The sequence below is a fragment of the Tuber melanosporum genome, assembly GCF_000151645.1.
Source record: "Tuber melanosporum whole genome shotgun sequence assembly, scaffold_122, strain Mel28".
In the NCBI taxonomy this organism is placed as follows: Eukaryota; Fungi; Ascomycota; class Pezizomycetes; order Pezizales; family Tuberaceae; genus Tuber; species Tuber melanosporum.
The window spans coordinates 220670-341155 of record NW_003298780.1 but is presented as its reverse complement, the minus strand read 5'-3'; the positions used below and the strand labels follow the sequence as shown (position 1 = coordinate 341155).

The window sequence follows — 120486 nt, the reverse complement described above, 5'->3', positions numbered from 1 at the left end:
CATGGTGAGGAAGGCGAAATGCATGGGGAAGAGGGAAATTGCCGTGATTTCGGACTTGAGAGGAGTCCTGCAAGCACTGAGAGGGATGGAGGAGGAGGATGATATAGCAGGGATATGGGGAACCCTTGCAAGGACAGAGAGAGGCATGGAGAAGGTGGAATTCATGTGAATACTTGGGCACGCGGGAATATACTGCAATGAGGTGGCAGATGAGGTTGCCAAAGGGGTGGTAGGGGTAAGGGTAATACCAAGACTCTGAGAGGGGATGGAGTTTAGGACGGGTGAAGGGACAGTGAGAAAGGGGATGAAGAAGGAGGAATAGGAGGAGTAGTACAAAGAGGAGGACCACTATTACTATGAGCGGGGACTAGGAGGGAAGAAACATCTCCGGGGGTTGACAAGACTGGATGGATATGTGCTCATGAAAATAAGGCAAGGGAGGTTGGAAGGGGACCACCAGGAATGTGAGGAGTACGATGTACGATTCCACACAGTGGAATGCGAAAAGTACACGGATGAAAGACAGAAGAGGTAGACCTTATACAAGGATGAGCACATTAAGAAGTGGAAGAGGTGGTGGGTGAGGCACGAATACCTCAGAATGGGAATACCATTAAGTGTCCCGAATGAGTTGGGAACGAGGGTAAAATATGGGAACCCATTTGACCACACGTTAATGGTGGAGAGGAATGAGATAGATGTGGTGGTGCCGATAGAAAGAGAGTTGTGCAGGAAATGCAACAAGTCCCATGGGGGAAGTGCATGTTGGAGGAGGGAATGGATAAAGGGAGATTCTTTTTTGTGGACAGGAACAAGGCCAGGTGCAATATTTGCTTAGGGGAATTCAATGGAGGAAGCAATAAGAGGCCAGACAGGTCAGGGCTGAGAGCACACTTGGGGAAACAGAGGGATTGTGGTGAGGCGGTGGCGGAGGATTATTGGAGAAGGATGTGGGAGGAGTGGAACTGGATGAGTAAGGAGAGGAGGTATTAAATTGCATTGAAGTGGACAGAGATTTGTTGGGCTAAAGGGGCCGGAGCTTGTATGTATTGCAAAGGGATGTACCAGTCTCAGGGGGCAAGAAGGAAGCATTGGAGGACAGAGAGGGAATACAGGATGAGAATGGCGAATGATGTGTGGTGGGAGAAAGGATTGGAAAAGAGAGGGGAGATGTACTGCAGCAGGACTGTGCCCTAAAGGTTTATAATTGAAATTCTGTTTTGATTGTTTTCATTGTTTTGTTGGTTTGTTGTTTTTTGAGTTGGGTTAGCTTACCTCATGGAACGTAATGCCTTGGGATAGAGAGCCTGATGGAATGCTTCCCTCTAGTTAGAGAATTTATTATATTTACTTCCGTCACTTGGAATTAGAGAACTACCAGCCCCAGCCTCAGTGCCAAGGCTCGGTCGTTGTCGTTATCTTATTCTGCATGCAAAACTTCCCTATTGTTCGAGTTCCTACTCGTACGGTGTCTCAGATAAGATTGGCGCCAGTTTGGGGCTCTTCGTTGGTCCCGGTTCCATCAGCTGCGAAGATCCTTAACCGCGTTGCCCTGACATGAGTTATCCAAGTGTCTACTCGTACAGTAACACATATCACGCTTCTCACCGGTAGCTGAATGCCACAAACTAAACCGCCGGCATTTCTCTCTTCCCTCGACTCTTTTCCGTCCCTCATCATCCCCCAAACACTCCCGTCGTCCTAGTCACAGAAAAAGGTCCCGTGAATGAACCCTCTGATCATTCTCTGATCATTCACCTCTTCCCTCCCCCCCACTCTATAGAAAAGAGATACTGCCGGTACCCTTGACATTTCCGCTTATTATCATTTCCTCCCCGGGATCAACACATCTGAAACAGTGTAATTGCGCAATACGGCATTATCTATTCATCTGTCACATTCGTTCGTCGTTTTTCCGGGAGGGAAAAATGAAGCTCTAATCCATCGCCGGCTCCAACACAATCTTCCTCACCAAACACTCCAACTCCCTAACTTAGATGCGGTTGAAGCTGTCGCTAATACCCTGATCCTGCGCTTATACTCTCCCCACTACCTTATTCTTTTCCAGACGCCCTCTAACTTCGTGAGCTATCGGTCGTTATCTTCGGGGAGTCTCGCGCTACAGAATTGTAGCATCTCTATACCGGTAGAATGCCGGAGAGGCACTTGCGTATTGCCCGCTTCGTGAGCTTAGCTGCCTCGACATGTATTTCACTAGCCTGTGGGACAAATGTTTGATACCCAAACGCCCCTGACCCTCCTGCCACAATACCTCACTAATCCGAGCTGCATAGTATGTCTATTCGGCCTATGCCCCCCAACTAGCCACTAGGCTCCACCTCACTGCGACGGAGAGTAATTTGATTGTTAGACCCTTTTTAACAACCCTCAAAGCTGCCTTTCCTGGAATCAGTTCTAACTGGATATACAGGGAACATTTGGGAATTTAGGTTAAATCCAATAACAAAGATCCTAGAAATTTTTAACTGATTTTTCTACCGAATGCAGGAATGTACCTTTCGGGTTCGATCTTGACTCCCGTGACTTTGGCTTTCTTGACGAATTACTTACTCGATTTATCGTACGTAACAGGGATACCAAGTGGAATTCTAGTGGACTCTAAAGGGCCCCGGCTGCCTCTTCTCATAGGTGCTGCGGCATTGCTGATTGGGTATTATCCAATGTATCTAGGTGAATGACCTAACCCTAATCCCTCCAGAGTGGCCAGGCATGATCTAATCCTTCCTAGCCATGGAGGGTGGGAAGGGATCGACGAACGTCTTCGCGTTGTGCTTTTTCTCCGCACTCACAGGTGTCGGGAGTTGTTGCGCCTTTGGTGGAGCCATGAAAGCTGGTACGATCAAACCCTAACCCTTAAAATGTCAATGATAAGCCACTTTAATTGACCCCACTCAAGCTGCTCTCAATTTCCCACAGAATCGAGGGACAGCAACGGCTCTGCCCTTGGCGGCTTTTGGTCTCAGTGCCTTCTTCTTTTCGTTCATCTCTTCATGGCTATTCCCGGGGAACACCAGCGACTTCCTGCTTGTCCTTTGCCTGGCAACCAGTAGCATCGTTTTTATATCCTTCTTTTTCCTCCGTGTCATTCCTGTCCCAAGGGCATACTCTGCAATACCCCCTCTGGATATTCCAAGAGGTAACAGACTTCGCCGGACAAAATCCGGTGAAGACCGACACTCGCCAGTGATGAGTTCCTATGTTGAACCAGGTACGAGCACCACCAGTCATGATACAATCGTCGCGGTAGCGAATCCGGATCCCATGCCAGATGAAAGCTCTTCATTCCTCACGAAATCTTCTTCGAGTGGTGGAAGTGAGGAAAATCGAGTGGATGCAGAGAGTAATTACGGACAAGCTGTTGGCAATAGTGACATTCATATAGATATTCGTGGCTGGGCTTTGGCCTACAAGCCTGAATTCTGGCTATTATTTTCTCTCCTAGGGCTTCTCACTGGAACTGGTCTGATGACTATAAAGTATGTCCAGACCCCTCCCAACCCCTCAATAGCAGTTTCGGGTCTCTGACGTCTTCTGCAGCAATATCGGACACTCCGTATGCAGGACATTACAATATTTCTCTAATTTAAGACTAATAGAACTTGCAGGTTCAAGCATTGTGGGCGAAATTTGCGCCTGACGAGCACCCAGATTATGTCCAGGGGCAACAGTCTCTGCATGTCTCCATACTTTCGCTATGTAGCTTTTGTGGTCGTATGCTCAGTGGTATGATCCAATGCGCCTGGAATTCTCTCTGTACTCCGCCCCAGCAAAATAATTACTAACGTGCGTGTTTCGGAGCGAATAGGGGTATCTTCTGATATAATCCACCGGAAGTACGGACTCCAGCGCCTTTGGTTGATTGTAGCGTCGGCGAGCATATTTTCACTGGCACAATTGTGTGCGTTAACCGTTGAGAACCCCAATTGGCTTTGGTTGGTCTCTTCGTTGAGTGGTCTTGGATACGGTGTTCTGTTTGGTGTTTATCCAACAATAGTGAGTAAATTGATCCCTAAACGCACATGCTCAGCCCTTTTTCGTACATATATTCTTCCCTTCTCTTCCGAGGTTCTGTAACCTTGATCCGCGTGGTACATCCTCTTTCATTCCCCTCCCCGTCAATTGGAGAACGACGCGGGTCCCGGAACGGCTTGCCGAAAAGCCCCGACCCCACCAGCAAGAGATTGGACTGATGGAGGCTTGGCTCCAGATTTCGGAAGAATTTGGCCTACATGGCCTATCGCAAAACTGGGGGACGATGACAGTGTCAGCAGTGATTTCGGGCCAAATCTTTAATATTTTCTACGGTGAGCACGTCACTTTTTCGTCCGATTTTTTTCTCCTCTTTCCCTGGCAGTGTAACAACGCAAGCCCTGCTGTGCCAAAAAAAATATCATACACCCGGTACCGGACATCCTCACACCATCATACGTCAGAAGCAAAATTCCGACGAGTGGGAAAAAAAAGATCGCCGCAGCAGAAATGCATATCAGCTTATCTCAAGCAAGTGGCAAAGTTTTTCTTCCTCGAGAACCCGCCACGTTATCTCATCATTCACCCAAATTTGCGGCTGAAACATAGAAGGGTGGTGGAAGGAAAAAAGAAAAAGAAAAGTTCGTCGGCTGACTGATTTTATAATAGGTCGGGTATATGATGACCACAGCGTTATCACCCCCGAGGGTCCTCGTGAATGTAATCTCGGCCTTGAGTGTTACCGTAGCAGTTATTGGATTACGCTCGGGGCTGCATTGTTAGGCCTTGTTACCGCGCTGGGGACCATCCAACGCCATCGCAGGCGGTCGGGATATGCGAGTATCAGCACTCATTCTGCTTGAAGTAGGCTGAGGTTATTGTCGTAAACACTCGACACCACCGCAAAAAAAATGAACTCGCCTTCATTTTCCTCCTCTACGGCATCTAAAGTTTTTCCTATCCCCCGCAAAGATTCCAATCTCGTGTGAATTAGACAACATTTTGAGTACCAATTGCAGAAGTCGAGTTGTGCGAAGTATTTTTTGCTTCTTTTTTTTCCTTCCCCCATTCTTCCCCCCTGTTTATTTTTTACTCTCCTACTTGTACCGTATGATACAAGTACCGGTACCCGAATAGACACGAGGGCAGGGACATTTGTAATTGTAATACTGATCTACAAGTATCATAAATGCCTGTAACTTGTACTGTACCCATACAATTGCGCGGTTCGAACCATACCCATTGCCAGTACCACCGCTATTATGCGTAGGAAGACCGTGACCCTGTAGATAAACCATGATAAAGCACCGTTGCCGGGTGAGAATGGACATGAATTGCGGATAACAGTACAAACCCTTCCACTCATGCAATGAACACTGTTTTCCCCCAAGTCCCCCCCCACTCTTTTAAACCCACTCTACAAACACAGGCGTTCGCAGTAGTCCACCCAAGCCCCCCCCCTCTCTCCGTAGGACCGCAAAATGCTACCTATTCAATCCAAACATTTTACAACATTATATTATACTAACACTGTACTGTACTCGAGTCGAGTACACCAGCACTGCACCACCCCTGACCAAAAAAAACCAACCGACCGACCGACTGACCACTCGAGGAACGCCCCCCCCCCGCCTCCCATGGGAAGCTGAACATACCAGGGCAAACTTATGCAAGTTATGCCCCCAAAAAAACTTTTATATATAGAATCCCCAAGAACATCCCCCCCCCCCCCCAGACAGTTTAGGTACCCCACGATACGATACCTGCCTAAATGTACAAAAATGCCGTCCGTTCGACACACGCGCGCCTACCGTAAGGGTGTGTCGTCGTGGAATGGGAAATTTCGGGATGACGACGACCACTAGACTACTCGTATTACTTACTCGCCAAGATCAAACAAACAGAAGTTTGTTCTAGTAGTCTATAGGCGCCAGTGGTAATAACAAGGGCAATTACCGGTACTCTACTCTACTTTGGCAGCCTACGATAACCGTACCAGTACCGGTAGGATGGTTGTTGTTGATATCGCTCCTAAATAGAATATCCATAGAAACTATGGTAAGTGGTAAGTGGTAGTAGTATCTATGGGAGATGGTTGTAAGAAGTGAGTGAGTGCGACTCTTGCAGGCGAGGAGGTATGTGGTAGAGTGGTTGTTTGTGCCCATCGTGCTCGAGCGAGGACAAGACTTTTTGAGGAGTATCATACCGGTACCGGTACTCGAGTTAACTTAAGCTATGGCGGCGGCGGCGGCGGCGTGCGCTACCTGAATTAGACACCTCCACGGTCTAGCCTGTCTACGATAAGTTAACCACGAGTACTGTCTACGAGTAAGTCTATCCACCAACCTAAGCCCCTTATCATGCCGGTATCATATTTCATACCGGTACTCCCTCCTCCAACAACATAACTGAACTGCCAAGTAGTGCAGCACGAATAAATTCCATAAGGCGCCGGTACTCGAATTGGTAATGTGCAAGGGAAAAAAAAAGAGGGAAAAACCATACCACTTCCCGAAGGAAATCGATCAAAAATATCAACCTACCGGCAATAATAGGATCCTGATTTCCGATTACGATTACCCGTGAACCAGCCCCCGTCTATCCTTGCTTCCCTCGGTACGACACGGTATTCATCCCATCCGATAAACAAAACAAGCCCCAGCCGGTTGATATGATATGATATGACAGGGTATCTCTATCTACCGGTATCTATTCATTCCAATTGAAGGAAAAAAAAAGGAGCTCTATCACACACAAGACCAGAAGAGACAGAACAAGCATAGAACAAAAAAAAAAAAAAATATAATAATAAAAATATAATCAATCAGATCCAAAAGTTAGTTATTATGAGTAGAGTTACAATAGGTAAGTAATCTTCGTCTTAGAAAAGAGTGAAAAGGAAAAAGGAAAGAAAAAAAGAACCCCGCCAACTTTTTTGTAAACTGGATGATATGAGAAAAGAGTGAGAAAAACTAGGCCCACCACGCGAAGTTTAGCGTCCATCCGTCCATATAACTGTGAAAATGCAAATAAATGAATGAGTGACGGGAAAGGAAAGAAAAAATGCTGATGATGATGACGATGACGATGATGACGATGGGGATGGGGATAAGAAACGAAAGATAAAAAATAAGAGGAACTGAAGACCATCAGCGTTAAGGTAAGTTAGTTAGTTAGCAAGCGATAAGAAATGATGAAATTAGATTAAAAGGTGTGGTGTCGAGGGAGATAAATAAGGAGGAAAGTGCTCGAGTAGAGAGAGATAAAGGGGGGGGGGCGGAAGTGAGATAAAGGAAAAAACGAAAGGAAAGAAAAACAAAAATAGACAGCCAAAACCCTAATACTCCCACAAAAGCTCATTCCCTTTCTTTTTTTTTTTTCTTTTTTTCTATTCTCTTAGCCTGTGACCATACCAGAAAGCCCCAGAGCGAGAAAAACTTTTTTATCTTTTGCTTTTGTCAGAATGGTCAAGGGAGATTGAAAAATCTCAACCATGGATGTATAAAGCGAAAAATGTAAAATAAAAGGCAAAAAGTCGCAGGACATGTAACAAAATCGCCCGTCAGTATTTAGGAATAAGGCTCATGCAAACCATATTAACTTTTAAATTTAATTTTTTTTGCTCCTCCTCTTTTGTCCGTGATTGTTTTGTTCACCCTTCGGAATGATTTTTCATTCAGTCAGGTCAGAGACTCTGACCTTTTTCCGTTGCTGATCGCCACGCAGGTCGGTAAGCTCCCTCTCAGCATCGTCTAATTTCCTCTTGAGCTCTTCCTCGCGCTTAGCGCTGGCATCCAAGCACAACCGTAACTGCGCCTCGACTTCTCTTCGTGTGATTTCCGCTCGCCGGGCATTGGCTTCGCTAGTCTCGAGTTCGCTCACTCGGCCTCGAAATAGATCGTTCACCAATTCCAATTCGGCCACACGAGTCTTGAGTTTATTATTAGCACTGATCAGACAATCAAGAGTCAGTGCCGGGTTCTCCAAGTGCCGATCGTGGAGCGAAGATGTGGATCCTGGCGATGGATGATTCAGGGTGTTTATGGCTGGTAGTGTTGAGGGGCTACCAACCATTGAGTTTTCAGCTTGGTGAAGAGATTCAAATATCGATGGTGCCATATGCGATGGTGGTGGTAGAGGAGTTCCGGCCCGGGATTGGGGAGATACTGATCTATTCGAAGCGGTACCTGAAGATGGTTTGCGGTGCCCGGGTGGGGGTGTCCCATTTTCTGACCGGGCTGCTGAGTGGTTATTTGCCGATCCATTGGGTGAATCGAATAGACTCTGCAAAAGATCTGGGTTAGACAACGGCAACCATGAGGTAACAGATATGACCGACTTTCTTCTTGGCCGGCTGACCGGAATTCTTCACACGGTTTCGACTTTTGATAACATCCGTCTTCAAGCTAATGGGTCGTGCCTTGCCGTGAAGCTTGAGGAATAGACCGCATGCATTACAGAGAACTGATCCACTTTCATCCCGTCGCCATAATGGAGTTGTTGACGTTGTGCAATTTTGACAGATGGGCTATTACATTGTGTTAGGACATACGCGATAAGCGAAGAAAAAAATTAGGAGGGGAGAAAAAAAAGTCGCGTGTCAACAGGGTATGAAAAAAGCAGAAGAAAACACATACAGGAGTAGTCCCCTGGCCAGCAGTACTCGCCCCTGGTGATGAAGTTGCGAAAGTCATTGGAAAACCCCCGTTAATCCTATCCATAATTGAGTTGGACGTCAGTAAAGGAGATCTTTGGGGGGAAAAGTGACTCGCGTGGAGATAAGGAAAGTTCGGGTTGATAACACGAGCGGGAAAAGGCGAAAAGTTTAAATACCGGGGGGGGGGTTGGCAACCTACCGCAACGGGGGAGACGGGAGAGCGACGGAAGCCAGCGTGTTGTTGAGAGATGGCAATGGGGATCTAGATGGAGTCCGTGAGATGGAAGGAAGGATTGTTTCGTCACTGCCAGATGTGGGATGAAGAAGATGATGTGGAGATGGGAGCCGCTCCGGAGCAGGAGAATAGAAAAGAGCCGTGGGAGCCAGCTTATGATTATTCTAGCACCGAGGCCTGCTTTGTAGAAGCAGAGCAGGTGATAAAAGGATGATGGGGGGGAGGGGGTGTAGGAAGAGGGTTTGAGTGAGAGGTGAGTGAGTGTTTATGAGTGAGCGATAGGATCAGAGGACAGGCGAGGAAGATAATAATTACTGAGTACGATTATGTGTGGGGGGAGTGTGTGTAAGTGAGAAGAAGGGATATTTGGAAGGGGTTTTGTTTTTGAATGTGGGAGTGGATGGGGGGAGGCAGGGAGACGAATAAGTTCAAAAGTGGTGGGTAGATAAAAGCGAACGAGTAATATATGAGGATGGGAGTAGAAAACGAGAGCGATATTTCGATAATGAAAAAAGGAGAGGCTGTGTTGATGGATTGCTGGTGCCGGAGAGGGGGGATGTGGGATACTTGAAGGAAAAACAAATACAGTAGGAATATAATACCGTAACCAACGATAAAAGTCAAAAAAATACTAAGAAGGTGCTCGAGGGGGAAAGGAGTGGAAGGATGAAGGATAAGTGAGTGGTGGTGGACTGGGTTTCTTTTTGTGGAGCGCGGTTACAGATCGAGGGCTGCAAGGAATGAGGATGGAAGGAGGAAAGAAACAACGAAAGAGTGGAAAGGGGGTGGTGCGCAGGCAGTAGATAAGCCCGGATCTGTGAGAGAAAAAATGCTTCTTTGATAAGTGCAGATACACACACCATAGAAGGAAAGAAAAAGAAGGAGGGAAAAACAGAATAACACCCACACTCTCATCCACTCGCCTTTCTCTAGTGCTTTGTGGAGGCGGATGCCAAATTACGATCATTACTATTCGATGAACCAGATCTCCCCACCGCACTTCCTGCCCTGCTTCAATGGGGGCGAGAGAGTTGTGGGTCTAACCGTCTTTTTCAAACTCTGCTCGCAGTCCCCCCCCTCATTCCTTCCCATCACTCGATGTCCCTGGCATCCGATACATCATACTTACGGGATTTGACATCTACACAATAAATTCTGGCCATTAGCATCACAGTTTATCGTTATCGTTATTCCCGTTGTCCACTCTCTACTTCGCCCATTCACTTGCTACTCGTTGGGGCTCATCAATTGATCCCCCTTTTCTCCTGGCTAACGATAGACACATACAGAGACACACTTCCCTGCGCCTGCGTGTTCTCTCTACTCTACAAGTATATGCCATTCAATCTAAGACCTTTTTCATTCCTCTACCGCCCTTCTCTCCCCTTTACTCTCTAGTCGTATTTGTCACTCTCAATATCCCTCACAGAACCCCTCACCATGTCTCTTCACCAATTCAAATTCTCTCACTCGCTGCTGTGCTGCGCACCAGCACTCAGCACCAGCACTCATACCCCAGCCTGCAGCAACCGCGGCAAAGCAGTAAGGGAAGAAGCACCGAGTCCACTGCCTATCCACAGCATCTGGTACCGAACAGTTGGGGAAAATGTACTTCGATAAAATTAGCACCGGGCTCCAGATAATCCCGAAAATACAGCCAGGTACTTGGCACTATGCATCATACATAAGGTCTGCAAGTACAACGACATGTCTTCTCCGAGCCACGCCCGGCCCGAACTCGAGATAAGCGGCATGACGAACATGGATATAAGGGGAATTTGCTGACACGCATATTTTGGTGCGGTGATGGTGGGGTTGCCCCCATAACAATTGTACGATTTTGGACGATTGCCTTACCCCTTTTTTGTTTCGTGCCTCCTCAGCTCCCCTTGTTCCTTTCCCGCCAACTACAGTACTGTACGGTAAACGATTAGGATTAGCATCGCTTCTGATAAGTGAGAATCCGTGAGATTCTCCGATAGCGTTGGGTGATCACATTCTGAATTGGGAGTGAGCGCAGTCGGCATGCCCACTGTTCCAATTTAGGATCACGCCAAGCGAACAAGGAGTCTTCCATCATTCTTCTAGAAGCATGCAGCTCACCTTCTGGTTGCATCACAGCCAGCAGCCACACACACATTCACACACACAAGCTCATAATTAAATATCACGTCGGTGACTTTTTGGTGGGCTGAGCCGACCGCCCGTTCCCGGGAGCTTGGAAGCTCTGCGGTACGATAAGATTATCCGCCGATGGTGGATCGTTGGCGGACGAGGGGAACAGGGGGGGAGAGAGGAGCTCTCAGATAAAGAGAGAGAGAGAGAGAGAAAATAATAATAGCATTGTAAAAATCCATCAAAAAATACTGGTTGAGACTATGAAGTATCGGAATACAGTGACTAACCACTCATTTGTGATTGATTTCCACAATATAATAATAATTGTCGACAAGTAATGCCGGCGCCCCTTCACACTGAAAAAGAAGGAAGGAGAAGGGGCCAACAACCGTACGGGTACGGGACCGCGCCCCAGCACAATTGGGGACATCGGCAATTTTTGCCAGTTTGACCTCTTGGGTAAATTTTTAAACGCCAAGCGTGTCCCCCAGATTGACGAGAAGTTTCAGAGACAAGAGGTTTTCTCGCCTATCTTGGTTTAATGCATGGGAAGTCGGACTTCGAAGAATTCGCCGGGAATAGGTCTACGGTACCTATACGTTACTGCCCATAGCCTTATTCCGGAGAAGGTTGCCTCAATAAGGGTTGAGGTGATGGTTGTGATTCTCGCCAACCTGCGGAGATACTGTTTTGGGGATGCTCTTGGGGGGGTACTGCATAGTGATTGATTGTGTTTGGTGAGATCTATTTTAAAAGAACCGTTAGGAACCGACCCAGCGGTTAAAAACTTCAGAAGCCGATATCTTTTTCTTCTTCTTCTTCTCTTTTCTTTTTCTCCTTCCTTAGACGCGCGCGCGGGTATCGAGGAGGACACCACACACGAGAAAAAAAAATAAAGAAGTGGGCGCTGCAGAGCAAATCGCGGGGGGTTTTTATTTTTTGATCTCATTTTTCACGAAGAGGGTGTGTAGTGAAATGGTGAGAAACGTCGTCATTGTGCGGCTCTGCGCCTGTGTTGTCTAAACTGCCGAGGCGGCTGGCGGGAGAGCCCGAAGATGTTTCTATTCACCTTCTTTTCACCATGCCGCATTTACTTTGGCGGCGGAATGCACCCTATACCGATCCGGGACTCTACAAAAAGACTGGAGGAACTGGGGCCAGCGGCTCTGTAATGCGGCTCTACAGCTCTACTACGGTATTGTGCTCAACCATCCACGAGTACAGTTCTGTATCATCTAGATCCCGGAATATCTACTAGACCGTGAAGCCTCTCTTCGTGTTGGAGCTACAAGTATCACACAGCATGCGTTTTATCCTACCGTCGAAACAGAAACTTTCGGATACGCTTCAGAAGCCGAGTGGCGGGAACGGTAGACTAATCCGTTGCCTGCGGCTTCGTTGTTGTATTGTTGTATCATACTGTAGAGTACCGTACAATCGTAATTTGCCATACCATTTGCCTGGTCAGACTATACCATTCCTGGTGCGGCGGCCATTCCTTGTTGTTCCCTGTTCCTATCACTTGTAATCCCTACCTCAACTCACCTTTCTACGTTGCTACTTCTCCTGCCAACCATGCTGCCTCCCCATCTCCACCAACACAACCCCTACCTCCACGCAAACCAAACCCCACGCACAACAACCGAAGGAGCTATCATCATCCCCCTTATCCACCCCCCTCATCATCACTATCGGTTTAAACAACCTCCCCTGATGCCACGCCTTGCTGCCTCCGGCTATGAGAGGCTTGCTCAGGAGGCTCAGCTTTCCGATTCGGATGATGACGACCGGGAATCCATCGTGGATCACCCCGGCCGGGTTGTGACGGTTCAGCCTCGTCCACCCACCTCTATGCTATCAACTCCCTATGGGCCTGTCACTCCGTCTCACAATGGCAGATCTATGAAGCGCCTGCGAAGTAATAGCTCTGGTGTTGATATCAAAGCGATCAATGCGCGTTTGGAGCGGTGGAGTCACGAGATTGCCAACAAATTCAAGTTCAAGAAAGGGCGTTCGCAGCAGGAGCATCCACCTTTGGAAATCGTTTACTCGGTCTTTGTACCACCGGAGGGCACGAGACCGCTTACGGATGCCAGCCCATTGGGCCTGTCACCGGTGGCGGAAAACATTCAGTTTACCCAGGATCAGTTCGAGGAGATAGTCGAATCCGTCAGGCTGGCTATTAGGAAAGGAATCGATCCTAAATTGATCAAGCAGGGCTCCTCCGGAAGCTACTTTATGCGGGATAGTGATGGCAATGTTGTAGGAGTATTCAAACCAAAGGATGAAGAGCCGTACGTGTTTCAATCCTGCTTCATGTTTTTTTGTGCACATTTGCTAAAAGTGTTCTCAATAGCTATGGGAAGCTTAATCCTAAAATGATGAAGTGGCTTCATCGTACTTTGTCAGTCCCCCGCAGTCCTATTGGACTCTTCAGGTTGGCAATTTGGTTGGGTGTATCTGCTAAGCGTTGAGCCCCATGGTTGCAGGTTCCCTTGCTTTTTCGGTCGTGCGTGGTAGGCAATATATCCCAGCTGACGACTCTGGAGCTACCCGCTAATATGGATACAGCTTGATACCCAATCTTAGCTACATCTCTGAAGCTGCGGCTTGCCTTTTGGATCGGCAGTTGAAGACATTTCTTGTTCCTTATACAGATGTTGTCAAGCTGTCAAGCAAATCGTTCCACTATGACTACTGGGATCGGCGAGCTTACTATAAGAAGCACAAGCCATTGCCATCTAAGGTTGGCAGTTTCCAAGTGTTTCTTAAGGGGTTTCAGGGTTTGTCACTTGTTTGTGCTTGCACACTCGGAGTCCCTGTGCTGATATCATGGGATAGATGCAAACGTTTTTCTGCGAAAGCACCCATGGCCGGACCAGTTCAATTCATCGTTTCGGACAGACTCTGCTCCTAGGAGGCGAGCGCCTTGGGTGTCTGCATGTAGACCTAGTGGCGCTGTCGATGATGACTCTGACGAAGAGTCTCACACACCATTGTCAGTGGATGACCCAGATAATCGCCGGTTTGTATGGACTGAGCAGCTGCAGCAAAACTTTCGCGAGGAGCTTGAGAAGCTCGTAATTCTAGATTATATTATGCGGAACACAGATAGGGGTTTGGATAATTGGATGATCAGGGTTAATTGGCAGACATCGGAGGTTACCGTGGTGTCTCAGCCAACTCAACTCAACGGGGTGTCTTCGTCCCCACAAAACGGTAGTCTTGATCCGAGCACGGTTGGGTTGAACACCGTACGTTCCGCATCCCCCATGTATCGAGTGCAGGAACCAATGGTTGCAAGCTCAAGGTCCGAAACCCCTCAACCAGGTGCCGGCGCTGCGTTGACTATCGGTGCCATTGACAACTCGTTGGCCTTCCCTTGGAAGCATCCTGATCAATGGAGGAGCTTTCCTTTTGGATGGCTCTTCCTCCCGGTGTCTCTCATCGGTCAGCCCTTCTCCCAGAAGACCAGGGATCACTTTCTACCAATCTTGACATCTGCGAAATGGTGGGCGGAAACACAAACCCTACTTCGTCGATTGTTTGAGCAAGACTCAGACTTCAAGGAGAGAATGTTCCAGAAACAGATCGCAGTGTTGAAGGGTCAGGCGTTCAATGTAGTCGAAACCTTGAAAACACCTGACCAGGGTCCTCTAGAATTGACGAGGAGAACGAGGGTCCACGTTTGGGTACGTTGCATCTCTGCATGGGGCTTGCAGCTTGGGGAAGCTAGACAACAGCTGACCGAAACCGCAGGATGATGAAATGGAAGTTCCGGTTGCCGTTCCACTACGTGTGCCTACCACGTCTGATGCTAGACATCGGCGGGGGCATGACCTTGAACGAGGTTTCAACGAACAGGTAGAGATGGATATAGGGGCTGCTGCCTCGTCGGCTCCTCTGTCTCGAGAGATCGATATACTAGGACTAGGGCTCTCGCCGCCACGTTACGAGATACCAAGTTCCGTGAGGTTGGGAATATCTAGAACCACTAGTATTGGATCTAGTAACGGCGGCGAGCTCAGCGATCAACAAAGTGCTCTTATTCCTAGTTCACCTCAGTCCCCTGCGGAACCCGCTGTCTCCAAATCACCAACAGGACGCGCAGGTATCCGTAGTGGTGCTCCGGGCTCCCCAAGACCGCAAAGACTGGATTACAAGAGCTTCGATGCTGGCAGCCGAAATGGGCCGTCTAGGAGGAAGGATGCTCCGGGCCTTCTCGACCCTCGAAGGCGGAGGTTCTCGCTGACAGGTGGCCTTGGCGGAGGTCCCCCGCGGAACGTATACAACGATGATGATGCAGAAGGCGATTTGGGATACTCGGCTGTTGGTGGCAGCGAAAGTGCGCAGAGGAAGGTCATCGTCGAGAGGTTAGAGGCCGTCAAGTCCAGGAATCCGGTATTCACTTGGTGTTAGAAAAAGGAAAAGAAAAGATTTGCATCGGAGTAGTTTGGGTTTTGTGTTCTTCCTTTCTCTTTCTCTCTTTCCCTAAAGACCGGATCGGTTTTTTGTTTTATTGAATCAAACACAGGGCCGTATTTGAGTTATTTTTCCACCTTCTCTCCTTTCCCTCGTGCTTGTCTTGTCTCCTTTATTTTTCAAGCTTGAAGCACGGCACGCCGGTATTTGGTTTGGCGAGAGCGAACGTGCGAAATGCGAGGAAAAAAAAAGAAAGGAAAGAAGGAACGTGGCACTGGGTATGTCTCGGCACAGTACTGTACGGTATGGGCTGACGAGGCTTCTCTCCTTCCATCTACGAGTATCTGCCTATGGTAGTGTCAAAGTATTGTATCTCTTGGGGGGTATCATTCATCTCAAAAATTTTCCCATCTAAATTGCATTTTCCCCTTATCTATTCTTCCTGAACTACACTTGTACGAGTACTAGGCGATGATCTGCACAATATATAGGTAGTAGCTAGGAAGCCCTCGAACGCATAGTGGTCAAAATTTGGTAGCAAATTTTCGGGTACCTGATACTGATAAACTGCACACAATATAACTCACGGTACAATATAATAAAAATTGATTACACTTCCCATACAAGAATAGCTATATACTCTCCCGCCAGGAACGAATTGTCAGAGCCTTGTGCGAGCACTTAGCTACTTGAATGATGCTGCCTTGTGCACGGCAGCATAACCCTACCATACTCGTCTTCCATCCAGCTCTACACTGTTGAGTTGAGACCTACTTGCTTGAGTGCTTGCCCGGACGATAAGGTCCACGTAGTTTTTTCTTCCCTCTCTTTCTTTCAGCATTGTCCTGTTTATCGTCTGCTTGCTTTTGCTCGCAGGCAAGGGTAGCCTTGCTTTCTCGTAACAACGCATTTGTATCATACGGCATTTTTTCTTTCCTTTTTTTTTCTTTCCTTTTTTTTCCTACCATTGAAAGGGTGAGTGAATGGATGGAGCGTGGAAGGGAGGAAGGGAGGAAGGAGGGAGTTGGTTGAAGGTCCCCCCCCTGTGCTGTAGGTATAACTTATATGGAAAACTAGGTTTGAGTTGGAGTACTGTACTGTACTGTACCGGTATCATACGGTATTGGAGAGGTTTAGTACTCGAAGCAGGCAAGAAAGAGGTAAGTCAACTGGTATCATACCGTAGTTTTAAAAAGAACTGCTGGTGCATGGTATGCAATAGCAGTTCCTTTTTTCAAGAGTGCTTCGACATTACGGTACGAGTATCCGAGAATAGGGGTCGCGGATTTGTGCTTGTATGGGCTGAGATATCGGATAAGCGCGGATTCGTTGCCATATATTTTGCGAATCCGACTTTTCGGGTGGACGGTAGCGGTATGATGCTTCGTGCCTGCTGTGAGTTTGGTAAATTATCATAGGGTACCGGTAGTCTAGAGGGGGCGCTGGCTTACCGTATTGGCTGGTGGATTTCGTGGTAATTTAAGTGGGTTTGTGTATCTTTATACTTGGATATCGTAATAGCGCTTGGATGTGGGCGTTAATCCGTGAGCACAAAAAACCCCGTGGCGGGAAAAGTTTTTTAAAAAATAATAATAATAAAAATATGTGTTTTTTTTTTTTTTTGTTAAATCCTAGAATTTATTTCCTTAAATAGGCGCAAACCTCCAATAGAGACCATGCAGGGGTCCCCGCTTTAACCCTAAAGTATGTTGGGCAAAAGCCTCCTCTGCAGGCCTAGGAAAAAACAAGCTACTCCAAGTCCCTCTGGTATGGGACCAACCCCACATCAAACCCCCAAACAAGAACCCACACTAAGCCAAGTCACCAGTGAAGCAAGAAGAACAATCCACCTGCACAAGAAAATCCCTCTCACCATCAGCGAAAAAGCTAACATGCAAGTTCAAGAAGGAAATCTGCAGGAGGCAACAAGAAAATCCACACCATATTCTCTTGAAAAATAAAAAACCCCAAAACAAAAGAAACCTCCTTGAAAGACTATCTCTCAGGTTTTTCTCAGTATGGCCTCCAGTGAGTGGAGGGTTCAACAGACAACCCGACCCTGTAACCGGTATGGGTACTTGGTTATTGGTTTTGTTTTATGTTTTGTTTTAAGTATCGCTTTGATACTTGGTTTGTTTTAAGTATCATTTGGTACTTGGTTTTGTTTTATGTTATGTTTTAAGTATTGTTTGATACTTAATTTATTTTACCAAAGTGTATCATTTGATACCTTTAAATAGTTTTGTTCATGCTAGACATGAACAGATTTGTGTATTTAAAAACCGCCAGATTCCACGATAGAAATAGCAGACTTCAACAGACAGTATTTTAATATACTTAGTTGAACTGTTACTTTATAGTTTTCTCAGTACACCCTTAAAGCCTCCTTTAGTTTTCAGCTCTCGCCTCCTCACTGGTAGAGCAGGCTACCTGCCAATGATCGTACCTATTACTGATAATGTGAATAGCACCTTGTAAACATGTTACATTTTTTTAACCTCAGCAAGTGGTTAAGAGCCTGTCACCAGATTTAGGCTTAATCAACTTATCAACATCCACCTCAGAGCACTAGCGGAGAGAAGTGGCAGAATCACAGTACATTTGGCTTTGTCTCAATACCAAAATAGAGTAATTGACGACCAGAAGTGTGAAGCAGATCCCACAGAAAGACTATTCAGGAAAGAAACAACCCCGATGCTCTGCTAAAGAGTCTGAAGAACCTGCAAACACTGAAGCCCTGCAACCTCCAGGAGAGTTCTCTCCTATGCTAGCAAAGAAACATACCTTTAGATCCTTGAATGATTCTGAGTCTAGTAGCAAATCAGATATGCCTAGTACAGGAGGAAGACCTTCAGGAGGTGGAAACTTTAGGGCAAGACCAGAAGAAGAAGAAGAAGACCTCAAATTACCTGATATGCCTGGACTCAAGCTCTACCTGCTATCCTAGTTCACAGGAGAAAGGAAAAACCTTAAACCCAAAGCATTTAATTGATGGGCAACAATGCTTGCTCACTACCTTACCTTGAAGAAAGTAGATATGGAAGTACCTACATTTGGAATATACTTAGCATCATTCTGAGAAGGAAAGACAATGGATGCTTACCACTAATGCTATAAGAAATATGGTGGAAATCTGAAGCTAAGAGCAACCACAGTACTCAAATACCTCAAGGATCAATTCCAATCCTCTATCACGAATGATCTGTTATACAGGAAATTAAATGAGCTTCAGCAACTCAATAGAAACATGTTAAAAGAATCATGGATGTAGCCACAGATCTCTTAACTAATATATAGGGATCGAATGAAGACAGGAAGCATCTCTGGTGTTAGGCTGAGACAATCTGATAGACTTTAGAATTGTCTAGGCCAATCAAAATTCGTTTCTGTAGATGGAGAATGTCTAGGAAGGCTCAGGTTTACTCCTTTCATTTATGACTACTAAGAGTGAAGTAAATTGGGTAAAGTAAAATAAAATCGTAAAACAATATTATATTGTTAAGGCCTCTTCTCCATTGCTTAATAATGTCTAAAGCTTGGGAGGCACTTCAATATTTATATTCCATGTTTGAGTGTTCGTAGACTACATCTATTTATTATACAACTATATACTTTTCTGATTATAACTCGCAACATTAGATATTCTTGAAAGGTGCAAACACCTGGAGATCCTGAAAATTACCACGCCCTCTTTGCTAATTATGATATAACAAACTCAGAACTATACTGTTCCCAATAGTAGTTATCTGATCTTTAGAGTCTTTAGACTTGTGGCCTAGTTCTCAAGTTGAACTGAGTTAGCTCCAATTGTCTTCGTTATTAATAAACTGATCAGTTTCATCTGCGGGTTGTATTTACGAAGGTAGCCATAATCACAAGACTATTTTAGTCTCCTGACTTTAAACCTCCATAACTCTTTACTCAACCAATAGATGTCTTCTGGAGAACTTCCTACTACTTCGCAGGAAGCTATTCTACCAGATTGACAATTATTCCCTTAGTCGGCAACTCTTGGTTGCTTTAGGTAACAGGATTTCAATCACTGTTGTAGTATGAGAAGTTGTCTTTGTAACTACAACATATTCTGAAACTTGGTTGCAATACTCTGTGAAGTCTAATAACTTCTATAGTAGTATTTCTCGGGATTCTAGACTCTTCTAAATATTGTAGGGTGGGTGTGAATGTATTGGTCTCTTACTGGGATCCTTTACCATTCAATACTATCTCTTTAAGCAGATACGTCCTGTTACCTACAGTCCAGGCCAAAGGTATTGCATCTTTGAAGCCTAGTAACCTTTTGAGCAGTTGACAGATTTACTCTGTTCTACTTCTCAGACCTAGCCAATGGTCACCTCTCATATATCCTATGAACAGGATCTGGCTAGACAGATGGCGGTGATGTATACAGTGTTAATCTGATACCTTCAATTACATGGTATTATAGTTACAGGACGTAATTGGGATTAATATGTATGATGACATACGGGCCCCGTAAGGAGGCCAGAGGGAGGTGTTAGAGACCAGAGATTCTGATTCCAGGTGAGGTTACTCTACTTAGGATGACTCCTGGGTATTGGATTCCGGTATTCCTAACATCTGGTTACATTCTGAAGTGATAATTCTATAAATGCCATGCACCCTACCCTCCGACCAGAAGTGGAACTACAAGAACAAGATGGTTATTACCTGGCAACGATAATCAAAAAGGGTGAATAAAAGAATACTATACTGTACAAAACTAAGGTATACAAAACTCAGTCGTCCTCTAACAGTAATAGATAATCCTGATACAAGCTTTCCAACAACTCTTAAGAAGAAGCATCCTGAGTTTGGAAGAAGAAAACAAAGTGTCACGAACATGGCTTAGCAAGGAAAGGGTTTTCACGTGACACATGGTTATGAGTCACAGGTATGTTATTGTTTCACGCATATGACCTATTCGGGTTATATGATTTGTTATTTGTAGGATTTGGGATGCTTTCGCACATGGCTCAAGTATGAGCCATGGGACATGCACCTGACAAGTATGCCTTACAAGTGTGCCTTACGGGTAAGCCTTGCGCATATGATTTATGTTTCGCACATGACCTCATTATGATGTCATGGGTTTTGTGCATATGACTCAGTCGAGTCATATGACTTGTTTATTGCGTTATGATTGGTTTATGAGTTTTGCACATGACCTCGCTATGAGGTCATGGGTTTTGAGCATGTGACCACTTTGGTCATATGACTAGTTTGTTATGATTTAGTTTCGCACATGTGACCACTTTAGCTCACATGACTAAAGGCGGGAAGAACACTATATAAGGAGGCCAATGCGGCAGAGGAAGATAGGTTCTTCACGCTTTGTTCTAAGTACTTTTCCTACTTATTACTTTAACGAATATAAAACACCTTTACGATCTTTATCTTTATTGTAACGTTATCGTTACGCCAAAGAAGGCGCTTTACGAAGAAGAGTTAGAGAAAGCTTACGATAGGCGTTCCCGGTAGAAGACAAGAGTCTTGTACTATTGGTAATATAGGCAGAGGCCTAGAGCTATCGTAAGACAAAGGAAAAAGAAGACAGGAAGAGAAGTATCGTTCCCCATCGCCAAGCATTAACTATCCAGAGAGGGATCGTTACATTACAAAGCGTCACCTAGTGCGATGCCAAACGATACAAGATGGCATCCTTCAACCCAGACAGGAAAGTAGATATTGACATTGACGATCAAAATCTTAATCTAGGAGGATTCAGCCACGCCCTAGATCACGTCTCAGCAGAACCCTCGAGAGCAGCATGCCCAGTAACTCCAGAGAAAGGATCACCAGTCGATAGCTCTCCTGCTGGAACTCCACGACCCGAGAGAATGTCGGGATCCGCGGTACCTGGGCCACCAGCCCCAGCCGCTCCGGCACCAGGAACCAGCATACTTGGAATGACTGAAAATCAGTTTCAGGCATTTCTTGCAGCCACGCGAAATACAGGGCAAGGAAATGTCCAACGACCAAAAGCAAAGGAGCCTGACACATATGAAGGAGCCGAAGATAAGCTACGAATATTCTTAGTGCAATGCGAGGGATATTTTGCCATTAAGGGATACGGAGATCACCATGATGAAATTAAGATTCCATATGTGGAATCTCTACTTAGAGGACTCGCGGGACAATGGATCATGCCCTTCCAAGATAGACGAAAGCAGAGGGAATGGGTCACATACAAAGAGTTCAAGGCGACACTCTTTGAACAATTTGGAGATCCCAACGCCAAAGAAACAGCAAGACGAAAGCTAGAAAAACTCCAGCAAGGAAAACAAATGTTCTCAGCATATTGGAATGAATGTCGACTGTTGGAATACGAGGCCGAGTTTGATGATGCGACTCTCTACATCATTCTCCTGAGAAACTGCAGTGAGAGACTCCGAGAGGCATGGGGAATCTCTGACCTGCGCTATACGACAGCCGAACGATTTGCAAGATGGACAATCGACAAAGAAAGCAAATTAAACATGGTTCGGAGCAACTCGGAAAATACTATAGCACATAGAGTGGTCCAATCATCCCAGAATGTGGACGGGACCTTCAAACCGCAAGCACCTCGAGGAGAAAGTCGAGCATTACCACCAGGCGAACCAATGGAATTAGACAAGTCAAGAGCAGGGCCTGCTCTGAATCTGTCTAAGGAAGAATACGCCAGAAGGATGAATGGGAAACTATGCCTAAGGTGTGGAAAAGCAGGGCATCGGATACGAGAATGCAGAAGCCGGCCGGACAACGGATACCAGGGAAACAGAGCTGCTGGAAATAATCGTTTCCAAAATCAGAAAAGAAGCAACATCCGCAAAATAATAGCAGAGGATTCACTGGCGGAAAACGACGAGGGTCCCCAGTAAACGGTGGTCTGGGAGACCCAAGATGTGGACCTGGAAAACCCATCAAATTAGCGAACTACTACATGGTACTACACACGCAAAGAGGAGAAGAAGATGGAGATCATGTGATGATCGAAACGAAGATATACAACAGAGAAAGCGAAGAAACAATAATATATGCAATGCTCAACTCGGGGGCCACTGAAGACTTCATCGACAAAGAAATATGCGACAAATACGGCCTCCACACCAAACAAGTGAAGAAAGCAAGACAAGTCTACTTAGTGGATGGAAAACCAAGGGCTATGGGTCCTATAACCCATACGGCAACAGTACCCATGGACATTGACAGCCATAGGGAAATGGCAACCTTTCAAGTAGCACATCAGAAGAACTATGAGATAGTCCTAGGGATGCCATGGTTACGGAAGCATAATCCGACGATCGATTGGAACAAGAACAAGATGACCTTTACAAGCGAACTATGTGCGACACAATGTCTCAACAGTTCACCTGTGGTATACTCAATACCGATACGAGAAGCGGAGGAAGAAACTTTGCACGCAAAGTTTGCCGAGATGCGGCAAGACAAGAGGGTCCGGATAAAAAGACTGGACCAAGAGGCAAAAGTGCCTACCAAGGGTTCCAAAGGGGCAGCAGGACACAACCTATATGCCAACGAAGGAATCAAGATACCGGCCAACGGGCAGGCAATGATAGCGACGGGAATAGCCATTGGACTCCCAGAAGGCACGTATGGACGAATAGCATCCCGCAGTGGTCTAGCAGTCAAACACCGACTCATGACCATGGCAGGGGTGATTGATGTCGACTATACCGGTGAAATCAAAGTGGTCCTCACCAACCTAGCTCAAGAGGACTACCAAGTCCAGAAAGGCGATCGAATTGCAAAGTTGATAATCGAAAAAATCAACAAAGAGGATCTGCATGAAGTAGATCAACTGGAAGAAACCATAAGAGGAAACAAGGGATTTGAAAGTACGGACCAAAACCAGCTCGATACAACAAACAGAATTGTGATCAAAGAGATCACAGCACAAGCCTTTGGACGATATTATCGAAGAGGGGATACAACAGGAATTCTCAAATGGACATACGAAGACAAAAAAGCGGTTCTAGCAAAAATCAACATCAGCAAAGAGCTAGCAATCCAGGACAAGAAATACCAAAGCAAAAAAGGATGGAAAGAATTGGTTCCAAAAGAATATCACCAATTCACAAATCTATTCCAAGAAGAGGAAGCAACGGAGCTACCACCTCGAAGACCAGGAATCGACCACAAAATTCAGCTGGACAAAGATGAAAAAACGGGAAAGACAAAAGAGATTCCCTATAAGAAGTTATACCCCCTAGGGGAAGCAGAGCTCGAAGAACTTAGGAAGTACATCGAGCAAAACCTAAAGAGAGGATGGATCTGAGACTCTTTCGCGTCAGGAGGATCCCCAATACTATTCGTTAAAAAGAAAGACGGAAAAATGAGACTCTGCGTGGACTACAGAGCCCTCAATTCGGTTACCAAGAAGGACCGATATCCACTACCCTTGATTGGGGAAGCACTGGACAGACTACGATCAGCAAAATACTTCACCAAACTTGACATCAAAGACGCATACCACAATATACGCATCAAGGCAGGAGACGAATGGAAGACTACATTCGCCTCAAGATACGGAATGTTCGAATACTTGGTTATGCCCTTCGGGCTAACCAACGCACCGGCTTCATTCCAGAGATGGATCAACAAGGCACTTAATAAGTACCTCGACATATGTTGCATCGTATACTTGGACGATGTACTCATATACTCGGAAAACATACAACAACACCAAAAAGTTATCAGCAATATCATGGCGGTAATACAAGGATCAGGAATGAAGATCAAACCAACAAAATGCGAATTCCATAAGGAAGAAACAGAATACCTTGGATTTATCATCAATCGAAGTGGGGTCAAGGTCGACCCTGTTAAAACAGCAGCCATATGGGATTGGGCCAAACCAAACAACAAGACAGATGTTCAATACTTTATGGGATTCTGCAACTTTTATCGGAGGTTCATAGAGGGGTTTAGCAGGCTTGCAAAGCCACTCTATAACCTAACGAAAAAAGACAAGAAATGGGAATGGGGAGAAACGGAACAAAAAGCATATGATGCAATACGAATGCATCTAATATCGGCACCCATATTGGTCCATTTCAACCCAAACCGAAGGACAATGATCGAGACCGACGCCTCAAAATATGTATGCTCAGGCATACTATTGCAACAATGCGACGATGGAAAATGGAGGCCAGTGTCCTATCGATCCAAGACAATGACCCCCGCAGAGTGCAACTACGATGTTGCAAACAAAGAACTATTAGCAATAGTTCAAGCATTAGAAGAATGGAGAAGATACGTTTCGAACAACGACCATCCAGTCCGAGTTCTAACCGACCACAAGAACTTGGTACTGTTCATGACTACGAAAGAACTGAACGATCGCCAGATAAGATGGATGGAATACCTCAGCAAATACAACTTCAAAATCGAATACCGACCAGGCAAAGAAAGTGGAAAGCCAGATGCTCTCACAAGGATTGCAAGCGACAAACCACAAACGAAAGAAGACGAAAGGATCAAACAAAAAACACGGACCCTATTACCAAAAACCTATTTCGAGGCAATGGAGGTTATCCAATTCACATCAAAGGAGGAAAGAGGAATTGAGAACGCAAATGAGAAAGACAAAACAATCCAGGCAATAAGAGAAGCCTTGGAAGAAGGAAAAAAGGAGATGAAAGGAATTGCACTAGGGTTATGCCAATGGAAGGACGGAAATATGTGGTACTATGGAAAACAATGGATCCCGGAAGAAGAGGAGATAAGGACAGATATCATACGACAACACCATGATATCCGAACGGCAGGACACGGAGGAACGGCTAAAAGCACGGAATTCATCACGAGGTCATTCTATTGGCCAGGACTGCGTGAAGATGTCAAACGATATGTCAAAAACTGCGACATATGCCAGAGAACGAAAACAGCTAAACACGCACCATATGGATTACTAAAATCAAAGGAAGTCCCCGAACAACTATGGGAAACAATTACTATGGATTTCATCACGGACCTACCAACATTGGAAAATCGCGATAGCATCTTGGTCGTGGTGGATCGCCTGACCAAAATGAGTCATTTCATTCCAGTTAGAAAAGACATCAACACGAGGGATTTTATACAAACATTCTTCCGAGAGGTCTTTCGACTTCACAGCCTCCCAAAGAATATCATTACCGATCGAGGAACACCATTCACATCGGGACTATGGAAGAAAGTAACCGGAGAAATGGGAATACAAAACAGAATGAGCACAGCGTTCCACCCACAAACGGATGGACAAATAGAACAGGTAAATGCGATACTTGAACAATATTTAGGGCTTATGTCAACTATCAGCAAGATGATTGGTACAAGCTGTTATCTATAGCCGAATTTGCATACAACAATGGAAAGCAAGAAACAATTGGCACAACACCCTTCTTCGCAAATTATGGACAACATCCAGATATGTCAGACCACATATCATACGATTAATGATGTGATACCGGATAAAACCGATATGGGGAAACTACACGAAACATTACAACACGAAATGAGTCAAGTACAACAACGACAGAAGGAACAATACGATAAGCACCGAAGACCAGATCCGAACATACAACCAAGAGATATGGTATGGCTGACACCATGCAATATTCATACAACACGACCATCAAAGAAATTGGACTACAAGAAAATAGGACCATTCAGGATACTGGAAAAAGTGGGCAGCCAAGCTTATAAACTCGACCTTCCCCACTCAATGCAAATACACAATACACTCCACATCTCACTCCTCGAACTACACAACGATAATAAGTTTCCTTCCCGAACACTTATTCCTCCCCCTCTGATCGAACTCGATGGAGAACCAGAATACGAGCTCGACGAAATAGTCGATTCCTGCTTTTTCCATGGTCACTTCCAATAGCGAGCCAAGTGGACAGGATATTCTCCTGAATACGATAAAACTTGGTACTTCACACACAACTTCAAAAACGCACAAAATGCCATCTCCACCTTCCACCAGCGATACCCAGGCAAGCCCGGCCCAGGTGATGATCACATTCAACCAAGACAAAGGAGAGGGAAAGACTCCCGCGCCGTTGCAGCAACACAAGGGCTGGGGTGATAGCCTCTGCCAAACCACACCCACCAGTCCCGAATACCCATTCATGGGGCCAACCGACGAAGAACTCAAGGAAAGGGAAAGACAAGTACAGCATAACGCCATGTCATGGACAGTATGCCACGATGACGGTTGCCAAACACACTTTGGCGACAAAGAAGGCTGGGGATGGTTCCCGAGGGAATGTCGAAAGTGTGGCCCACGCCCGGACCACGTTCTAAAGCATTGGCAACAATGCTTCAGAAATGGGTGCAGGATGCACAGGGCACAGAAAATATCTGCAGGATTCTACCCGCAGAAAGATGGAAGCAGGAAAGAGTTGGAAGGAGAAGATGCCAGAAAGGCATGGGCCGCGAGGACGCGGTCCAGGGAGGGAGGGGCCCAAAACTCTTCAGCAGACACGGAACTGGACATCAGGAGCCTACACAGGCAGATCCGGGGACTCCGAGAACAACTGGGCCAAGCTGAGGCCACAATTTCGGCAAACGACAAAACGATCGCAGAGCTAAAATAGCTGAACGACAATCAGTGGCACACGATCAAAATGGTGAACCTGACTCTGGAATCAGTAAGGGTCAGATGGAGGACGGCTGACGAAAAGTTCCACAAGCTGAGAATGACCATGCGCTCGGCAGGACGGGAACTATTGAAACTGGAAGAAAAGGCCTGATGGGACTCAGGCTTAGGAGGAGGGGAGCTAATGTCACGAACGTGGCTTAGCAAGGAAAGGGTTTTCACGTGACACATAGTTATGAGTCACAGGTATGTTATTGTTTCACGCATATGACCTATTCGGGTTATATGATTTGTTATTTGTGGGATTTGTGATGCTTTCGCACATGGCTCAAGTATGAGTTATGGGACATGCGCCTGACGAGTATGCCTTACGAGTGTGCCTTATGGGTAAGCCTTGTGCATATGATTTATGTTTCGCACATGACCTCATTATAATGTCATGGGTTTCGTGCATATGACTCAGTCGAGTCATATGACTTGTTTATTGCATTATGATTGGTTTATGAGTTTTGCACATGACCTCGCTATGAGGTCATGGGTTTTGAGCATGTGATCACTTTGGTCATATGACTAGTTTGTTATGATTTAGTTTCGCACATGTGACCACTTTAGCTCACATGACTAAAGGCGGGAAGAACACTATATAAGGAGGCCGATGTGGCAGAGGAAGATAGGTTCTTCACGCTTTGTTCTAAGTACTTTTCCTACTTATTACTTTAACAAATATAAAACACCTTTACGATCTTTATCTTTATTGCAACATTATCGTTACGCCAAAGAAGGTGCTTTACGAAGAAGAGTTAGAGAAAGCTTGCGATATGCGTTCCCGGTAGAAGACGAGGGTCTTGTACTATCGGTAACGTAGGCGGAGGCCTAGAGCTATCATAAGACAAAGGAAGAAGAAGACAGGAAGAGAAGTATCGTTCCCCATCGCCAAGCATTAACTATCCAGAGAGGGATCGTTACACAATGTCTACCAAGGAATCGAGACACCAGAAGGGTAAATGCTTTGAATATAGAAAGACTAGACACATAGCAAAGAATTGCCCTACTAAGAAAGGAAAAGGAAAGGTTATCAAACAAGAGATGTTGGCTAATAATATTGAAAGCGATAGTGACGACACCCAATCTAGTGAGTATGAGAAAATCCATCTTGGATATATCAATATGGAATATAACAGTATCTGACCACCTGCTACCTTCAAAACCCACACAGCCCTTGAAGGTACTATTCTGATCAATAGATAAAAAGACTATGTTTTGTTCAATACTAGCGCAATTGGAGGAGATATGATCAGTAATGCTTGCGTCTCTGTCCATAGACTCCCAACCTGAGACCTTAATTAGCCCATACCAGTCAATATAACAGTAAAAGGATTACGATCCACAAGCTATAACACTTGTAGCACTACTATCGGGCTTGGTTCTGCTACCCTACCTCCTCAAGTGATGCTGGTAGGAAACCTAGCCAAACATAATGCTTTGATTGGGATGCCATTCCTAAACTGTCACAAGGCTATAATCAGATGTAGAGAATCTACTATGGATTTCTCTAATCAGAAGGTCAAAGTCTCATGCAAACCAATGAGTGAAAAATACCGTACCGCAGTTTGTAAAGTAACTGCCCAGCACCTATTGGACGAATATTCTGATATTTTCCCAGATCAGATTCCAGAAGTACTACCATCTATGAGGAAGGTGAACTACCATATCTGCCTACGGGACCCCTCTAATCTCAAGAACCAACCAACCTACTGTATTGCCGACCCATATGAAAATCCACTATGTGATTGGATAAACCAGAACTAAAGTAGTGGAATTATCAATCTAGCTGAAGCACCAGGTACCATACTAATATTTGTTCAACTCAAAGCAGATGGCAAAAGAATCCGCCTCCTGGTTGACCTTAAACTATGAAATGAAAACATGGTTATAGAAAGTTCCGCTATCCTAAATCAAATACAGATCTGGAATGCAAGCTAATGGGCTAGATTCCGAAGCAAGATTAACCTAAGCGATGCCTATTTCCAGATAAGGATAGACTCAGAAAGTGAATGCTATAACAGTTTCAAAACATCTTTCTGAAGTTTTATTAGTCGAGTCATGTTTGAAGATGACATGAATGCGCCTGCTACCTTCATACGTATTATGGAAAACCTGCGAAGCGAATACCTTCACCATTTGGTATGGGTATATATTGACAATATCCTCATTTTCTCAAACTCTGAAATGGAACATGCACACCATATAGGTTTAGTATGTACCAAGTTAAGGAAAGCTAAATACTATACTAGCTGAAACAAATCAATCCTGTTTGCTGACAAGCTCGATATCCTGGGCCATGTAATAGACGACAATGAAATACATGTTGGCCTTGGAAAGATATGTTATTTAATATAATGGACGATAACATATTTGACCTAGTAATGGGACACTCACTAGTTATGGGACACCACATGAAACACTACTACATGAGAGAAAAATTGTTATAACTTAGAGAGTATTATATTATATGAGTTAGAGGTTTGTATACAAATGGCCAGTACCCATAACAATAACCTCCTTTTATATCATTTCTATTGAAGCAATGTAGCTATATCTATAAGTAAATATATACAACCAGTGAGAATCCATGATTGACGTACATGGTCAAGGCTTTTGAAGAGAGAAAAAATTGTAAAAATATTCTACTTCCTGGAACAGGTAGAGGTAGTTCTGGACCTCAACTAGTGGGTAGTAGTATGTAGATTAGAGCTCTGTTGGAAGCAAGTCATTAGTTTTGCTAAAAGTGAAAAATAACCAAATATAAGCCTTACCTTCTGAGTCGCTTGATATGGTTGAGAATCAACCATTTCTTCATCACTACTGCTCTCCGACTCCTCCTCATTAGAGCTAGATGTGTTAACCTCTGCTGCATCATCCAGGTGAATCACCTTCCTTTTATTGGTCTTGGATTGTGCCTTTTTCCGAACTAAAGCTTTCGTCTTCTTACGCTTTGCTGCAGCTTCAAAATTTTTCTTATTAAGTTCCATATGCTTGTGATACAACTTAGCCAAGTACTTGAAACTAAGTAGAAGTCCACCACGTAGCTGTCATCTATTGGCCTTGGCTGGCTTTCCTAGTTGGCGTACTTTATCAACTTCTTCCTCTGCGATAACTCTTACAGCATCGATAATGCGCGCTTCTTTAATATACTGAGTCAAAAGATCTTTGAGGGCCTTATTGGCAGGGGTTTCTTCAATTTGCAGACTACTTAGCTCGATACGATCAAGCTCAGGTACCCCAACAACTCTTTCTATTGAGGGTCGAAGGCCAAGGTATCTTGTTGCTAAAGGAGTCTTTGGAACCATCTTTGCCTGCAAGACAGGATTTCTTAAAATATGATTTCTGTTGAATTGAATAAGTTCAGTGGCACACCAGGCTGACCTGATAGTTTCAGGCTTAAAGGTCTTAGTCCTTGCACTCTGAAGTATGGGAAAGATATCTCCCTTCTTGATAGTCCCATAGGGGCCTTGTTGACGTATACGATCTTCAAGTTCTTACTTGTAATAGGTGGTAAGAGAACCAAAGATGCTGTTAGGCGGAGACAACTTGATAGACTTCAAGATTGTCTAGGTCAATCGAGATTCATTTTTGTAGATGGAGATTGTCTAGGAAGGCTCAGACTTGGCTCGTTTCATTTATGACTACTAGGAGCAAAGTAAAGTAGGTAAAGTAGGATAGAATCGTAAAAACAATATTATATTGTTAAGGTCTCTTCTCCGTTGCTTGATGATGTCTAAAGCTTGGGAGGCACTTCGATATTTATATTCCGCGCCTGAGTGTTCGCGGACTACATCTATTTATCATACAACTATGTACTTCTTTAATCGTAATTTACAATGTCGAGTTTTCTTCCAAGGTGCAAACACCTGTGGACCCTGAAAACCATCACACCCTCTTCAGTAATTACAATATTTCTTCTTAGGAAACATACTGTCTCTAATAGTAATATCCCGATGAGCAGAGTCTTTGGACTTATGGCCTAGTTCTTAAGTCGAACTGAGTTGGCTCCAATTGTCTTCACCATTGATACAATGATCAGTTTTATTCACGGCTATATCTACAAAGGTGGTCGTCATTACAACCATCGTAGGTCGTCTGACTCTGATCCTTTGTAACTCTATACCCAACCGATAGATTTTCTCTGGATGACTTCCTATCAACTCGCAGGAAGCTATTCCACCAGATTAGTAATTAATCCCTTGGTCGGCAACCCTTGGTTGCTCTCTGGGTAATAGGTTTCAGTAACCATTGTAGTATTGAGGATCACCCCATAATTACGACGTATTCTGAAACCCAGTTGCAACACTTAGTGAAGTTCGTTGGATTATTTGGTAGTGTCCTTTGAAGTTCTAGACTCTTCTAGTGGATGTAAATGTATTAGTCTCTAGTAGAGATCCTTTACCATTTGATACCATCTCTTTGTGCGAAATTGTCCCATTACTTACTGCCCATACCAAAGATATCATGTCTTTGGAGTCAAGTAACTCTCTGAGTAGTTGACGGAATCACTCCGTTCCACTTCCCAGACCTAGCCGAAGGTCCTCTCTCATATATACTGCAAACAGGATCTGGTCGGACAGACGGTGGCGACGTATATGGTGTTATTCTAACATCTTCAATTCTATGGTAATATAGTCACAGGATGCAACTGAGATTGATATATATAATGACGTGTGGGTCCCGTAAGGGAGCCGGAGGGGGGTGTTGGAGACCAGAGATTCCGATTCCAAGTGGGGTTACCCTACTTAGGGTGATTCCTAGGTATCGGGTTCTGGTATTCCTAACAGACGCCAACATCAAGAGGCTGGAGAATATGAGTTGAATGGGAGGGGAGGCAGACAAGATGAATATTGTGGTCGATTGCATACTTGACGAACTCATAGTACTCCACATGTGTTGAATGGCCATCTAATACCAGAATACAATGCTGCTTGATACCATTTGCAGGGGGTGTTCTTGGTTCAAATACCTCTTGAAACCACAGAAATGTTACTTCAGTGTTGGTATAATCTTTAGAGGAGGTGGCAAAGAATGCATCTTCCTTCTCTTCAATCTCAATATTGGTATAGTGTCCCATCAAGTGGGCATTTGCCTTGAAGATAATCAGGGGAGGCAAGACTTACGCTCCACCTGATATTGCTTCAACAATAGTGACCTAATCACGACCACCATCTTAGATGAGGCTGGGATTTCTGCGTGAGGCTCGGCAGATCATAGTTCCTGCTCCTCCTAATTCAATAGTAAATGCCTTCTCGTCTGTATTCCAGGTATCTGTAACGATCCCTCTCTGGATAGTTAGTACTTGGCGACGGGGAACGATACTTCTCTTCCTGTCTTCTTCTTCTTTTATCTTACGATAGCTCTAGGCCTCTGCCTACGTTACCGATAGTACAAGACCCTTGTCTTCTACCGGGAACGCCTATCGTAAGCTTTCTCTAAGGCTCTGTTTGGCGGGAACGGAACTGGTTTGTTCCCCCATACAAACGACCGTTTCCTTCCGTTTCAAAACGGTTGGAGTAAATCCAGTGTTTGGTAATGTAGAAAAACAAGAACCGTTCCGTTCCAAAGTGGATCTTGGCAATCAGGTTTGCAACAGTAGCTGGTCCTCCACTTAGGCTAGTTTTGTATTAAAAAAATTTTGTAATGTATAAAGACATCTTAATTAAAAATAATAACCAGATTATTCCCTATACATCATATTTTCCACTGGCACCTCCGAAAACAACTCATACACCTCCAAGATGGCATCTCACCCCAATATGAGCACAATTCATACAGCCATAATTCAAAGACGGATTCATATCGCAATTACCTCTGCTCTCTATTCTCATCTATTCCTCTCTAAAGAACCTGTTCATACATCTATTCGAACTGGAATGATTTATACTGCTGAAATCCTGCAAGCACATCCTCGTTGTGCTCTAGAGGTTATTTGTATGCCAATTACAACATTGTTAGACCTTCAAGACTGGGTAATTGAGAGGGGATTACTGGTGTCTACATGTCAAGTAGCTGTGGAAGAACAACTTGTATTGTTTTTATGGATTATTGGACATGGAGCTACAAATAGGGAAGCTCAGAAACACTTTCAGCATAGTGGAGAAACAATTTCACGGTTAGTATTAATTGCACTATAATATTTATATATGAAATGTTTATTATTCTAATTATTTTACAGCTATTTTCATCAAGTTCTAAAGGCTCTCCTGCCTCTGTATGAAGCATTTGTACATCTTCCACCAAACAATATTCCTGCAAAAATACGGAAAAATTGGGGAAAGATGTCCAATTTTAAGGATGTTCGTGGAGCAATCGATGGGACACACATTTTGGCCCATGTCCCACGAAACCAGCAGGGTCCCTATCGTAACCGGAAAGGTACCCTCTCGCAAAATGTTCTTGCTGGATGCAGCTTGGATATGTACTTTTTCTATGTATGTTCTGGCTGGGAGAGTTCAGCCAATGATGCTCGAGTATTAGAAAATGCTGTAATTCATGGATTTCCAAGACATGAAAATACAGTTTATCTTGCAGATGCAGGATATGGTCTTCGTTCCGGGTTTTTAACACCATACCGTACTGTACGATATCATCTGCGGGAGCAAGCACAAGCTCATTTACGTCCACGAACTAAGGAAGAGCTTTTCAACCTACATCATGCTCAGTTACGAAATGTTATTGAACGTATCTTTGGAGTTTTATGGAAGAGGTTTCAAATTCTCAATACAGCTCCAGAGTTTGACCTTACCACACAAGCTCAACTTATATTGGTAGTTTGTGCATTACATAACTTTATTCGACACCGGGCAAATGGAGAGGAGGATCAATTTTACCAGGATGCTGATTCATCCTTGGAAAACATCAATCACTCTGAGGAATCAAATCCAAGTTATGAGGAGGATGAAGGAAATGTTAGAGATGCACAAGATATGGGAGAGATGAAACAAGATCGAGACAAACGTGCAACACAAATGTGGCTTGATTATGTACAATACCAAAACCAGTCACAGTAGACTAACTGCTGTAGAATTCCTAGGCCTTGTAACGTACTATTTGACCTCTTAACCAAAGCTCCTGATCTTCACCTTCCTCTAATGCTAAAAACACTTCTGCCTTAACTGGGTTCTCAAAAAGCTCATATCCAATAACAATATCTTGTGTTGACCACCCTGGTCTTCCTTTATACTTTTGTTGAAGCTTTGATACAGCTTGCTGAACAACTGATTGGGATGCTGCAATAGTAATTGGTGTAGTGGCCATCCCTTCAACAGCAGTGATCAGCCGTTCAGAAACACTCCTTGGAGGTTGTCGAATATGTCCCAGTGGTGCTAGCCTTCTCCGCTTATGTTGATGAGGACTTGTATCGGGGCTGGTCTACTCTGGATCAGCCTAAGTTGCTAGATCTGACCTAAGGGGCGAAGGAATCGTGATTTGTTGTAATTTTGTATGGCCAGGATAGATTGCATGACCACCTGTTGCTTGAACTCCCTCCATGATTTCCGCCAACTCAATTGCATTTGCAAGTGGTTTGTCACGAAACTCTCGTATTCCAGGCTGTTTTTTTATTTCTTCCTCCCATACCTCATCTGGTGCAGTAACCGCACCAGTCTTAAGATCAACCCCAAAACCACTCAAATCTTTCAACCTGGTCCACATCTTCCATTTTTTCTTCAAGGTGTCCAATTTGCCTTGACATCTCTCACCTGTTACAGGAGCCCCAGGTCCAGCAATCAGAAGAACTGTCTCAGCAATCTCATTCCAAACTTCCATCTTTAGCTCATTATCAGATCGTTTTCCAGTCCTAATAGCTTAAACTAGTTCTCGCAACAACACAGATGTCATTCCAGGAGACCATTCAACTGGATGCCGGCGAGGCTTGCGGGTTTTCTGCTTGCTTCCCGTAAAGGAGGAAGGTACTTCACAGGGGTCTAGAATACGAATTTCGGATAAATTTTCTGAAAAAAAAGTTAGAACTTATCATAGTAACTATAGTGATATTTAACTTACCTTCAATCTCGCAGGAGTGGTTAGAACACTCAGGTTGATGCCCACTTGGTAGTATACATGCAGTATTTTGACTTGCAGTAGTATCTGAGTCTAACTGTATTGATTGAGTCTTATCGCTCAAGGTTTGTATATTCAAAGGTGAACTACTATTTTAAATTAGTAAACAATTATGATAAGTATGGTGAAAGTGGTAACACACTGGTATTGAGGAGAATGCTCGTCCATCTTGGTATCTGTGAATAAGTTGAAACCTCTTTAGAGAAGGGAGAAGTTTTCACGAATGTTAAGATAAGATAGTTTTTTTTGCACAGGAGACTGAGAGATTTGCACATAATATAGAATTTATTTCATTAGTTTACAAGAAAAAGAAAAAAGCAGATTTATTAGGGTATGGTATTCAAAATTACTCTGCCCTATAGAGTGTTGCCAGGGGTTAAAAAAAATTCTCAATTGAAGGTAAGAGAAACCGTTTCGAAACAGAAGTGCTCCATTTCACCTGTTGCAACCATTTTGAAATGGACCGTTCCCGCCAAACAGAGCCTAACTCTTCTTCGTAAAGCGCCTTCCTTGGCGTAACGATAACGTTGCAATAAAGATAAAGATCGTAAAGGTATTTTATATTCGTTAAAGTAATCAGTAGGAAAAGTACTTAGAACAAAGTGTGAAGAACCTATCTTCCTCGGCCGCATCGGCCTCCTTATATAGTGTTCTTCCCGCCTTCAGTCATGCGACCTAAAGTGGTCACATGTGCAAAACTAAATCATAACAACTAGTCATATGACCAAAGTGATTACATGCTCAAAACCCATGACCTCATAGCGAGGTCATGTGCAAAACTCATAAACCAATCATAACGCAATAAACAAGTCATATGACTCGACTGAGTCATATGCACAAAACCCACGACATCATAATGAGGTCATGTGCGAAACATAAATCATATGCGCAAGGCTTACCCGTAAGGCACACTCGTAAGGCATACTCGTCAGGCGCATGTCCCATAACTCATACTTGAGCCATGTGCGAAAGCATCACAAATCCCACACATAACAAATCATATAACCCGAATAGGTCATATGCATGAAACAATAATATACCTGTGACTCATAACCATGTGTCACATGAAAACCCTTTCCTCGCTAAGCCACGTTCGTGACAGTATCCTCATCCTTGACGTGAAACTTGTACCGAATGTGATAGAAGCAATCAAGATGCTTTCTAAATGAATCCAGATCAGTGGCCAGAGCTATTTCTCTATCCAGACATCATCCTACTTTGGAATCCAAGTCAGGATGGCGACCCAGAATGCATCTCAACCAATTCTCTCCAACTTGGTCACTTCAAGGCGAATTCCCTGCACGAAGGAGACTCTGAACCATTTGGTAGACATGTTTGTGGCGATTTGAAAATCCATAGTCATCCCACTTCTTAATCCAGGAACTTAATGCCTCCTCCTCTGTATTGGATAGAAGCTGTTGCAATTCATGAGCAATCTTTGCTGACATTGTCTTTTGTGAGATTCGATTCTGGAGGGTGGATTTTAGTACTTCAAACTGGAGAGATAGTTTGGGGACAGAAAGGATTGCATCCAGTCATGACACTGTAGCTATTGAGGGCTTCTTGGAGAGGCATCTCTCTGGTATCCTTGGGGGAAGGCATTCCTATTTGTTGTGTGTTTGAGGGAGTATTTCAAGAGGTTTGTTCCTTTGTGTGTTGTATGAGCGAGATATAATCAGAAGAGGATAAAAACAACCACAACTTAAAATCAACAACTCCAGTTAAATAAGAAAGGAACTGCCACAATTCTTTAGGGTATTATAAAACAGACCGTAAGAATAGTTCACATAGAAAAGTATTTCCAAATTTAGTTATTTTAGTCTGTCAAATTACTCATCAATGTGGGTGTTGCAGATTCTTCATTAATTACTAATTTAGGTCAATTACCAATATTTATCTATAGAAAAAAGAGATTATTTTTTCATAGGCTGAAACTACAGATGGTATTCTACATTATGATTGAGTGATAGGTCCTTTGATCTCCAACTGGCTATGCTATTTCAATTTTAATTTCACATATCAGATTTGAAAAAGTGTCCCATAACTAGTGAGTGTCCCATTACTAGGTCAAGTACCTTACCCCGAAATCAAAAAAAACTTATGCGGTTCCTAGGACTTGTCAACTACATCTTCCAGTTTCTACCACACCATGCCACTGTGACTGTACCACTCATAGATCTTCTCAGTAATGAAGAATTCATTTGGATCTACAATCATGACTAAGTCTTTACCAATATTAAAGAATTGATCAAGAACGCCAATATTATACGGCCTATTGACTACAACAAATAAGAACCAATTTGATTGATTACTGATATATTGAATGTGGGAGTTGAAGTATAGGTTAGTTAAGAAGCTTCGTATGAGACAGCAAGACTGACTGCATTGCACAGCAGGAAGTTGTAACGATCCCTCTCTGGATAGTTAGTGCTTGGCAACAGGGAACGATACTTCTCTTCCTGTCTTCTTCTTCCTTTGTCTTACGATAGCTCTAGGCCTCAGCCTACGTTACCGATAGTACAAGACCCTTGTCTTCTACCGGGAACGCCTATCGTAAGCTTTCTCTAACTCTTCTTCGTAAAGCGCCTTCCTTGGCGTAACGATAACGTTGCAATAAAGATAAAGATCGTAAAGGTGTTTTATATTTGTTAAAGTAATAAGTAGGAAAAGTACTTAGAACAAAGCGTGAAGAACCTATCTTCCTCTGCCGCATCAGCCTCCTTATATAGTGTTCTTCCCACCTTTAGTCATGTGACCTAAAGTGGTCACATGTGCAAAACTAAATCATAACAAACTAGTCATATGACCAAAGTGATCACATGCTCAAAACCCATGATCTCATAGCGAGGTCATGTGCAAAACTCATAAACCAATCATAACGTAATAAACAAGTCATATGACTCGACTGAGTCATATGCACGAAACCCATGACATCATAATGAGGTCATGTGCGAAACATAAATCATATGTGCAAGGCTTACCCGTAAGGCACACTCGTAAGGCATACTCGTCAGGCGCATGTCCCATGACTCATACTTGAGCCATGTGCGAAAGCATCACAAATCCCACACATAATAAATCATATAACCCGAATAGGTCATATGCATGAAACAATAACATACCTGTGACTCATAACCATGTGTCACGTGAAAACCCTTTCCTCGCTAAGCCACGTTCGTGACAGAAGTTCACTAATTCGCAGATGAACTATGGAACTACAGACAAGGAAGACCTTGTAGTAATTGATGTCCTCATCGCTTTCAACTACATATTGATAGGCAACATCTTTATTATTGTTACCTACTACCAACCCTTTACTAATCTAAAAACTGACAAGATCACTAGCTAGAGAAGAACATGATAGATAGGAGAAATCAGCAAATACGATGTGAAAAATCATCTACACTCCTGGAAGAACCGACTATTTAGCTGATACTGTCTCCAGCATTTATGAACACCAAGCGCTCCTGAACCCCCCTCTTGTTTATAATCACACAAAACAAAGCGAAGATAGACCTGATAACACCTCCTATGAACAAGAACCAACATTGACTACTGCCACTACTGCCTCTCCTTCAGCTCCTTTCTCTTATACTACATACAGAGCAGTTAAAGCAGAACACAGAGAAGATATTGTTGATGAGTCGAAAGATGATTGTACTCTCCGTGGTACATCTCCTCATAAGCTTAAACAAGGTACACTCCACTGGTTCTACTATCACCTTGATACCTGTCCCTTTCACCAGACTGAAATTAAATTCAGTAATAAATACCAGTCATCATACTATACCTCTGTTGAGAACTCCAAAAAAACCAGCCACTGAACTACTGAAGAGGAAGAAGAACAACAAATAATAGATGATGCTGATGATAGATCGATCCAATCCCTTCTTACCCTTAATCCTGCTCCAAGATGACACCAAGGTCTTGAATAACTCAAAGAAACAGCATCTTACCAGCACTCTCTACAACCTGTACCTCTATCATCACCTCCCATAATAGATTCATGACTACTATTTAGTGGACTCTTGTGAGTTTACAACAATGAAACTATCATCTTTGTCATGCTACCCATGATTTTTGAACACTGCTGACAGCTCTATGAGATCTTTAAAGAAGATGATGATCCTATTGAGCCAACCAGAGGATCACTCATCACAGATGAGTGAGATGTTAGATCAACTATGGAGGAATTGACATCATCCTTCCAAAGATAGATGATAGCTGGATACCGCCATGGCCCAATTTACTTCAAAGCCATGGACAGCTCTAAATATACAGATCTAGGCTCCAAACAATATATCCAATGGGATGGTCTATACCAGCATCTATTATGGTAAATGTTGCCTATACATTCTGAAAGGCCATATGTTCAATGGAATGACAATTAGGTAATACGTTATTACTGAAATCCACAATAAAGAACACTATTATCACGAATATAGCTTGGCAAGGAAAAGGTTTTCACGTGACACACGGTTATGTGTCACAGGGATGTTATTGTTACACACATATGACTTATTCGAGTCATATGATTTGTTATATTGAGATTTATTATGTTTTACACAGGGCTCAAATATGAGTCATAGGACGTGCGCCTAGCGAGTATGCCTTGCAAGTGTGCCTTGCGGGTATACCTTGTGTATATGATTTATGTTTAGTGCATGACTTCTTTATGAGGTTATGGGTTTCATGCATATAACTCGTTCGAGTCATATGACTTTTTTATTGTGTTATGATTGGTTTATGAGTTTTAGCACATGATCTCGCTACCAGGCCATGGGTTTTGAGCATGTAACCACTTTGGTCATATAACTAGTTTGTTATAATTTGGTTTTGCGCATGTGACCACTTTGGGTCACATGACTATGGGCAGGAAGAACACTATATAAGGAGGCCGATGCGGCCCAGGAGGATAGGTTCTTCACGCTTTGTTCTAAGTACTTTTCCTCGTCCTTGCTATCGCTTGGCCCTAAGCATTTCTTTCACACCCATAGTGGGCCTTGATGCCTTGGATTCTGGAGGAGATATCTGAGTTCGCTTAGTAGTACCTAGGATTCTTAGTGTTGAGGTCTATTGGCGTTACGTGGTGGACTACTTATTTGCTTCTCGTTTTGTTGCCTGCTGGTTATCTCACGATTCTAGCACTTCGAGCTACTCATCATGGTCGCTTATGAGCCCCTTTTGGTAAAATGTCTTCGGCTTCCTGTCTATCGTTTACCCGCAGGTTTCGCATTCGATTGGGGGGATTGAACATTGCATTTGGAGGGATCACCCGTGTCATTCTCTGGGCCAGCTCATGTTTCTTGTTGGGTTTTAACAGAGTTCTTAGTTCTCACGATACAAAACACCCTGGGGTTAGATTAATGATCTCCCTAAGTTCAACTCATTATACTGGCCGCATCATTCCTCATGTGGCAGGGCGGTACCCGCCTGGCCCCTACTCATATTTACGGTAATTCAGTCAGGTGTCTCCTCCTCGCCTCAGTGGGGATAGCTTTGACCCTGAAAAACCTTACCTCCTGGTGTAGTTTTTCATTGCTGCCTGGGGTGGTGTGGGACAATTGGCTGTTAGACACTTGCGTTGTCTATGTGTTTAAGTAGTTCAGTTGCAGATTGTGATTGGTGGCTTCACCCATTACAAGTGGGACCTACCTTCTGTTTGTCTTCTCCTGTTCGCACACCCTCCCCCTTCATGTTACATCAGTTGGGGGTGCCTCTTGCCCATTGTTCAGTCTGTGCTTGTTGCCGGACCTGTGGGGCTGGTTTTGGTTGGCTCTGCCTACTCTTTTCCAGCTTGATTAAACTTTGATTTGGCTGAATTGGATGGTGTGGCTGGTGCTGGTGCCTTCGGGTATTGGTGCTGCCTCTTTTATGGCTCCTGGCTGTGGCTGGTGTGTCCTCTTCGGCTACAAGGTGCTAGGACTTAGGACTCTGTTAGTGTAGCTAAGACCAGTAGCTTCCTGATGGGGCTAGGTATAGGCTGTCCTGTGGTTATCGGATGGTTGATCTGTCTGAGGGGCTAGGGGGCTGGATGGACTCTGTGGCATCTGGTATGTGGGGCTTGGGGGGGGTTGATTGGGGGGGAGAGGCACCTGTGAGTACTGGTCGGGCCTGCGTCAGGTTGGACAAGGTCTAATTATGTGTTTCCAGTCTGGCTTGGGCTGTTAGGTGAAGCTGCTGAGTTCTGTAAAGCTACCCAATGGACTGGCTGGCTGATGGCTACCTGTGCGGATAGTGGTTTGCGACAATCTGGTTGGACTTGTTTGGGTCTTGTGTGCTGCGTTTCGTGGGGTTTATTTGGTTTCTTTAGCTTGGCTACAGATTTGGTGGGAGGAGGCATGGCACCACAGGTGGGAGATAGGCCCCACTCACCTTTGCAGTCTGTCACCACCTCTATGTATTTCTTTTGTTTAAATATTGTTTTGTTTAGAGAACAGGCAGTGGGTACAGATCCTCCTCACTGGTACACTCTTCGAAGGCAACTGGCAAAGTGAGTTCATAGAGTCGACGGCCTGGCATGCGGGTATGAGAGGCGGACATGTGGGTCGCCTCCTCCCTGCCCTTGTGCCGCCTGTAGGTTTAGTTTAGTTTTTTGTTCGTTTTCTACCGTGGAGGAGGTTTCATGGGACGGTGTTTAGACTGGGCGGTAGTATTTTATATTTTATTGGATGAGGAACCTGGTTGGGTTGATCTTTTGCTCAGCTTCGGCTATACTTAGTGCTGTTTGACTTTGTACCAGAGGGGCTACGGACTTGGACCGGGACAGACACTAGGTTGTTTGATAGTCTTGTAATTGGTTTCTGAGCAAGCATGACTCAGGGTGTCACGAACATAGCTTAGCGAGGAAAGGGTTTTCACGTGACACATGGTTATGAGTCACAGGTATGTTATTGTTTCACGCATATGACCTATTCGGGTTATATGATTTGTTATTTGTGGGATTTGTGATGCTTTCGCACATGGCTCAAGTATGAGATATGGGACATGCGCCTGACGAGTATGCCCTACGAGTGTGCCTTATGGGTAAGCCTTGCACATATGATTTATGTTTCGCACATGACCTCATTATGATGTCATGGGTTTCGTGCATATGACTCAGTCGAGTCATATGACTTGTTTATTGCGTTATGATTGGTTTATGAGTTTTGCACATGACCTCGCTATGAGTTCATGGGTTTTGAGCATGTGATCACTTTGGTCATATGACTAGTTTGTTATGATTTAGTTTCACACATGTGACCACTTTAGGTCACATGACAAAAGGCGGGAAGAACACTATATAAGGAGGTCGATGCGGCAGAGGAAGATAGGTTCTTCACGCTTTGTTCTAAGTACTTTTCCTACTTATTACTTTAACAAATATAAAACACCTTTACGATCTTTATCTTTATTGCAATGTTATCATTATGACAAAGAAGGCGCTTTACGAAGAAGAGTTAGAGAAAGCTTACGATAGGCGTTCCCGGTAGAAGACAAGAGTCTTGTACTATCGGTAACGTAGGCAGAGGCCTAGAGCTATCGTAAGACAAAGGAAAAAGAAGACAGGAAGAGAAGTATCGTTCCCCATCGCCAAGCATTAACTATCCAGAGAGGGATTGTTACACAGGGATGGTAGGTGCAGGGCCGTAGACTTAGTTAGCTTAGGATTGGTGGTATACCAGTTAGCGGTATCCCTGTGCTAGTGGGGGCTCATCGTATACCAGTGTTGGCAGTACGAGTTTAAATAAAATTAGATTGAATTTTAAGTACTTTTCCTACTTATTACTTTAACGAATATAAAACCACTTTACGATCTTTATCTTTATTTACAACCTTTATCATTACATCAAGGAAAGCTCTTCACAAAGAAGAGTTAGAGAAAGCTTACGATAGGCGTTCCTGGTAGAAGACAAAGGTCTTGTACTATCGGTAATGTAGGCAGAGGCCTAGTGCTATTATAGGACTAAGGAAAGAAATAGGAGAAGAAGAGAAGTATCATTCCCCGTCGCTAAGAACTAACTATCCGAGGAGGGTTTGTTACAACTATAGTACTGACTGCAATCTCCAATATGCCTCAGAATATGTTTACTGGCCCGAAATGCGAAACCACTTCCATGATTTCATCAAACAATGTGAACTCTGCCAGGCAATTAAGTCTTGACAGCTATTGATCGATTTTCTGAATATGCATATTTCATACTAATGAAGGTTACTGACTTCTCTAAAGCCACATGGAATAACCTCCAGCGATACCTTTTTACCCCCCCTGGATATCCATTGTCTATTGTCCGTGACACTGACCCCCATTTCACAGCCAGATTCTGGAAACAAACCTTAACTTCCCGTGGAATTAACAACATTATGGCTGCTCCTAGACATCACAAGACTAATGGTCAAGTTGAACTGAAGATCTGTAGAGTCAAGACCAGAACTTGGAATATGATCAATAAACAACTGACCAACTGGGAACCTGCCCTCATCGTGCTCGCTACATATATCAATACTAGATATTCGGACACCCTAGGAATGTCTCTATACAAGACAATTTTCCGCCACCAATACCTTCTCCTGCCTATAATACTATTTAAGAACTCTTCTATTCCTACCTCTAATGACCACTTAAACCACCATCAAGCTATCTAGAATGATGCTTTCCAAGCTGTTAAAGCTGCATGATTTTGAAGTACAACTACTGCCCAGAATTGACGATGTAAACACATACCTATTCTGCCTGGTGACATGCTTATGGTCCATCGAAACATGTTTATTACAAATGTTAGACGCAGCAAGAAACCACAACTGCGATGGTGATGATCTTTCAAGGTCTTATCTTTTAATGAGCATACCGAAAACTACACTGTCCAAATGGATGGGCACATATATCACTGCAATACTGCCGTTTTTCACACCTCTGCTATTAAATGCTTCTACCCTAATGACGACTCCAAGTTCCCTGGAAGAACCCACTCTCGACCTGCACCTATCATTATTGATAAAAAGGATGAATGGAAAGTTGAAGCAATCTGAGACCACTGACTTCAGCAAGGAAATGATTAATTTCTGGTTAAATGGAAAGAATATCCAATGAGTGAGAATAGCTGAAAACCTCTGGAAGAGCTGGAGTATGCTATGCATATGATGAACAGGTAGTGGAAAGACAATATGCCAAATAATTCTCTACCGCCCACAATTAACTACATCACAATATGCTAGACACTAACTATACCAGAAACTGAGCAATAGCAACTTGAACTAGAAGTCAGAGATGGATTTTGGGTACCATATTTCAAGTCGGAATTCAAAAGCAGTGATGAGGAAAACCAGGCCATAGAATAAGTCCTCGACTGCCTCGTCTAGTCACTATTCACCATCTGAAAACCATAACGATATCAAAATTTGTGGAACTCAATGTAAGGCTTCGACAACAGCTTGTTGGACTATTATTGAACTGCAATATTATCCAACCTGAAGTTTACTTCGCTATCCTCTGAATAGACTACTACCCTGATTGCAATAATGCTTGGGTAGATGCAGAGCATGAATCTGGTATTCATGACACTTATGATGAAGAACTTGTAGTGGAAAATGAAGCCTTTAGTTTCTCAGACTCTGCTTTTGACGATTATTACGTTTTGTTTATTTAAATAGTTGTTTTGTTTTGGGAAATGTAACTAGTACAGGTACTTGGTTAGTGGTTTTGTTTTATGTTTTGTTTTAAGTATCACTTTAATACTTGGTTTACTTTAAGTATCATTTGGTACTTGGTTTTGTTTTATATTATGTTTTAAATATTGTTTGATACTTAATTTGTTTTAACAAAGTGTATTATTTGATACATTTAAATAGTTTTGTTCATGCTAGACATGAACAGATTTGTGTATTTAACGACTACCTGCTTCCATGATGGAAACAGCAGACTTCAACAGACAGTATTTTAATATACTTGGTTGAATAGTTACTTTATAGTTTTCTCACTACACCCTCGCAGCCTCCTTTAGTTATCTGCTCTCACCTCCTCTCTGGTAGAGCAGGCCACCTGCCAACTATTGTACCTATTACCAATAACGTGAATAGCCCCTTGTGAACACATTATAGACCTTATTTTGTGGACAGAAAACTAATCTGAAAGCTTGTAAAGAGGATACAGCCCAGGCATGCCAGCCCCGAGTTGAGTATTAACCAACTAGCTGAACAGTAAGTGACTGGAGGCAGTGCAATACCAATCCCATTTCATCAGGTAACCCAGCCGGGTGGTGAGGATATTCTGCCAAGTAGAGGAGCACACCCAGCAGTGAGAAGAGTAGAAACCCCTCATGGCTAAGAAGGGGAGAGTGCCATCAGGAGGGTGGGAGAAGTGTTTAAAGCCATCACCTGACAGCAGAGGCCAGAAGCCCCTAATAGCTAGGAATGGTGTTGTAATCATAACCCCACAATGAAAGGTTGATGTCCAGGCCTATGAAGCCCCAGAGTTTAGCACTGGAGAGAGGATTGTGAGGGTGGGATGGTGTTTTGACCCCAAACCCCTTGCCTAAAAAGGAAGAAAAAGGTAGGTGGAGGAAAATCGCGGATGAGGAGCTTGATAATAAAAATCTGTGAACACCGTCGTACTTGTATTGGCCCAACTGTCGTAGATACCCCTTCTGGCAAAACAAAATCGCAAGAGGGTTCACTATCCCTCGATTTAATCCGAGAATTCATGGAATTTCTTTTTACAAATTGATAGGCTTACTTGCTGCAGATCAGAAACGACTATTCATTGGGAATGTTCCCGGGCTAGTCTTGGTATCCGAATACAGTACCGGCATAGGAAGGCTAAGAAATCTAAGTAATTTCGATGAATCGGGTTTGAGGGTGTATTGATTGGCATTTTTTCACTTGTGTGAGGGCATATGTGTATGTGGTGTGGTATGGTATACGTAAAGGATTGGATCTTTTTAAGGGGTTTACAGTTTCCCCATTCCCCCATTCCCTCCCTTCTTATTCTCTTCCCATGATTTTTTCTATACATGTTTTGTTCCGGGGGAAAGGTTGGGAATGGAGTATCATAGTGGTAAAAGTGAGGAAGGATAAACAGAAAGAGAGGGCGAAAAACGAAAGAAGTCAAGGAACTCCCAGAGCCCACCAGCGGACTCCCCCTCGACAGGCTATTTCAAAGCTGCCTGGAGGGTTTCGAGAACCTGTAACGGTCAAAGTGTCAATTACTAGTGGATCGGAACCTCTACTCGCTCACTGGCTCGCTCTCTCGACGTCACAGAATGCGGGGTTAGGGGAGAGGGGAGGAGGGGGTTAAAACAAACCTCGAGTTCAACCTTGGCCTCTACAATATCTTGTTCAGTACCGCTTCCGTTGGCAATCCTCTGCGCCTCGGCAATCTGGGCACGTACAGCCTCGGGGCTAAAGTCTTCCAGAGGGAAGGCTTCGACGGCGTTTATACTCAGTTGAGAGTCTGGCTGGACGACTGCGAAGCCACCGGATACTGAATTCCACATAATGCTTTTGTCAATGGGTGGGGGTGGGTTTGTGGGTTTATCGTTGCGGAGGCTCACTAACAGAAGAATTGCTTGCTGCCAGCACCCTCCTCGATGATATCAATTACGCCGGGTCGGAGCTGCTCAATCGATGGGACGTGGTTGGCGAGAATACCCATGTCGCCGGATTCGGCGGGGATGTTGACCTGAATACTATAACGTAGGGTTGTTAGTTAGTTATGTGGAAGTTCATGATGATATACGATCCCTTCAATGCTTATATGATCCCCCAGGGTTGGCCGGGGAATAAGAAAATCTCGGTGGGAAAAACTCACACATCTGAAGCTTTGTAGATAGTCTAAAATGTAGGAACGGAACGAAACTCAGCAACAATATCCATTTCTAAAGTCTGCGAATGTTCTCAAGGAAAGGGAACAACCACCCCACCTGATGAGGGAGCGCCAATGACAGCCGAATCTTATCAGCCGGTCCCGCAGCCTCGGCGTAGTTCCTGCGGGGAGCAAGAAGTGCCCTAGTGGGCTTCACTCTGAGGGCGATCCTACTAACGGCTCTGAAAGAATTCATGTCCCAATTGGCGAAAATGAGGGGCGGTGGTGAAGAGGCGAGAATGGGTGAGTCGACGTAGAGTTTGTTTTGCGATGTAGTGCGATGATGGTGGGTTGGGGTATGGAGTGGACGGCCTCGGTTTCTGGATTATTCTGCCAAGACTTTTTTTGTATGGTACAAATTTGGGGGCGTCCTTTGGCGGGTGTGTCCATTTCTCCTTCTTTTCTTCTCTTTCTTCCTTCCCCATTCAACGATATAATCGTGCGATTACTCTCGCTCTCTTCGACGAATTATCTCCAACTGCTGCTGATATTCTCGATATTCTCAATGGTGAGTTTCAAGGTTTGGGTGGAATATATGAGTTCTCACTGATGGGTTTGTTCGTTTGCTAGGCTACTTCTCTTCGTTCTATCAAGTCACTTGCACCTCTCCTCGACCGCATCTTGGTACAACGTATCAAGGCCGAGGCAAAGACTGCGTCTGGGATTTACCTTCCAGAGTCCACTGTTGAGAAACTCTCTGAGGCCAAGGTCCTTGCTGTCGGCCCTGGAGCAACCAACAAGGAGGGAAAGAGAATCGAGGTATCTGTCAAGCCTGGAGACAGAGTACTGATCCCTCAGGTACATTATACACATCCTACTTCTGCTGCAGTGAAAATTGCCCATTACTGACTAAGGGTGATGTGATAGTACGGTGGAAGCCCGGTCAAGGTTGGAGATGAGGAATACCACCTCTTCAGAGATCATGAGTATGTCATTCGCTTCACCCCATTCAATGAAATTGTTTGGGGCATTTGAGACTGACTTGGGAGTAGATTGCTTGCAAAAATTAACGAATAAATGCACTTGAATCAACTGGCCATACGCTATCCAAACAGAAAGGGGAATGAAGTTCTGGAAAACTGATGTAATTTAGTAACATAATCCCGTTCTATAGGATATGAACTACTATTTAGTTCGTATTCCCATAGAATAAACTGTATAAATTCGGGATCTGTTTTTTTTGCCGAAATGAATCGAGAAAATCTCTACTCAAAATCATTTGTTCTACGGGGATGTCACGAGAGGAAGTTGTTGTTTAGTGCACTTTTTGGCCAATGTTTCCATTGAGTTCCTCTACCCCCATGCGCGGTCTTGGTACCTTTTATATTCGGGCATCTGCCGTCGCCGTTTCACGATAGCGTTTTGTATCAAGATCTAGAGGTGCATTATGACGTCTCATAATAATATACAATTCCTTACCAGGGCAGAGGTTAACTTACTGTAAAGATGTTGATATCCTCGAGAAGGACTACTCCAGGAACACCCAAACAATCCCAATGTCCCGGACAATGGGTGGTAGGAATCCGGACTTTGGGGACCGAGGCCGGAAACCAAAAGTGATATTCCATGATCCCACCCCACCACCCCCTCCGCCAAGTAGGGAAAAAAGTGAGAGAGCCCCACCATGTGGCTTCCCGCCACAACAAACCTTGTCCCCACCAGCCACAGGATACAAAATCCAGGTGTTTCGACTACCAGTATCCCTGACCTGACGTTTCCCTCTATTATAACCCTCGCCAAAACAATCATCACCGTAATCGTGCAGCAATACTCAATTCGCCGTCAACAAACACAACAAAACAATGCCTGGAGCAGCAGCCAACACCGGAAAGTCCGTCCTGAAGCAGGGTGCGAAACGTGATCCCGAACTTTATGTATGAGAATTCTTCTGTTCATTTGAGCCTCACTTCGCCCCCCATCTCTCCGGTTATTAGGTAGCTGGAAACTAACATGGTGATGGGTACAAGATCCTCCTCGCCGTAATGTCCGGTGCTTTTGGACTTGCGGGTTTTTACTTCGGTATGTTTTATCATTTTCCCTACCTACAAGTACTGTGGAATATGAGATGGGGATTTAACGGGTTTATCGAGCGATAGGACGGAAGCCTACCTCGGCAACATCCGAAGAAGGCCGTATCAATGTTGCCAAGGATGGAATGCCATGGCATAATGAGTCGACCGAGACTTCTGCTAGGGATCACTTCAAGTATGATGCTCCTTCCTTCGTTCCTTTTATACTTGGGCTCGTCTGTTGATGTGGGTTGGAATGATTTAGGTATAAGTACCATCCCGGTGGAGACGCCAGGAACCCGCCCAAGGATGCCCCAAGCGCTTTGCACTCTGTTGTCATTCCCAGCGTCAACTTGCCAAAGGTATGCTTCCCTTTTCTAAATTTGGTATGCGGGATAAAAAAAGTTAATTTGGTTCTTAGGAACTTCACGATAAGTACAACAAGTGGGGCAAGGACGGATACTAAACCATTATATCACTCCGGCATGAGCTGCTAGTCCTTGCTAGTGGCGTATTTTTTTTCTCTCTTGTATACCAAAATTGGTGCGTGGGATTGTATAGAGTAGTCGGGGGGGGCTTCTTATTTCCTTGTTTTATTAGTTTCCTCTTGGTTCAATCGGACCGGGGATGGGACCGATCAGTTGAAAATGCCGAGCAGGATTGGGGTGGCTGGCTTTAAATGCATCCCCTGTTTCCAGATAATCTGGCTTGTGTGGTATTTGTGAGAGATAAAGGGTTCTCTCGATAGGCTATGGCATCGCACAAATCATTGGCGTTATGGCTTACCAGAACAGATTGTGGTGATCCATAAAGCATCATTCATAATAATGCGCAGCATCTCGGGGCGTCTCGGAGCGGTACCCCTGAGTGTAGGCTATTCGTCCTCGAGTACTACCTCCAGGGCAATACCACAGATCCAGGCACACATCTTTTGTATCATGCTTGCCTTTAATTACCCCAAACTAGGGTTTCCGGGGACCCGTGTGAGCTGAAGAAATCCTGTTCAGTAGTACAGCTGCTCTGCAAACACAGACCCCGGGAGTCATGGGCCAAAGTTCCCCCCAAGCACGAACTGCACAAACTGCACACTTACATTCGTGTCGTGGGCCCCGGCAGATACATTAGCAATACAACCAGACGCTCATAAAGCTCTAGAAATTTCCCATGGACCGTGACCCCTTGCATGGGATTATGATGTGATATCCCCCCGGGATACTCGACTCTAAGACAGGAGTCCGCTATGCCTACCACTTATACCGTAAGTACTTCTACCAGCGGGGCGGGCGCGCGGCGGCGAGGCACCACTGCACAAACACAGGGCATCAAATTCTGGGCCCCCGTTCGTGAGGGGTCTGGCCAAGGTGCGAGATATGGGGATTAGATGGTGGGGATTGTTTTGTCGAGAGGGGGGGGTTGAATTTCAGTAGCTGGTTGGTGCTCCGATATAATAAATCCACACTCGATGAGGAGAAGTGGGATACTCGATCTTGAGAGATTTGTTGGCGATTACCAGTCCCTCCAGCAACGCTCTTTGTTCTCTTTAGGGAGGTTGGAGGGGGGGGGTGTATGACCTGTGTGTTCAATCCACCGCGTGAGTAGACTTGTGATGTCGACAGAATGGCAGTATCGGTGACCCAAAATCTTACTGTATATCTCGGGCTTTTCCTCTAAAAAAAAAAAGGGAACTAAAATCTCCTTCATCCCGTATAATATATATAGACAATAATAATAATAATATTCTGAACCTGCCCCGAAATAAGAAATGTGCCACTCCATCCAGAAGTGAGGCATCACGCGTTGCAAAAAGAGAAAAGCCAAATTATAGAGTATCATAGACTAAGTACAGTATGACAGTATTTTTAGCACGTCTTCCTAGGGCCGAAGAGAGCCATGGCATGGATGTGTGTAGGGGATGTATGGGGGGGGGGGGCGCTGGATGGAAACTACTTGTATCGTATCATTCTTGGGAGAGGAAGAAGAAAGGCCTATCTTAGAGGCACCATTCGATTTTAGGTCTCGAGTTCCCGTCACCGGGATCGGAGGGGCCCCGTGGGGACTGCGTAGATGTGGTCTTTTTACACCTTCCCTCCCCCCGTTTTCATGCATGGTATGTAGAGAGCCTGACCCCGCGATCCGTTGGGGGTGGGGGGTGGGGGGTGGGGGGTGGGGGATCCAAGCGTATGGTTCAACAGTATGGTATACAAGTATCTATAATGTACGAGTACATAGATGCGCTAGCGGGCGCATCTCAATCCCTAAGATTCTATCGAGTAGTGTGTTTCCAAAGCTATCATAACTTTAATAATTTCGTGCATGTACCGCACACACTTCTCGCTTGGTCAATCGTACTATACCTTCCGACCTGTCCGAAAACTGACTTTTATTATGCTCAGATCTAGCTTCGTTGGTTGGTGTGTGTAGTAAATGGGTACGGTATGTATGATGGCGGGAATTCACAGCTCACGTATCCTATCCCAGATTCACACACACATACCCAGACTCCCCGCAGGCTGGCTGGCTAACCAACCAACCAACCAACCAATAGACAATCTAACCATCCCTCTCTACCCGAGTTTATGATGCTGGGGAAAACGAAACCCCCCACCACCACCACCACTACACCACCGCAAGCACCGCCAAAATTCCCCCGGTATGATACTTCCTTTCCTTCTTCCTTTCTCAATATGATAGGACCAGCCTAACACTCCAGCCACTTTTATTGAGGCGGCACGCGAAGTATCATAAGCCGGTAACTTGCCACACGTACCTCCACGCGTATTATAATCTATCATGTCATACAGTATACCGTAACCGTAAACTAGCCCACACAAAACAACATGCATATGAAGCCATGTCACGTATCATACTACGAAGAAGGACAGAAAAAAGAAGACAAAAACACCCGATATCCATCGATCGAGCATCGGAGCATCCGAGTGATTCCCCATGACTCCCCATGGCAAAGACCACACCACATCACCGATCCAAAGCGTTAAATCCCCACCTAAAACTATTTAACGCACGGACCAAAAACAGCCCCCCCCCACTTTTCTCCACCGTGGTCTTGCCCACCCTACTAGTTAAATGATAGAATGTCCAAAACATCATCATGCGGCGGTACGCTACCGTATGTAACGCGCTCCCGCATCTGCGGCCTGTTCCTGTCCATCCCACCCCACCCTGTATCGTTGTACCGCTCCGTTAATTAGGAACAGAAGGGGCTTGGTTGGAAAGGGGGAAAGGGTGCGGTGCCAGTGGCGCAAGCATGACAGCGGGTGGGAGGGTCTTTTCTTTCTTTCTTTTTTCGCCGCACTTTGTTTTAACTTCGGAGGCGGATATAATAAGGATGGGTTTATGATACTATGTTATCGTTTGATGCTGGTACGTTACCCGCAATTGGAGCGACGTTCGTGGACACAGCCGCTACTGTATTGCGAATCGTCCAGATCCAAGCTGAAAGGCCAAGGTTTGGCGGTGCAATGGAAGTCATTTTCGCAGACTTCAACCCACTATGAGTAATTACTCGAGTAGTAGTGTATATTGCACAGTTATTTAGACAGCTCGGGAGGTTATGATTAGATTATGTGGGTGGCGTTGGTCCTGCGCAATCATATCGGGTGTTCTGCTTCTACTTGTATGTGTTGATGGCTACGTCTCTCGTAGCAAGATTATAGCATCACTATTGCGAAGGAATTACAGAATATATCATGGGGTGCTCTTATCGATCTACCCGCCGATCGAGTTGTACCGAAGTGGCCAGAGCGCACTTCTCGTTAAGGACTCCTTTGATGAGCAACAGGATAACTTATGCCATAAAAAAGATGGAAATATCACTGAATGAATCGATGGACAGACAAACGGACGTCCCGCAGACGGGATTCAGCTCGAGTATCTATGACCACGAGCCGTCATAGATACGGTACTTTCGTGAGAGTAACAAACCCGAAAAAAGACATCCAAAAGGAGTAAGCGAATGCCAATGTCCACATCGAAAAAAAGGGGGGGGGGCAAGGTTCCAATCCAATGTTAATCTCCTGATGCATGGGTAGATTGTTCCAGTCAGAGGAACAAGCCTTCGGATGATTTTCCCGTGCCAGAGGTGTATGCATAACTTATTCCTAAGTTACGATGCTTTCTTGTTTTGTTCTGGAGGGGAATAGAAAACCCAAACTAACCATCGTCGCCAGGAAAGACCAACGATATAGAGAAGGGCCACTCAAAATTTGTTCCACCGGGTCTCTGCTTCCCTGAAAGGGGAAAAAACCCTGCCATGCTGGAAAAGAAAAGGGAAGAAAGGAAAGGGAAAATAAAATAAAAAATTATAAGGTAGCTTAATAGTGGTAAAAGCAGTGCTACCAATGAGTATTTGAACGCCTGTAAACCCAAACCCAAACCCAAACCCGAACCAAGTAACCCAGTAAATCAAATCTATACCCGTGTTGTTGGCTCCTGGCCACCAGTTTTACCTATCTTTTGGCTATCCAAGTGTCTCACCGAGCTCCCATTAGCGGAGAAGCCTCTCTGTAGGACTGACTTTGCTGTAGACTTGAACGCTTCCATTGCTGATTCCCGCATGAGTGGCTCTCGGTCGGCCAGCGAGACCGAGCTGACATTGATCTTGACAAATATCATTGAAAAAAGAAACTGCTCCCCTTGGAGATCATAAAGCGGTAGGTGTCGGTAGCCTTTTTAGAGGTTAGCGCCCTTGAATGCTTAACGGGGTACTTTGAATAGTATCCTACCTTGCTGAAGAGAGAGGAGCTTCGCAGTGTAGGTAGCGATGAGTGTTCGATCACTCGAATCACCGTCATCCGCACTGTACACTGAGAACCTCACAAATATCAACTCTTCGAATTTGGTTGTGACTTTAAAAACCATTTTCTCTCTGAACAAGGGGTGAAAGCCGTCATCTTTCACCACCTTTGTTCGCCTCTTTTGGGGAGCTCCGAGCCCGCTGATACCTTTGGCGTCGCTTGAATCAACACCGATTCCGCCTTCGGCTACCGATTTATCCTTCGCCTTGTCATCCGCGGAAAAAACTTCTACTACCACGAATGGATGAATGCCTTTGTCCTTGTGATCTTTAGGCTTTGGCAATTGCTGCGCGGAAATTATTTCGACAGAAAAGGTTGTAACTTTCTTGTTCTTTGTTAGTGTTGCGGCATTTGCATCGGCAGGTGGGTCGAAAGAAGTCCTGGAACCCCGGAGTTCTTTTGGTTTCAGAACATATCCACCACGATCTTCTTCAGAAGCAAACATGGCCTCGTTGATCTGCAAGCCTAGGTCGTAAGTTTGCCAATTGAGGGCAACCATCTGGACTCCTCGACGCCAGAATCCGATTGGGTCGAAATTCGAGGAGTTGACTCGAAATCCAGATGGGTAAACTCGCATGAGGTACCGAACATTGTGCTTCTCTAATTGAACCTTCTTTTCCGGATCCTTTGCGAATTTCTCGAATTTCTTCTCTTGAAAAGAGAACACATGGTTGGAGGTTTTGCTTTCTGAAGGGGTGCCGTGGTTAGTATTTGTTGGGGAACGTGAAGTGCAAAAAAGGGCTTACCGGGCAGCGCAAAGTTCGAAAACCGCTGTCCTCTAGTATAAACGCCTAAAGAACCTAACTCGTGCGCAATCTTCACAGATTCCTGCCTCCTCTTGACCTTGCTCTCGTCTTGGCCTTCGGACTCACTTGTGGAGCTGCTGGTCTCGCTCGGTATGCCGCTCTTAGGGAGCGGGGGTGAAGAGTTCGGGAGATTATTGGTGCTCCCGGCCCGTTTTTCCGTTGAGCCGAAGTCGTTGTTTGACATTAAGGTGTCTTGCCTAGAGCTGCCTTTGACCTTGACCAAGATCCTATTCCTTAATACGTTTGGGCTTGGTAGAATTAACGTGTTTGTCATGAAAGGCTCTGTAACAAGTGCGTCACCTAGGACGCTACGAAGAATTTTCGCCATCTCAACCTGTTGTTCCAAATCGCAGTGGACTTCTAATGAGAGTATGACGGGGAGGTTTGAAGTAACGAAGGAATACTTTCTGATGGCCGTTATAACGTCCAAAAATAGAATATCGGAGGTGCCGGTGTGACCATGGGTAACGATTGGTCTACCATCATCGCCATCCCAGCAGTCGATCTCAACACATCGGCAGCCACGTTTGAGGACGCGTATATAAGCTTCGATCGATGACTCGCCGGCGACCTGCCTACCTAAGAGATAAGTGTTGTGTGAACTAGATATATAGTATTCATTCAGTGGTCGATCGAAGTTGTTACCCAGTGGCGCGGAGAGCAGTGGGGGATTATAGGATGAAGAGAGAAGAAAATCAGAGAATGCGTCCATTGACATCCGGACGGTTGACCTTTCCCTCCGTGTGGCCTGCTGTTGAGAAGAAGGCGGCCGGGTGAACTTTCGAAAGATTTTGTCAATATACATTGGCTCAGAATCGATGTCTACCTTCTGCTCTTCTTTGAGGAAGGTTCGAAATTCGTCAACAGACATCCCAGCCTTTCTGTCCGTAACAGCATCTCTCCAAATATCGACAATTTCATCCCTTTGCTTTAGTAACCGAACAAATTCACGAAATTCAACAAAATTCAGAAAACCGGATTTGTCCTTGTCGGATTGCTTAAACCTGTCTTTCAAAAACTGTCTTGAGCAGTTGACATGTAGCCTTCGGCACAGCCGTTCCACATCTTCAAACCCTAGCTTCTCGTCGTTTGAATCGGGAGCTTTTGCGGGACCCCGGGACCCCATATAGTTTCTCCAATGAGCGTCAACAAAGTTCTCACCGGGCATTGATAAACCGGCCATCATTTCGGTCCTGTACTGCATTACTATATCCAACGTAGCTGTCCAGAGTTCCAGTGTTTCAATGGTAGGCGCAATGACGTGAAGTGTTTTGAGCTTCCCAGTCTCCGGCTCCGCATATATTATAGTGGCCCATCTGTCCTCCACCTCCGATGAAACCTGGAATTCCTCTCGATAGTTTCGTGCATCCGCTCCCAGCCTAATCTCCTTAATATCGTCGATATAAAATCTGGAAGATTGCTTCGTAGCATCCCAGGTTACTCGGGTGGCGGTGGGATCTAGGGAAAAAATTCGTTGGGTCTTCTTCTTTCTCGTAACCCTAGTCATTGCCGTTCCATCCTTCAATACATCGGGTATCATGACCCCAATGGCCCCGATTGACTCATCTGGGTGGGAAGCTTCCACACTAGTACTCGTTCTCGCTCCGTCTTCTTCTCCCTCAATAGCTTGTTCGTGATCTTCGTCCTCGAAAGGCTCGTCCTTCTTTTGTATGCCGAGACGCCCGGTTTCTCCGCCATTGAAGCTGTCACTTCGAAGCCGCGCAAGAACTGGCCCACTTCGCTCCTCTGAATCTTTTGGGGTGGAGGATGATGCCCTCCTCCGTAGTTTATTCGAAACTCTTCTGATTAAGCTTGTTTTTGAGCGTGGTTGAGTTGGTGTTTTGGGAGGATCGGTAGTATGAATACTCGAGGGTGCAGTAGAGGGGGTGGTTATGGTAGGAGATAAATTGGAATGGGCGAGATCCGACGAGGAGGAGATATGCTTTGATCTGCCGGTAGGCCATGTCTTCAGGGACCAGAAAGCCATTCCTGCTTGAAAATCGTTGTTTAGAGTGGGAGAAGGAGTGGTAGGAGAAGAAAACAACGATGGCACTGAATTTATTGAGTGTCGGTAGGACAGCGGTTCGCTAGAGGAAGGACTGGCGGTAAGCTGAGCTTGGAGTATATTATTAGACTGGACATTAAAACACTGAGGTTGAATGTGAAGGTCCGTCGGACGGTGTCGAGGAGGTGATGCTTTGGCCATGGCGAGGACGAGGTGCGACTGTACAAGAGAAATGTATGATATGATATGATAGGTTCTAGAACTACCAACAACTAGGAGGCAGGTCTCTCTGACGGGTCTCGGAGGGAGAACAGGAAGTGGAAATAGTATTTCTACAAGGTCTCTCTGACAGCAAGCCCCAACGAGAGCATTCCCCGAGTTGGCGGGGTGAAGGTGGTCTGAGAGCTCGACAATCGATAGAGGAAGTGTGTGACCGAACTCGCGACCTGTGTGGCCATTGTTCTGAAATCAGCTGAAGAGGTCCCACGTGTACGCCGAATGATCCGAAAGGATGGAGACGCAGCGGATAGAGGAGATCTTACAATAGTTTGAAGTGAAAAATATGAAATGAAGTAAAAATATGACGCGAAGGCTGTCTAAAGGGCACCGGATTCTTTACCTCCGTAGAAGCGTGTATCATAAATAGGGAGAGCTATGGTTATCCGGTCGAGAAACTAACAGCCAACGAGAGGCCTAGCGCGAAGAAAACAATACCGTACCAGTACAAATTTTTTTCTTTTGTTTACCTTTGTTTGGTGTCTCTTTCCGGAACTTTCGTCAGGTTGAACGTTTCGAACGGTGCAATGTACAACGTAGTAAAGAAAAAAAAGAAGGAAAAGTGGGTGACAGGAAGAGAGGAGGAATAAATATATTATTATTATAATTGTCCAGTTCATAGACCCCTCTCGTTTGCTTCAGCTGACGGTGCCTGGTCTTGGATTTTAATGATATGTATGGTAATGAAGAGGGGTTCCCTCTGGGCACCCACCCACTGGTGCGATGATCGCAACTGGATGAAGACATGGAGCCGATGTCTACCGATTGACAAGCTTACTCCTGTAGTCAGTCACTTCAGGGCTCGGTGGGGTGCCTGTGTAAGCCAGCGAGGTCTGCAGCATCTCAGCATGCCCTATGGCTCTTACGGGGTTCAAGATGACAATAGATCCTGGGGTGTTGGTTGGGGGCGGTGTGGGCTCTGTAAGAAGTAACTCCCAGCGGTACCGGTACCTTGAGGGTATGCTGGTAATGTACTCAAGTATGATATGATAATTGCTACCTATCTGTCGGATCCGGTGTCTTCAAGCAACAGAAAAATAAAATTTAATATAATAAATATTATAAGAATAAAATTGAGGTTAGGGTTGTCGCCAAATCGGTGATCCGTTCACACTTAAAAAAAAATAAAAAAATAAAAATACAGGGCGGTCATCCCGTACGCGGCGCCATGGCTGGACGGTTAGACTGGTCTCGGTATCCAGTAAACGTATTTATGCGTTGCCTTGAGCCTTGTAGAGGAACACATCACTACCGGTATCTTAAACCAAAGTTTACCTGACTTGCCCCTCCATCTCTTAATTTGGTCTAGCTTACCGGCAGTGCGTCACAACTCGCATGCCCTCTTCTGTGTTGCAACCGCTGCCCCTTCAAGAAAGTCTCAAGACTGAACTGCTTGCTGTCTCCATCGTCCTCTAGAAACCCCACTCTCACTCTCATCATCATCACCATCATCATCTACTCATCTAACCAGGCATCCATCATTTCCCCGTCATGGTAATTATTCTCCTTTCACTGCCTATGAGTACCATTCTGCTTCTCTGTTGAGATGGCTACTGGTAGCGCCCTTACTGCGGGGTGTTATTCGCTGCTGACAATCATAGACATCAATCGGTACGGGTTATGATTTATCCAACTCCGTCTTTAGCCCCGATGGAAGAAATTTTCAAGTTAGTACAACTCTATCTCGCTCCACTGAATCCCTAACTGAAGCTCCTTACTTACTTCAGTGGGGTTACTTCAGGTAGAATATGCCACAAAAGCTGTGGAAAACGGTGGAACAGCTATTGGAATCCGTTGCAAAGATGGTGTCGTCCTGGCTGTCGAGAAATTAATCGGGAGCAAATTGTTGGTTCTAGGAAGCAACAAGAGGATCGCTAGTGTTGATAGCCATATCGGGATTGTGAGACCTCCCCTTTCCATCAATCGCCTTCCCCGTTGCCAGCGCCTCGAACCTCCCCCCCAATTGAAATTAACGAATGAAACCCTGTAGGCTTGTTCTGGTCTTATTCCGGATGCTCGTCATTTTACCTCTCGTGCCCGCAGCGAAGCATCCAACTGGCGCAAGCTTTACCGTAGTCCGATCCCGATCTCTAGCATGGCAGACGCAATGGGTGGTTATGCCCAAGCATATACTCTTTACTCTAGTGTGAGACCGTTTGGTGTCACTGCAATCATTGGTGGTATGGATGAAGCTGGGGGGCCAGGATTGTGGATGGTAGAGCCGAGCGGTGTTGGCTGGGTACGAGGAATTTCCCTGTTTAAGCCTACTTCGGATCCTTGGGTTTCTAAATGACGCCCAGGGCCACACCAACCTCAACACTAACATCTATTCAAACACAGGGCTACTTTGGAGCCGCAACCGGTCGAGGCCGTCAAGCTGCTAAGGCTGAGTTGGAGAAGTTGCCCCTTCCCAACATCACTGTTGAGGAAGCTGTTAGACAGGCTGCTAGAATCATCTACTTTGCTCACGACGATAACTCAAAAGACAAGGATTTCGAGTTGGAGATGACATGGGTTAGACTCGAGAAGGGCTCTGCCGAGGACGCCGCCGTCAAAGGATGGGGAAAACATGAGGAGGTCCCAAAGGAGCTAGTTGCCGAGGCTGAGAGATTGGCTAAAGAGAGCATGGAGGGAGGCGGGGATGAGGAGATGGAGGAGTAGGGTAGGATACATTGCGTCTCGCATACTTCTACCAAAGACCCTTTAGAGTAAAAAACTGGCGATGCTAGCCCAACCAAAATTCGGATGTTTTCCGGCAATTGAGAAGTGATTGTCAATCCGGGATCGAACCAGCTTACCGGGGGAGGGGGGGTCTGGGGAGAGCACACGGGTTTTTGTTTTTGTCTTGTTTTTGTCAAATTTTCGACTATTTAAGGGTACAGCTTCTATATAGAACCACTAGGTTATGACATAAGACCCCAAGGAAGAGAACTGGCCCGACCCTGGATTATATGCGAGCAGTAGATGCAGACCAGTTACAACACAAAACCGGAAGATCACAAAGAAGGGGCCGGAAGTTTACCGGAAACTGGTATACGGTAGATCACAGTGTGCTATAAGGTACTATAGAAAAAAAAAATTAGGTTACCGGTATTGTAGTAAGAAGCCATGCTTCAGATGCCCCATATTCTATAGCTTCCGTCTCCTATCAGTCAGGGTATTGTCTGTCAATCAACATCCATTCTCCTCCTCTCTCGCATCTCCTTCCTCCTTTGGTTTTTAACCAGATCCCTGAATTGGGTTTCTAGAACCTTAATAATCCTAGCCAAATCATCCCTGGTGATAGCCAACAGGTCCGCTCCAGCTTGTAGAAGAGTCTGTTGCTCAACAGGCAACTCCGTCGGGATTGAATGCCAAAGGTACTGACCTCCCGGTCTGGTTACGAGCTCTCCTCGCTGTGGTTGTGGTTGTGGTGACGAGTAATTATCCCCCTCCCCCTGCTGCTGCTGCTCTTCGTCCTCTTCCCCCTCCTCTTCTTCTGGCTGCTGCTGGGCGGGGTATATCTCGAATTGAGAATTTAGCTCTCGCAGCCTTTCATCCGTAAGGTCATGTTGTGCCGGTTTATCTGCGGGAGCCCCACTCCGGGGCCCATCGTAGGCTTGGTGGACTCCAGCTCTCTCAGCCGCCGCGCGGCCAGTAGGGAATAAATCAATTATCTGTTTAGTAACTGATTTGATTGCAATGGATGAGTGGTTAGTCCAAGACATGCAAATGTATGTGAGCCTGCCCTGCAAGAACTAATGCATCGAATGTCAAATAGAAAAAAGAAGTAAACTTAAACTTGAAAAGACAAAAAAAAAGGAAAGAAAAGAGGAACTACCCCGTGCCAAGCTTGTGGTTGGCTGTTGCCCCCGGATTTTTTGGCGAGGGGATTAAAGGAGATATGGATAACGCAAGTTCAAGAAAAAAAAGAAAAAAAGAAAGCAATAAAATAATGACGTACGGGGTGTATTAGAGTCATCTGCCCAATTCTTTTCGAACCAATCCATATATCTATCCAATTCCTCTCCGGTCATGTCGAATACGTCCTTCTCCTCCACATCGACTTCCAAGTCTTTCCCTCCCACTCCCCTCCCTCTTTCCCCTCCTTCACTTCCTGGTGTGACGTTCCCGCTGAGAAGTCCTCGATGCTCAGCGTTACTAGTTCGCAGGTACCCATCCCATGCTCTCCATTTCAACCCTGTAGCTGCCGGCTCGACTGCAGATTTAGGCGTACGTTTTACCCCATCGAGGCCGTATAATAGCTTTGTCGATATTATCAGGAGGGCCATTAAACGGGCTTCGGGCCAATTGGTGACTCGCCCGCGGTACCTGAGGCCGTTCCACATGAATGGGAGAGAGATCAGGTTTGCGAGGCGTTTGAAACCGTAGTATATTTCCACTTCAACATTATACCGTATTAGGATTTCCTTGATTCATCATTCATGCAGGATGTTTTTTGGGGAAAAGTAAACGTACGAGGAAGACCTAGCGCTTTCATAAACCCGAATACAAGTAGGGTGATGTTTAATGGAGGAAATGCCATTCCAAAAGTGACCTGATACATAATCACCAGTCCTTGAACTGTTGAATGAAGTAATCCTAGCGTCGGACGAACCTGTCCACTCACTCACGTCAGCCCCCGCTCGTTTGCCCACTCAGAATGGGGGAGGGAGACACCCCTGTAAGGGAGAGAGGGAGGAGACAACAAACTCTTGGGTCCAAGGCAACGTAATACTCTGCATCAAGCCTTTGCTTCATTTCACTGGGAATCTCGTTTATAGCTCTCAAGTAGACAATACCCTGCTCCTCGACCCACCGGTGAATATCCCCCAGCGATACCGCAACACCAAGCACAATCAACCCTAGATAGCAAATCCCCACAGATCCAACCAACTTTGGCCTATCCGCAGCTCTCGGTACCCTCCTCTTCCTCCTCCTCCGTTGTGTACCCTGTGAATTCCTGCTCTGAGCCGTAGACTGCGAGTCGTCACTCGTGTACAAGTACGAAGACTGAGAAGAATATCCCGCCGATGAAGACCCAACGTCACCCGATCCGTCCAGGTTTCTACCATCATCACCATCATCATATTCGTCACCACCATCATACCTATCCCTACTTTTCGTTGGATCATCTGCGGTCGTAGGAACTGTAGTGGAGACTTTTTGTAGTTGGAGAGCCCACAAATCCCGGACAACGATCTACCGGTAGGTCTGGTCAGCCCTACCCGTTTGTTTTGTTTTGTTGCTGCTGCTCCTGTTGATAGAAGGGGAGGGGGGGGGAAGGAAGGAAAAAAAAGTAGCAAAAGTGGCCGCAGAAAGAAAAATACCTCGAGTTCTCTCGGGAAGCGCTTCTCAGACACTAGCCAGTGAACTTGTTTCCTGAGGATTAATTGATAGCATTGAAGGAATAACTCAAAGCCCTTTCGACCACGGAGCACTACAATACAGTTTTTTTTGTCAACATCCCTATAAGTTACCAACCAACCAGCGGACAGATCGACCCGGCTAGTGGGAATGAGAGGAGCAGTCTCTTTAGACCATGACAATTCATCATACCTTTTCCCTTTTTTTCCCTTTCCTGCGTCGCTTCGGCAGCTCTGGATCCCTGCGTGCCAAAGCCTTCGTCGTCCGCAGCTACTTCGAGCTCTCCCTAAGTTAATCCCTATTAGCTACCCATAACACCCCCCATATCTATCACAAAAGCCATACCTCTCTTAGATGCCCATTCTTGCAAAACCACTGCCCATCGTCCAGGTAAAAGAGCGTTTGCTTGCACCCATCGACACCACAACGTGAAAGGCGTCTGTACTCCATTTCCAATCCAAACCAATCCAACAGCACCTTTTCACAAAAAAGTCGGATTGGAGCTAGGAGCGGCCAAGTTAGCCGAGAGGGAAAGGGGACCCCAAAATCGCCACACCTTAAGCAAATAGCGGAAGGTAATCAGGCAGCCCCTCCTAAGGGCGAGTGCAACCTTCACAAAAGATTAATTTATTTATAATAAAATAAATTTATCCTAGCAACACCGATCTAAGCTAGCTTTCACCAGCTGGGGCAAACAAACAACAAATTGGAACAGAGCAAGACGAAACAAATGTTCGCAAAGCCAATTTCGGGGGGAGGGGTTCTCTTCTTTTCTCTTACGAACTAGCAATGACGTCCCGACCTAGGAATCCCGACCTAGGAATCTACGAGTACGAGTACCGGTACGCACTCGTGCCTTCCCCTCCCTTCTTTCCCTTCCCAGATGGCAGCCCACACCACAACTTGACATTTGTGGGGCTACAACGATTGAGCCTCAACTTCCCCTCCCCTACCCCCGCCCCCCTGCTCCCTACTCCCTCCACTCCAGCGCATGTTATGCAGATTCTCAGCTTGTTCCATCCCTTTTGTGAAAGATGTTTTTTTTAGAACCTACACTTGGGCTTTTTTTGCTGAGACGAGAAAAACAAATTTCTTATAATGTGTTAACCAGAAAAAATAATATCAAGTAAATCAAGAGGATGCAATTCACAGTATATATAAGGCTCATGAATATTTTTTAAACTTATGAATATATACTCTACATGTCTATGAAGCTTGCTATCATATGCAAAAAAAATTTGTTTGGTGTTGGGTGCCCATGTGCAGGTTCTAATAAAAACGCGTTCATATGGGAGCTAAAATATTGCTATCGCCATCGGGGCTACCTCATTCTTTCTCAAAGAGCGCTGGTTCCCTTCTGTCTTTCTTACCATTGTGCCTCGGGAGATACTATACATAGACTACCGTACTGTACCGGTATGATAGCTTACGCTGCAAGTACCGGTAAGCAAGCTCCTGTGACGATGATTTGACTGATGGGTTTTGGTGCGGGTAATTTAAACGCTTGCTCTGTACTATACGATAATCCTCTATGCTTGAGGGGCTTACTTTGTAAGGTATGGTATATACAATAGCACTGTAATATGTACTTGTAGTAGAATTGAAGATCGATAGATCACGGCTGTGGGCTCCCATTTCGGGAGCAGGGGGTGACGATTACGTTAGCCCATTTTTGCAAGTTCAAACGCCTACGATAAGACATTGGATGGATTCACAGAGGAGAAAGTGAGCCGAGAAACTAAGGCGCAGGAACATAATTTTTTTTATTTTTATTTTTAATTCGCAAATAGAGCGAACGACGGAGTTGAGATCCAATGGCAATATCCCAAGTTCCGTCTGTTTCCCTCCCTCTGCAGATATTCTGCTTTTTTTTTTTTCAGACAAAAGGTGAAGAACGGTTTGTTTTTTTGGTTTAAGAAAAAAATCGCGCTTTCATGAACCTCCCGCCCAAGCTCCAATTGATTTGATTGAAACCCAATGATCAAACTCGCTCACGGAGAAAGAAAAAAAGAGAGAGAAGGGGGGAAATGAAGAAAAAAGAAGCTACATTAACCGTCCTCATGACAATAGATAAGATGATTAAGTGGCCTCCTTAACAGAGATAGCAGCCTCTTCGCCCATAGCGGCAATGATGGTAACCACTAAGGAAAAATCGTTAGTATGAATGTTCGATACAAGCACGTGAGGGGTGGGATCCCCAAGGGGTGTCATCTTACAGATATCTTTACCCTTTTCCTCAGCTTCCCTAATCCTATCACCAACATCTCCGTCGGGGACCTTGACATCATTCTTCTCGGTTCCGTCCTGCCCAATGAGGTGGAGGTAGTCATCATCGATGTAAGAGAATTGGTACTCAGTGCGTGAGACGTTGGGGACATCCATGTTGTGGGTGGAAGGGCACAGCTCTTCCAACTTCTTTGTGGTAAAGATATCAATGGCGACCAAGTGGACCTTGGCGTGACCGTGCTTGCCAGTCTTAGAAGTGCTCATCTCGACAATTTTGCAAGGGCGGCCCTTAATGACGACGTGTCTTTGTGGAGCAAGAGATGTTAGATGCGTCCTGGCACCCGAGGGGAAAGTATACATATCACATAGGTGAATATGCCTTAGACGTGAAGGAATTTGGAATGCAGGAACGTACCCATTCTTTCGAAGCGCAGAGCACTGCATGGGGTAGGTGGCAGAGGCACCGGCCGAAGCCTGCTCAAAGGTGTGGTTGTGCTATAGAACGTTAGCACCAACGCCTGTGCTATGCGCATGGAAGAATTAAACAGGGTGCTTTTCCCTCTGTCTTATATAGCTGGACTCTGATGTGTATCATGTATGAAGGTGTAGTTTCAAGGGTGAAAGGGAACCCCAATAAATCATAGATTTTCTGTAGGGGCGAGGGAAGCAAAGTGGGAAGGAGAAGGAAAACAAGCAATTTTCCCCACCTTGCTAGAGGGGGGAATGCCTTACCTGCTCATCATTATCGGCCATTTTGAATGAAAATATGGATACAAGCGACTTTGTAGAGAAGAGAAAAGAAAGATTAAACAGAAAACGGCAGTGATACTAGGAAGTGGAGGTTAAGGAAGAAGGAGTGGTGATGGGGAATGAGATGGAGGAGGGGATAAAAGGGCCTTGAGGGTGGGAGCGAGAAGGAGGGGCAGGGAAAAAAATACCCCACTTAAACCAATTTTGAAAAAATTTCCTTATTGGTCGAGTGGTTTGAAACAGCCTGTCTTTTACTCGTCACGGGGTATAATGATTGGGTGGTTGCTTTGTATTCTTGGCATCTACTGGCATGAAAATCAGTCAGGTCAAAGCCCTCAGGTCGAGTTTTTTCAAGCTCACAGCCATGCAAGCAAGCGAGCCGCACGAACATGAGTATCAGAGAAGAGGCGCGAAAAGAGAGAAACGGGCATATTATTTCGGCCATTGTTTAGAACCGCCTTTACAAATCACTGATAGAAGGACAGTTCTCGACAATTCTTCAGAAGATGCGTGCCACCCTTCAACGCTACTTCATCTCACATCCTATTCTCCTCGCCAACACCAACAAAAGGTACTCGCGCAAGGCTGTGGGCGCTATACGAACCAGCGATTTGCATTACGACCTCGAGTCATTTCTCAAATATGCGAAAGGGATAGCATTACCAACCCATACCACTGTATATGTTGGGACGCTCTATGAGTATGTTCCAAATCTGTTCCAAATCTTAGCTTCTATCAAACTTTGTTCGAAAGTTTTTTCTCGTACGGATGAGTGGAATGGGACCTGACAACTGGATTGATTGAAGATACACTGTCAAAGAAGCTCTCAAGTCATTTGGTATGTCACTAGAGCGGACCGGAGGGAGAGATGATAGAGGCGTGGACCTGCGTGGTACCTGGACGATTCCAAACCTACCATCTGAGCAATCTCAAAAACCCAGAGTCTATGATGCCCTGGTACAGTGCAAATGCACAAAGATACACCCTGCTGCTATCCGCGAGCTCGACGGCACGGTTTCGTCGAAGAAGCCGGAAACTATTGGCATCCTGGCTGCGCCAGAGCACTGCTCCCCGGGAATACGGAAACACATGTCCATGTCACCTCGACCCTTGATGTATCTTTGCCTCGGGGGAAAGGAGGGCATTGTGGAGCAGATAATCTGGAATACATCAGCCTCTGTGCTCCTTCCGGGTGTGGGAGTCAGAGCTATTCACCTAAAGGACCGAACCGAGATAGTCCCCACGATTCATGAACACGAATTTCGTATTCTTCTTTCTCAAACCTCGCCTGAAAAGGAGACAGTCGAGGGAGTCGAAAATGGGAGGGAGAAAGAGGAGACACCCGTACTCCAAAGTGGCAGCGGTGATACAGCTCCTGGTACCACTATTGTGGATTACGGTAGGAGTAACGTATAGCAAAGTTCGTTCGCTGCTAAAAAAATAAAAAATAAAAAATAGAAGAACTGTTCAATCCAAAAACTTACGAATCTCCAGACTCGGCTTTATCTTCCGTGATACTATTAATAATTATGTTGCGAGATCTCGATCTCGTGGACGAGGTGCCTCTGGCCGGCCTCTGCGGTTATTGCCTCCGAGACATGCCAACATCGGGTGGATAGACCCAGCACGATGCTTCTCCTCTTCACCCGACTGAGCACGATGGTTCGCCAACTCACTCAGCCACCAAGTGGGGTCCAATATTAAAGTGCGTCTTGTGTGCTCAGCCTTAGGCCCACCTTGTACTTTTTTTTTTTCGGGAAAAGCATTGGTGCCTTGCTGTCCATGTCATCAGACCGGGTGCATGGTTGTGTGTGCCTCTAGGGCTGCAGCTTAGGCTCCCGGCACTCGAGGACTCAAGTGGCCGGATTGAAATCAGAAGGTGGCTAAGCGAGCCATGCGATAGGGGCTTCTGGTTTCAATCCGGCCGCTTGAGCACTTCGAAGCAGGCTTCTATGCATTTAGCAGTGGTGTCGCATGTTGGTTAATTCCAGATGTTAGTCACGAAGTCCCAAACCGCATTAGTACCGGGCGCCACAATTCAAACAGACCTTGACATAAACCGTTCAATTCACCACGAGGTGCTGCAAGCGCTCTCAATTTTCGTATGCCACAAGCTTTTGCAAGACGAGGGTGTGTCCAAACGAAATCTCGATGTTTCACAGAGAAAAAAAAGGCATTGGCAAGAATGGCGAGCATAGTGTCGCAACTAAAAACTTCCAGGCCCGACGCCAAAGCAAAAACTTGCACGAGTGAGTTTCCATGATGGACTTCTTATATCAGTCAGGGCTATCAAGAACCTAAACACCAAGCCAGCTCAACTATCATACCTCCCTTCTCATGAGATGCGAACCCCTGAAAGAAACGGCCACCCTGCCCTACCCCAATGGCGCTCCCTCAAACCGTCACAATAGTATTCCCTCAAACACCGTCACAATGGCACTCCCTCAAACATCGTCGCAATGGTATTCCCTCGCACCAATCCACAGCTCCCACTACTTCACCTTCCTCCTACCATAACCACCCTCTCATCTTCTCTCCACCACGATCACTACACCACAATCACACCTCACCACACCACACCGCACAACCCAAACCAAACCCAAACCAACAACCATGTTCTACAGATCCACCGAAAGCGTCACTATCCACCTCCCCCCCAAACTCTTTCACTGCTACTACATGCGCGCCCTCATCGACATCCTATACTCTTACGAAGGCAAGACCAGCGCAAACAATAGCACCCTGATCGCCGTCACCCAAATCTTCGACATCTCTGGCGGGCGCATCCCCCCATCCGGCAACGACATCCGCACTGACGGAGGCGCCGACTTCACCATTACCTTCGAGGCACTCATGTTCCATGCATTTCCGGGAGAGGTCATGTTCGGCACTGTTGTCGGGACGAGCCCCCTCGGGGTCTTCCTCATGTGTGGTGCGGCTATGCGCGTTTTTGTCAGCGTGGCGCTTTGTGCGGAGGGGATTACTTGGGATGGGAAGAAGGAGAATAAGAGTCGGGTGCTGAAGAGGCCGTTGAGGGAGGAAGAGAGGGAGGGGGAAGGGGAGGAGGGGGAGGATGAGGAAGGGGGGGGAGGAGAAGGGATAAGCAGAAGTATCAGGGTTGGCGATGGGGTCTTGGTCAGGCTCACGGCGGTCAGTAGGGACGGTGATAAGTTGCACGGCGTTGGGGATATGAGTGGGGATTATACTGGGTTTGCATCCCGTTCTTATTCCGTCTCCGCCTCTGTTTCTACCGCCCCATCCTATCCCATCGAGACATTGAACTTACCAGTGGCTAACGGGATAAACCACCCTTGTTACTAAAACAGGCCATTTTAACCCCACCCCGGACCCCGGCCCGGAAAGGGAAGGAAAGGCAAATAAATAAATATCTTGGCTTACTTCAATCTCCTCCCCAAATTGCAAGTATTACCTACTCCCCTCTTCCCTCCTCACATATCATCCTACACAGCCAGTAAATAAACAAATAACTACCAAGCAAGTTATGTAATGTACTCACTCACATTCATAACAAGCAAATATAAAAACATAAATTAAATTAAAAAAAAGGGGGGGGACCCTTAACTTCTCAAAAAACTCATTCTTGATATGTGATGATATATGATATGTAGCGATAATAGCAATACATGTGCAAGAGATGGATATCCAGCAGTCAAGGAGTGAAAGAAAGATATGTACAATGAAAAAAATGAGAAAGGTCATTAAATAATGTTCCGTCCGTCCAGTCTCGGCAATACAACCAACTAGCCAAAAGGGGAAAGAAAGAAAAGAAAAGAAAAGAAAAGAAAAGAAAGGGGTGAAGATGGGTAGTATACAATAGGTAAGTACGATGGGTTGGGGGAATAAAGGGAAGGTAAATGGGCTGTTGGCAACTCCACAGCTCGCCAAGCTAAAGCCAGATCAAGCGAGCGGGAGGAAATAGAGTACTGCGGAAGTGAAAGGCCAGGCTGGGGGTTATGGAGAAAGAGCGATGGGAAAGGGTTAGTATCAGAAGAAGGAAGAAAGTGAAATGGTAAGAGGAAACAGAAAAATAAATATAGAAAAAGTGTAAAAAAAAAAATGAATACATAACGCCATCCAAAACAGTCCAACGCTTTGCTGCTCGATGAACTTTCTAAACATGAGAAAAAAAAGTAAAAGCAAAAAAAAAAGAAACCCCCGCTCTTGCTTATAATAATCCTACAAAATCTCAAGTTCTTATTGTACCCCCCCGTTGTTCTCCTCGGGCAAGTAGGTAGGCAGACAGGTATGTGAATCTCTCCCAGCCCCCGTAAGGGTCTCACTGATGGCGTTTCTTCGACCCATCATCATCCCCATCGTCATTAAATAGGTCTATTATGCCAGATATCGTCGGCGGCGCTGTGCTAAAGTGAACAATCACGAACCACCCCGCGATGAAGTTCACCAGGTGGTGGAGGCGGTAGGCGTATGTTACGCCATATAAGGCGGCATATGCTGCTAGTCCTAGGAAGAGTAAGTCTGTTACGAGACAGAGTCTATCCATTGTTAGTTATGTACTCCAACACCAGAAACTGGAAAAGGTGGGTGGGTAGAACATACCGATTCCTGATCCGGGGAATCATATTCCCTGTAGTCAATGTTTCGACGAGTAGGATGAATGGCATTATCGAGAGAAGGTTGTGGTGGGACGAAAATGGTGTGAGCCAGTGGACTGTCAGGTTATGTATCCACACAGCTAGTACTGGGAGATTAATTGGTAGGATCCAGAGCATCACGATGAGGATAGAATGCGCGTAATGGTAGAAATCCCAGTACGTGCCGGATCGCTCGGAGTATCCCTGCAGCTACGTCAGTAAAAGCAAAACAAAAGAAAAAAACGCCAAAAGCTCCAACAATACACACATTTTCCCTAGCAAATTTCAAAGCCCTGACACAAGTGGCAATCTGTACAATGCAAGCAACCATGTACGCGAACTGGTAAGGGATAAGCGTCGCGACAAAGAACAGGAGCATCAAGGTCGTCATTATCCGTCGCTTGGGGCTGCTAGTGGAAAAAGCAGGAGTGATCGCTGGTGATCTACAACTAAAATCAGCACTATCCCCACACAACCTTATACTCAGCACACACCTTCGCTCAATGTTAACCCAGGTTGGCCACTTGCTAAAGAGCGTGTAAAGAGTAGTCAACGAGTGCAAACTCAGCATCGCCCCGTAATTCAAAACAACGCAAACGCCAACGGCGATCAGAGCAAACAGCGGCGCAAGGAACCAAAAGAATGGATCTTGCAGCCCAACAAGCAGATCATTCTTCGCGAACTCTATAGCAGTGGCAGACTGCTCCGTCACGGACTTTGACAGAGGTGACGGAACGGGGTTGTCCTGTTTGGCCTTGGCAAACGAAAGGGAAATAGCCAACGCCGACAGCGCCACTAGAACATATGGCAGAGTCCTGGGAATGAGCCTGTCAAGACCTTCCCCAAAACTCATAAAGCGGCCTATGCATAATTAGCAATCAAAAAAAAAAGCTCCATGCAACAGTGCCCCCCCCCCCCCCGATAAATCATACCCTTATTATCATATTCCCGAAATTGAATCCTGAGAACAAGCGCGACAACCAACAACGGGAATGCAGCAAAAACGGTCCGATACCGCATGGCAAGCCTTCCAAGACTCCCGAGAAAATCGAATCTAACCTCAATCTCAACAGTGCTGTTGCACGTAGGATCTAGCCAAAGCTGCAGCGAAAGGCCGCGCTGGGAACTAGGCCGGAGTGCCGGGGGGATGAATGGGGCGGATCCGTGAAGATTGATATCCGCAGAGTGCACATTAACAAAGAACTTGGACTCATACGGGTCGACAAGGTACTGACGGAGGAGCGGAGTGAAGAGCTGGCCATCCTCCCCGCAGGACTGCACACCCACACGCATCTTGTAGGTCAGCAGACTACTGTGCATTACGGGAATATGGATTTCTGTCACGAAGGGCCGTTCCGCTGGCAAAGTTGCATGAACACCATCCATCAGCAAGCCACGAAGGCTAGCATTCGATCGTATATACGAGTCCTTCTTCTCCACAAACTCTGCAATCACCCAACCCTGCGCCACTCTACTAGCCTTATCCACAACAGCCACAAACTGATGCTCAGCTATATCCTCGAGGTCATACTGCAAATAAGAAAACGCCTGGGCTCGTTCAAACGGCTGTTTGGAGGTCCGCACGGAAGCAGGAAGCTCAATGACATCCTCAGCGGCATTCTTGCAAGCAAGGCGCGTCGAGCCAGAACTATCCCCAGACAGATCCATATTCATGGAGAACAAAGCGGCCGTCTGTCCAGCTTGCAGGGGGAAGACGCTGCAGTAAAGCACCTCTAAATTCCCATCCCTTGCTCCATCCAGCTTCTGGTCGGTCATCAATGTAAACTTCGTGCTCCCCAACTCCCGTGAAGGCGGAATGGGCATCAAATAAGCACGAGGCTTCTGTGACTCTCCCAGTTGTCGCAGAACAAGTTTCTGGCCAAGATTGACGATAGAATGGGAATTATCAAGTGTCAACAGAGTAGTAGGGTCTAATATCATTAGTACATGGTAGAGTTCCGTTAAGAACGGCATTGATATCGAACCTTTATGGGGCAGCGTCTTTTCCGCAATTGGCTCCATACCAGTGAGGTACCACTTCTTAAAGATCCTCATCCTCTCAGCACGAGCCTTTGTCTGCCCAGGCCTTTTTACATCAACAATATCCAGCATAGCGCGAGCTACAACTTTCATGAGCTGATCGCACCAAAGAATTGCAAGATGATCTACGCCAACCCACACATTGGGAATAGAAGACGTAAACACAGTAAAACCATGGGTATCAGGCACTAAAGACGAAATGCTAGCATAGTCAGAAGGCACAATTGTATCTAATCCTCCGCCAGCAATTGAGACCAAAGTCACGTGCCAAAGTGGGTTGTTATTGGCCCATTTTGCCGAGAATGACTTGCGCCAATAGCTATTAATGTCGTCATACGTTTCCACTATCTGCTTGTCGAATGGCGCAGGCGGGCGAGCATGGGGTGCAGACATTGTTATGATGGTGTTTATGGAATTCGACTGGTAGTTGGGCATGATCAACATGGTACGGGCGACAATTCCACCCATCGAGTGGCCAAATAGAATAACAGAACTAGGGTCCGGCAGGTCCGAATCCATTGTCGACTTTCGTGAATCGTGATACAGCGAAAGAATGTACGAAACCGCCTCATTCAAATATTCAGCCTGATCAAGCATCGTCTGGCCGTGAAACGCTGTTATGTCCTCATTAAAATCCACGGTGAAGAAATCAAGCCCCCGTTGTCCCGCTCCCAATAACGACTCGTCCTTGGCTGCTGCGTTCTTAAAATATCGTGCGGCTTCTGCTGCTATTGGTCGCACTTGCTTGTAGCTGCCGGCATTCCCGGGGATGAAAAGTACCGGAACCCCTTTGGGCTGCGAGCACCTTAGCAAATGACTCGGAAGAACTTGGGATCGAGAACAATCAATGGTGAATGGATCATCATTGAATTCGGGGCGATTATTCTTCCTTGCAAACTCGCTTCTTGCCTCTAAAACCGGCCAAAGATCCTTTAAACAACAGTTCGGGAAACGTCAAATGACGGTCCAGTAAAATAAAAATAAATAAAGATAAAAAGATGGACAGCAGAGGCTCCCTAGGGGGGGGGGGAACAAAAAAAAAAGCGAAAGGTGAAAAGAAAAGAGAAAAAAAACAAAAAACATACCGGATATTCAACGTCCACATTATGTTCCCGGTAAAGGTAGAGATTATATTTGCTGGCAAATCTCGTGTGTTCCGTGTCGAAATCCTTCTCCCGGATGTACACGGGGGACATTTGCGGGATCAGACACCCCTTGATATCACACTGCCGTTCCCTGAACGATTGTATTGTAGTCCATAAGACGAGCGCTGAGAGAAGCGTAACCCCCAGCGTCGATAACGGGCACAACCAAGCGGACCTCAACCGTGGTCTCCTAAAATTCCGGGTATCCTCCATCTTCTCCTTCGAGAGGGTTGGCGGGGTCGTCGCGTCGAAGGGTTCTCGATCCTGCGGGGGGTTCCAAAGACCTTCCGTAGAAGGACCGTCTACCTCTTCCTTTTCACCACCAGGACTCCGCGACTCGTTCGCAGCAGCCAATTGGCCCTCTCCGTGCCCATCAACCGATGATGACTCGCTATCTTCGCTCTCCCTAATAGTGATCGAGGCCTTCGAGTCCTGGGAAGAGCGTCGACTCCGCATCAATCACGGAGATATGTCGAGTTTCGAAGATTTCCAGGCAACGTTATGACTAAGTGAGGAACCGGAAAATACGGGGGAGACGGAATGGCTCCTGCAGGGAACGGGGTTCTACGTGGTTTGTTTTTCCGTTCGGCGGGGGTCGTGATGGCGGGCGGTTGTAGACAGGTTGAGAAGTATAACGAGTGAACTCCCCGTTGATCTGTATAGCTAAAGGCAACCAAGAACAAGTAGTTAGCAGAGAATTCGTCAGCGTTTAGTAGACTTTTTTCCTTCTTTTTCCTTCTTTTCCTTCTTTTCCTCCCCTTCCTCTCTCTGATATGTACCGCCAAACTCAACTGGCAGGACGAAGAGTAAGGAAACACGGTGGTGTTGGTGGTCAGGTGTAGGGCAGGCAAGACAAGCAAGGAGGAAGGGAGTAGGGTAAGATGGAGTGGGGATGAACAAGAAACACCACCACTACCACCACCACAACCAGAAGAGAACAAGTAACAGTTGAAGAAAAAAATCATCAGGAGAATAAATTAAACTTACGGCAAAGTCACTGAAATGAAAGGCAGAGACAATGACCGACAGACCAACAGAAAAAACGAGAATTATACCAGGGGGGGATGGGAGAAGCGCAGGAGGAAGTAGCACGGCGGCGGCAAAAGGAAGTTGACAAAAAATGGTTGAAACGTGAAGACAGGATGGGAAGGGGAACAACGGGGGTCGAATTGGAGTCGGCCTTGGTTTGGGGGGGGGCAGGCCCTCCGGTCAAGGGAGGGTAAGCCAAGTTGATTGCGCGTTGCACGGGCTGTTGCGGTTGCGGTTGCGGTTGCGGTTGAGTTGGGCGGTTGTCGTACCAAACTTTGCGAGAAAGGAAGAGAAGAGAGGGAGAGGGAGAGGCAGAGGGAGAGGGAGAGGCAGAGGGAGAGGGAGAGGCAGGAGCGAAGGAGCGAAGGAGCGGGCCCAACTCGAGAAATAGCGAGTGATGAAGGGATTTCACAGTTTCGATATGGTGCGAGGATAAGTTTAATTCGCTTCATGATAAAGAGAGAGGCCGTAGTTTACGGTAGTAGTTACTGCAACCGCCATATATTTTATCAGTGGGAGACAAGTAGCAACGGCGACAACAATAGAAGACTCCTCGCCCCGTCGCTTCTGCTTCTTCTGCTCCCTACTCCCTCCTCTTCCCCCTTCCCTCCCCCCTTCCCTCCCTCCTTCCCTCCCTCCTTCCCTTCTCCTTCCCTTCCTCCTTCCCTTCCTCTATTCTCGAGTACGGTATCTCTCTAGCCCATCTCCCTAGCTTTCCCCTCCCCGGTTGTTTTGCCCGCCACTAGATTCCTTTTTTTCTTTTTTTCTCTCACACCTTGTAATTTCTCCCGTCCCCCACGCCGGGCACAGCTACCGGTATTTGTAAATTTAAGCATCGTAAGTGAATTCCTCCTGAATACGGTACCTCACTCTCTCGGAAAAGAATATACCCGCTGCAGGTACCCAGATACGGTACCGGTACTGCACAGATAAAGCACCCAACCTCGCAAGATCGTTTTTTAAAAATGAAAGCAAAATAATAATTGGATATGATACTATCATTCATCCCCCGAAAACAGAAACATCACCAACCAAATCCATACAAGCACCATAAACCGATATGGAAGAACAGACCAACAACTTATGGCACTCTCCCCAGTCCACTTGTACCTTTCACTTAGACTAAGACTTCGCCCATCATCTTGGGTCCGATCCCGCCATCAATCCCACAATAATCCTCCTACCCAAGTCCTCAACCAACCGAACCGATCCCACACCCCAACCTATCCAGCCGGCCAGCCAAATGCGTGCCCTCACCTACGGTACTCGAGTGCTCTCTTCTGCTCGAACGTAGCACCACATCTCGCCGCCTGGTCACCTACGGCACTGCGCTGTACTCTGCAATACCTATTGATATCAGTATTAACACAGCCCAAGTTTATGCTCGTATTCAAGTATATATATTTCCTGGGCATACCTCATCCCGGTCGCCCAGTATAAGTTACCCCATCGCAGCCTTGCAGAGCCACACAAAAATTGATATATAAAAAATGCCCCCCCCGAACACGAGCAACTCAAGTACCGGTACCGTAGCCAAGAATCCAGGAATTTAGTATTTCGCCACTCACACCATCGGGCCTGACGATCTCCCGCGATGGAACTCGTAACGGCTTAGAAGCCCAATTTAAGCGCCGGGATTTTACGAGGGAGCTCACACATAAAGTGCCAAGTACTGTACAGTACACTACTTGATTCGAAAAATTCACCACTTCAGGTATGGTAGTCACAGGTCTCAAAACTGCAGGTACTGTACCCAGCTAGAACAGCTGCGCGTGGTATTGAGGGAGGAGGGGAAATAGATTTAAGACCCCGTTTGGCATGCCGGAGAAATGGCATTTTCGTTCCAAACGAAATATTTTTAACACTGTACAGTACATTTTTGGCTATAGCTTGACCCACAAGCCTCCTACAAGATTTGTGTTTCTATTGCTATGGGTGAAACAGTAGCTGCTAACTGGATATGGCCCTTTTACACTCTTTAGTAATTCGAGCCTTGGTAAAAATTAAAGCATTGCTTAGCTTGTATCATAACCTGTTAAAAGAACATTGTGTTTTTTTTTTGAAAACATTGTATTTTCTAATACTTGAAGTAGGCTTAGGCGCTATTTCGTGTATTACAATACAAAATATATTACTTGCTGAAAATGTAATATAATAATATTATGATAATATTATTCTAAAATAAAATTCCATGATATTTTAAAAATATAAATGTTTGTCTTTTTTTTAAAAAAAAAAAATGCAAAATAAATACTCTGCATTAAAAAGTATTATTCTGATCGAGAATTTACCTACTAGTGTTTGGAGCTAGAAAGCTGCAAATTAACAGTAAATATATTCTGACATTTAGAAGGTGATAAATTTATAAAGAGATACTGATTAAATATTATTATTATTTAAATAGTTTATCATAATGATTGGAAATTTTGAGTTAAAATTTGATATTATAATTACATTATAAAATATTTTTGTTTAAATCCTATACCTATCTATTAAGTCTTTAATGTTTCTTTTTACAATATATGATACTAGTAGTTATCATATATTATGAAATGTTTTTTTTTACAGTATCATATTTCTGAATGTAACCAAATACACTACTAAATAGAAAGTTTTTATTGCCAAATTTTATGCTAAAGAGTAACAACATGCTAAACAGGACCTTCAAGTTATTATAATAATATCAGTATAATACTTGTCAAAAAACATGACTATTAAAAGTAATAATTTCGTTATTATCTTCAACATGCTCTGAGAGTTTTTGCTACTAGTATCAATTTACAAACCTTTTTTTTTATATAATTATTAGATCAAGTAAAATGTTATATTCCATAAATGTTTTCAGAAATTAGATAAACTATTATTATATGAAAATTTTGTGAAATAAAGTCTGTTACAATGTCATAGAAGGCAAATATTTCTAGTTTTAAGTTTATATAATTCAAGCCTAAGAACTTATATAAATCTTAAAATACTATAAAATCTTTGAGAATGTTGTGATAGGCACTCACATTTCTGAAAAATGGCATTTCTTTTATAATTATAACTTGAATAGTAACATGACAAACAGGAGTTTATGTAACGGAATACTTTGGTCCAAGTGGCCTTGCATCTGTGGAGGATAGCTACTCCAAAGAGATATATCAGTCAACCCTTTTGCATTAGGTAGAATAAGCCTACCAAGTTGGGGCAGCAATTTAGAGTAAGAGTAGCTCTCAGTATCTCATCCTATCATACTAAAGAATATACAATCTTCTGCTTTGTCAACAAAAAATCCCCTCAAGAGCTTACCGAGCAAAACGGCCCACTTAACGTCACTAAATTTTACCATTCGATTCTCCCCCCTCACTCTACTATCGAGTTATCCCTTTGACGTTTAAAGTCTCCTTGATACGATCGCCCTCTTGGAACCTATATAGATCCTCCAGAATCAGTTTCCGTTATAAGGAGATGGCGAGGAGCCAGCTCCTGCGCAGAACTGAAACCTCATGATTCCCCCATCTCCCTACCGCTATTACGATACTGCCAACTAACTAACTCCACTATTCCCACACACATTCATGGGCCTTGACGGCTTAACAGCGAGAAGGATTTACCGGACGAGGGCAAGCAAGCAAGAATTATCATACCTGAGCATCTGGATATAATATACAGACTGGAACAGCCCTGGTTGCTCCCCCACGCCAACTCTGCCCTTACTACCATGTCAAGCATGAGACATGGGAGACCTTCAACTATGCTGCCATATCATACCGGTATGCTACGGAGCGGTAAGAAGTCAATGACCCAGCAGATGAAGAAGTCGAGCGGAATCACATCCCGTCACGTCACGTACGGTACAGTCTCTCCCATTCATTGAACTTCGGCGTGACTACTAACCAACCATAAGTGACGCGGATAAACGTAGTATAGTCTAGTATCATACGCCACGGCATCGCTCCGTACCCACTCTCCCCTTACCCGGATTAATTTCGGCCCGTATCCCCGATCCCGCCCAACCGCCACACCAATACCAACCCCACTTAATCTTTTATGATACCCATAGCGAAAAGAAAGGAAGAAAGAAAGCGAGGAAAAAAAACCGCAAAACAAATCCCGCGACAATCATTTTTACCAAAAAGCTACAACAACCCGACCTACCGGTACAGTACGGTACAGCACAGTACTCACCATTACGTCCAAACACACTCCCACAATCAAATCATTTTTATCATACACTGGGAGAAAAAAAAAAGAGGCTGGGACATCAACGGTCACTCGCATAATCTGTTTTTCCAATACTAAATATAATCCGCAAAATTTGAAAACGATTGTGAGTGATTCAGTGGGGACTATTCTGTATGGTCTGCGGAGGCCTTGCGGTGGTTATTGAGCACAGTACGCGCTGGTTTGGACGTCGATGTTGGGGAGGGGGGTGCTTGAGGGTTTGGGAAGTTGAAGTTAACTTATGGGGTGGCGGTGAAGGTGCTTAGCATAATTTGGGAAGATGGGTTGTTGGCTTGTGGTGGCTGTGATGAGAAGACAATCCAAGGGCTTCTAGGTGTCGTGATGTCTGGATATGGTAGGATTAGAGAGTTGGTGGTGGTGTGCAGGAGCCGTGTTGCAAAGTACTGTGCTGTATGATAACTTACTGTGCTTCTGGATTTGTTATGGGGGGAGGGAATGATTGGCTATTCGGATACTGCTCGAGTCGAGAACAAAGAACTCCTCTGGCGCAGTATAGTCGAGCTGGCTCCTTGGTTGGTTGCAAAGCACAAATGGCAAACCTATCATACCGGGGGTGACCAGAAGTAGTAAAAGTTTACTTTCATCCCAACCCCATTTTGCAGCTCATACAAGTACTGCGCATAGCACAACAAAATAAAAGCAAAACTGAGAATAATATTATATTTAGTCCAGCAAATCCTTTAATTACTTGAGGCCTATCCCACATCCTCTCCTAGCAACCGAGTTCCATAACTATCCTACCCGGGCAAGCAAAAACCCACTACCACCATTTTTTTCTCCGGTTCCCTTTCAAACATTTTTTCTATTTCTTCACTCGCCACTAAATTAGGCTATGGTAAGCTACTGTTTTCCCTGACCCAAACTCCGACCCACAGGATTACCTAATAAAAAACCATCAAAAAATGTACCAGAAACCCCCTCTAAGTGGTGAATAATGATAGGACCTGTTTCCAACCGTATCCTTGGTGACAGGGAAAAGGAAGAGAGGACAACAGGAGCGAAAATCGGAACCGGGGAACAAGAGCGCCGCAGTCATATCGTATGTCGCGTGATGCCATAATAAAAAGGCGGTAGCGGTGGTACGTACCACCCAAAGAGCAGTAGAAAGGGGAAAAAAGAGGAGGGGGTTATGTAGTGTATCCATTTGGACGGGCCCCTGGAGTAATAAGTCCATGGCCATGCCGAAATGCCAAAGCAAGCAAGGGGGGAATGAAAGGGGAAAAAGCACGAGTAGCGAGAAAGGAAAGGAAGTGAGGCTAAAGAGCTAAAGAGTTATCTGAATAGCGTTTTGAGGTCCTTTGTGCAAACCCCAGTCAGCCATAACCATTTCGCGCGGGGGGGAATAAACCATATCATACCTCCAGCTTCTTCGCCATGGCGTCCTTCCCACTAAGCCTCCCGGAGGACATGGAAAGATTAGCAAGCTCGGTCTTCTTCTTCTGAAGTTCAACAATCTTCATCTCGAAGGAATCACGCATAATATATCTGGTCGTGGTGACAGGACGGGTCTGGCCGAGACGGTGTATGCGGTCGATTGCCTGTGATTCCGCAGCAGGATTGAATTGAGGTTCCATGACGTAGGCCTTGCAGGCTGCTGTCAGGTTCAATCTGTAAAACAATCCTTGTTATCAACTGGGCGGGACGGCGATAACGAGAAAAGGAGTCAGATATACCCGAGACCCCCAGCCATGATAGATATCAGGATGACCGAGATTTCCGGAGCCCTTTCAAAGTCCTCCATCACGCGGTTTCTCTGAGTGCGGGTCATACTGCCGTCTAAGCGGACAAAGTTGATACCATTATCCTTGAACGCGATCTCAATAAGGTCCATGTGGGAGGTCCAACATGAGAAGACAACACTATGTGATAATTAGCTATAATCAATTAAGTAATTATGGATAGGAAGGAAGGAAGGAAGGAGGGAAGGAAGGGTGTAAAAAAACCTCTTTATAGGACTGCTAGTCGTGCTTGCCTTCTTATTCTCAAGGAGAGATGAGATAAGAGCTTTGACCTTCGTGCTCGGCCCTCCGTACCTCCCCTTTAGCTTCTTCCTCCTCTGGAGATCTTGGACTGAGTCCTCATTGTAATCGCTCTTAATATCCAGTAGAGCGGAGCTGACGCACGCCCCACAGAGTGGGCAATCCCCGTGCAAAGGTTTGTTTCCCGCGGCGCTAATTGAAGCGTTATTGAATTCTTCGGTGAATCTCGGCCCACATGTTTTACAGAGCAGGTGAGCACATGCGGTAAGATGACCTATGACAACAACCTTCTTGTTTGAAGGTGAGTCCTCATCGCCAACGCTGCCGGCTGTACTGTTAATACCGACTTTGGCCTCGCAGAGAGCGCAAATGTCGTCATTCGCATCATACATGAGTCGGAATATTTGGTAACCGTCCTTGACAGACCATGGCAGATCGCTAGCATTACCACCGATCTCGTCAACATTGATTGCATGCGAGGAAGTGATCCCGGCGGTGTCACTATCACCCACCAACTCACTTCCGTGAGCGCAAATCAAGCGTAGGCGTAAGATACTCTGCAGAACATGAACATAATTCTGCCCACCGATGTGGCCATCCCTCAGAACGAGATCCAGCTTTCGCCTAGACATCCGCAGGGTAGCTTCGTATAATTGTTGCTCAGAGCTAGAGAAATCGAGAAACACCTGTAAAGATACATTAGCAACAGATACTCCTGGAAGGGGAAGAAAACCTTACCACTTCGTCCTTTCGAGGAGGTAGATTAATGATGCCCTTCGAGCGCCGCAAGGTGACGCTATGAAGTATACGACGAAGATTCGCGATAGATTCAATATTCGCATTCTATACGCCAAATCAATTGGCGGAATATCACCATTTCACGTGCCAAGGTAAACCTACCTTAAACGGTGCTGCGATATATTTATTCCAGGCAGTGCTGTCGTCAAAGGGTGCAATGCGAAGGAACTTGACTAGAGTCGCAATATCCCCAAGACGATCTACGGGGGGGTCAGTTAATGTACAGCCCAAAAAAAGGGTCAAACGAAGAGGAACTCACTCTGAATTGGAGTTCCAGTAACCGCCCAACGTCTCTGAGCATTCAAAGAAAGCATAGCCCTTGTGAGCATGATAGAGGGCGAACGGATCATATGGGCCTCTGCATTAATTAGCAGGTTCCTTTCTCATGTTCATCTATGGGGAAGAGATTGACTGACCGTCCAGGACGATTCTAAAGAAATGAAGCTTCTGGAACGGACAGCTGCCTTTTGAAGCACTTGCACCGCCACCGCCAGTCGTGTGTTTAGCAAACTCTCCTCCGACAATCTGGTAAGTCGTGAGGATGACATCGTATTGAGCCAACTTCTCTATACTGAGCACTCGCTTCGGGCCATGATAGACGTAAACACTGAGAGTCCCAAACTTGACATGCGCCTTGATCTGCCCCTCCCAATTTCCAATGGTGCTGAGAGGGCTAACGACCAGGGTCGTCTTGACCCTCCTCCTCTTGGACGGGCGCTCGCCTTCAGCCGGAGCGGCGAATGCCGTCGCCGCGTCGAGGGAACCGACAATTAGGCATATCACTTGCAGAGTCTTCCCCAGGCCCATGACATCCGCGAGAATGCCCCCGTAGACTTCGTCAGGCTTTTCCTCTCTCTGATCACAGGTGATGACATTCTCATAAAATGTGGGACTACCGTGCCCGAACGTGCGCCAGAGCGAGGTATTCCCTTTCGAGTCAGTGTAGTCACGATCCCTCTCCTTGCTCATCATAAAATGTAACCCTTGCTTTTGGTGTTTTAAGAGGGGAGTGGTGATTCGTGGATCCGCCTCGGCATTAGGCAGATTCTCGACCTGCTTCTGCAGTTCTTCAAGCATGGTGAAAACCGCCGCCTCTGTATCAACCTGCACTGGCAGGACCCGGGACACGCCTGGGGTGCCCATGGGTGGGACATATTCCAATCCGTCGGTTTGAGAAGGTCTCTTTAGACGTCCATTCTTATCCGCCAAAATTTTCGCTATTGCGCCCATATTCATCACGGGCCCATACACATTGGCCTGCATCTCGAGCGGAGTTTTGCATTTGCCGTCGGTTTCGGGTCCAGGGAGGTGTCCCGGTTGCTTCTTTCTAGGGAGGACAATTGTCTGGAGCCGTACCAAGTTCCTCTCCAGCAACGGAACCAAAACCCTCGCACTATTCGTATCGAGAGAACCGAATTCCTTTCCGAATGGATCTATAACCCCCACACTCAACGACGAACCGCCGCCGTGGCATTTCAATGAGACGGGTATTCTCGGCCAATGAGTGGTAAACCGGTCCTCCAATGGAATTGGTGCTGGAAGAGAATGAGCCGTAACATACATTTTCTCCATCAATCCAAAGCACACCTCCGAAACATTTGGATGAACAATCTGAACATCTCTGGAAACAGCTCTATTCGATACAATTTGGACGTCGTCGTCGTCGTCCCCCGTAAGATCTATAACACTAACCCCAACCACGGGCGCTTTCTCCCCACCGTTACCGTTGCCACTACCATTCCTGTTCCCATCCCCGTTCCCATTCCCGTTCCCAACGGGAGGAGTCGGCAATGGATGGTATTTTTGGGGCACAGGAAGAGGGTGTTGGAAAACCGGAGGTCGATATTCCCGCATGGGCGTTCCAAAATTTGTCATAACATCACTGTAGGTTGGGCCCCCGTTTGGATTATTGATAACTCCTCCCAAAGGATTCGGCGGTGGTTCCCAGGGCCTGTCCCAAAGCCGGCCCATAGCCTGCGGGGGTTGCAACTGAGTATTGGTGACATTTTGTGAGATCGGAGGTGTAGCTAGCCCGTTAGGGGAGGTTACGGGTTCGGGAGTCTGGCAAGTCGGCGGAGCTGGCGGGATATTGGGAGGAGTAGAGACGAGTGAAGGGCCGGCACCGGTGACGACAAGCTCCTCGGGGGAGTTATTGTGTAGCTTGGGACGCTTGGAAGAACTACTGATAGTTCCGTAATGGTCACTCATTGCTTACTGGGCAGCTTCGAGAGAAACGAGCTGGGGAGAGCGGGAAACCGAGTGAGAGGAAGGAAGGACAGGATAGATTCAAGGGCAGAATCAAGAGACGGAAGGAGCGAAGAACTGCGGAATTTTGAATTCCAGAGTGACTTGTGGTGGGGAGAGGTGGAAGAAGAGAGAGGTGGTGGGTGGTTGGGAAGGAAAGAAAGAAGAGAGCGTGGGGGGGGGGGGGGTTGCTGAGAGAAAGGCGCAAGCTGCAAGCAAGGTAACTCTGGCCTAGACTACTACAGGGACAACAGTATGATTAAGGTAAACGTTATGATAGAGCTCCAAGAGGAGGGGCAAGAAAGAAAATGGCCACAAACCCCCGAACCGAAGAAAGTGAAGAAAGTGAAGAAAGCGGAAAAGAGCGAAGGGGGAAGAAAGAGAGAAAGAAAGAAAGAAAGAAAGAAGGGATTAAAGATACCGCTGAGTATGTTGGTAGTGTATGATACAATATCATACCAGCAAAGGTACCTGCGGTGGTGAGTAGGTTGGAAAAGCTTGTGTACTCGTATGTGAGTGAAAACAAAAAAGGATCAACCCTAGTTCCCTGTCCGTCTGTCATACCTACCAGGGCACGACCTTGGCGGAAACGGCGGTTCGCGCGTAACTTGATATTCATAAAAATTTTAATAGAGTACCGGTATCATAAAGTACTCGTAGAAGATAGATTATGATACCATGCCGGTACTCGAGCATTATTTGCCCCCTTCTCTTCCTGGCAATCCTCGAGGGTTCTCGCTTTTTGGCCACGATAATGTGTCCTCGAGAACGGATGCGAGGGCGCTCGAGCAAGGCATCCTTAGCCTTTCAATCGTGCTCATGTCCCCTCCGTATACGAGTATTGGCCTGGTGTGACCCGGCTTGGCAGTACAGTAACCTGTCGTTCAACACCGACGGGAACGTTCGAGTGAGTAATTGCGGTAAAGGTACCCAAACTCCCGGAACTCGTGCAGTCCTCCCCCCATTGGAGGGGAAAAAACACAAAAACTAGTGGAGGCATATGATCCATCCATATTCTTTCTACTTGTATCCTGCGACCCCCAAACATGCGGGTGGATCTACTCGTACATACCACCCCGCCTCACAATGCGAACAATGCAAAACCTGTACTTTCTTCCCCTAAACGGAATTGTAGCCCCCACATTCGATACAACGCCCGGACAAAGAATTACGTTGCCGCCGTTTGCAGTGTTCCGATGGAACTGAACCGAGTGAGAGAAGATAGAAAGATTCTTTATCACACCAACGTTAAATTACTAGCGGTAAGCGCATAGGCTGGATGAACGATGGATGCCCCCCAAAACCCACCGCCGACGATATAATGTCCCCTGGACTGCCTTTCATAATTGTCTACGGCGTCCTGGACCTGAACAGCTTTAGTTACCACCACCGCCGCTCACAACAACACTGTATGATAGGAAGAGAATAAACCGGCCAACGACAGCACCAACACAAAACTCGCCAGAGTTAAATGAAGCCAAATCTCACAATAACATCAACACATATCATACCCCGCCAACTTACCCCGCCACCCTAAATTACTTTTCTCCCCCCACACAGCACCTAACAGGAGTGTAGAAAAGAAGAAAAAAACGGCGGCAAACCCGCTTCTCCACAAGTACGGTAGTCTATGAGTGAATCACACTAACGTACTAGGGTATAGACGTAGGTGATGGGACGGACAGGGGATTTTGAGTCCGGGTGTAAGTGGACTATCGGGCCGGGAAGCGGATCAGACAGGGAAGTGAATCTGTTGAAATGCACCAAACAAAGTGAAATCTGAAAATCCCAACTGACCTCCAAAACCGGGAAGGTAAAAAATACAAAGGTGTATGAGGTATTCCTGGTTGCACATCATATTAGGTTTGCCCTTATTTTTAGCTAGATTTGGAGGTTTGGTTTCGCCAAAATTTCAGCAGTGAGGATTTGGTCAAAATTCGCGTGCAAAGCGATTCACCTCTGCGTCTGACCTACGGTAAATTCCCGGTCCGATGCGTTATCATACTGCTCTGCCTTTTTTAACGCCCATTCCGGTCCTGTTTGATACGGCAGCATGGCGCCGGAATATGCAGTGCTGCGGTGACTTGACCACCACAGTAATCAGGCGGATAGGCTACACTACTAGCTCCAATGTTGCAGTGCGCAGATTTGGGTTATGATACCGCACAGTATCATACTGCTAGGGCTTTTCAAAGTTGAAAAGTTTATTTTCCAGTGGCGATCAAACGAAACAACGTAAAATATGTCCTATCTGTAGTATCATAGCATATGTGACATCTCATATATAGGTAAGTTCAAAATACTAAATAGATATGAGAGAATAAACGCTATTATTGGGGAAATATACAGATGGAATAAATCGAAAGTTGTAATGTGCCTAAGTCCCTGTGAATATATAGCGAGAGGCAACAATACCTTTTCTTAATATATATATATCTTCTTCCTTTGATAGTTCTTAGGCCCTTTGGCCTATGTTATAAACACTCCCTTGGGTAATGACTATTATTGTAATTTATAGAGATATTGTACTTAGGCTTGTGAGAAATGTAAAGGATAAAGATCATAAAAATGTTTTATTCAGATAACATAATAAGTAAGGAAATTACTTAGAACATTCAATCTAATTTTATTTCTAATATGTACTAAGTAGCTATTGGAAAATGATGATCTTATCTACAAAATATGTGCGCGATCTAATCCAAATGTACACATCTAATCTGATTACCCCGCCAAAAATGTTTTTTCTCTTCCTTACCACACACTAGCATCTCCTCGATCTACGCTCAAGTAGGTTGTAAATGTTGAAAGTCTGTGGGAGGAGATATGGATAGTCATACAAGCAAAATCCTATTGTGATGGCAAATACTACAGGAGTATATATCATCATGGGATATCCAATGATCAGATTGTGGCATTTGATGAGATCAGATATTACTCCATAGTGCGACTGCTTAGGACATATATGATTACATAAGCCACCACCACGCTGGTGCTCAACGAGCTGAGACAGTGCTAGTCTAATATCTACTGAGTTGTCTAATCAGATATGTGTAATCAGATCTATTTAAGTGACTGATTTGATAATCAGATATGCTGTGCTCACATATACCCCTACAGTAATTGCCATCACAGCCAGATCTTGCAAGTGAAATGCCAAGATGCCAAGCCAAAAATGCGAAATTTTCTCTCTCCTATATAGTAAACTATTCCTTTTTATCTTTTTTCCACAACCATTACTTCTACCATCACATCTGTCATGAATATGGCTTGGTACAGAAAAGGTTTTCACATGACTCATGATTATGAAACATAGGTATGTTATTGCTTTACACATATGACTCATTTAGGTCATATGACTTGTTATGTTATGATTTATTATGTTTTGCACATGACTTGATTATGAGTCATGGGACGTGTGTCTGACGAGTATGCCTTGTGGGTATGCCTTGTGGGTATGTTTTGCGCATATGACTTATGTTTCACAAATGACCTCATCACAAAATCATGGATTTTGTGTTGAACTTAGTAGTTATCTGCTGTACTAAGGTAGTTTCCATTTCCTTTTCTTTAGTCACACGACTCTTGTTTGTTTTCTCAATCTCTGACTATGCCTAATTTAATTATCAGTGGTTTACCACATTGGGTACCTCTTGTAGTTTGATGTTGGAATAAGGGTATCACTACTGCATTACGTTGGAAAGGTAGTCTGTGTAGTATAGGACATAGTGTCTGGTGTGACTACTTAGTTGATGTAGTATATTAGTATTCCTTCTCGCTTTGTATTTAAAAAATCAAGCTTCTTCTCTCCTACTCCGGAATGCACACATTTACATTTTGTGCATGTAACCACTTGGGGTCATATGACTTGTATATTATGTTATGATTAGTTTATGAGTTTTTGCATATGATCTTGCTATGAGGTTATAGGTTTTAAGCATGTAACTACTTTGGTCAGATGACTAGTTTGTGATAATTTGGTTTCGTGCATGTGACCACTTTGGGTCATATGATTTGTGGTGGGAAGAACACTACATAAGGAGGCCGGTACGGCTGAAGAGGATAGATTCTTCACACTTTGTTCTAAGTACTTTTCCCTAGCCTTGCCGTCGCTCCGCCTTGGAGCATTTCTTTTGCACACTCAATAGACTTTGATGCTGGAGATTTTGGGGGAGATATCTGAGTTCGCTTAGTAGTTCCTGGGGTTCTTAGTATTGAGGTCTATTTATATTGCGTGGCGGATTACTTGTTTGCACCATTTCGTCACTTGCTGGATATCTTATAATACTGGCACTTCAAGCTTTTCATCACAGGTGCTTATAAGTCCTTCTTGTTAAAATGTCTTTAGCTTCCTGTCTATCGTCTACTTACAGGTTTCGTGTTTAATTTGGGAGATTGAACATTGTGTTTGGAAGGGTTACCAGCATTGTTCTTTAGTCCAGCTCATATTGGTAGGGCTTTAATGGAGTCTTTAGATCTCACAATGTAAAATGTCCTTGGGTTAGACTGATGACCTTCCCAAGTGTAAACTTGTCATACTAGCTGCATTATTCGTCAGGTGGCAGGGTAGTACCAGCCCTGCCCCTCCTCGTTATATTTTGTTTCTATGGTCGGAATTCTACGATGTTATTTATCACTGTTCTCTTGGAGCTTTTGTCCTCATGGCATTTACAGTGGTTTAATCAGCTATCACCTCCTTGCTTCAGTGGGGATGGCTTTGACCCTGAAATGTCTTACTCTCTGGGTGGCTGTTGTTGTTTTCTGAGGTAGTGTGGGATGATTGGCTGCCAGACACTTGTGTTGTCTGTGTGTTTGGGTGGTTCGGTTGTGAATTATGGTTAGCGGCTTCACCTATTGCAAATTAGTCCTACCTTCGATTTTTCTGCTTCTGTTCGCTCGTCCTCCCTCTTCCTGACGCATCTGTTGGGGGTGCCTCTTGCTCGTCATTTGGTTTGTACCTATTGCCGGAGCAGTGGGGCTGGCTTTGGCTGGCTCTGCTTACCCTTTCCTGACTTGGTTTGACTTTAGTTGGGCTGGGTTGGACAGTGTGGCTGGTGCTGGTGCTTTCGGGTATTGGTGCTGCCTTCTTCATAGCTTCTAGCTATGGCTGATGGGCCCTCCTTGGCTACACAATGTCAGGAGTTAGGGCTCTATTTGAGTGGCCAAGACCAGTGGCTGCATGATAGATCTAGGTATAAGCTGTCCTGTAGCTGTTAGATGGTTGATCTGTCTGAGGGGCTGAAAGGGCTGGATGAGCTCTGTAACATCTGGTGTGTGGGGCTTGGGGAGGGCTGATTGGAGGGAAAGAGGGACCTACGAGCACCGGTCGGGCCTGCATCAGGTTGGATGAGTATTAGGTAGAGACAATTTGATAGACTTCAGAATTGTCTAAGCCAATCGAAATTCATTTCTGTAGACAGAGATTGTCTAGGAAGGTGTGGGTTCACTCTTTTCGTTTATGACTACTAAGAGTGAAGTAAATTTGGTAAAGTAAGATAGAATCGTAAAAACAATATTATATTGTTAAGGTCTATTCTCCGTTGCTTGATGATGTCTAAAGCTTAGGAGTCACTTTGATATTTATATTTTTTGTCTGAGTGTTCGCAGACTACATCTATTTATCATGCCAGTATGTACCTTTCTGATTATAACTTGTAATGTTGGGTACTCTTGAAAGGTACGAACACCTGGAGACCCTGAAAATCACCACACCCTCTTTGCTAATTCTGATATAACTAACTCGGAACTATACTGTTCCCAATAGTAGTTATTTGATCTTTAGAGTCTTTAGACTTGTGGCCTAGTTCTCAAGTTGAACTGAGTTGTCTCCAATTGTCTTCGTTATTGATGAAAGGATCAGTTTCATCTGGAGGTTGTATCTATGAAGGTAGTCGTAATCGCAAACCTTTTTTGGTCGCCTTACTTTAAACCTCCATAACTCCTTACTCAACTGATAAATGTCTTTTAGAAGGCTTCCTACTAATTCGCAGAAAGCTATTCCACCAGATTGATAATTATTCCCTCGGTTGGCAACCCTTGGTTGCTTTGGGTAACAGGATTTCGATCACAGTTGTAGTATGAGAAGTTGTCTTTGTAACTACAATGTGTTCTGAAACCTGGTTGCAATACTCCGTGAAGTCTAATAACTTCTATACTTGTATTTCTTAGAGTTCTCAACTCCACTAGAAATTGTAGGGTGGGTGTGAATGTATTGGTCTCTTGCTCAGATCCTTTACTATTCAATACCATCTTTTTGTGCGAAAACGTCCCATTACTTACAGTCCATGCCAAAGATATCACATCTTTGAAGCCTAGTAACATTTTGGGTAGTTGACGGATCTACTCTATTCCACTTTTCAGACCTAGCCGAAGGTCCCCTCTGATATATCCTGCGAACAGGATCCCGTCAGATGGACGGCGGCGATGTATATGGTATTATTCTGACACCTTCAATTCTGTAGTATTATAATCACAGGACGCAACTGAGGTTGATATGTATAATGTCGTGTGGGCCCCGTAAGGGGGGCCACAAAGGGGTGTTAGAGACCAGAGATTCCAATTCCAGGTAAGGTTATCCTACCCAGGGTGACTTCTGGGTATTGAATCTCGGTATTCCTAACAGTGAGGTCTAATTAAGTGTTTCTAGTCTAACTTAGACTGTTGGGTGTGGCTGCTGAGTGCTGCAAAGCTCCCTGATAGACTGGCTGGCTGATGGCCACCTGTGTGAATAGTGGGTTGTGACCACCTGGTTGGACTTGTTTAGGTCTTGTATTCTTAGTTTCGTGGGGTCTGTTTGGTTTCTTTAGTTTAGTTCCAGGTACAGCGGGAGGAGACAAGGCACCACAGGTGAGAGATAGGCCCCACTGACCTTCCTGGTCTGTTAATATTTCTATATATTTCCTTTATTTGTATGGTTTTGTTTGAACTACAGGTGGCAGGTACAGGTCCTCCTCACTGGTACACTCTTTAGAGGTAACTGGCAAAGTGGGTTCATAGGATTGACAGCCTGGTATGCAGGCGCGAGAGGTGGACATGTTGGTTGCCTCCTCCCTGCCATTATATTGCCCGTAGTTTTAGTTTCGTGGGACTGTATTTAGACTGGGTGGTAGTGTTTGCTGTTGGATGAAAAACCTGGTTGAGTTAGTCTTTTGCTTGACTTTGGCTACACTTAGTACTGGTTGGCTTCATACCAGAAGGGCTACAGACTTGGACTGGGGTGAGCGCTTGGTTGTTCGATGGTCTTGTAATTAGTTCTCGTGTAGGTATGACTCAGGGATAATAGGTGTGGGACTGTAGACTTAGATAGCTTGGAATTAGTGATATACTAGTTTGCGGTATCCCTGTACTGGTGGGGGCTCGTTGTATGCCAGTGTTGGCGGTAAGAGTTTAAATAAAATTAGATTGACTTCTAAGTACTTTTCCTACTTATTAATTTAATGAATATAAAATACCTTTATGCTGTTTATCATTATCACAACCTTTATGACTATTACGATGAGAAGGCTTTATACAAGATAGAGTTAAAGAAAGCTTATGATAGACAATATTGATATACGATAAAGGTCTTGGATTATCGGTAACGAAGACATAGACCTCAGAGCTATCGTATAGCAGAAAAAGAAGAAAAGAAGTATCATTCCCTGTCGCCAAGAACTAACTACCCGAAGAGGGATCATTTCAACATCCTTACTTATTGTCAACTCATATAATAACTCTTTTACTCACACTACTCTGACCCTCCCGTACTATATTTTTTAGTATGCTATTAGCTATGCCATGGTGTATTCATAATGGGAGAGATTATGGAGACCAAGCCTTCCATCATAATTGCCAAGGCAATCTTTATGAAACCTGCCGCTGGTATTTACTGAGTTATTCCCTTTGCCTGCTCAGTTTTGATATTACCAAAATCAGTTCCAATATGCTTTATTATAAAACCAGGTAAAACAAAGAATAGCCCAAGTAGCAGGAAGAGTAGGGAGAGAAAATGCACTTGTAGGAGTTGAATATTTGGAGGGTAATATTATTGTTTTATTCACTGTCTTAAAGTTTGATAGCTAAATATTTGAGGAGTAGGTGGGAATCTGGTAGCAATGAGAGGGGAGGAAGGAGTACTAAGCAGAGACCCAAGTGGTAAGTTACAAGTTCTTGGGATGCAAAGAATACAGCTAACCAGCAGAAAAGAACTAGCAAGTCCAGCAGAAAGGGGAGGAATAGTGGTGGCACTAAGTAGGGATATAGCAGGTATGTTTACTTTGAAAATATTTTTAAAAAATTAAGCTAATAGCAAGTAAAGTGGTAGGTACTCAAGCAGCAATATAGGAGGAGAAGAGGTAGTACTGAGGGGATCCTAGAAGGTAAGACAACTATGAATCTCAGAGAAATAAAAAAACTAACAATTAGAGAAGTGCAAGGCACTGGAGCAATAATGGGAGGAGAAGGGGTAGCACTGAGGGAGAACCTTAGAGGTATGATTCCTATTATTGTTTATTGATGTTATAATCTAATATTACTGTATTACTTTATACTTCTCTGCTTTATTGATTTCTTCTACTTTAATAGCTAATATAGTATATCTTGTATAATAAATCAAGTCAATCTCTTGTATGTGGTACCTTATTTCTTGTCTTTATAGTCTGTTTATATAATATAGTTTTTGTAGAAAGTTCCATAATATCATACCTATATTTTATATATTCAGTTATAATTTACAAACTTTGATTTCAGAATTCTTTTCTACATATTCTAAAGTTCAACATATCTAAGTTTTGGAAATTTCTGACTATTCATGTCTCATCAGTTGTACTTTCAACATTCACTATGCACTTAAGTAAAGATTGAGTGGCTTCTAGTATACTTGTATGGCTGACCTCAGCATACGACAAGTCCTAGGGCCGGGCCCCCACTCCAGGTTAATGCTACCAAGATACTACTAACTACTAACTATGAACTAATTAAACCTCCAACCCTGTACCTCAAACATGCCTGTACCATGTCCCAACAGGAATACCTAGTGTAAGACCATTAATGGTAAAGAAATACCTCCTCAGTCCAGCCAACCCGCCAGCCAAGTAACTCTTACCAAAATCCAAAATTCCACTACTGCTACTTGAATGTGATCAAAAATGAAGACGTCTCACCTGTCAATTGGCTCAGGTCCTTCGTAGGCTTATCTTTCAATCAGGATTGAGCTGCCAGTCCTTTTTGGAAGTCTTCAGTGGTACAGTAATGATTCCTCTTTGGATAGTTAGTTCTTGGTGACGGGGAATGATACTTCTCGTTGGTTCTTCTTCTTCCTTCGTCTTACAATAGCTCTAGGCCTCTGCCTACGTTGTTGATAGTACAAGACCTTTGTCTCCTATTGGGAATGCCTATTGTAAGCTTTCTCTAACTCGTTTTCGTGAAGAACCTTTCTTGTCGTAACGATAATATTGCAATAAAGATAAAGATTGTAAGGTATTTTATATTCGTTAAAGTAATAAGTGGGAAAAGTACTTGGAACAAAGCATGAAGAATCTATCTTCCTCGGCCACATCGGCCTCCTTATATAGTATTCTTTCTGCCCATAGTCATGTGACCTAAAGTGGTCACATGTGCAAACCAAATCATAACAACCTAGTCATGTGACCAAAGTAATCACATGCTTAAAACCCATGACCTCATAGTGAGATCATGTACAAAACTCATAAACCAATCATAACGCAATAAACGAGTCATATGCGCGAAACCCATGACCTCATAACGATATCATGTGCAAAACATAAATCATATACGCAAGGCGTACCCGCAAGGCACACTTGCAAGGCATACTCACCCAGCGCATGTACAATGACTCATATTTGAGCCAAGTGCGAAAGCATCACAAATCCCACACATAACAAATCATCTGACCCGAATGAGTCATGTGTAAAACAATAACATACCTGTGACTCATAACTATGCATCACGTGAAACCTCTTTCATCCTGAGCCACGTTCGTGACAGGTGCTAACAAATCTGACTAAACTATTTCATCGACATTAAAGCAGATTTCGAGAATGGCGCACTGAATTCTGTGCTAGTATTACCACCTCTATCTGTATGAAAGATCTTACTCAGTAGTAACTAGACTCTTCCACAGTACAGGGAAGCTCGCAGAGTGAAAGCCTGTCATGAATGTGGCTTGGCACGGAAAAGGTTTTCACATGACTCATGATTATGAGTCATAGGTATGTTATAGATTCACACATATGACTCATTTAGGTCATATGACTTATTATGTTATGATTTGTTATATTTTGTACATGACTCGATTATGAGTTATGAGACGTGCACCTGGCGAGTATATCTTTCGAGCATGCCTTGATGGTATGCCTTGTGTATATGATTTATGTTTTGCACATGACCTTATTATGAGGTCATGGGTTTCAAGCATGTGACTTAGTCGAGTCATATGACTTGTTTATTGTGTTATGATTGGTTTATGAGTTTTTGCACATGACCCTGTTATGAGGTCATAGGTTTTGAGCATGTGACCACTGTGGTCACATGATTAGTTTATTATGATTTGGTTTCACACATGTGACCACTTTGGGTCACATGACTATGGGCGGGAAAAATACCATATAAGGAGGACAATGTGGCCGAGGAGGATAGGTTCTTCATGCTTTGTTCTAAGTACTTTTCCTACTTCTTGCACTCCGTGTCGGAAGTGAGCATAACCAATACTTTACCATATCTCGCTCGCGATAAATACTTCATCTACTGTTACTTGTTTGTGTTTTTCGTTTCGGGCGGTCGGTTAGAAGTTGTTGTTCTCACTTAGGAGATACTTCAGTGTGAGATATCGGTGGCCTGGTCCTGGTAATCACTGAGTATAGTTTGGGCGAGGATGGCGTCGTCGACAGCCTCCTGATCCACGGATTCTCCCCCCTCTTCGAGGATGTCGTCCCCTGTTCGGTTCGACTCCAACCTCTCCTCCTCGCTTAAGACAGCCCGTACGGCCCTGTCTCTTGCGCCTGCTACTAAGGCTGGCCGTGGCCTCATTCCCACAACTACACGGTCATATGTAGCACCCAAAGGAAACTTTGGTTTCTTACAGTTTCACCACTGTCACGGGTGCCAAAATGTGGTTAACCCGCAGTTTGATGATGTGGTTCGGCAAATAGTCGCTGAGGCGACCATCGCTACGATGAAAGAAGTAAAGGTTTTGGTGAGAGGTTTCCTGATCGGGAGAGGTTGTTCAGCTACATGTGGCTTGAGCAAAGACACTACCACAGAGCTCTTCGTTCGGTTCAACTTGGACCGTGGCTCAGAATACTCTCCAGCCCCCACACCTTCCCCTCCTCAAGGTTCTCAGGCTATAGTCCCTGAATCCTCCGTCTCCCCCGCCAAGGACAACTCAACTGCAACTACGGTTGAGGCCAGCTCTTGGTCCGCTACTCCTCTCCTCGCTAGGGCTGTCTAAAGCAAGATGCCCAGCTTCCTCCGCCAGACCAGGACCGGCTCCTCGACCTCCTCCTTTCTGACAGGAATGTCTTCAAGAGAAAGGGCTCTTTACGAAACCGCGAAGTTCAAGCTAGATGACCCTGATGACGAGGATTACAACCCTCCTGCCTCTGGAATACGCCACCGGACACGGTCGGCATCTCCCATTAAGCAATCTGCTGCTCTTCTCCTTGGTCCCCAATTCTTGAGGGCTATCAACGTTGATGAGGGACGGAAAAAACAGATTGTTCCCGATCTTCCTGGCCTGCCCCTCGATGTTCACCATGGGCGCCTGGCCATCCCGCCACCAGTGGTACTCCCATTGACAATCGAGGCCACACCTCCTTCTCCATCCCCACTGATAACTGAGGATGTCCTACCCACCTCTGAGGTGCTGGCCAGGGACACCCCTATGGAACTGGATGATGGACGCAACTCAGAAGCGACTGGTTTGGGCGACAGCATACACGCCCCTTCACCAGCCATAGATTCATCACCTCTGCCTATTTTTAAACGATGGGTGTCACCTCCTGAAAGCCAACTGGGGGACCTCGTGGAGACCCCTAGTGGTAATTCAATCCTGTTGGAAGTTCAGCTCCCTGAAACCCAACCTGAGGACGCCGACACTATAGTGGCCCAGGTGGACTCGATCATGGCAGGTGTCTGTGAGATACTGGATGCTGGTAGGACTCCTTCTCCCGAACCCCGCTCAGGTAGTGTAATCGGGTCCATGATGGAAGGTCTGGAAGACATCCGGTCTGGTAATACTCAGCCTCTCCTCGCCTCGGAGTCCAGGTCGATTGAAGATGACACAGTACAGGATGTATGAACTTGGATGAACAGTGGCCCCACCTTTGACGATGAAGGTTCGAGGGACGGGATAAACTACTGGAGCCGAGTTCATGTCTTGGAACGGGCAGTAAAAACACTGACCGACATTGTTGGCAGGCAAGGGGAGGAAATTGAAGCCCTCCAGGTAAGGTTGTCCCCACGCCACCAATCCTCCCTAGCTGTACTTCACAGTACCTCCGATGTTTCTTTAGAGCCTACCCTACCATCCCCTGACCCTGAGAGAAAGGAGGCTTCTAAGGAGGCTCCTACTGCTAAAGCCTCCTTTACGGAGGTAGTAAAACGAATGGCATACATGACCAAGCCCCATGCTGGCCTACAGGAGCAGGTACATCCTGCTCGACCCACATCAGCGGCCTCATCCCACCAGTCCAGCAGTAGCGGCAGCTCCTCCAGTGAAGGGGGGGTGGTCTTGCGAGTAGCCCGTGGAGGTGAAGGCAAGTCTGTTCACTGGGAAGAAGAGGAAGGGGAGGAGGAAGATAGAAGAAGAGAACAAAGGAAACGTGGCAAACGCTTGAGTGGTACTGCTAGACGGAGGAGAAAGGCTGCCAGAGGATCTGGTGAAGAAAGGGAGGCGGCGACCCCGGCCAAGACTCAGGGGAAGGCCGATGAACAGGAATCGGCTCCAAAGGTTATGACACCTGTTACTATGGCGGCTCAGTCCGGGCCAGCAGCCCTGGCCAGCATCAAAATAGGTGCGGCTCAGACACGACAGGAATACCGACGGGTACTAATGGGACCCCCAGATCCACTAAACTCGGTACCACCACCACCGCGCTCATCGCCAACCCCGAATGCTAGAGGGAGGCACATCACCATGCGCTTCGCCACTCGGAAGAAGGTTGCCCTGCCAGAGGGCGTCGATATTGAGGCAATCCGAAATCGGATCAATACGACCTTTTCCAATCAGGGAAAGATACAGGGAAATGCTTTATATATTCGCGCAAGGTATGTCCAGCCGGAAATTGGATGCATCTTCTTGACTCTGGCAGGACACTCCGTGACGGAGCTGGGCAACAGGTTAGACAAGGCCAGGCTCGATCTGCTCAGAGAATTGTCACTCCCAGAGTTTGAATTCCAGAGGGACCTGGAAAAGGTAAAGATTTTTGTTTCTGGTGTCCCACTTGCTGACACAGGACAGGGATCGATCTGGAGGGTGGAAGGATGGACTGAAAGCCCGGCTTATGATGGCCTTCGCACTGATTTAGAGCAATCCAATACTGGTGTAGTCACTGTTTCCCGGCCCGATATTATGGGATCTGTACATGCCATGAGGGGGGACCAATGCTGCGAGTTGCGGCATCTGCTTCGTGGTGGAGAATAATGAGGCCATTAAGGAAAGACTGACAGAGGGAAAAATTTGGTTGCGAGGAGGTGCCCGTAATGTCCGGGTCTTTGAAGAGTATCGTCCCCTTAAGGTATATGGTAAGTGCCTGGAAACTGGCCACTTCGAAGCGACATGTGGCCGCCCCCCCAGGTGCAGATTCTGCTTCGGAGAACACTTCTCTCGGGAGCACATGTGCAGCAAGCTGGCTTGTTCAGGAGGAGTGGGTCAGGCCTGTGGACATACCAGGAGACAGTGTTGATTATGCGACTGGATGGACCACTTCACAGGATATGAGCGATGCCCAGGTATCAAATCGTCATCTCCAACTCCACCTTCAACACCTGCCAGACAAGGAACAGCCACACCTGCAAAGCCCGCCAAGGAACCTGTCAGAAGACCGGAACAGCAGGGTGGGAGGACAGGAGGAAATGGAAGGAGAAGGAGCCGCAGCCGTGGGAGGTCCCCGACACCCAGGCTGGTTGAGATCAGCAGTAATGAGGAGGAACAGGCTCCCCGCCGTAAGTCGGAAAAGGCCAAGGGTAAGGAACCAGAATGGCCTTCCCCCTCCTCGGCACGTGGAATTTTAAAAACCAAGGCCGGCACCGCCACCAAGCCCCGAGACAAGGAAATGGGTTGGGTTGCCTGGGATCCGAATACTGGCTCCGCCTATGCCTCTGGCCCTTGCTGCCTGAGTGGATCAGTTGAAGTCCCCTTTTAATGCTTATTACGACTTTGGCATTAAACGTGGGAAGGAGTAGTCGGAATCGGGCGCTGGCGTTTGATTTGTTTTCTTTTGTTGATTTGTCTTTTATTATTGAACCTCCTGTTGATCGAGAGAGACCACATGTACCAGTAGATGTTGACGGTTGGGATTTGTTTTCCTTTGTTAAATGGTCAGGTGTTGAGGTGTTTATTCGGTCCCACATTTGTGGACTGTTTGAGGTGGTTGGGCATGGGGAAGGCAGTGCTCAGATTGGGTATGGGGAGAAAAAGACAAAGAAGGTACTTGCTGGAGTCCACTTTTGATCCAGCTATACCAAAGACCAGTTTGCTCGATGGTTGGATGAACTCGAAGAACCTGACATTGTGTTTGGGGACTTTAACGCCAGGCATCAAGACTGAGATCCCAACGCGGACCATAACAATACAGGCGGACGATGGCTGAAACAGTAGTTTAGAGTCCTGGCTCGCGACATGAATATGGTACCTCCGACAGTGCCAACCTCACGGGACGTTTCCAGAATCGACTTATGCCTGTACAAGGCACCCTATGTTCGACATCGATATATGGATGCTGCCGGCTGCGAGCATAGTGCTCAAGCCTTGAAGCTAAAGGTGGATCTCACTGACAACATCATGTGTCGGAGGCCGGCTTGGAAAAAAGCAGTTTGGGAAAAGGTTGGGAAACAGTTAGACGCCCTTAAAGAGGTGGGAGATGAGAAGTTGTGGGAAGGAGTGAGGCGTGTAGTGGACGCACTCCCGTGGGCCTCCACTGGCAGAGGTCGGTGCGAGTGGTGGACACTGGAGTTGGAAACGATGAGGTTAGATGTGGCTCGGCTATGATGGTATTCCAAGCGCAAGGCGGAGCGGGTGGAGGACTACAATCTGGTCAGGAGTATTTACCGGGCTTGCCTACTAAGGGCCAGGTTCGAACACATCAGGACCAAGATAGCTGAGAGCCAGGACCTGGACATTTTTCGCCTAGCATGGAAGCTGGAAGCTAAACGAACACTTCCCTCCATGGCCCGGTCAGATGGGTCCTACGCGACGGCGCACTCAGACATCAGCAACCTGATTGCACAACAGTTATCCCCTGACCATCCTACCCCTTGGAAAGACTCCATGATTAGTATGGATAGCGCTCAGGAAATGGAGATTCCCCTTGCTAGGTCCCCTATGAACACGGGTCCAGGCGAGGATGATATCGGATATCCTTTCATATGGTTCTGGAAGCGGAGGGATGCAACGACTCTGCGACGTTTGGTTGACTACGGGCTACGTCACGATATTCCGGACTGGCATCGAGTAGAGGTAGTGCTCTTACTTTGCAAAGATTGACAAGCCTAGATACGATGTCGTCAAGTCATGGAGAATGATACACCTCCTCCCGACACCTGTAAAGGTTGCAGAATGTGTGGTCCTGCTGAGACTGGCCATGTGTCTTGACCTAGGAGAGACACAGTTTGGTTCTCACCGGAAGAGGGGGGTTCACGATACCATGGTGGTGGTCTTTGAATTCCTATGGCATAATGAGGGCTATAAACGACTGATCTTGTCCATGGATGTTGAAGGAGGATTCGATAATATTGATGTTGACCTCCTGTCGGACTTCCTGGTTGCCCGGGGGTGTCCATTAAACCTGTGCCAGTGGGTGCGAAGGTGGACTTCCTGTCGGTCGATTCGCTTCCGCTTTAATGGATGCGTCTCCAGGAACTACTATGTCAGCAAAGGGGTGCCTCAGGACTCGCCTCTCTCTCCTTTTCTCTTTAGAGCCTACATGGCGGATATATTTACACTGCGAATGCGCTACTCCCCTGGGGTCCGACATTTGGTAGTCTCGTACGTGGATGACGGGGTCATCATGGTGGCTGCAGATACTTGTAATGCTGCCCAATACCATGCGGGAGAAATCTTTGCGGACTGCGATCGCATAGCAAGGGCTAGGGGGATGGGGTTTAGTGCCCTCAAGACCCAGTGGATTGGGTTTGGGGACAGGGCGTGGGGAGGAATGGAGTTGTTGGGAGAAATGGGTACCTGCCTTCTGAGGATTTGCGAGTTCTTGGGTATAGGTTTAATGTATTTCTTAACTTCTCTTCTCACGTAAAGTATTGGTTGGAAAGGGGGTTGGGTGTTAGGAGAAGGATTTCGGCGCTGGGGAGAAGGTTTGGGAGTGTTGGTAGGCTGGGGGCGTGGGAGACTTACCGCTTGGTGCAGGCAGCCTACCTTCCGACCGTTTATTACAGACTTGAATTTGTAACTCACCATGGGTCGTATGTGAAACAGATTCAGGTCCATGTCAATGACTGCCTCCAGTAAGTTTTCCGGACCCCTATGAAGTTGGCAAACAATATACTGCTAGCTGAGTTCGGAACACCACCTGCTGCCATCCAAGGGAGGTATCTGCAGAGGAGGTGCTATAGCCGATTTATCAACTACCGGTACTGTGGTCAACACCCGTGGTTCGGTGAGATACGGCTTAGTTGGAAGCAAGAAGGGATCGTGGCACATCGGCAGAATTCAGACAAGGAACTCACCTGCCGGCCCACGGTTACGATTGGGAAAGGCAAGTCGGTGATGGCTACACGCCACCATTCGCTGTACACAGATCTCTGCAAGTCCTCAGATGTGGTCGTATACACAGACGGGTCCAAGTCATCTGAAGGGGCCGGTGTGGCATGGGCAGTATTGGAGAAAAGGGCGCTGACCCGTATTGACGGGTGCTCAGTTCCCCCGTCTTGGAGCATTGTTGAGTGTGAGCTGTTTGCGGTTGTCTGTGCACTCCGACATGCCCAGGGGATGGCCAAAAGACGCCCGATATATGTGTTTCTGGATTGCATCCCGGCCCTCACCCTGGTAGATAATATGTTTTCGGATGGAGATTCGGCTGAGCTGTGGGAAGTTATGACACCGCTGCTTAACGAATTCAGCCACGTCAACCTTAGCTGGGTGCCGGGACACATGGGCATTGACGACAATAAGATGGTAGACCTAAAGGCTAAAGCCTGTATGGGTTGCCCATTGCGCCCTCTGCTCTGGGAAGGGGTCAGCTTTGGGATCGGGCATGCGGCTCTGGCTCGAGAGTTGTGAAAAGAGTAATGGGGTTCATGGCATGATAGGGAAGGATATGGGTATTATGCTTGTGAGCCTAAGGCACCTCGGCATCTTCATGGACTTACCCGTATGGACTCCTACGTCCTACTGAGAATTCGCAGTAGAACGGGCTTGGTCGGGCATGACAACTGTGAAGGGAGGGATGGCAGACACCACTGGACTAAATGCCCCCGATATACTATAGGGCGTCCCGCTGATGAGGACTTGTATAAGGATTCGGCGGTATTGTGGTGGAGGTCCTGGTGGGTAGGTCACAGGTGGTTGGGCCTAGGGATTCCCCGGCATGTTGAAACGGTGGATGGGGAGTTGGTAGTGGCAGGTAACCCCTTTGACAGCACACTAATGGTGGAAAGAAGTGGTCGGTTGGCGACTGTGGGGGATTGCACGACCTGCACCCGGTGCGAGAAAAGACATGATGGCAGTGGATGCATTTTACCGGGATTGGTAACCTTGCCGAAGAAATGGTTTTTCTTGCCCGACCAGTGACGCTGTGACTGTCCCTGTTGTGGGACAGCAATTTCTGCGACGGCCACCCGAAAACGAGTCACCTTCACCGAACACTTTGAAAGAAAGCTCCGCTGTTTATGGACATGTCACGATTGGTTTTGGCATTCTCGGCACCAGCAGTGGGACGAGCTGGACCTTGTGACTCGGACATCGGTGGTTTTGTGGTGGGCTAAGACAAAGGAGTTATTAAAAGAAGAGTGTTGTCCCTTCTGTGGGATAGTTTTGGCCGAGGGGTACTTGGACCTGGGACTAGATTATAAAAGGACGGAGGGATGTTGGGATAGATTGTATGATTCCTTTATAGAATACGTGGAACAGACTGTGTTGGAGGCAGATAGGGGGGAGGGTATGAGACGGTGGCTGGGTAGCGAGGTAGGAAGACATGTTAATCCGGGACAGCACTAGTTGCTGTGAGCGCCTGTGAGCCCACTTAGGTAGTGATTTTTGGATTTATGTTTGGGGGGAGTGTTTGCGAGGCGAAGCGGTTCACGGTGGTGTATTTTAGATAGTTTGTTTTATGGGGCGTGGGGGAGACTAGTCATATGCCAGTGTTGGCTGGACTAGTATAAATAAAATTAGATTGAATTCTAAGTACTTTTCCTATTTCTTGCACTCTGTGTCGGAAGTGAGAATAACCAATACTTTACTTTATTTCGCTCACGATAAATGCTTTATCTACTGTTACTTGTTTGTGTTTTTCGTTTCGGGCAGTCGGTTAGAAGTAGTTGTTCTCGCTTAGAAGATACTTCAGTGTGAGATATCCATGGCCTGGTCCTCGTAATCACTGAGTATGGTTTGGGCGAGGATGGTGTTTTCGACAGCCTCCTCTTCCACGGATTCTCCCTCTCCTTCGAGGATATTGTCCCCTGTTCGGTTCGACTCCAACCCCTCCTCCTCACTTGAGACTACTAGTACGGCCTTGTCTCTTGCTCCTACTACTGAGGCTGACTATGGCCTTATCCCTACAACTACACGGTCATATATTGCACCTAGAGGGAACTTTAGTTTCCTACAGTTTCACCATTGCCACAGGTGTCAGAATGCGATAAACCCGCAGTTTGATGAGTTGGTTCAGCGGATGGTCACTGACGTGACCGTTGGCATGATGAAAGAAGCGGAGGTTTTGGTGAAGGGTTTCCTAATTGGGAGGGGCTGTTCAGCCACTTTTGGCTTGAATAAGGACACTACCATAGGGCTCTTTGTTCGGTTCAACTCTGATCACGGCTCGGAATATTCTCCAGCCCCCGCACCCTCCTCCCCCAAAGATTCTCAGGCCGTTGTTCCTGAATTCTCTGTATCTCTAGCCAAGAATAACTCGACTGTGACCACGGTTGAGGCGAGTTCATAGTCCGTTACCCCTCCCCTTGCTTGGGCCGTCCAAAGCAAGATGCCCAGCTTCCTCCGCCAGGTCTCCGTTCATAGGGCTGGCTCATCCACCCACTCATTTTTGGCCAGAATGTTGTCTGGTGAAAGGGCTCCCTACGAGACCCCAAAGTTCAAGCTTGATGACCCGGAGGATGAGGATTTGTTAGGCGGAGACAACTTGATAGACTTCAAGATTGTCTAGGCCAATTGAGATTTGTTTTTGGAGACGGAGATTGTCTAGGAAGGCTCGGACTTGGCTCGTTTCGTTTATTACTGCTAAGAGCGGAATAAAGTAGGTAAAATAGGGTAGAATCGTAAAAACAATATTATATTGTTAAGGTCTCTTCTCCATTGCTTGATGATGTTTAAAGCTTGGGAGGCACTTCGATAATTATATTCCGCATCTGAGTGTTCGCGAACAACATCTATCTATCATACAACTATGTACTTCTTTAATCGTAATTCGCAACGTCGAGTTTTCTTCCAAGGTGCGAATACCTGTGGACCTTGAAAACCATCACACCCTCTTCGGTAATTACAATATTTCTTTTTAGGAAACGTATTGTCTCCAATAGTAATATACCGATTAGTAGAGTCTTTAGACTTATGGCCTAGTTCTTAAGTCGAACTGAGTTGGCTCCAATTGTCTTTGCCATTGATAAAATGATCAGTTTTATCCACAGCTATATCTGCAAAGGTGGTCGTTATTACAACCATCGTATGTCGCCTGACTCCGATCCTTTGTAACTCCATACCCAACCGATAGATTTTCTCTGAATGACTTCCTGTTAACTTGCAGGATGCTATTCCACCAGATTGGTGGTTAATCCCTTGGTCGGCAACCATTGGTTGCTCTCTGGGTAATAGATTTCAGTAACTATCGTAGTATTGGGAATCACCCCATGACTACGACGTGTTCCGAAACCTGGTTGCATCACTCCGTGAAGTTTGTTAGCTTCTTTGGTAGTGTCCTTTTGGAGTTCTAGACTCTTCTGGTAGATGTAAATGTATTGGTCTCTCTTTGAGATCCTTTACCATTTGATACCATCTCTTTGTGCGAAATCGTCCTGTTACTTATGGCCCATGCCAAAGGTATCATATTTTTGGAGCCAAGTAACTCTCTGAGTAGTTGACAGAATCACTCCATTCCACTTCCCAGACCTAGCTGAAGGTCCCCTCTCATATATAATGCGAACAGGATCCGGTCGGACAGACGGCGGCGACATATACAGTATTATTCTAGCACCTTCAATTCTGTGGTAATATAGTCACAGGACGCAACTGAGATTGATATGTATGATGACGCTTGGGCCCTGTAAGGGAGCCGGAGGGGTGTGTTGGAGACCAGAGATTCCGATTCCAAGTGGGGTTACCCTACTTAGAGTGGTTCTTAGGTATCGGATTCTGGTATTCCTAATAGGATTACAACCCTCCCACCGCTAGGACGCGACGCCGGACGCAATCGGCGTCTCCCGCTAAGTGATCCACCACTCCTGTTTTGGGGCCACAGTTTTTAAGAGCTATCAACGTCGATAAAGGATGGAAGAAACAGATCATTCCTGCCCTCCCTGGCCTGCCCCTTGACGTATACCACAGGTGTGTTTGATCATTGCCACCCATGTGGAACTCCCATTGACCATCGAGGCCACACCACCCTCCCTGTCCCTACTGGTGACAGAAGATGTCCTGCCCACCTTGGAGATATTGGCCTGGGACACTCCAATGGGACTGGAGGAAGGACGCAACTCTGAGGTGACTGGTCTGGGTGATAGCATCCACACCTCCTCTCCAACAACAGCGTCATCACCGCTGACATTTGATAAGGAATGGAGTTTGCCTGAAGGACAGCCGACATGCTTTGGGGAAGCATCACATAACGCCCAAATACTGTTGGAGGTTCAACTTCTGGATACCTAGCCTGAGGAAGCCGATGCCATTGTGGCTCAGGCAGACTCAATTATGGTGGGAGTATGCGAAATATTGGAAGCAGGTAGGACCCCCTCTCCGGGACCCTGCTCGGGTAGTATAATTGGATCTGTGTTAGAAGGGCTGGAGGATATCCACTCTGGCAACACTCAACCCCACCTCTCCTTAGAATCCGGGTCGATTGAGAATGACATAATACATGATATCCGGGATTGGATGAACAATGGCGCCATATTTGGTAATGAAGGACCAGAGGGTGGAGTGAATTACTGGAGCAGGGTACACTTGTTAGAACAGGCGGTAAAGGTACTGACAGATATTGTTGGCAAGTAAGGGGAAAAGATAGAGGTCCTGCAAGGCAAGTTGTCTCCCCACTGTCGTTCCTCTTTGGTGATGCCTGGCAGTGTCCTGTTAGAGAAAACACCACCCCTGGCCCCCTCTAAGAGAAAGGAAACCACCACGGTGGCTCCTACTGCTAAAGCCTCTTTTACAGAGGTAGTGAAACAGATGGCATATATGCCCAAGCCTCCCATCGCCCAAGAGAAACAGGCACCCTCCACCGGCCACACATCAGCAGCCTCCTCCCACTAGCCTAGCAGCGGCAGGTCTTCTAGTGAAGGGGGGGTAACTCTATGTGTGGCTCGTAGTAGCGAAGGCAAATCCATCCATTGGGAAAGGGAAGATAAAGAGGAAGAAAAGAAGAAAGGAAGGAAATGTGGGAGATGCCTGAGTGGTGCTGCCAGAAGGAGGAAAAAGGCTGCCAGAGAATCTGGTAGTAAAAAGAAGATGGTGACCCCGGCCAAGACTCAGGGGAGGAACGCTGATAAACAAAAACTGGCTCCCATGGCTGCTACGCCTGCTGCTCTGGTGGCTTGGTCAGGACCAGTGGCTATGGCCAACATTAAGATAGCTGCAGCCCCAGCATGACAGGAATACCGACGAGTTACACAGGGCCTCCTGACTTTCTCAACTGGGTACCAGCACTGCCACAGTCATCGCCGACTCTGGATGCCCGTGGGAGACATATTACTATGCGGTTTGCTATGAGCAAGGAGGTTGCATTACCAGAAGGAGTTGGCATCAAAGCTATTAGGAATCGGATCAACATGACCTTTTCCAACCAGGAAAAGATTCGGGGCAGTGCCCGATACATCCGTGCCGGACATGTCTGGCCTGAGATTGGATGTATCTTTTTGACCCTGGCAGGATACTCTGTTATTGAGTTAGGCAACCGACTCGACAAGGCTAGGCTTGACCTACTTAGAGAATTGTCACTAGTGGAATTTGAGTTCCAGAGGAACTTAGAAAAGGTGAAGACTTTTGTTTCTGGTATCCAGCTTGCTGACACAGGACGAGGATCAATTTGGAGGGTTGAGGGATGGACTGGGAGTGCAGCCTTTGATGGCCTCTACACTGACTTGGAGCAATTCAACACTGGTGTAGTTACTATTTCCTAGCCGGATATTATGGGATCCATCCATGCCAAGATGCAGGCCAATGCTACGACATGTGGCATATGCTTCGTGGTCGAAAGGAACGAGGCTATTAGAGAAAAGCTAGAAGAAGGGAAAAGTTGGTTGAGAGGAAGAGTCCACAACATCCGGGTATTTGAGGAACATAGACCCCTAAAGGTTTGTGGTAAGTGTTTGGAGTCTGGCCACTTCGAGGCTATGTATGGTTGCCCACCCCGCTGTCGGTTCTGTTTTGGAGTGCACTTTTCCCAGGAATATATGTGCAGCAAGCTTGGATGCCCTGGAGGCATAGGCAAGGCCTGTGGATACACTAGGAGACAATGTTGGCTGTGCGACTGGATGGACCACTTCACGGGATATGAACAATACCCAGGTGTTAGGTCTTCGCCTGCAGCTACATCGTCCTCACCTCCAAAGCAAGGGGTAGCCGCACGAGCAGAACCTACCAGGGAATCGGGACAACACGGAAGTTAGACGGGGAGGGCCCAGAAATGACGCCGTAGTCGTGGAAGATCCCCAACACCACGGCTAGTTGAGATCAGCAGCAATGAGGAATATGAGCGCCTCTGCCGTAAGTCGGACAATACCAAGGGTAAGGAACCCAAACATCCCTCCCCCTCCTCCTCCCCGGCACGTAGGATTTTAAAGACCACAGCCACCGTCAAGCCCCACCGGGAAGATACCTTTTGGACTGCTCGGGACCAAGATAGTGGTATCCCTTATGCCTCTGGCCCTTGCAGCCTGAGTGGTTCAGTTGAGGTCCTCTTTTAATGCTTATTATAACAATGGCATTAAATATGGGGAGGAGTAGTCAGAATCGGGTGCTGGCATTTGATTTGTTTTCCTTTGTTGATTTATTTTTTATAATTGAACCTCCGGTTGACCTGGGAGGGCTACATGTACCTATAGATATTAATGGATGGGATTTGTTTTCGTTTATTAGGAAATTAGGAGTTGAGGTATTTGTTAGGTCTTATATTTGTGGGGTTTTTGAAATGGTGGTGCATGGAGAGAGTAGTGCTAGTGTTAGCTATTGGGAGAAAGGGGTGAAGAGGGTACTTGCCAGGGTTTACTTTCGACCAGTTATACTAAGGACCAGTTTGCTGGTTAGTTAGGTGAACTTGGGGAACTGGATATTGCGTTTGGGGACTTCAATGTTAGACACCAGGACTGGGACCCCAATGCGGACCATAATAACACGGGCGGGTGATGGCTGAAGCAGTGGTTCATGGCTCCGGTTCATGATATGTACATGGTCTCCCTAATAGTATCCACCTTCCGAGACATCTCCAGAATTGACCTTTGCCTACACCGTGTACCTTATGTCAAATGCTGATACCTGGACGCTGCTGGCTGTGAGCACAGTGTTCAAGCCCTCAAATCAGCAGTTGACCTTCCTGATAACATTATGCATTGGAGGCCAGCCTGGAAGAAGGTAGTCTGGGAGAAGGTTGGGAAACAGTTGGATGCCCTGCCAGGAGTGGAGGATGGGAGACTGTGGAAAGGAGTGAGACAAGTGGTAGACACCCTTCCATAGGCCTCTGTTGGCAGAAGTCAGTGTGAGTGGTAGACACCAGAGTTGGAAAGAATGAGGTTGGATGTGGTCTGGCTGCGTTGGTACTCCAAACGCAAGGTGGAGTGGAACGAGGACTACAAACTGGCCCGATGTGTTTACTGGACATGCCTGTTAAGGGCTAGGGTTGAGCACGTCAGGTGAAAGATAGCCGAGAGCCAACATCCAGATATTTTTAGGTTGGGACAGAAGTTGGAAGCTAAGTGAACCCTTCCCTTCTTGGCCTGTCCAGATGGGTCTTATACTACCACACATTCAGACATTAGTAATTTGATCGCATAGCAGTTGTCCCCAGTCGACCCTGCTCCATGGAAGGACTCGGTAATCAATATGGACAGTGCTCAAGAAATGTAAATTGCGCTTGCTAGGTCCCCTATGAATACAGGCCCAGGTGAGGATGATATTGGTTATCCATTTCTACTGTTTTGGAAATGAAGAGATACAGCAACGCTGAAATGCCTGGTCGACTACAGGTTGCGGCACGATATTCCAGACTGGCACAAGGCTGAGGTGGTACTCATACCCAAACTTGACAAACCTAGGTACGATGTCGGGAAATCATGGAGGATGATACACCTCCTTCCGACCTCGACAAAAGTTGCGGAACGCGTGGTCCTGTTGAGGCTGACTACCTGCCTGGATCTGGGAGAAATACAGTTTAAGTCTCGATGGAAGCGGGGGGTTCATGATACTATGGCAGTAGTCTTCGAATTCCTGCAACATAACGAAGAGTACAAATGTCGATCTTGTTTATGGACGTCAAAGAAGGATTCGATAATATTGATGTTGACCTCCTGTCGGACCTTTTGGTAGCCCGGGGGTGTCTGTTATACCTGTGCTAGTGGATCCGACAGTGGACATCTTGTCGGTCGGTCTGGTTTTGCTTCAATGGGTGCATATCTCGGCCCTACAATGTTTGTAAAAGGGTACCTCAGGGTTCACCCCTTTCCCCGCTCCTTTTTGGTGGATATGTGGTGGATATATTCAGGCCACGTATGCGATACTTCCCGGGAGTACGACAACTTGTGATCTCTTACGTTGATGATGGAGTTATCATGATAGCAGCAGAGTCCTATAAAGCAGCCCAGTACCATGCAGGAGAAATATTTGCAGACTGTGACCGCATAGTCAGGGCTAGGGGAATGGGATTCAGTGCCATCAAGACCCAGTGGATTGGATTTGGGGATAGGGTGTGGGGGGAAATGGAATTGTTGGGAGAAGTGGTGTTGCCTTCTGAGGACTTGCGGGTTCTTGGTTATAGGTTTAATGTATTTCTTAACTTTTCTTCCCATGTAAAGTATTGGTTGAAAAGGGGGTTGGGTATTAGAAGAAGGATTATGGCATTGGGGAGGAGGTTTGGAAGTGTTGGTGGATTAGGAGCATGGGAGACTTACCGCTTGGTGCAGGCAGCCTACCTTCCGACTGGTTACTATGGGCTTGAATTTGTAACTAACCATGCATCGTATGTGAAGCAAATTCAGGTCCACGTCAATGACGGTCTCCGATCAGTGTTTTGAACACCTATGAAGCTGGCAAACAACATATTGTTAGCCGAGTTCGGGGTTCTGCCAGTTGCTATTCAGGGAACGTACCTACAACGGAAGTGTTACAGCCGGTTCATCAATTACTGATACTGTGATCAGCATCCCTGGTTTGGGGAGATATGGTTACAATGGAAAGAAGAAGGCATGCTGGTACAACGGCAAACTTCGGATAAGAAACTCATTTGCTGCCTGATGGTTTCAATTGAGAAGGGCAAGGCGGTTATAGCTGTATGCTATCGGGCATGTTACAAGGACCTATCTACGTCTTCGGATGTAGTGATGTACACAGATAGGTCCAACTGTTCTGAAGGGGCTGGAGTAGCTTGGGTGGCATTTGAGAAAGGGACCTTGACCGGTGTTGACGGGTGCTCGGTTCCTCCATCCTGGAGCATTGTGGAATGCGTGTTATTCGCTGTAGTGTGCACCCTCTGACATGATCGGGGTATGGCCAAGGGGCGCCCAGTTTACGTGTTTTTGGATTGTGTACCAGTCCTCATCCTGGTTGACAGTATGTTCGCGGATGGTGATTCAGCCAAATTATGGGAGGTAATAGTGCCCCTGTTGAATACATTCTCACATGTCAGTTTTGGTTGGGTCCCCAGTCACATGGACTGTAACCGGTACGGGTACTCGGTTATTGGTTTTGTTTTATGTTTTATTTTAAGTATCGCTTTGATACTTGGTTTTGTTTTATGTTTTGTTTTAAGTATCGCTTTGATACTTGGTTTGTTTTAAGTATCATTTGATACTTGGTTTTGTTTTATGTTTTGTTTTAAGTATCGTTTTGATACTTAAGGAGTTTTATCAAAGAGTATTAATTGATACCTTTGATTAGTTTCGTTCATGCTAGACATGAACAGTTTTGTGTATTTAAAGACCGCCTGTTTCTACGATAGAAAAGGCAGACTTCGACAGACAGTATCTCAATATACTTGGTTGAACAGTTACTTCTTTGTTCCGCAGTACACTCTCGAAGCCTCCTTTAGTTCTCAGCTCTCGCCTCCTCTCTGAAAGAGCAGGCCACCTGCCAACTATTGTATCTATTACCGATAACATGATTAGCTCCATGCGAACACGTTACATTTTTTTAACCGCAGTAAGTGGTTAAGAACCCGTCTCCGGATTTAGGCCTGATCAACCTATCGAGATCCACCTCAGAACACTAGCGGAGAGAAGCGGCAGAATCACAGCACATTCGGATTCATCTCAAACCCAAGATAGTCTTTGACGACCAGGAGTGGGAAGCAAATCCATCGGCAAGACCTTACAAGAAAGAAACAACCCCGGCGCTCTGCTACAGAGCCGGGCGATCCTGCAAACATGGAAGATACACAACCTCCAGGAGAATTCCCTTCCACTCCAGCAAAGAAACCTTCTTTTGAACCTCCAATCGACCCCGAATCCAGTGGCGAATCAGATATGGCTAGCACAGGAGGAGGGCCTTCTGGAGGAGGAAAATCTCGGGCTAGGCCTGAAGAAGAGGAGGTACCCGCAGCATTTAAACCCCCTAAGTTTAAACTCCACCTCCCAGCGAAGTTCACAGGAGAAGGAAAAGACCTCAAACCTGAAGCTTTTGACTGATAGGCGACAGAACTCTCACACTTCCTACTCTTACAAGAAAAAGATGTGGAAGACCCTACAACCGGACTTATCATTGGATCATTTTGCGAAGGAAAGGCAACTGACGCATACCACCAATGGTATAAGGAATACGGCGGGAATGTAAGATTAAGAGGAACAACAGTTCTCGATTACCTGAAAGGACGATTCCAATCCTCTCTAACCAACGACCTCCTATACAACAAATTCAACCAGCTCCAGCAAGTTAACGGAACGCATGTCAAGCGAATCACCGATGTGGCTACGGACCTGATGATGTATAAGGACCGAATGGAGAGAGGAAGTATCTCCAAATACATCCTGAAGCGACGATTCTGTGAAACTATGCACTCTACCCTCCAGCGAGAAGTAGAACCACTCGAGAAAGACGGCAATGATATTGCTGTAATAATTGCAAGAGTAGAACGAAAGGACGCCATTCTCCATGAAACCAAGGCCTACAAAACACAGACATCCTCTAGTTGGAATAGCCAGCCACAGCACAAAGCCTCCAGCAACTCTGAAGACGATACCCCACGGGTTTTCAAGAAGAAAACAAAATACTCCAAAGAATCAAGACGGCAGAAAGGAGAGTGTTTTGAATGTGGAAAAACAGGACACATGGCAAAGAACTGTCCTACGAAGAAAGGGAAAGGAAAGGCAATTAAGCAAGAGGCATCAGCCAACAATGTTGAAAGCGATAATACCCAAACCAGCGAATATGAAGAAATCCATATCGGATATATCAATATGGAATGCAACAGTGTTCGACTCCCGGCTACATTCAAAGCAAACACCGCTCTGGAAGGTACTATTCTGATCAATGGTAAAAAGGCTCGAGTCCTATTTGACACTGGCGCAATCGGAAGAGATATGATCAGTAATGCCTTTGTCTCTGTCCATGGACTCCCAACTCGAGACCTTAACCAACCCATACCAGTCAATATGGCAGTAAAGGGATCACGATCCACAAGCCATAAAACCTGTAGTGCGACTATTTGACTTGGTTTTGCAGTCCTACCCCCCCAGGAAATGCTGGTTGGAAATTTAGCCAAATACGATGCCCTAATAGGTATGCCATTCCTGAACCACCACAAAGCTATAATCAGGTGTGGGGAATCAACCATCGATTTCCCAGAGCAGCAGGTCAGAGTCTCATGCAAACCAACAAGTAGAGAGTACCGAGCCACAGTCTGTGAAGCAACTGCCCAACGACTATTGGATGATTACTCTGATATTTTCCCTGATCAAATACCCGAAGAACTACCGCCTATGAGAGAGGTGAACCACCACATTCGCCTCCGAGACCCCTCTAATCTCAAGAACCAACCCACCTACTCTATTCCTGACGCATACAAAAGCCCACTTTGTGATTGGATCAACCAACAACAAAGAAGAGGAGTCATCTACCGGGCAGAAGCCCCAGGTGCTGCTCCTATCTTCATTCAACCCAAAGCAGATGGCAAAAGAATCCGCCACTTGGTTGACCTCAAGCTACGGAATGAAAACACGGTTATGGACAGCTCCGCTATCCCAAACCAAACACGGATCCTAAATGCAGTTGGACGGGCTAGATTCTGAAGTAAGATTGACCTAAGCGATGCCTACTTCCAAACAAGGTTAGATCCAGAAAGGGAATGCTACAACAGTTTCAAAACACCCTTCAGAAGTTTCATTAGCCGAGTTATGTTACAAGGTGATATGAATGCGCCCGCTACTTTTATGCGAATTATGGAAAACCTCCTGAGCGAATACCTCTACCATTTTGTTTGGGTCTACATTGATGATATTCTCATCTTCTCGAACACCAAAATAGAACATGCCTACCATATAGGTTTGGTTTGTACCAAACTTAGGGAAGCTAAATTCTACGCTAGCAAAAACAAATCAATCCTGTTTGCCGATAAACTCGATATCCTAGGACATGTTATAGATGATGAAGGAATACATGCAGCCCCTGGAAAAATAGCCTGTTTAACGGAATGGTCGACACCCTGGAATCAAAAGGAACTCATGCGATTCCTAGGACTAGTCAACTATATTTCCCAGTTCCTACCACACCATGCCAGTGTGACAGCGCCGCTCACAGACCTTACCGGCAATGCAGACTTTGTCTGGACCCACACTCATGACCAAGCCCTTACCAACATCAAGGAGTTGATTAAAAACGCCAAGGTTATTCAACCTATCGACTATAGTAAACCAGAATCGATATGGCTAATTACTGATACATCGGATGTTGGAGTTGGGGTATGGGTTGGGCAAGGGGCCTCCCATGAAACAGCAAGACCGGTGGCATTACACAGCAGGAAGTTCACTAACTCACAGATGAACTATAGAACAACAGACAAGGAAGCCCTTGCTGTGATTGATGCTCTCGCCGCTTTCAACCACATCCTGATGGGCAATACCTTCACTATTGTTACCGACCACCAACCTCTCACTAATCTAAAAACAGAAAGAATACCAGGAAGGAGAAGAACAAGATGGATAGGCGAAATCAGCAAATATGATGCAAAAATCATCTATACCCCTGGAAGAACGAACTATTTAGCTGATGCTCTCTCCCGCCTATATGAAAATCAAGACCTCGCAGATCCTCCTCTTGTTCATGACTACACAAGACAAAGCGAAGACAGCCCTGACGATACCTCCTGTGAACAAGAACCATCGATGGCTACCGCCAGCTCTGCCACTCCCTCCAATCCTTTCTCTTACACCATGTACAGTGCTACCGGAACGGAACGAGGAAAGGACATTGACGAAGAATGGAAAGACAATTGCACGCTCCGCAGCACACCTCCTCACGAACTTGAACAAAGCAGACTCCACTGGTCCCACTGTTACCACGACACCTACCCTTTTCACCAGACTGAGATTAAGTTCGGAAACAGATACCAGTGACTGTACTATACGCCTGCTGATGATTCCAAAAACACCAGCTTCGACACCACAAAAGGGGCAGAAGAGATGATTGATGAAGATGAATTGACCCAACCTCCTCATACCCTTAATCCTGTTCCAACACGATACCAAGGTCTTGAAGAACTCGAACAAGCAGCAGCCTACGTGGATACAATATCCTATTTACACCCCCCACAGTCAGCCCCCCCATCCTCTCCTCCCATAATCGATTCACAACCACTATATGGTGGACCCTTACGAGTATACAACAATGAAACCATTATCTTGGTCATACCCCCTACTATTCCCGAGTATCGTTGTCAACTCTATGAAACCTTTGAGGAAGAGGAAGCCCCTATCGAACCAACAAGAGGATCCCTAATCGAGGATGAATGAGATGTTAGATCAACCACAGAAGAATTAACCTCCGCTTTCCGAAGCCAAATGATAGCAGGATACCGCCATGACCCGATTTACTTCAAAGCCATGGATAGCTCCAGGCATGGAGACCTCGCCCCTTACAACATATCAAACGGAATGGTCTATACCAGCACCCGTTATGGTGAACATTACCTATACATACCAAAAGGCCATACGTTCAATGGAATGACTATTAGAGAATATGTCATATCCGAGATTCACAACAAAGGACACCACAGTGCGGACCGCAACCTTCAATATGCTTCAGAATATGTTTACTGGCCTGAGATACGCAAGGATTTCCGCGATTTCGTCAAACAATGTGAACTCTGCCAGGCAAACAAGGAGCGAACACAACTACCTGAAGGAAAAGCGCAGACCCTCCAACTACCATGTGAAATATTCGAATCATATGCCATTGATTTCGCAGGACCATTCAACAAATCCGCTGGATATGACACCATGTTGGTAGCTGTGGATCGATTTTCTGGATATACGTGGCTCATACCAATGAAAGTTACCGATTCCTCTAAAGATACCTGGAATAACCTCCAATGATACCTATTTACACCCCATGGCTACCCCTTATCTATTGTCAGTGATGCTGACCCCCGGTTCACCGCCAGATTCTGGAAGCAAACCTTGACCTCCCTCGGAATCAACCACATTATGGCTGCCCCTTGACACCATGAGACTAATGGCCAAGCCGAACGAGATATCCACGAAGTTAAGACTGGAATTAGGAACATGATCAATGAACGACAAACCAACTGGGAACTAGCCCTTGTTGAGCTCGCTGCATATATCAATGCCGGATTTTCAGATACCTTAGGAATGTCACCATACAAGGCAGTCTTTGGCCGTCAATATCCCCTCCTACCTCACAACACTATTTAAGAACTCCTCAGTCCCTGCCTCTGATGACCATCTAAACCGCCATCAAGCAATTCGGAACAATGCCTTCCAAGCTGTTAAAGCTGCCCGATTCCGAACCACCACTACTGCTCAGAAACGACGACGCAAACATGTCCCCATCCCACCAGGTGATATGCTCATGGTACATGGTAACATGTTCATTACCAATGTCGGACGTAGCAAGAAATTACAACCCAGGTGGCGAGGACCCTTCAAAGTCTTATCTTTTGATGAGCATACAGAAAACTACACAGTCCAGATGGATGAACGCATGTACCGCCGCAATACCGCGGTCTTCTATGCCTCTGCTGTCAAGCGATTCCACCCAAATGACGACGCCAAGTTCCCTGGAAGAGCCCACTCACAACCTGCACCTATCATCATCGACAAGAAAGATGAATGGGAAGTTGAAGAAATAAGAGATCACCGCCTTTGGCACGGAAATGATCAGTTCCTAGTGAAATGGAAAGGGTATCCAACGAGTGAAAACGGCTGGGAACCACTAGAAGGACTAGAGCACGCTATGGATATGGTAAATGATTGGTGGAAAGACAACATGCCAAACGAATCCCTCCCCCCAACGATCAATTACATCACCATGTGCTGGACACCCACAATGCCAGAAACTGAGCGATGGCATACAGAACTCGAAGCTAGAGATGGGTTTTGGGCACCATACTTTGAATCGGAATTCGAAAGTAGCGATGATGAAAATCATGCTATGGAACAGGTTCTCGACAACCTTATCTGATCCCGATACCATCCGAATACCATAACGATGTCAAACTATGTGGAACTCAATGTGAGGCTGTGACAACAGATTGTTAGACTGTTGTTGAACTGCGATGCTATCCAACTTGAAGACTATTTCGAAATCCTCTGGATAGATTACTGTCCTGATTGCGATCACGCTTGGGTTGATGTACAACGCGAATCTGGTATTCGTGACTACTGTGATTTACATTTCTTTGAGTCTAAGTGTTTCCTTAGGGTTTCTTCCTACCCATGGTGTGATACTTATAATGAAGAATTTCTGGCAGAAACTGAAGCCATGAGTTTCTCGGAATCTGCTTTTGATGATTATTAGGTTTTGTTTGTTTAAACAGTAGTTTTGTTTTGGGGAATGTAACCGGTACGGGTACTCAGTTATTGGTTTTGTTTCATGTTTTGTTTTAAGTATCGCTTTGATACTTGGTTTGTTTTAAGTATCATTTGATACTTGGTTTTGTTTTATGTTTTGTTTTAAGTATCGCTTTGATACTTGGTTTGTTTTAAGTATCATTTGATACTTGGTTTTGTTTTATGTTTTGTTTTAAGTATCGTTTTGATACTTAAGGAGTTTTACCAAAGAGTATTAATTGATACCTTTGATTAGTTTCATTCATGCTAGACATGAACAGATTTGTGTATTTAAAGACTGCCTGTTTCTACGATAGAAAAGGCAGACTTCGACAGACAGTATCTCAATATACTTGGTTGAACAGTTACTTCTTTGTTCCGCAGTACACTCTCGAAGCCTCCTTTAGTTCTCAGCTCTCGCCTCCTCTCTGGAAGAGCAGGCCACCTGCCAACTATTGTATCTATTACCGATAGCGTGATTAGCTCCATGCGAACACGTTACATGGACATTGATTGCAACGAGATGGTCAACCTGAAGGCTAAGGCCTGTGTCGGACATCCCTTATGTCTCCTGCTTTGGGAAGAGATAAGCTGCGAGATTGGTCATGCGGCCCTGGCTCGTGAGCTCCATAAGGAAGAATGGGGGAACTGGCACACTGGGGAGGGGCATGGGTATTATGCTGGGAGCCAAAAGCACCTAGACACCTCCGGGGCCTGACACAAATGGATGCCTATATTTTGTTGAGGATCTGCAGTGGGACGGGCATAGTCGGCCATGATGGCTGTGAAGGGAAAGAAGATAGGAGCTACTGGACTGAGTGCCCCCACTATGCTAAGAGGCATCCCACTAATGAAGACTTGTATAAGGATTCAGTGGTCCCTCAGTGGAAATTCTGGTAGGTCGATCATCGATGATTGGGTCTGAGAATCCCTCGTCATGTTGGAGCTGTCGATGGGGAACTAGTGGCAGGGGGTAACCCCTTTGATGGCATACCGATGGTGGAAAGAAATGGTAGGACAGTGTTGATATTATATCCTATGATATACACTCGGTGTGAGAAGAAACATGATGGTAGCGGTTGCATCCTACTAAGCTAAGTGACATTACCGAAAAAGTGGTTCTTTTTACCTGACCAGTGACGGTGTGAATATCCCTGTTGTAGTATGGCCATCTCTACTACAGCCACCAAGAAGCGAGCCACCTTTGCAGAACACTTCGAGAAACAGCCCCGGTGTTTACAGACATGTCATGATTGGTTTTGGTAATCTCAGCATCGGCAGTGGGATGAGCTGAACTTGGCGATGCGAACATCAGTGGTTTTGAGGTGGGCTAAGGTGAATGGGCTGCTGAAGGAACTCTGCTGCCCCTTTTGTGGGATGGTATTGGCGGATGGTTACTTGGATCTTGGGTTGCACTATAAGAGAATAGAGGGATGTTGGAATAGACTGTATGTTTCTTTTGTTGAGTATGTAGGACTGATTGTGTTGGAGGTGGATAGGGGTGAGGGAATGAGAGGATAGTTAGGAGGTAAGGTGGGAAGATGCATTAATCCAGGGTAGAGCTAGTCACTACGAGCACCCGTGAGCCTACATAGGTAGTGATTTTTGGATTTATATTTGGAGGAAGTAGTTGCGGGGCGGAATGGGTCCGCAGTAGTGTATTTTAGATAGGTTGTTTTATGGGGCGTGGGGGAGACTAGTCGTATGCCACAGTTGGTGGTACTAGTATAAATAAAATTAGATTGAATCCTAAGTACTTTTCCTGCTTATTACTTTAATGAATATAACACCTTTACGATCTTTATCATTATTGCAACATTATCGTTACGCCAAGGAGAGCTCTTCATGAAGAAGAGTTAGAGAAAGCTTATGATAGGCGTTCCCGATAGAAGACAAAGGTCTTGTACTATTGGTAACGTAGGCAGAGGCCTAGTGCTATCGTCAGACTAAGGAAAGAAATAGAAGAAGAGAAGTATCATTCCCTGTCACCAAGAACTAACTATCCAAGGAGGGATCGTTACAGCCACTCATGGGTGCTCCTGCTATCTGCCCTAAAGAACCCCAATGTGCCTCATTTTCCTTTGCTCTTTCAGCTTCAACTCGGATAAGCCAGGAAGTACCTTATATACAGACCCTCATTCCATAGGATCTCTGAGTTGAGTGACATCCTCCCTAATTGTAACAAGACTCTATGGAGTACTATTATATTTAGCCAAACCTATACCCATACCGGTGTCAAGAGACTATCGCAGTAGGAATAGTGGTAGACTAGAGTCTACCAAGTAGAGGTACTGTTGGTTAGGTACCTCAGTTGGACATGCTATACCATACTAAGAAGTACATAAGTCCTAGTAGGGAGTGGTAGTTACCCTACTGGGTAGGATAACCCAAGTAGTTAATTTGAGAGTTACCCTGAATTACTCGATAGTGGGTTCGAGTAGAGTTACCCTACTCTGTAGGATAATTCAGAGTGCTGTTATTATACTTTTAGATCAGAGTTACCCTGCTATAGAGCCAGGTTACCCTACCTTGAAAGTAACTTGTTACAAAGGACTTTTGGGGAAGTTACTAGATTGTTTGTCAAGCGAAACTATAAAAGGTATTTGAATATCAGGTTGTGCAGATCACTTCCAGACAACTAGTTGAGCTCTGAACAAGCTGTAACATAGAAGTGTGGTGGCTAATACCACCCTCTGGCCCTGTTATAAGTCCCTATTATCATGGGCTACAGCCTAGAGAGTTGCTGTAAGCCTAGTAAAAGTCTACAAGTAGAGACGCACCAGTAATACAGTATTGTATTATCATGGTAGTTATCACTAGCTTCCTGATAACCTTGGGTGGGAATCAGTCTTACAGATTTAGAGGGATACGTGTCCTAATTGGAGCAGATGTCATTGAATACAGTTTCCACATCTACTTTGGGCAAGTCATGCGTAATAGGGGAATCATGGTAGTGGAGAACAGTGTAGTGGAGTACGTATATCAGAAGTTATGTAAATATCATATTCGCTCTTTATAAGTAGTGGCGGCTTCTCCCCTATTGTTAGGGAGTAGGGTGAATTCATTTTCAGACATATTTTTTTCAACAGGTTATGAGCCCGGAGGCTTGCTACGAATTTAAAGAACCTTCTACTACCTCTTTACTCACAACATAACCTTACTACACCTGCCTTACGGTTGACACTGTTCACCTTTTTCGAAATGCTCAAGCAAGATACCACTGCTTCTTCTACCGGCAATATGGAAAGCACCATCTGCGGCATTCAGAGTAATGCAATGTATAGGTCCAAGTATGGTGAATTCCCCAAGCTCACCCACTTGAATTACTCTCAGTGACGGAAGCACCTGGAGGTCATCCTGCGTGCAGAAGATGCATTTGAGCTCACAATAGGCAATGAAAACCCGCTGCCTGATGTCCAACGTATCCTACTCGCAGAATACCGTCATCGCAAGGGTAAGGCAATCGCTATTATCTTCAAATCCTGTACTACGAGTGCCCAACAGTACCTCCATAGTCGGACAGATCCAGGAGAGATGTGGACTCTCCTGGGTGAGAAGTTGAACTCGGTTGCTTGATGGGCGGGTTGGATGTCAACTCTTCATCAGTTTTCACGAGCACGTCCGGTTCCAGGGAAACTGATCACAGAATACATATCTACCCTACTATACTTTAGAGATCTGTTGTCCGGCACAGAAGAACCTATAACCGAATCGGCATTTATTTCCCTTGTGTTGATGACACTTCCAGCTTCCTTTGATACCTTCAGTGATATTTTGCTAAGTCAGCGAACAATGGATGAATTTATTGTCAAAATCAAAGAAACTGAAGATACCTTGAACACTCGCCAAGCGGACTACAGAAGTAGTGATATGAGTAGTACTATGAGCAACCCTAAGGCTTTGACTGCTCATGCCTATACTCATCGTAGTCGCTATCGGGGAAGAGGAAGAGGTGGTAGACAGTCCACCAAACGTAGAGACAATAGCGTTCTCTGTTGGTACTGTAATAAAAGATGGTATAAACAAGAGAATTGCTATACCAAGAAGAAGGCTGAAGAGGCTCGAGCAGAGAGATTAATGAAAAGAGGTAGAAAGGAGTGGGGAGGCCATACTGACACTGCTGATGCTGCTTATGCTTCTATTCAAGCATTAGCAGCCAGGGTTAGTTGGAATCCTATAAACACTGACTGGATTATTGACTCTGGAGCATCGCACCATCTTTGCCAAAATTGCTGCCTGTTCGTCACCTTCAAACGTCTCTCCAGGCAAGTTATGGTCCATCTTGGAGACAATTCCACAGTTCCAGCAATTGCAGCAGGTACGATTAACCTGCGACTACACCTCGTGAGTTACCTAAAGCACCTATCTGTCTGTGCAGACGCCACGG

At 45.7% G+C, this 120486-nt stretch overlaps 13 protein-coding genes; 6 read left to right on the top strand and 7 right to left on the bottom strand.

The window, feature by feature from the left end:
* The first annotated feature begins 1866 nt into the window (after positions 1-1866).
* On the top strand, positions 1867-5008 carry GSTUM_00002174001 (uncharacterized protein). XM_002835997.2 has 12 exons: positions 1867-2232; positions 2295-2366; positions 2432-2450; positions 2509-2523; positions 2593-2691; positions 2750-2854; positions 2918-3497; positions 3559-3574; positions 3627-3744; positions 3827-4014; positions 4229-4325; positions 4660-5008. The coding sequence occupies exons 1-12, from the start codon at positions 2152-2154 to the stop codon at positions 4851-4853; spliced, it is 1584 nt and encodes a 527-aa protein (XP_002836043.1). The 5' UTR covers positions 1867-2151; the 3' UTR covers positions 4854-5008.
* A 2380-nt stretch (positions 5009-7388) lies between these two features.
* On the bottom strand, positions 7389-9849 carry GSTUM_00002171001 (uncharacterized protein; the record flags this gene model as incomplete). XM_002835996.2 has 6 exons in its annotated part: positions 7389-8274; positions 8330-8518; positions 8628-8703; positions 8847-9046; positions 9205-9448; positions 9515-9849. 6 exons carry the CDS (start codon positions 9847-9849, stop codon positions 7663-7665), a joined length of 1656 nt encoding a protein of 551 aa, XP_002836042.1. The 3' UTR covers positions 7389-7662.
* Positions 9850-12596: 2747 nt separating this feature from the next.
* On the top strand, positions 12597-15419 carry GSTUM_00002170001 (uncharacterized protein; the record flags this gene model as incomplete). XM_002835995.2 has 9 exons in its annotated part: positions 12597-13294; positions 13357-13404; positions 13490-13516; positions 13572-13783; positions 13842-13893; positions 13954-14140; positions 14288-14692; positions 14760-15009; positions 15103-15419. The coding sequence occupies exons 1-9, from the start codon at positions 12714-12716 to the stop codon at positions 15417-15419; spliced, it is 2079 nt and encodes a 692-aa protein (XP_002836041.1). The 5' UTR covers positions 12597-12713.
* Positions 15420-46019: 30600 nt separating this feature from the next.
* Positions 46020-47258, bottom strand: GSTUM_00002166001 (uncharacterized protein). XM_002835994.2 has 5 exons: positions 47037-47258; positions 46925-46947; positions 46672-46802; positions 46419-46597; positions 46020-46298 (listed from the first exon to the last, which is right to left on the bottom strand). The coding sequence occupies exons 1-5, from the start codon at positions 47172-47174 to the stop codon at positions 46266-46268; spliced, it is 504 nt and encodes a 167-aa protein (XP_002836040.1). The 5' UTR covers positions 47175-47258; the 3' UTR covers positions 46020-46265.
* GSTUM_00002165001 (uncharacterized protein) lies at positions 47259-48193 on the top strand (the record flags this gene model as incomplete). XM_002835993.2 has 4 exons in its annotated part: positions 47259-47486; positions 47549-47776; positions 47846-47904; positions 47971-48193. 4 exons carry the CDS (start codon positions 47259-47261, stop codon positions 47993-47995), a joined length of 540 nt encoding a protein of 179 aa, XP_002836039.1. The 3' UTR covers positions 47996-48193.
* Positions 48194-48701: 508 nt separating this feature from the next.
* On the top strand, positions 48702-49760 carry GSTUM_00002163001 (uncharacterized protein). XM_002835992.2 has 5 exons: positions 48702-48852; positions 48946-48997; positions 49075-49183; positions 49253-49349; positions 49409-49760. The coding sequence occupies exons 1-5, from the start codon at positions 48781-48783 to the stop codon at positions 49451-49453; spliced, it is 375 nt and encodes a 124-aa protein (XP_002836038.1). The 5' UTR covers positions 48702-48780; the 3' UTR covers positions 49454-49760.
* A 3100-nt stretch (positions 49761-52860) lies between these two features.
* On the bottom strand, positions 52861-57407 carry GSTUM_00002161001 (uncharacterized protein). XM_002835991.2 has 7 exons: positions 57155-57407; positions 54849-57058; positions 54674-54821; positions 54525-54542; positions 54298-54447; positions 53730-54266; positions 52861-53672 (listed from the first exon to the last, which is right to left on the bottom strand). Exons 2-7 carry the CDS (start codon positions 56811-56813, stop codon positions 53416-53418), a joined length of 3075 nt encoding a protein of 1024 aa, XP_002836037.1. The 5' UTR covers positions 56814-57058; positions 57155-57407; the 3' UTR covers positions 52861-53415.
* Positions 57408-58223: 816 nt separating this feature from the next.
* GSTUM_00002160001 (uncharacterized protein) lies at positions 58224-59804 on the top strand (the record flags this gene model as incomplete). XM_002835990.2 has 6 exons in its annotated part: positions 58224-58263; positions 58360-58382; positions 58490-58555; positions 58630-58788; positions 58879-59127; positions 59229-59804. 6 exons carry the CDS (start codon positions 58224-58226, stop codon positions 59547-59549), a joined length of 858 nt encoding a protein of 285 aa, XP_002836036.1. The 3' UTR covers positions 59550-59804.
* Positions 59805-59951: 147 nt separating this feature from the next.
* GSTUM_00002159001 (uncharacterized protein) lies at positions 59952-62684 on the bottom strand (the record flags this gene model as incomplete). XM_002835989.2 has 7 exons in its annotated part: positions 59952-60555; positions 60832-61269; positions 61347-61485; positions 61548-62069; positions 62198-62307; positions 62427-62520; positions 62580-62684. The coding sequence occupies 7 exons, from the start codon at positions 62682-62684 to the stop codon at positions 60056-60058; spliced, it is 1908 nt and encodes a 635-aa protein (XP_002836035.1). The 3' UTR covers positions 59952-60055.
* Positions 62685-63982: 1298 nt separating this feature from the next.
* Positions 63983-65344, bottom strand: GSTUM_00002158001 (uncharacterized protein). XM_002835988.2 has 4 exons: positions 65193-65344; positions 64876-64955; positions 64451-64764; positions 63983-64375 (listed from the first exon to the last, which is right to left on the bottom strand). The coding sequence occupies exons 1-4, from the start codon at positions 65211-65213 to the stop codon at positions 64314-64316; spliced, it is 477 nt and encodes a 158-aa protein (XP_002836034.1). The 5' UTR covers positions 65214-65344; the 3' UTR covers positions 63983-64313.
* Positions 65345-65616: 272 nt separating this feature from the next.
* On the top strand, positions 65617-67591 carry GSTUM_00002157001 (uncharacterized protein). XM_002835987.2 has 4 exons: positions 65617-65910; positions 66017-66630; positions 66705-66915; positions 67209-67591. Exons 1-2 carry the CDS (start codon positions 65717-65719, stop codon positions 66624-66626), a joined length of 804 nt encoding a protein of 267 aa, XP_002836033.1. The 5' UTR covers positions 65617-65716; the 3' UTR covers positions 66627-66630; positions 66705-66915; positions 67209-67591.
* A 1214-nt stretch (positions 67592-68805) lies between these two features.
* Positions 68806-73844, bottom strand: GSTUM_00002156001 (uncharacterized protein). XM_002835986.2 has 8 exons: positions 72949-73844; positions 71809-72658; positions 71693-71754; positions 70756-71587; positions 70316-70684; positions 70092-70258; positions 69789-70015; positions 68806-69724 (listed from the first exon to the last, which is right to left on the bottom strand). The coding sequence occupies exons 1-8, from the start codon at positions 73462-73464 to the stop codon at positions 69508-69510; spliced, it is 3240 nt and encodes a 1079-aa protein (XP_002836032.1). The 5' UTR covers positions 73465-73844; the 3' UTR covers positions 68806-69507.
* A 5054-nt stretch (positions 73845-78898) lies between these two features.
* Positions 78899-82604, bottom strand: GSTUM_00002154001 (uncharacterized protein; the record flags this gene model as incomplete). XM_002835985.2 has 9 exons in its annotated part: positions 78899-79084; positions 79146-79560; positions 79623-79872; positions 79938-80123; positions 80208-80929; positions 80982-81086; positions 81144-81241; positions 81301-81399; positions 81458-82604. 8 exons carry the CDS (start codon positions 82602-82604, stop codon positions 79537-79539), a joined length of 2631 nt encoding a protein of 876 aa, XP_002836031.1. The 3' UTR covers positions 78899-79084; positions 79146-79536.
* Positions 82605-120486: the final 37882 nt, after the last annotated feature.

Excerpts from the sequence above, each read along its gene's own strand:
- GSTUM_00002174001 (XM_002835997.2), top strand. The coding sequence starts at position 2,152 with ATGCCGGAGAGGCACTTGCGTATTGCCCGCTTCGTGAGCTTAGCTGCC. Across the intron at positions 2,233-2,294 it reads CACTAGCCTGTGGGACAAAT|TATGTCTATTCGGCCTATGC; the intron begins GTTTGATACCCA and ends CGAGCTGCATAG. Across the intron at positions 3,745-3,826 it reads TTGTGGTCGTATGCTCAGTG|GGGTATCTTCTGATATAATC; the intron begins GTATGATCCAAT and ends CGGAGCGAATAG.
- GSTUM_00002166001 (XM_002835994.2), bottom strand. The coding sequence starts at position 47,174 with ATGAATTCTTTCAGAGCCGTTAGTAGGATCGCCCTCAGAGTGAAGCCC. Across the intron at positions 46,948-47,036 it reads CATTGGCGCTCCCTCATCAG|ACTATCTACAAAGCTTCAGA; the intron begins GTGGGGTGGTTG and ends CCTACATTTTAG. Across the intron at positions 46,598-46,671 it reads TGGCAGCAAGCAATTCTTCT|TATCCGGTGGCTTCGCAGTC; the intron begins GTTAGTGAGCCT and ends TGTGGAATTCAG.
- GSTUM_00002163001 (XM_002835992.2), top strand. The coding sequence starts at position 48,781 with ATGCCTGGAGCAGCAGCCAACACCGGAAAGTCCGTCCTGAAGCAGGGT. Across the intron at positions 48,998-49,074 it reads ACTTGCGGGTTTTTACTTCG|GACGGAAGCCTACCTCGGCA; the intron begins GTATGTTTTATC and ends ATCGAGCGATAG. Across the intron at positions 49,350-49,408 it reads CCAGCGTCAACTTGCCAAAG|GAACTTCACGATAAGTACAA; the intron begins GTATGCTTCCCT and ends TTTGGTTCTTAG.
- GSTUM_00002161001 (XM_002835991.2), bottom strand. The coding sequence starts at position 56,813 with ATGGCCAAAGCATCACCTCCTCGACACCGTCCGACGGACCTTCACATT. Across the intron at positions 54,822-54,848 it reads TAATTCTACCAAGCCCAAAC|GTCAAAGGCAGCTCTAGGCA; the intron begins GTATTAAGGAAT and ends ATCTTGGTCAAG. Across the intron at positions 53,673-53,729 it reads GCTCCTCTCTCTTCAGCAAG|GCTACCGACACCTACCGCTT; the intron begins GTAGGATACTAT and ends ACCTCTAAAAAG.
- GSTUM_00002158001 (XM_002835988.2), bottom strand. The coding sequence starts at position 65,213 with ATGGCCGATAATGATGAGCAG. Across the intron at positions 64,956-65,192 it reads TGGCCGATAATGATGAGCAG|CACAACCACACCTTTGAGCA; the intron begins GTAAGGCATTCC and ends AACGTTCTATAG. Across the intron at positions 64,376-64,450 it reads GGAAAAGGGTAAAGATATCT|TGGTTACCATCATTGCCGCT; the intron begins GTAAGATGACAC and ends ATTTTTCCTTAG.
- GSTUM_00002157001 (XM_002835987.2), top strand. The coding sequence starts at position 65,717 with ATGCGTGCCACCCTTCAACGCTACTTCATCTCACATCCTATTCTCCTC. Across the intron at positions 65,911-66,016 it reads TATGTTGGGACGCTCTATGA|ATACACTGTCAAAGAAGCTC; the intron begins GTATGTTCCAAA and ends GATTGATTGAAG.
- GSTUM_00002156001 (XM_002835986.2), bottom strand. The coding sequence starts at position 73,464 with ATGCGGAGTCGACGCTCTTCCCAGGACTCGAAGGCCTCGATCACTATT. Across the intron at positions 71,755-71,808 it reads AAAGACGCTGCCCCATAAAG|ACCCTACTACTCTGTTGACA; the intron begins GTTCGATATCAA and ends TAATGATATTAG. Across the intron at positions 69,725-69,788 it reads ATTCCCCGGATCAGGAATCG|ACTCTGTCTCGTAACAGACT; the intron begins GTATGTTCTACC and ends AACAATGGATAG.